Below are 132,705 nucleotides of genomic sequence, written 5' to 3'. Positions count from 1 at the left end.
CATTTGTATTACACCCTTTAGAAATGTGCACTTTAATAAATTTGTACAATACCTTCCCAGAAAGTCGTCTGGTAGGGGTTCATAGAAGTGTCTCTTCTCCCTCAGAGAAATAAGCTGGTGAATACAAATGTAGATATCTATCTATCGATCTCACTATCGAGGGTTTCAAACTTTTTCTCCCCGCAGATCCGTTCCTCGCTTTACAAGTATTTCCCCAACGTGAGGGGAATATTCATTTCGAGACTTCACAGGTCATTTGATCATTGGGGCTTGATCCAGTGGTTTAGAGGTGATAAAAGAATCAGTTGCGTCACATGCCCTCAACTTCACCATTTTAAAAGAAAAACAACTTAGTGGATGGATAGATGGGATCTTGAATTTGACAGATGTATATAACCTGAACTCCCTCTCTCTCTTTCTTCTTTCTTTCTGTGTGTGTGTGTGTGTGTGTGTGTGTCTGTGTGTGTGTGTGTGTGTGTGTGTGTGTGTGTGTGTGTGTGTGTGTGTGTGTGTGTGTGTGTGTGTGTGTGTGTGTGTCTGTTTTCCCTCAGGTCCGGTTCGTGAACAGCACCTGGGTGTTTGGGAGGGCTATGTGTCACATCAGCCGCTTTGTGCAGTACTGCTCCCTGCACGTCTCCACTCTCACACTGACGGCCATCGCACTGGACCGGCGTCAGGTTGGTCAACTCTCTGGAGATGCTCCTCTGTTCTAGAAGAAGCTCATATAGCTTAGTGGTGTGAAAATATGTTGTTATGCAGCGAACATGAAGATGTCAACATGTTGTAATAACAGTTAGTCAAGCCTCTGTATTTCTACTCCTCTATTTATATGGTCGTAGAGGGATGTTTGGCGCCCATATCAAAATATATATTTTTTTCTCAGATGGCAACCAAATGTCCTCTTAGGCTACAGAGCCTTGGGTGTCTGCGATGATGAATGCAACAGATTAATCACCAGAAAAAAAAGGAAAACTAGAATTAGTGGGCATTACTATTCATGAAGTGTCATCCATCTGTGTCTTCTGTTTAAATCCTACAATCCAAATGATGCAGACTGATGTCCGAAGGGTCCAAGCTGCTAACTGTGCATATACCTGTATTTGATGCCATTCAACTGTATAATACATATCCTGCTGTCCTTATAACATGATAATATTGTCATGTTAGGCTGTGAGATACCCATCACAGTGTGTATCTCCGGCTTGCAGGAATCAAAAATAACATGTTATCAGTACCAAACACCACGCACGTTGGATATCTGTCACAAATCCTGTTGCTGAAAATGTGTTATTGTCTAACTGTGATTTATTACTCAGGAGCTGAAGCACAGCAGTTCATTATTGTCTTTGGAAACAGCTGTTTTCAACTGCAATGCCCCTTTAAATTCCCACAGCAGGTGTTGTTGAGCTTCCAATTATTTTACTGGATCTTCCTTGGTAGATTGAGTTTGCTGATTTGTAAGAACCTCTAGTCTGTATTGGTTTTAAAGTTACTCACAGTTTCCACTCCATTTCGATAACCTCAGCAGACACTTTAGACTTTCTTTCCGCATTAAGCTCAGGGTGATTGGCTGATAACAATGGCCGTCAGCTGATCCGGCTTATCTGGGCTCTTAAACCGATACAAACTGAAGGCCGGCGCATGCTTCTGCGTCGTCAGGGGCCCGCAGGCACGCAGCTGTAACGCAGGACTCATTGTCATTCATGGTTCTCCAACTGTTGCGCGTGTTGCCATGCAATTCCCCACCAGAATACTAGGCGCAGTAATGTTTTTTGTCGAAGTCGGCTCTTCTTCGTGTGTTGCACGAAGAAGAGCGATTTATTTACATCGCCACGGCGGCTCCGCAGAGCCTTTTTCTGGCGGAAAAATCCGCCGGTTAGTGACGGATTATACTAGTGTCGGATCTCTTCTGCCAAGTGCTCTTCTATCTGGTCCATATTCGTTCTTCTAAATCTTCCGTGGTTTCCGGGCATGAACCGGAAATGCGACTCCGGAAATGATGTAGTCAGCAGACCAATCACAGCCCTCGCGGCCGGGTGACGCTTGCGGGGCTTTGCCGTCTAGTTAGAAAAATTGGCCAACGCACGTAAGGACGTAGGAAGGGCCGTGAGGGGCCCGGAAGGGCTCTTGCGTCTCCGTTCCCGTGAAAACGCAGAAGCATGCGCCGGCCTTGAGCCACAGCAAATAATGATTCTCTCCTCACAGCAGATTCACTCCGTATCTGCTTCTTTTCATTTTTTTGCACAACCACTCTGCACAACCACAGCAGATACCTCGCACATCCAGGCGCTGCTCTCATTCTTGATGTTTGGTTTCAGTTTTGTTTAGGTCCCATATGGAAGAAAAAATATAAGCATGTCTTGATTCTAAATCAGGTCTGGGTGCTATGTGAATACCATGAAAGTCATAATGGAAAATTCTTGATAGAAATGTACCCAGCTCATAATCAGAATCCGTCCTTGTAAGACGTTTTCAGAGATGAACTTTGCACAAAGGAAAAATGAGGAGCATTGAACTTTTGTTAGAAAAGACTCTATTGTTATTGAAATTTTACATTACATAACTTCATTTGCATAATTTGATGATTTCTATACCTGCTATATAATACTGTTCACTTCATACTGTATACTGGGAGTGAGATATTTGTATCAACGATCAATATGTTGGGCGGCAGGGTTTTTTCTTTTAAGAATAAACGTTAAATATCAGGTTTGTAAAAATACCAAGTTATGTGTATTTCCAGACAATTAATAATTTCCACTGAAGACACGAACTCTTGAAAATTAGGTCCAGACTTTCACCGTAATTAACTTTCACATATGAGTAACTCAGCAGGAGATTTTCCGACGACACAGTATGACTAATCATAAGAGGCCACATGTACATTTTGGTGAATACATAGGTCATATCAGTGAAGCATTTAGGTTAGGAGCAAATAAACCACACAGTGAATTTGACAAATTAGGTCATAGAGACACACAGGAAACAGCCATGACTTTTATTTAATGCTGTCTAGAAGTAATCCTCTGTGCTTTTATTCACAGTCAGACAATAAAATAATACAATAAAACAAGCCTGTTCTTGTTACGAAAACATGATGGCTTTTTTATATAATACCGTACAATGTAAGTTTTATATAATAAACATATGTCTTGTCGTGCCTTGTTTACTCAGGCGAAGAAATTATTTAATGCAATTTTTTAACTCCCCTATTTCCTTTGTGCAAAGCATCAGGAGTATCTGCAAATACAAGCTATCATAATGAGCAGGCTTTTCTAAGTGCTTTGAGTGGGCCTATACCTTTTTTAATTTTGCACTGATTACACACTGCAATTCACAAACATCTCATTTTGAACGCATCACATTTGATTGGGGAGTTTAAAGGGATAAATCACTGAAAAAACGAAAATTCCCTCACTATCTACTCACCACTTTGCGATGGAGGGGTGGGTGAAGTGTTTGAGTCCACAAAACACTTCTGGAGTCTCAGAAGTAAACCTTGTCAGTAGCCGATACCATGAAGTAAATGGTGAATGAGTCTTCAGAGTCATGCCTCCGTACTGGCTGAACTAGCAGACTTATACATGAGGGTGTGTCTGATGGTCCCTGAATGCACCACGTAGGAAGATATCAATGGACCTTTAGGCTTAAAACTTGGTGTAAATTACCTCATCTCTAGTTTATCCCCTGAGGCTCCAGGACTGGTTTTGTGGACTCAAACACTTCACCCGCCCCTTCATCGGCAAAGTGGTGAGTAGATAGTGAGTGATTTTTCATTTTTCAGTGAATTATCCCTTTAATGTAAAATGTACAAATCTGTACATTTCTCTCCGGTTCCTCATATGTACTGTAGTTGATTTTCTTTCATAAAGGATAAACAGTGCCATGAGATTTAATGAAACCTGTAGGAGAGGGTTGAGGAACAGACAAAGGGTAAGAGGATTGAGTTGACAGGAATGGCTGTAAATGCAGGCCCTCATGTATGCTGCTAATGGACCAAAGTCTAAAAAGCTTCTATTATTAGAAGTAGAAAAATTCACATAATGGAGACATTTTTGCGGTTAGTTTTGCAGATGGGGTAAAAATTATGAAATGACCACATGGTTCTCTGAAGCAGATCACATTAGATCTTACCTTTGACTACCTGTGATTTCCTGTGGCTTTTCATAAAAGAAGCAGGGGAAATTACAAATCTCTTAATTCACTCTCCTTCGTGTTTCCGGGTTGTCCGTCAGCCCCACTCCCGTAGGACCTGAATCCTTTTTTTCTTTGCGGATAATTATATTATTATGTTAAACTTTTGGTTGAACTACTTCTCTGTTGTGTAGGATGCACAGGGTCAGAGAATGACCTGTAATGAGATTCAGTTCGCACCACATGACCTGAACTAAAAAAATATGTTAATCAACCACTCAAACCCGACCAGACCTGTAGACCACCAGCCGCCTCTACCGTTCTCTCTCTCTCACCCACACACTCATCCAAGCCACCGATTTTTGGTTTGACTCGTGCTTTACTTCTGTGTGCTGCTGAACCACAGCTGTTTCTTAAGCCATGTAATTCTGCAGGCACTTCACTGATTTTATCAACATTACCAAACTAAATTCTTCCAAAATCATTTCAGCTAAAGCTGGTCAAGTGGAATATTGATTCAGGAACCTAATAGGAAAAAAAAACACTTCATACAAGGGCAAATTGAAAACCTGAGTAGCTCAGACAAAACCTGGCGGAAAAGTGGAGCACATATATCATTTCAGTAACAATGAGGAACTGCTGCAAGTATTTAAGGTGAAAGGAAATAAGAAATTAGCCATGATGATTCACATAAATCTTAAGGCTGCTGTCCTCAATCAATCTGAGGTAAGCACAACTCTGACACAGAGACACAAACATGAGCTATATAAAACTGAAAGAGGCCTTTCTGTGTAATTTGTGTGTTTTTTGAATCTTTATAACTTGTATCATAGACTATCATGTATATAAAGCTGGAGGACATGACGACTCCCCCAACATGAAGCCAAAGCATTGTGTGGTGTATGTCTGCAGTAAAGGTCCTAAACCCAGCAAATTGGATATGGACCAAACTAAAAAGTCAAAGTAAACGTCAAACACATTTTTATAAAAATTATTTTAAGGTCATTCTTATCACACTGATGTATTTTCAGGTGTTACTCTTTTTCTGGTAAGTTTGGTTTTAACTAGTCATTTCCTAGTCACTCCCCCCCTTTGGACGTTTTGGCTTAATTTTTTGGATATCGGGAGGAAGTAGAGATGTGTCGTCCATCTTTAAATACAGTCTATGCTTTGTACTTAAACATACCATTTTTAATGTAGAGCTCTTACTTGTTATGAATCATTCATATCGCACTGGTAAATTTACTTAAATAAATGATCCTTATAGTTCTTCCATCACCTACACCTAAATGTGGAAAAAGGTGAATAAGAAAAACTGGCATGTTAAAATGTGAAATTATGTAGAGCTGTATAAAGTGCTATAACCAAAATAATATTTGCAAATACATTTCTTACACACAAAACAATCTCAGGTCTTTAAATGTGGATTCAGGGAAATTCAATTAACGTTAACTGGACTGGATTTTCTTATCCCAGCAGGCTGGTTGTCCGCGGTTTTTGGTTGTTGCCAAAGTTTGTCTGAGTTTAAATAATCTATCCTTCAGCACTTAGCGGGTCGTGACTAAACTGAATTTGTTTTGCACAATAATTCAGGCGGTTTCTGAGACACAAATAGAGAGGACGAGGCTGATTTAGAGATTTGTATGCAGCTTTGCTTGCCTTGCAGACCGTGGCCTTGTGTTGACAATCTGCTGCACAATCTACCAGGGCATTGGTGTGTTTGTAATTGCATATTTGAGTCATTTCAGCACCTCGAATTGTTCACTGATGAACAGTGGGTGAAGCTGATATTCAAGCACCAGATAAAAACACATATGTGGGCGGAATGTGTATTTTATGTGTTTTATCTTACTTAAATCCGGGAAGTGATTAATTCATTCGTATATTCATTCATTTTTTCCCCTTAAGGTTATTTTACATCCTCTGAGACCTCGCAGGTCCCAAGCTCAAGGTCGTGTTTGGGTGGTTGTGATCTGGATAATGGCCTCCTGCTTCTCCCTCCCTCATGCAATCTACCAGAAACTCCTAACCTTTACATACAGGTACCGTGAAATACTGCATCCTCACACATTTCAACAAGAAGGGATCAGTTACATGTGTATAACAAGGTTTAGTAACAGGAACAGACTTTGGCTATTGGACTCAACACACATGATATGAAGTCTTTTAGAGTTCAGGATCTGCTGCTGGTGCTGGGGAAAGCCAGGAGGTGGATAATGGAAATTCTGTTGTATCACGTTATGAGATGAGATACGATTAGATAAGATAAGTTAAGATAAAGTAAGATATGATATGGTAAGGTAATTAAAGATAAGGTATGATAAGATAAGTTAGGATAAGAAAAGATTATCATGTTAGAGGAAAATTGGCGTCTGGTTTTTAAGTTCACAGTCACTGTATATAGTCAAAAAGTTTAATTGCACTTATATTTTGCACTTATATGTAGCACTTTGTAATTTGACTTTTTTGAAGCTAATGTACCTCCATAGTTCTTGCTGTTCTTGGTTTCTACCCTCATGTTTGAATGCACTTGCTGACTTTGGATAAAAGTGTCAGCTAAATGATATGTAAAGTAGTGTAATGTAACATTTTATTGTCAAAATAATTACACAATAAAACTGATCAGCATAATAACCTCAGACTTATCTATATCTTCTTTTTGTCCTCTGTATTGTGAATGTTTCCACCAGTAAGGAGCAGGAGCGCAGCCTGTGCGTCCCAGACTTCCCAGAGCCGTCAGACATCTACTGGCAGTACATCGACCTCCTGACCTTCATATTACTTTACGTGCTGCCGCTCCTCATCATCACTGCTTCCTACACCACAGTGGCCTGTCGGTTGTGGCGCCACAACACCATTGGCGATACCACGACCGCTCAGCACGCCACCCAGAGAAGAAAGCGGAGGCGGACATTAGCCATGCTGCTTCTTGTGGTCGGGGTGTTCGCTGTCTGTTGGTTCCCGCTCAATTGCTACGTGGTGCTGCTTTCCAGCCAGGCCATCCACTCGTCCAACGCCCTCTACTTCTGCTTTCACTGGCTGGCCATGAGCTCCACCTGCTACAACCCTTTCATCTACTGCTGCCTGAATCCCACCTTCCGCCATGAGCTGCGGCTGCTGCATGACATGTGCAGGAGGAAACAGAGGGCGGTCGGGTTGGAAGTTGAACTTCGGCCCGCAGTCATCTGCCCTCCCTGTCACAAGGCCGCATGGCCCGACAACCACGAGTCCTCGAGCCTGAGGCGTGATTCACCAGAGCCGGGCCAAGGCTCCTCACAGCAGGGTGGTTCCAGTCAGGCCCGCAACCTGAAAGAGACACATGTGCTTTTCACTGCCAGACAGGTGCTCACAGGGAGAGCTGACATCCTGTCAGTGGAGCCCATTGTGGCTGTGAGCTGAGTCAATCATCAGTAACTGAGATTGTTAAGTCTGAGGATTTCATCTTGTCCAGAAGACCACTGGAAATCAGGATTATGATTTTTGTGATGGATTTAAATGAGAAGGTGCTGGTGTTTTCTGAAGAGAGACTGTAATGTCTGAAGAGGGACCTCTGCCTGAACTGAAAGTTGAAATCAATAAGTCAATCGGAGCATCAACTGTTCAGCGGACATTATAGCCTTTTTTTTCTTCACTAAGATCTTTTCACACCTTTTCTCTTTTTGTGCATTGTTGGGAGAAAAATATGAACTCAGCTCTTAGAAACTGACAAAGATATGTAGATATTCAAATTTACATTTTGCCTTTGACTCCTTTAAGCTGGCTTAACATTGGAAATCGACATCTCTGATCTTTAAAACAGCTGTGGACTTAACAGTCTCATCACAGGGTCCATTTAGTCGTATCCTTCTGATCATTTAAAAAATGTAACTTCATTAAGGAGGTGTAATATATTAAGAGACTATCTTCATTACACTTTTTAAACAGGGTTATTATGTCATGGGGACATTGCAAAGAATGAAATGATGCAAACTGAGTTCTTTCTTTCCTTTGCAATGAGCTTATGCCAACAGAATCTGCTGAAAAAAATCATGCTTTCATTCTGATTTCTTGAGCTGGGTTTTTTTTCTTTCAAAAGCCTCCACAGGCAGGAATGATCCTGCTGGGGAAACAACAAAGTCCAATCATCCCTCAGAATCCCTCTCTCTCTCTGAAAGTCTGAAAAAAATAGGTTTCGCTTTGCTCTGACAGACAGAAACTCAGTGGCAATGAAATGCTCTTCACGTTGATTTACGGGTCATTTACTACCTGTCCTGCTGCTCGTACCTATTTGTGCTCCTCTTTGATTCCCTGTCATGCAGCCGGAGGGTTTGCACAGTGCGCACAAGACAGCGCTGAGGGACACGTCCACCTACAGTCAGTCTGAGTTTTTGTTGATAAAAGACCTCTCAGTACCGGCAGCAGCAGGGACACAAACCGCTGTAGTGATGATGATATGATGATCATATCAGGGTTTTTATCAATAAATCATTTCTCAGCTGATGGTCCGACTTTCAGCTGCACCTGTTCCCTTTATTCGCACCTTGGGAACAATTTAATAAAAAATGTATATAATAATACTATAATACTACTACTACTACTACTAACAATAATAATATATTATAATTTTACATTTATCCGTTCATCCATCCAAAAAACAATGAATACAATAATAATAATAATAATAATAATAATGATAATAATAATCCATCATTTGAATTTGAAGGTCACAGGATAATTATTGTTATTTCAAATGTAATTACAAGCATCTTAATGTCCTCTTTTTGCTAAAAGTTTGATGTTGCTTCATATAAGAACCAAGCACGGAAACTTATCTTTATATTGTTGGCGGTCTGTGTGCTACTGAATTCATTCCATCTTATCTGGCTGATAAAAGTGTTCAATCCCCTAAAGACCACTACTCCTGGCAACAAAAGAAAACCTTTCAGAACAAGATCAGAGTAATAAAAGCTAAATCTTTGCTGCAGTGTTGTTGTTTGAACATCTTAACCAATCTGTTCTCATATGAGATCATAGTCTGGCTCCAAAGGCTGCAGCTGCCTCGATGTCACAAGGTAATTTTTGTTTGCATGACGTCAGAGAATGTCAGCAGCGAGTCACAGAGAAACGTGCAGCGACTGTCAGCGACCAATAAACAAACCTGTCTCCTTCAGATTATATTAATATGCAACCAAACTGCAAAAGCACGTAGGTTTTCTGTTAAAAGTAACTGGAAACTGCCACATGACATGGTAATTGTACACTTTATGAATAAGGAGATGTGCAGGGTTTCCCAATAAAGTGGTTGTTTATTTTATTTAACATTTTATTGTTAAATAAACTGGTTAAATTTAACTGGTTGCAAAATAGCACATTATTCTACTTTGGAGGCTTTAGAGTGGGAAGAACATGCATCCAGAATATTTGTTTCCCTCTGCAGTCCTGAGTTTTGTGAAGGGTATTGAAAACAATGGCTACACTGAAAGCAGTCATCTCTAAATCTTATATTCAAAGACATAACAGAACTCAGTAAAAACCTGAAAACTGTAAAGACGAATCCCTGTCAGTATTAGCAGATATCCAACTACCCTATATACTCTATTCATGTAGACACCTTTTTGTTGTATGTGCATGTAGTCACAGACTCGTGTGTGAGCAAAGTACCGGTCCAGGAAATCAATGCTCAAGTAGAAATATGTGTACTTGTGTGAAGGTTATTTGTTCTCACAAGCCGGTTATCTTTGTGTTATGTTTTCCTTTTTCTGTCTCCTTTTGAAAAGCATGGAGGAATCGAAAAGGGTAAAAACATGTGTTCCCTTTCAGAGACTGACATAGAAAGTTCAGGGCTCATTTCTACTGTAACACACGCACCCCCCCCGAACATCCCATTACAGGGTCTGAGACATATGAAGTCCAATGGACGTCTGATGGTGTTCAACACAGTGAATGTACTGCAGATGGCTTTCACAGGTCTCGACAGTGTGAAGTAAGCAGGATCTAAAGCTTTGAGCTGCGGAGGAGGTTTAATGTAATATGTGCTGTTCTCTTACAATCATACCATTGTTTTACATTTAGGGAAACAGTAGCAGCTGCATAATGCCCTTGTGTGACTGTGTTTCACATACACCTGTTGAGTATATTGTAGGACAACATTGTTTAGAAAAGTGTTCTTATTTTACACAGTGTGAACAACTCAACACAGATTTTGTGTAACAATAACAACGGAGAACTAGCAATCGCAGAACAAATACCTATCTTGCCATTTAATGAAAGTTGAGAAAACTATTCTCAGATCCATGTTTATTTATATTTTGTTGTTAACCCAGCCTGGTTGATAAAACCCTGCACTTAGAGTTGAATGAATATGTTATGATTTACCGATGGGTGAGTTTTCCTGGTTGCAAGGGGAGAATATCAGAGGACTTTTAGCATGTTATGTTTCTTTTCTAGTGTTTTTTACGTCTGTAAAAGGGGTCATGTTTACTTCAATTGTATTGGATTCTGCTCTAACACTGTTAGTCCCTGAGACTCCTCAAGTGTTTTTATGAACTCAAACACCTCACCACCCCCCTCCATCGGCATAGGGGTGAGTACATTATGAGGGAATTTTTCTCTCTTTAATGGGGCAAATGAAAAAATACATAATAAGTGGAGCTCGGGTCTATTTCTCTCCATGGTAACAGTAGATAAAAAACTCTGAAAGCACAGTGTTGCTATTATGTTGAGTGATCTTTGCTGTATTTCAGAGAAATCTGTGGTTGTTTTTCAAGAACAGTCATGTTGAAAATGTTATACACGTCTATCGTGCATTAACCTAATCAATTAGCTGATCCTGCTGCTTGCTCCATGCCTTAGAGCATCCACATTTATTTTATTTCTTCATGGAGAAAGAAAATAAAAAACAAATGTCATGATTCTGAACGTTTAGCCCCAGTGGTCGTGATGAACTGCTGTACATTGACTTATCTTTTTCAAGATGTATGAAACATTAATTATTTTGCATTTTGTGCACAAAACCCTAATTATGATTGTCCCGGAATGCTCTGTGCAACCAGTAACGTCTCTTTGACAAAGATCTGATTTGTAAAAATAGATTTAGCATTATTCCCATGACAGTGGCCAACATGCACTAAGTTTAGCACAGAAACTCATTGTTGAAGGGCAAACTACAGCCTCACTTTAATCAGACAGACCTATGTAAAGATAAAACACAAAGTCATTTGTAGCAGTTTCTCCTGCATGACTATAGCTAGGACTTTTTAGGACTATAAAAAGTACATCGTTGATACATGCAACGTTTTAAACAGATTGCACTGAAAGGATTGGAGTGGTTTAGGAAATACACTTCTAGCACGTTAAACTAACACATTCCACGATTTTACAGCAAATTCACCAACTAGTGGCCTTGATGCAAACTACAAGCCTGTGTGCTTGGACCCCGAGTAAAAATCGGTGGTTTGAGAAAACATTTTTGCTGTGAAGGGATCTCTGTGCTCCAGCACTGGTGAAGCAGATAAGCAAACTTCATTAATTCCCTCAGGTTGCCGTTCATGCAGTAAAAGCAAAAGTGATGTGAAATTTGTGGAAAATATTTTGTTGTAAATGTTCGATATTGCTTGTGAGAAAAATGGTCTGTGTCTAAGAGAGTGAAGTAGTAAAATGTGTGTACATGTGAGTCGTACATGTGCACAGTTTTGTAGATGTATTTAATGATTCGGTTGCTTTATTGTTAGTTTATTTGTTGTTGTGGTCGACAAATGAAATGATCCATAATGCAGCGTCATGTCTTCTGTAGATGTATTGTCTTTTATCGGAACATTTTATCATCCAAACGTAACACGTGAAGTTTAACTGTCTGTGATCTTTGTCATATTTTGCTGTTTTCTCTACTAAATAAAATATGAAGTAAAATCAATTACATGTGATTTTAAAACACTGGCTTAAACATCTTATAGAGGCACTGCTTCATAGACAACTTCTTTGATTCTTATTTTGACTACCTTCACAAGTAGTATGCCAATATAAAAACAATATAAGACATACTAAGACATTGGTGGTGTCCTTCGATCTCTATCACTTTATGCCCCATGTAGTCCCCCCCGAGGCCATTTCTATATAACTTAGAGCAAGTGACCAGGTATTGTAAGTGTTCATTAATGTCCACTGGCTTTGAGTCTGAATTACAGCTCCGAGAGAAAACTCCAACAGCTTAGCGCCCTTGACTGGAGACTTGACCTCGAGTTAAGATTCAACCTGCACAACCACCATAGTGTGGCACTTTATCTGCCCAATATTATAACGTTCATTGAATGTTTGTGTACGATTTTTTTCCTTCATAGACAGACTGACATTGCACAGCTGTTTATCCCCGCAGGAGATGATTGAGGGTGAGACTTACTGTGTGTCCCTGCAGAGCTGAAAGCTTCCCTGAATATCTTCACTGTGTGCATCTGTCTTCCCACCACAAGCATGCTGGGCATTTCAAGTCTCAACCCACTCTGAGCCGACTTGAACACTCCAGCCTTAGCTAAAAGTCCACAACAATATTTATTTTTGTGGATTATTAGCAAACAAATTGTAAGACTTATTTTCCACTATTTATGAGCAGGGACTCATATTTCTTTGTTTAGGTTGTTTCCATCAGTCCATCACTGTCCTGCAACTGAAGAGCCAAATCAGGGCTAATAGTTCTGAAAGTGAACTTTAAACAAAAAAATAAATTCAATAGGTTTCTTTTATGTAAATATTATTTGAGTAAATTCGGTAGATATTTCTTATTTTTTAATCTTTTATATATATTCAAGGTCTTATTTTATTTCAGCTGCAGATTTTATGTTTTCGGATTCAGATCTTACTTTAAATTTTTCCCAAATCCCTTGTTTTTTTAAATTTCAAATCTTTTTTCACTTATTTTCTCACTTTTACACTTTCAGCAGGGATCTGGTTTAGGGGGAACGATATCAGTATAAAGGCCCAGTCACACATTCGCAAATGCAGCAGCGGCAAACCTTTGCCTCTCGTTTAGTTCCAATCTGCGTGAGCGAGGGTGTGAACAAAGCGTCTGCTTCCTTTGGTGAAGCAAATAACGCACTGTGGCTTCAAGTGGAGCTCAGCTTTGGTGAACTTTGCATATGCATATGTGTGACCGTAGAAAACCATGACTCAGCATTTTTCTATACACCGTATTCACATGTTTGGTAGTCAAAGCGAAAAAGTTGTGCTTGTTTTAGTTGATAGTGACGATGAGCAGTGTGTATCTATGTATATATTTAAACATGTCACTGCTTTTTAACAGCAGATACTGTGTGTGTCTGAGACAAATAATTTTTGTTTTCATTTTAGGAACAAAACCGAGGAGGGAGATCCACCCAGCAGCCATTAGAGTAAACAAGAAATGTATCAAGGATAATTAATCACTTGCCAACCCAATCACAAGTCAGTAATCAAGTGTGAGTGCTGGATACGAAGAATACAGCACAAACCAAATAAAACCATGCTGAGGGCCTGTGGGAATCAAAGAGAACAACCTTGAAAACACCCCTCTCATCTCAGCTGCACACTAGAGGATAAACAGACCAATTTCAGATCTGAGACGGCCCTCCTGATGATTGCAGAGCCTCTTAACACATTTTCTGGCCAAAAGTTGCATGCCGTCTCCCAAGCGTCACTAACTCTGAATTGTAAAAATTTGACATGGTAGATTTTAACAATTCAAAATTGGGAAGACTCATGCAGTATATAAAGAAAAGTGTGTGGGCGTATGAGCAGAAACCCACAATATAACCAATGAGAAACAGCTGACAGGGAAGCCTCACCAGCCTTTTTCTCACGATCACCCGAGGCTCTGTCAGTGGCCACTCAGAAATATGTTGGAACGCCAAGAGTATCAGGATCTGGCACTTTAGTGCATGTTTGAGTTTAATTGTAAAAGTATTTTCTGTTTGGGAGTTCTCTGTTGTTTTGAGTTTTCATGTTTGCACTCTGTTTCTGTTTCCTGTTTTATTTTGTAGTCTGTTCCTTGTGTGTTGTTTCTGTCTTCACTTCCTGTCGGTGATTGTCTTCCTCTGCCCTCATGTGTTACACCTGTGTTCAATTGCCCCTCCCTTCCCTGTGTATTTAAGCCTCTGTCTTCCCTTTGTCCTGGGTCGGATTGTCTGTTTTTCCTGCGGTGTTGTCTGTCCTGTGTTCCTGCGGTGTTTGTTCGTCTTCCCTCCTGCCTTCCATGGTGCTTTCATGATCTCCTGATCTCCTGTATCCCCGCGTAAGCCTCGTGTTTTGTTTGTTAACTGTTTAGTGTTAATGTTTTGTTTGTTTTGTTAAATACTTATTTAATTAAATTACCTTTTACTTTATAATTTCTGCATTTGGGTCCATCTCTCCATCCAAACCGTGACAGTACAATCCGACCATAATATGGACTCAGCAGAGATTAGTTTTTGGTATGAAAGAGTTTATTATTTTGATTGTTTGGTGTCTGAGCTGGAGGGGGGAGGTTCAGACAATGCTGAGACCCTGGAGGCGATCTTGGTATTGGAGGCCTGGCTGAAAGATTGTCCCTGGGTTAGCCATTACGTCCCCTACCTCCTGGAGGTGCAGGAGCGGTTGAGGACACTGCGCAGCCCTCCAGCCCCATCCACTAACCCCTTCGAGGGAACCCGTCTGGCCCGTGGTGGACCCCGCAGCCTGTGGAGGAGCTCTGCGGTTGGTGGTCCCTGCAGTTTCAAGAAGGGTTCTGCTGTGGTTGGTGGACGTTGGAGAGGGGCCATCCATAGCAGAAGCCTCACTCTCCAGCAGCATGCTCACAGGCGCCAGCTACCTCCAGCCTCGACTGGGCCCCAGCCGTCTCCAGCCTCAACTGGGTCCCAGCCACCTCCAGCCTCAACTGGGTCCCAGCCGTCTCCAGCCTCAACTGGGTCCCAGCCGTCTCCAGCCTCAACTGGGTCCCAGCCACCTCCAGCCTCAACTGGGTCCCAGCCACCTCCAGCCTCAACTGGGTCCCAGCCACCTCCAGCCTCAACTGGGTCCCAGCCGTCTCCAGCCTCAACTGGGTCCCAGCCGTCTCCAGCCTCAACTGGGTCCCAGCCGTCTCCAGCCTCAACTGGGTCCCAGCCACCTCCAGCCTCAACTGGGTCCCAGCCACCTCCAGCCTCAACTGGGTCCCAGCCACCTCCAGCCTCAACTGGGCCCCAGCCGTCTCCAGCCTCAACTGGATCTCAGCCACCTTCAGCCTCAACTGGGCGCCAGCCACCTCCAGTCACTGCTCCTGTTCCGCGCCGGAGGGTCCCGGCAGACGCCACTCTGCTTCTGGCGTCGGAGGTCCTCGGGGTGCCTGCTCCTGTCCTCGCTCCTGTCCCAGTCCCACGCCGGAGGGTCCCGGCAGACGCCACTCTGTTTCCGGCGTCGGAGGTCCTCGCGGTGCCTGCTCCTGTCCTCGCTCCTGTCCCAGTCCCGCGCCGGAGGGTCCCGGCAGACGCCACTCTGTTTCCGGTGTCTGAGGTCCTCGCGGTGCCTGCTCCTGTCCTCGCTCCTGTCCCAGTTCCGCGGCGGAGGATCCCGGCAGACGCCACTCTGTTTCCGGCGTCGGAGGTCCTCGCGGTGCCTGCTCCTGTCCTCGCTCCTGTCCCAGTCCTGCGCCGGAAGATCCCGGCAGACGCCACTCTGTTTCCGGCGTCGGAGGTCCTCGCGGTGCCTGCTCCTGTCCTCGCTCCAGTCCCTGTCCCACGCCGGAGGGTCCCGGCAGACGCCACTCTGGTTCCGGCGTCTGAGGTCCTCGCGGTGCCTGCTCCTGTCCTCGCTCCTGTCCCCGTTCCACGCCGGAGGGTCCCGGAAGACGCCACTCTGGTTCTGGCGTCGGAGGTCCTCGCGGTGCCTGCTTTTGTCCTCGCTCCTGTCCCAGTCCAACGCCGGAGGATCCCGGCAGACGCCACTCTGATTCCGGCGTCTGAGGTCCTCGCCGTGCCTGCTCCAGTCCTTGCTCCAGTCCCTGTCCTGCGCCGGAGGGTCCCGGTAGACGCCACTCTGGCTCTGGCGTCGGAGGTCCTCGCGGTGTCAGCTCCAGTCCTTGCTCCAGTCCCTGTTCCACGCCGGAGGGTCCCGGCAGACGCCATTCTAGTTCCGGCGTCAGAGGTCCTCACGGTGCCAGCTCCAGACCCTGCTCCAGTGCCTGTCCTGTGCCGGAGGGTCCCGGCAGACGCCACCTTCCAGTGCCTGCCCCACGCCGGAGGATCCCAGCAGACGACACTCTGTTTCTGGCGTCAGAGGCCTTCACGGTGCCAGCTCCAGTCCCTGCTACGGGTCCTGCGAAGTCTTCTCCGGTCCCGCGCCAGAGTTTCCCCGCGGGCTTCCCTTGTCTTCTGACGTCTGAGGTCCTCACAGCGCCGGTGCCAGCCCCTCTTCAGCGCCGGAGGTTCCCCGGAGACGTCACAGCGGTTCCGGCGTCAGAGGTCCGAGCTGCTGCGACTCCGGTTCCATCACCAAGTCCGGGGCTGAGGGCTGCCCCCCGGTGCTCAGTCCATGAGGGGCCTCAGAACTCGGTTCCTGTGCGGCCACGGCGCCGCCCTCCCGAGCCACAGAACTCTGTCTTTGAGCGGCCACGGCGCCGCCCCCCCGAGCCACAGAACTTTGCCCTTGAGCGGCCACGGCGCCGCCCCCCCGAGCCACAGAACTTTGCCTTTGAGCGGCCACAGCGCCGGCCCCCCGAACCACAGAACTTTGCCCTTGAGCGGCCACGTCGCCGCCCTCCGGAGCCCCTGAACTCTGCCCGGGACTCTGTTCCTGTCCCGGATTCCCTCCTCCGGTTCCCCCCTCCTCCCACCCGTCTCGGTTCTTGTTTTTTTTTTTTTTTTTTTGGGCCGTCTGGTATCCGGCCCTTGAGGGGGGGGTACTATCAGGATCTAGCACTTTAGTGCATGTTTGAGTTTAATTGTAAAAGTATTTTCTGTTTGGGAGTTCTCTGTTGTTTTGAGTTTTCATGTTTGCACTCTGTTTCTGTTTCCTGTTTTTATTTTGTAGTCTGTTCCTTGTGTGTTGTTCCTGTCTTCACTTCCTGTCGGTGATTGTCTTCCTCTGCCCTCATGTGTTACACCTGTGTTCAATTGCCCCTCCCTTCCCTGTGTATTTAAGCCTCTGTCTTCCCTTTGTCCTGGGTCGGATTGTCTGTTTTTCCTGCGGTGTTGTCTGTCCTGTATTCCTGTGGTGTTTGTTCGTCTTCCCTCCTGCCTTCCAATGGTGCTTTCATGATCTCCTGATCTCCTGTATCCCCGCGTAAGCCTCGTGTTTTGTTTGTTAACTGTTTAGTGTTAATGTTTTGTTTGTTTTGTTAAATACTTATTTAATTAAATTACCTTTTACTTTATAATTTCTGCATTTGGGTCCATCTCTCCATCCAAACCGTGACAAAGAGTGCGGTAATGCCCAACAGTTTAAAAGGATGAATCTATAGAAAAAGCAATTTAATGGCAGAGCCTGTTTAAGCTAACAGCTGGGGTCTAGGTAATGGTCTCATAAGTCCACCACATGGATAATTACAAACACAGTCCCCAGCACACTTAATCACAAAGACTTCTCCCATAGTGCCACCATGTGATTGATGCCTTTGTTCAGAGATATGAAAACTAGTGAATTACCTCACATGAAATTCTGAGATAAAATGTAGTCACAGGTTGTGATGGTAGATTGTCCGTTACTCAAATGTGGACGGCAGCGGCAACCGAGATAGACAACCAATGAAATAATTTGCAAAACAATTCTTGGGCCAGCTCCGTTGTTTGAATCTGCACTCAAACTGAACAAGTTGTGTCACGGCCCACCCTTCCACCTCGGTTCGAGGGTATTGGATTGGTAGTTTTTATGTAATCCTGCTGACAAAACAGAATATAACCTCCTTGGTGGAGGTAAAAAGCTGTGGTGTCAAAAACAAAGGTTGGAGTTTGTACATGCATTAGCAGCAACGTATCTTTACTCTAAACGACTGCGCCCCCAAAACTCCTCATGAATATTTACGTTTGTCTTATAGTAGGGGTCTCTTGCAGAAAGTGAAAAGCTTAGTAAAACTCAGAGCTGGTTGCCTCAAATTGAAGGATACAAGGATAAAGAAAAGCTCTGTCAGCCGGTCACCATGGCCACATCATTTGTGAATCGAACCTGCTGTGTAACCTTGGCTCTCTTCTTCTCTTCAGCTGAAGCATTCGGACTGCAGGAGGTATCAGAAGATGTGTCATTTTCCGCCAAAGACACTATATGCTACGTTCATCTCTGACTGACATCATCTTCTCAGTGTCTGAAAAAGACAAGAAATCTTCTTTTCTGCAAAATTCAGTCCAGCAGTTTGTATTGCTTAGGTTCAGACAAACAGAATAACCCACCCATGGCAATTGGCCCACCCGATTTCTATTTTCGCCCTTTTTATTTTCAGCCTGATGTGATTCATCTCTGAATTGCATTTTTGAATTTTCCAACAAAAACACCAGTAATGAATTTCATAGAGCCAGGTCCACTTAGTTTCACAGACTTATTTTATTATCAATAAGACATTACTTTGACTGTGATGTTTTCACAAGTCGCTAATAGAACATTCAATTCCACTTGGTAATTGCCGTATGTTGATGTCACAAAAGGCTGTGAAAACTCCAATAAGAGATAATAATGTGACTAAGACATGAACGAGTCTACATCATGACAAATGCTTTGTACTTACATAGAGCTTTTCTAGCGTCGATGACCACTCAAAACTCAACTACATTACAGTTTCCCATTCACCCATTCATAAAGTGAATCTGTGAGCAGAACTTTCTTTATCTCACACACTGTCAGCAGAAGTTTGGGTTCAGCATCGTGCACTTCGGCATGCGGAACGGGGATCGAACCGCCGAGCTTCTGCACGACCTACTCTACCTCCTGAGCCACAGCTAGCCACACAATGTGACTAACATCTCATCCTTGTTTCTTAATTTGATGATGCTTATTCTGAGTATGACCTCATTTGCTGAGGGACATCTTTGAGATTTAAAAATGATGTGGATGCACTCTCATCTTGCTTTCTAGTATTTCTTGGTAAAGTTTTTACGATGGTGTAACACTACAATAATCCACTGTTACAGAAGCTGTTTATACAAAATATATACATTATAAGCAGAGGTGTCAAAAGTATTCACATTCATTACTCAAGTAGAAGTATAGATACTAGGGTTTAAAAGGACTTCTGTAGAAGTTGAAGTATCAACTCAAGCTTTTTACTTAAGTAAAAGTATAAAAGTATAGGTTTCAAAACTACTTAAAGTATAAAAGTAAAAGTAATGTAAGGGACATTTTTTTTCCATTAAGGACAAACTCTTAAGCAGCGTCTCAGGGGCCTATAGTGCACTACCCCACCTCCTCCAAAAAAAACATTTTTCTAAAAGCCATTATGACTATAATGTTATGTTAAAATGTTATGTTGAAAAATGTGGGATGCTGCGAGGACGGCGGCGCACGCCTCATCCGCTGCGTGCGCCACATTGTGTGTGTTTTTGAACGATGACAAACCGGAATGAAAACAAGCCAAAATGAAATAGGAGTTACAAGTCAATTTTTAAAACGTAAGGAGTAGAAAGTACAGATATTTGCGTGAAAATGTAAGGAGTAGAAGTAAAACGTCGTCTGAAAAATAAATACTCCAGTAAAGTATAGATACCCAAAATTTCTACTTAAGTAAGGTAACAAAGTATTTGTACTTCGTTACTTGACACCTCTGATTATAAGGTATAACTTATTATGGCAGAAGGCTCCACCAGACAGGTCATGCCATCAGTAACTGGTTGAAAATTAAGATTAAACAGTGAAATCCTACATGGCAATGGCTTGTGATGAATTTAGACCTTACCCAATCCGTCTTCAAGTGCACTGAGCAGATGGAAGTCTTGAGTGCTTTTCCCCCCGGTTGCCATGAAGACAAGTTACCTGCGTTGCATTGAGGCGGGTTTTTTATTTCCCTAATACACATTCTCCACTGCTACAACCGTTCAGAGTAGGTACAAAAATGTCCTATCATGACAAAGAGGGAACGGATGAGTGGGGAGGACGAGCAGATGGGAGATGCAGCTTAGTTACAACATGTTTGTTCAAATGCATGAAAAATATCAGGCACAGTGGGTTGAGTTTGGTGCAGCTTGTTTGAATTTCATAGGACTGTTAGGACTGTTTTAGCAGAGCTTTGGGCTATAGTTCACTTTAGAGTTCTTCTGTTGGCTGTGTGCAGCTTAAGGCAGTTTCACACCACTTCTCCAAACTTTGATATTTAACAGGTCGATTTGCGCTCTCTCTCTCTCTCTCTCTCTCTCTCTCTCTCTCTCTCTCTCTCTCTCTCTCTCTCTCTCTCTGTTCCTTCTCTGTTTTCATTAATCAGCGAACATCAAATCGCACAATGAAGAAGAATTGTCACATTTCAGCAGACCAACATTATTATTGATCTGCACAAAGTTTACACCATTTTCAGCTCAGAAAATCAAAGTCTCAGTTAATGGATGCGTTTTTCAAATCTCTTTTCTTTTGTGTTTCGAACAAGTCAGAGATGCTCCGTCTCGCTGTCTTCAATAAGCCTCTCCTTTTTTTTTACTTTTAAGCTTTTCATTAAGAAGGTTGACATTTCTGCCTTCACTCTGTAAATGATGGTTATGTGAGCAGCCTGGCACACCCACCTGTTTCTGTCGGCTTCTAACGGAAATCACAGTTACATAAAATAAGCACGATGTGGGCGACAGACATTCTTTCCACCTCAACCTGCTTGAGCAAAACTTTTTATTTTATATTCAGCCGAGCAACAGCTAACCGGCAAAATGTGCAACAATCGCTTACATTTTTTGGTATTCCTTCTTCTACTAACTGAGAATGGTGACGTCCAATGAGGTGATTGATTACTGTTTAAAAACTGTATTACTCAACATCCAATGATTCCTTACGACAAAAATATAAACTTTTAAATGTTTTTTAGAGGATGTTGGCAAAGGAAAACAAATGATGAATTAATAACTACAAATTGCATTCAAACTACGTTTAGTTGAATTCATCACCAAAGCTCTGTATGAGTTTTCACCTGAACTGAATAAGACTAAAGATACACAGCTTCAGTGCTCATTAGTCTCCCTTTCAACGCATACAATCAACAAAGAACACAAACACTGTTTCTGTTCTCTCCTCACAGGGTAAGAATGGATCTACTAAGAACGTATACGTGCAGAAACTTTCTCAGAGAAGCACATGACACATGACAGTTGGTACAAAACGTTCTATTCTCTATTTGATTTTTTAATTCTACAAACATCTGTGCATCTGCCTGTTTGTATGTGGAACGCATATCTCGCAAACTGTTCATCTTATCAGCTTCTAACCTATCATATTATAATTTGCAGAAGAAGGTGCAGTTTAGATTTTGGACTTGGACATAGATTTGGACACGCATTATGTTTATACCAAGCTGAATTACAGAGCTTTCATGCTGAAAAGATGTGAACTTGGGCCTGAAGATTGTGTCGGTAACACTACTCTGAGAAAGCCGACGTGCAATGTATGAAAAAACTACACAAATTCAGTTAATCGTTCGATCTTGTATAAGCCACATGTGAACAGGAATACAAATATGATCTGTTTCATTTCATGAAAAAACATAGACTGTAAAATCTTATTTGCTGATATACCAGGTAGGATAAATACCTACTTTGCACGGTTCATGAATCAGCACACAGCAAGAGGAAGCAAGAAGGTTCGGCTGTATGGATCTGTGTTGTACTCCAGCTTCCCCCCACACTCCAAAGACATGCAGACTGGGGCAATGGTGATTGAAGACTCTATATTGTAAGTAATGTGAATGGTTATTTGTCTCTATATGTTGCCCCTGTGATACACTGGTGTTCTGTCCAGGGATAGCCCCGCCTCTCACCCAATCTCAACTGGGATTGGCTCCAGCAACCCCCTGCAACCCTATATATGATGGATGTATGAGAACCTCACAATTGTCTCAAAATAATCTTTTCCTTCTCGCAGCACGACGACAGTAGCACGACGACAGTCCTTGATCTATGCAGGAATGTGTCGTACTTTCATAAAATTCCAGCACTCGCCGTCGTTTTTTTGAAACGTGAAATTGCATCTTTGTGCTTCGTCTGACAAAGGAGGGATAATGAATGATGATTAGAAAGTGTCCGAAATGTCACTATCCAGTGCTACTTTTTCTTTTTCAAAAGATGCTGTGGATACTGCATCACTTGGTTTGACTGTTACCTGTAAAATACACATGCTAGAAAGAACATTATGTCTTTGCTTTCAATTGATTGGTCAACTGCCCCCCCCCCCCCCCCCCTGAAGCTTTAAAACATATAATTAAGAATAAACTGTCAGACATGTGGGTTTTATCACTCATAAATAGAATAAATCACATTTGCTTGCTTTAACTCACAGTTGGATCTTGAGTCTAACCCAGCCCACATGCAGATGTGTCTAATGCACATGTAAGGCTGGGGGTTTACCCACCATTAAAATGTTCATAGCTCAGTGAATTCTCAACCGATATTCAAGCCATTTGCTATAATGTCAGATGTGTATTTATAAAACAGAATGCTTGGTTACATTGCAAAAAATAAAGGTATTCATAAAAAAGTAACAGATTTTTTAAAGCTGATAATGTAGTAATATTTCTATAATATTTATGAATAACTTACTCAAAACTTGGGTTTTCAGTGCATTATTCTTTCTTATTGCATGCAAACTGGATTTTTTGGGGGGAGATAAATCAAGTTTTAATTCATTGAAAAAAGACAAATATTACGACAAACACTGTTCTATATGTTCGATGTCTATAGGTTTCAGAATAATGTTGACTTTTACACATTGACATCAACATATTAGAGATCGGCTTCCTCAGGAATACTATTTAATTAGTTAATTGGTTAATGGGTATTTGCTTTTTACAAGCTGCTGTGAATAACCTGCTAAGAATACATATCCAACCTTTTTTCACTTTACCAAAACAACAATATTATAAGGACCCCAGTGACATCAAATGCAAGTTGATATAAGAATGTATTGCAGTGCACGTGGAAATGTTTTACCAATGTGTCATCAGGCAAAGGCGACTCAGAGAGAGGAGCTGGACACAGACAGGCAGGGACAGTCAGACAGAGGCACAGACTCTCAGGTAAGTTTGTTAGTGTTTGCCTTTGAGTTATGATGGCAAAGCCCTTTCGTATTTAGACTAGTTAAGAGTAAAGACATTAGTCTTAATGTTTTGTTGAAATGTGTAGTTATGGATATTGAAAACACCTAATTTCTATTGTGGGAGACAGACTGAGTAATTGAGAGTCCGATCCAGGTAGAGAGCCAGGTAACAGATAGGGCCAGAGGCAGATCCACACCTGCCTGTCCTGTAGAGAGGTGATTTCAACGTTAAACCTGTTTTTTTCTTTCTTTAATCTAAACATTGCTTTACAGAGGAGGAGGGAAGCTCTGAGCGGTGCTCTTTAGTGAGGCCGGTAGAAGAACAAAAACCAACTCGTGGAGAAAGCCTTGGAAAACAGGTGTGTTTTTAGTAGTGATTTAAAGTGTTTTAAAGACAGGGCAGATCTAATGTGAAGTGGTAGGTTGTTCCCCAGGGGGTAATATGGTCTCTCTTTCTTTTCCTAGTCAGCGGGCGAGCAGCACCATTTTGGACTAACTGCAGATGTTTAATGGAGGATTGGTCTATGCCTACATACAGGGAATTGCAACAGGCAGAGTAGGACTACAGGGTTCATGATATTATCAAAAATATTAAAAATTAACCTGAAGCCTGTGATAGTTAATGGAGACCAGGTTAGATATAAACTTAGTTTTGCAGATTTTACCACTTTCTGGTAGTCAGATAGATGGCTCTGTAAGATTTCATATGATACTCTGAGTTTGTTCTTTTTCCCCCTTCTCTCTGCCTGCCGACATGCTCGTCTGAGGGCACGGACAGAGACGTTTAGCCATGGCTCTGAAAGTGCTGTAGTGCGTTTCGTGGTTCGCTGCTGCCACCACTAACGACAAAAGGAGGCTGCAGCGGATCATCCGCTCTGCTGAGAAGGTGATCGGCTGCAATCTGCCATCTCTACAGGACCCGTTTGCCTCTAGGACCCTGAGGCGTGCAGGTAAGATTGTGGCCGATCCTTCTCACCCGGGTCACAAACTCTTTGAGGTTCTTCCCTCTGGCAGGAGGCTGCGGGCCATCAGGACCAAAACCTCCCGCCACAAGACCAGCTTCTTCCCGACTGCAGTTGGCCTTATCAACAAGGCCCGGGACCCCCACCTGACTCGGACTTTTATTCCACCCCCACACCTCTAGGATGTGTTAAATTAACACATTATATCATATCATATTATATTATACTGCATTACATTGCATATTGCAATATGACACTGTTAACTGTTTTGCATTTAGCATTTCACTTTTTTACTTCACTTTTTATATCTTTTATCTTTTATATATTTTTATTCAGAAATGTTTATCTCAAAAATAAATGTTACTTTGTATAAATATTGGTAAAAAGTGAGTAAATAAGAAGTAAACAGTGAGTAAATATATACTGGTTTCCCATTTTTTATTGCTCTCCTATGCATGTTGTATTTATTGCGTTTTTATGTTTCTATGTTCATTGTTTGCACTAATAACCATAGCAAATTCCGTGTATGTGTGAACGTACTTGGCAATAAAAATACTTCTGATTCTGATTCTGATTCTGATTACCTAGATTGTGACGGCCCACCACATTCTTATTTGTCCTGCCACAGTTTCCTAATGAACAAAAAATGAATATTTGCACTTCATTCTAACTTGATGATTTGTTCAGTTGCTGCATTGTACGCTGTGTGCAGCGTTATTTGCTGCATGCTCATTTGTGCTATTGCTCATAAAGCTGTTATCGTACAAGCAGACAGTCAGACCTCGTAGTTTCAGCTGCCGTGTGTGCATACCTGTGATTGGCACGCCATGCAGTTCTCTCTCAGGCGAGAACTTGTCTTTCTCTTGAAAGCTATGTTTGTGTACGTACAAATGCCCCCCCGCTAACAGGATAGATTCAATTAATGCTGCAGAGAAAGGGAAACTTAATTCTTGGATCCGTCCATTTATTTAGACCCCCACCAAAATGTAATGGTTTTCTTCCTGACCCATACTGCATCCCTCCTCTAAGTTTTGTGGTAATCCGTCCTGTAGCTTTTGTGTCCTGCTGTAAACAACAACAAACATAGCCTCCTTGGCCAGGGTAAAAAGTTACATATTTAAATATACACACACACACATATATATATATGTAATATTTAATTACCTTCCACAACTTCTGAAAAGCCTTTAACTCTGAAGAACAAACTTATTAAGACAAATACTGAAGCCTCCGTTGAACTTTAAAATGGATGATGCTTGTTGAATATTTCCGATATGAGTCAGATATGAGTCAATGAGTCATCCTTCAACAAAACTATCTTCAACTCAGCACACTAAAATAATATATGTGTTGTATGCACTATTTCTCAAATGTCAAATGTTACAAGTGTTGTCAAGTCATTCTAGCTGTGGGTTCTTCCACCTCCTGAGAGAAATATCAGGCTCCTAAACTGCCAAATGATCCTCTATGGCCTGAAGCTCTCACTGACTGTCTGCCAGCCTTCTGGTGTTTGCAGGGAGTTCATAGTTGCGGGCAGCAGCCAGAGTTGTGCTTTCGAAGTGATTGCAGTGAACGAAAAAAAGATATATTACTATCAAAGAAATTTAGCTAAATTGTTGAAAAAACAAGAAGAAAAGGCACCGGTCTTATTGGACATTAAAGTGGAGACCTTAATTCAAGAAAAAGGGATTATATCAAAAGTTTAGACTTAAATATTCTATGAGATGAAGGTCACAATTCATGACATGTTTTTACAGTCGGCACAACAATGTAATGTAGACACATCTAGACAGTAGAGCGCACACCTCTTATTTGCCTCAGGATCAGTTATCTCACGTTGCCTGTTTGCCTGCCACACTCGGCTCTCCTCTTTATTAGTTAGCTTTGAGCTTATCAACCATAGCTCATCTCAGGCTACTCTGCCTCTGCTCCACAGCTCATTTTCCTTCCTGTGGTCCAGTCACCGAGCTCCACTCACAGCTCGGCCTTTCTGTGGCTCTGCCCTGTAAACCATCATCTTTACACCCTCACCCTTCACCTGTTAGATCCCTCACAGCCCAAATAAATCTTCACTTGATCCCTTGTACATGTGTTTTAAATTTGGTTCACTCATTATGGCAAAGACTATATAAGGTAGGTAACGTAACAGTTAACTTACTGCTACATTTGATTTCAAATTACCATATATGACTAATGGTACTCAGAAGATCTCCAGGCGATACCTAGCCAAGCCCCAAAGGTCCCCTTAAATTCAATCAAACTGCACTGAACTTGTGGCATTAATGGGACTTCTTGAAATGAAAGCTCTTATTGAGTGAGGCATACATTTGAGCTAATATTGGCCCAGAGATTGTGATGGAGGCACAGCTCCACATCTTGTACTGAAGGTTATGACACAGGGAATAAATACCCAGTATGCCGTAACATGGAGCTTGTATATACCAGGCCAGTGGCAATAAACCCTTTTTGAGAACCAGGACCTGAGAGTTGTGTTGACCTGTGTTTCTGTATCTCAGTCAGCGTTGCAACTGCCAGTTTCCCTCAGATAATTGAAATCAGTAATAATAATCATCCATCAGTGAGGTTGGAAAAGTGAAGGGGTTGTATATGGAAGAGTGTTTTTTTAAGGTTAAAATTGCCAAATTATATTGAGTTCCTGCTTTCATACATCTAGAAATGGTACCACTCTGGAAAGGGTCACCAGCTATAAGTACCTAGGCATTTGGGTTGATGAGAAGCTCAATTTTAAACCACATGTGAGTCAACTCGTAAAAAGGCTAAGAACAAAATTGGGCTTTCTCTATAGAAATAGGTTCTGTTTCACTTTCCAAGCCAGAAAACGCATTATTGAGTCTGTTTTTATACCAGTTTTAGATTACGGTGATGTAATTTATGGAAATACATCACACAGCACACTGAAATCTCTGGATGCTGTTTACCATTCTGCTCTGCGTTTTATCACAGGAGATCGCTATGGCCAGTGTTGGGGAGTAACGGAATACATGTAACGGCGTTACGTATTTAGAATACAAATTATGAGTAACTGTATTCCGTTACAGTTACAAATTAAATAGATGGTATTCAGAATACAGTTACATTGTTGAAATCAGTGGATTACATGACGGTACTTCTCGAGTTTATTCACTCTCTCGTAAATCCACCGGCGGCAAAGCCCCCAGGAAGCAGCTGGAGACCAGGGCTGCCGTAAGAGCGCCCGGGCCCCCGGCGGCGTGAAGGAGCCTCACCGCTACCCGCTCGGGACCGTTACAGGCCCGGGACCGAGGCTCTGAGAGAGTTCCGTCGCTACCAGAAATCTACGGAGCTGCTGATCCGCAAGCTGCCCTTCCAGCACCTGGTGAGAGAAGATCGACCTGCGCTTCCAGAGCTCCGCTGTCATGGCTCTGCAGGAGACCAGCGAGGCACGCCGGGTTCACACCGGACGCTGAAGCGCCGGGCAGCGCTAATAATATCACCCGTTGACCAAGTAGTATAAAAGCATTTAGTCACTTGTTGCTCCAACATTAACTGCAACCGCGTCCCAATTTAATTTCATCCATCTTCAAGAACTTCTCCGCTGTTCTCTCAGTTCAATGTCGGGTGTCGAGGGTAAATTACGTATTCTCCGCCCCCGCCCCCTCTCTTTTCATCTTTATGACTGCTTGTGTGTCTGTAGTGGATGGGCAGAGGGGGGCATTTAATAATGTGATCGGTAAAATTGGTAAAATTAAAACTCCAGGACAACAGATGGGGAATACAAACTATGGGATGCATACTTTATCATTTATATCATATAAAATGTCATCAATATCGTTTAAAATCATTTTTCAGTGTGTTTCATGGAGCGATACGCTCGCGTCAAGCGCAAAAAAAAATAAACTCGACGCCGAAACGATCGTAGCACGGCGCGAGGCAGCCTTGGCGCAGGGGGGGGGGGGGGGGGGGGGGGGGGTCCTTCAGCCTCCGGTGGGGCCGGCACAGAGGTGGGAGTGGATGGGAGCCGGACATCCAGCTGGAGAGAGAGTTTAAACTGCTGCTTCTCCACTGACTATAACAACGCCGCAATCATACACTTAAAAAATGCAATACAAACCGGAAGTATTCCAAGTATTCAGAATACGTTACTCAGATTAGTTAATGTAATGGAATACGTTATAGATTACATTTTTGGGCATGTATTCTGTATTCTGTAACGGAATACGTTTTGAAAGTATCCTTCCCAACACTGGCTATGGCACACACCACTGTACTCTCTATAACAAGGTTGGCTGGCCAGCAGTGTTGGGCTGCAGTGATTGCGGCATTGTTATAGTCAGTGGAGCAGCAGCAGTTTAAACTCTCTCTCCGCAAGATGCGGCAGGGCAGCTGGATGTCCGGCTCCCATCCTCTCCCACCTCTGTGCGGGTCCCACCGGAGGCTGAACCCCCCCCCCCTGCGCCAAGGCTGTCTCGCGCCATGCAGCATCGTTTCGGCGTTGAGTCTATTTTTTGCGCTTGACGCGAGCGTATCGCTCCATGAAACACACTGAAAAATTATTTTAAACGATATTGATGACATATTATATGATATAAATGATAAAGTATGCATCCCATAGTTTGTATTCCCCTTCTGTTGTCCTGGAGTTTTAATTTTACCAATTTTACCGATCACATTATTAAATGCCCCCCTCTGCCCATCCACTACAGACACACAAGCACTCATAAAGATAAAAAGAGAGGGGGGGGAGGCGGAGAATACGTAATTTACCCTCGACACCCGACATTGAACGGAGCAAACAGCGGAGAAGCTCTTGAAGATGGATGAAATTAAATTGGGACGCTGTTGCAGTTAATGTTGGAGAAACAAGTGACCATATGCTACTGGGTCAACGGGTGATATTATCAGCGCTTCACGGCGCTTCAGCGTCCGGTGTGAACCCGGCGTGCCTCGCTGGTCTCCTGCAGAGCCATGACAGCGGAGCTCTGGAAGCGCAGGTCGGTCTTCTCTCACCAGGTGCTGGAAGGGCAGCTTGCGGATCAGCAGCTCCGTAGATTTCTGGTAGCGACGGAACTCTCTCAGAGCCTCGGTCCCGGGCCTGTAACGGTCCCGAGCCGGTAGCGGTGAGGCTCCTTCACGCCGCCGGGGTCCGGGCGCTCTTACGGCAGCCCTGGTCTCCAGCTGCTTCCTGGGGGCTTTGCCGCCGGTGGATTTACGAGAGAGTGAATAAACTCGAGAAGTACCGTCATGTAATCCACTGATTTCAACAATGTAACTGTATTCTGAATACCATCTATTTAATTTGTAACTGTAACGGAATACAGTTACTCATAATTTGTATTCTAAATACGTAACGCCGTTACATGTATTCCGTTACTCCCCAACACTGCTGGCCAGCCCTGTCTGAAAAAAGGGATGGTCATTGGAAGATTTATATTTACAAAACAATCATTGGGCTAATGCCAGTATATCTCTCCTCTCTCATCAGCTGGAATTCTAATACCCACAATACTCGCTCCCAGAGCTGGCTTTCAATGTATGTACCTCGTGTTAAGACCAACTTGGGGAAGACAGCTTTCTATTATAAAGCCCCCTACATCTGGAATGAGGTCCAAAAATCTTTAAAGTTGCACTCATTTGTTTCACTGACGGAGTTCTGGAGTCTGGTCTCATGTACAGCTGACTTCTCCTGCAATGACTGTAACTGCTAGTTGACTTTGCCATAGTATTTTATTGACAAATTGTTTTATACCTTGTATTACTGTGTATATATATATGCATATTTATTTCATTCCTATTTATTCAATGTATTAACTTTTAATGTATCAACTTTTTTATTGTACCCTCGGCACCATTGAAAATGAGGGTCTTATCCCTCAATGTGTCTTCCGAGGCTTAAATAAATATTCAATCAATTCAATCAATACAAATGTAGCCTCCACTTTCTAATGTGATAACACAATGCTAAAAGGTTTTATCATATTTATCATTAAACATTGTAAGTACAGTTGATGGATGGTTGCTATCATGAAAGATTTGTGTAATTGACCAACAATAACCTGGTCTGAAGTCATTAGCTCAGAGTTTCTGTTATTTCAAGGGCATTTTATTGAGATGGAAATAAACTGGGACCAATTTCATCTGCAGAGAAGCTTTCTCTCTTACTTCCTTGCTGATCCCCCTTATATCAACAACCTGCTAGGTTGCAACCTTTTTTGCCCAGTTATAGAAGCAGTGGATTTAGACTTTTTTAATTACTTATGATATTCATTCATAAAATTGTTTACGGCCAGACGTGGTCCAGCTTGACAGAATCAATGTGAGTCAGTGACATGTAGAGCCGCGCTCTCGCTCGCAACATCTCAGCCTCACAGAAGAGAAATTCATGCGGAGCCCTTCAGCAGCTTTCGATGGAAGGAAGCCTACCCCTGCTGACCAGGTTTTCAGCAAAACAAGAGAAATTACTGACGTGCATACAAACACACACACATCACCAGGTCACGCTGTTAGGGTTGTATTTCTGAAGGCAAGAATAAAAAAGGTTTTCACACTCGATGGCATTCAATAATATTTTATTTGTATAGCCCATATTCACAAATCACAGTTCGACTCATAGGGCTTTTACAAGGTGCAAAAGATGCCACGTGTAATGGGGAACCTCAGAAAAATAAGTGTATTTACAGCATTGATTAGAAGAAATAGTTTGCAGCATAATGGAAGGTAGATGAATTGATGAATTATTGTCAGTAATGGTCGAGTATCTGAGTAGACATATTATACATCAGTAGTATTGCATTCAATACATTTATAAACTATCTAGCACTCCATCAGGAACATTATAATGGTAAGACTTTGGACCAGAATATAAACCTAAAACTCAGCTTGGTACAAACAAGGTTCTGCCCCAGGAACTGAGACTGAACCGAATACATTGGAGGGAATAACCGTCATAGTGAAGTTACCTTGCTCAATATGGGGGCCCTCATTAAAGTGACACTGGATGGCTCTCCTCTTGGAGAGGCACAAACTGCATCTTATCCTTAGAGTCAATTAATTATAAGTGATATGTTGAAAATGTAATAAAAGAACAATTATAAACAGCCTATACCTCTTCAGTATGGGGCTACAGAGAACAACCCAGTCTGGATCAGGACTAGGGTTGCAAAATTCCGGGAATATTCAAAGTTGGAAACTTTCCATGGGAATTAACGGGAATTAACGGGAATATACAGGAATATACGGGAATTAATGGGAATTAATGGGAATAAACTGGAAGTGTTGTGGGTAATTTATATTAACTGTATTTACCTTGTCATATACAGACATAAATATAAATATTTTGTTTTGTCATAGGCTGATTTGAGCCCTGAGGAAACTTTGGGCACTTGACTATATGCTTCTGCATTGTTGAGTCAATCTTAACATATGTCTTTGCACAGTATTTGTAAGTGTACACAGCCTTTCCTTCTACATTGGATGGGGTGAAATGTCTCCACACATGAGATAGTGCACGTGGCATTGTTCTGTAGAATAAGATGAGAAAAAAATTGTAAAAACACACTAATGCAATGCCAGAGATATAAATAGTTAGCCAAACAATTTGAATTGTCTGTAAAAATATTTTACAATTGATGGATAAATTAATGAAAATAGGCTAGATGAACAGATGAACAATCCTCAATCAGCATGCTTATATATTTTCCCCAGTAATATCATCGAAACTTACCTGAGAGGCGGTGGACTAGTGGCAGAAACTTGGACTATGGGCAGAAAAGGTTTCTGGTTCGTCTCTGGTTCGATTCCACGGAGAAACAACAAAAAGACGAACCTGGATTGATCTGTCCAAAAATCGAAGAGGATTCTCCCTACCCTGTCTATCTGCTCCCTGACATCTTACCAGATGGGTTAAGAGCAGAGGTTAAATTTCCCTCCTTGCATGAGTGTGCATGTCTGTGCATGTGTTTGGGACAAAAAACGATCTTAATCTAACTAGTCCTGCACACTACACACGTGCACACATGCTGGGAATTATCTGTGCATGTGATGGAAGAATGCACAGTGGAGGGTTGAGATTCAATGTGCAGCGTGTGCTGCATTCCAACATCTTTAAAATAGAATTTTGAATGATGTTTTTATTGCTCAATCCCCTTGTGAATCTACGAAACATCTTTGAATATCATACAGATGCCTCACAGGCAACCACTTCCAAACATTTCCTCCTCCACAAAATTAATAATTCTTTGAGGTTTTCTTCAGAATAGACTCAGTTTGTTACACAATGTTTTCAAAGTCCCGATATTTATGATAATCTGTTATACAGAAAAATACCAGATTATCCAAAATATCAAAATTATTAAGTATTACACTATTTCTGAAACCAGTGCTATAGTATAACTTTACCTGATCCCCCACAGTCCTCAGTTTAATGCAGGCGTACTCTTACATTGGATCATTTTAGTTTATATACCGCATAATATTGAATTTGTGACTTTTACTGAATTTTTTCATGAGATTGGTACTTTGGCTTCAACATTAACTTTGCTTGCTGTAAGCAATAATGATAAATTACTGGTGGTTCATCCTTTGGGTATGACATTACAATATTTGCATCTTTTACTCCACACTTGAATACTGATCCGTCTATTGCTGGTTTCCTGTTTTAATTTCCATCCTCTCCTGTCACCCACTTAATTTTCTCTCTTTTAACAGTGGCATGCTGAAGTCTACTGACAATTTGATGAAACCATGTGGGAGAAAATATAAAGACCAAGTTTTAGAAAACTTATTTCATGTAAATCCTTTCTCACGGCCATCTTAGCTTTCAAATTACAAGTCTCAATTCTAGCAGGCTTATGAAAGACAAATGGGATCAATAACACTGCTCCATGGAGAAATACTTTCAACCTCTCTTAATGTGATATATTGCCGGTGTTGACCTAAACCTTTGATCCAGGTACGTGATGTGCATGTATATCCACCAACCTTTATTCAATATAGTATCAAGTGCTTTTATAACAGTGCAGCCTCTGATGTGCCATTGCCCTTTGGTTTTCATTTTTTTCTAAAATGACTTGTGTTGACTCACCCTCTATCCCTCTAAAACACTGATTAAAAAAAGGTCACGAAGCAGAAATGGGCAGCAAAATCATAGACTGATGATAACAACTACATCTTCTTTTCTTCTTGTTTTTCCTGTTTTCATCATCTGCAGCTGCTGTGGAGTTTATCTTGTTAATACAACTGCACCTTTTCTGTAGCTTCATTATGCCGTTAATTCTTTAAGAAGTCACAGACTATTTGATTTATATAGCTTAATATTGTTAAATTCATGGAGACTTGCTGCGGTGCTCATGAACTCGTAAATATCGATAGCTATGAACTATGATGACTACTGTGACTGTGAGCAGGAACACATTCGATCTCAAAATGTGCTGTGGTTTCCGGGTTGGCTTAAAACAGTTTGCAACAGGCTTCTCTCATTTGGTGCGTGTGTCGGGGTGTCGCCCAGTCAGCAGCGACGTGTATACAAACTCTGCCATATTAAAAAGGCTGCTCACACTAAAAGTCTCTTTATGTGGCAGCTGACTGGTTTGTGTTTGCGTCAATTCAGGCTGTTGGAGGAATGTTTGTGTATTTTAAGATGAACTCATAAAATACAAGTAGATAACTTGTTCAATCCAAACGTGTTTAATGGGTTAAGGCAGAGACTGTACCATCAATTGTATTTTGTGTTTTAAAAACATATTCAAAAATATTGCTATCACAACAGGGTGATCAAAGCCTCACAGTTTATGTTTAAAATGCATTCCGTACATTGAGTTAAGTGCAGTTTTCCAGTACTCTTTCTACTGCTGTATATTCTTCAGGGTCCTGATTGCCAATTTCTTCTCTTTTGTTGGAGAGTACACACATAGCTTGAGCCCTGAGAAAGTGTATTTCCTCTTTCCATCTCTCACACTCTCTCAGCATCACACTTCTTCACCAATAATGAGGTCAGATTCACTTCTCTCTTGGTGACACCTGCATTCATGTGTTTACATGCTCCGAGGAAAGATTCAATTTGCAACTACCAACTTCAGCACACCCATAGTTGCCTTTTTCCCCCCCTGTCGAAAACATGTGTTAGATAATCATGATTTCTGCTATGGCCTTGCATATATAGATTAAGAGGTGACCAACAGTGTTTTGCTTAGTCTAAAAGATAGTGATCTTATAATGGCTGACTGACAAAACCAGCATAATGAGATACTGTATACTGATGTGGTCAATTTGCCGTTTTGAGGATAACCATGGGAATATTTAACATCTTTATTAAATGTTGTATTAAGACAATTTTTCTTTATCTGCAAAGTAATAGTGTCTAAAATGAACAAATAAATGTGCTGGACTGAAAGTATACAAGATAATTTGCCAAATGTTTTTGGTATATCTATTTCATGTACTTTTTAATTATAATCTTTATTCTCTGTGCAAAGCTGAATTTATTTTTGTTAACTTACAATATGGATTTGATATATTTCCTACTCATTCAAATATGCCATACACTTAATATGTAAATCAAAGACAAACATTAAATCATCAGCCTTATAGTGAGTAATAATATATGATATATGTTTATTGTATAAAAATGTGATTAATATTTGTATTAATGAGATTTAGTAAAAACTGAAGAGAATCTGTGAGAAAGCTGTGAGCATATTCTTTGAATAAGACTGGTACCTTCACTTTTTTTTAAGACATTCTGAATATCACTATTAAAAGATAAGGTTTTGTTTTTCCTCTGTGTGTTAAATTGTTCTTTCATCAGGCTCACAGAATTCACTTTTCTTATATAAATCATGAGTTTTTGATGGGATATATATTATGCACTGTTTTGTAATGAATACTTTTTCAATTTGTATTGATTATATATATTTTTGGCAATATAGAATCAAATACAAATCAGAATATATCCACAGTCCACTATGAATAGTGAATATGGTCTAATTTTAATAAATCAAATGAAATTCCACAACATTTAGATAATAGAATGAAGCTTGAAAAACCTTGCTTAGTTAATGTGAAATATACCGATTAATAATGATAATTAAAATAAAATAAATTAACATAATATATTTGATATACACATGTATTCCGTTTTTGATTTTTGTTGCTGTGGTGATTCCCTGTGACGACTTCCTGTGGAGCAGACGTCATAGGCTGCTCCCTCAGCCAATCATATGGAAGGAAACGCGAGAGAACGGTTCTACACACTACGCGTCAGTTGTGCGCAGCCGCAGACTCACAGAGGAAGGAGCAGGACTAACGTCCACAGCGGATCACCACCGTTCGTACAAAGGTAAGAAACCCCGGGGGTCGCCTCGCGGTTCCCACACGTGCAGAGACAGGTTCCGTCGCTGTCCCGGTGTCTGGACGAACCCCCTCCGCTGCCGGACCCGGGCTCGGCCGGTCCACTGTGGATGTTAGTGCTAACCGGTGACAGCTAGCTTAACGAGCTAATGCTACCCGGCAGTGGTTAGCTGGGCTCCTTCCTCTCAAGGTTCACGGCTCCGCTCGGGTCCTCTTCACCCCCCACACACACACTGAGGGGCTCCGTGTTGTCAAAGCTCTGAGCAGCAGCCGGTCCCCAGAGGAGATCCCCATCAGAGCTGAAGGACAACTCTACTCTGGCTCCATTCAAAGGCTGTCACAGCTTTGAATGGAAGCTGAGCACTTTATTAGGAACACCATGCTAATACCGCTGAGGGCCCAGCTTGGTTTGTTGCAGAGGTTTCTGGTCCATGTTGACATGATCATATCATGTGCAGCCACTGTGGGTACAGTCAAGGCTGTACATGGTGACACGTGGGCAGCAACCACACTCAGTAGGCTGTACAACTAGGATTGATCGGTAAACACAGAACAAGAAATGTGTCCCTGAGCCTGGGAAGCAGCAGTAGCTTCAAACCCTCTCTGGCAGCCATTTGTGCAGGAGACTAGTTGCAGGTCTTCTGCAGCATCTGGCCAAAGCTGGATTGGAAGGTGTTAAACACTCCTGTGTTGCTATTTGCTATCATACATTGTAAATGTAATATTAAAGTCTTATGACCTGAGCGTTGAAGAAGTAAAGGACAGAGAGCGTTACTTAGCTCAAACCCCAAATCTTCACAAGTTCAAAATGAGCTGCAGACACACAAGTAGCCTAGAGCTGGATTCACTCACTATGAAATCACTGCTTTGATGATTGCAAACCTGTGTCTTCCTTTCACTTATTCTGATGATAAATATATAAACTTGATGCCGCCTTCCTCTCTTTGCATCAGCTCTAAGGAGCTCATCTCCACCAGTAAAGCTGTATAAGCACCGGGTTGACGGGACGGAAGGAAGCGGCTCGTCGTACGGGGAGCTGCCTTCTGACATCGCCATGAGCTACAAACCCATAGCTCCCGCGCCATCCGGCTCCAACCACACTCCCCCAGGTAGTCTGACACCACACAGCCTTAAAGGCGCTCATTCATTATTGGCCAGCCGCTATGAATGCGTTGACAGGTTCAGCATAAATCGAAGGTAGCTTGAGTCAAATGTTGCAGAAAGCAGGTTAATCCTTTTGTTTTTGTTCCCTCTTTAGTGTTTAATATCTGTTCTCCTCTTCTGTCCAGGCTCGTCCGTGCCCTCTCCCTCTCTCCCCTCATCATCCAGCTTTAGGCCGGCGTTCAGTGACTTCGGCCCACCCTCCATGGGCTTTGTGCAGGTAGGTCTGCAATCCACTAATCCATACTGTTCTGTGTCCTACACTTTGAGCACACTATATATATATTGCACATAAAGGTAAACAAGTGACCAAACCCTGCCAGTCTTAATTACGTATTTATGTAGGTTAAAATGTAGAAATTATACTAGATATCGTGGCTTTGTCAGACTCTTCTAATTCATTGATTTATTCGTTGTTATATCATGAACTGGATGGTGGATTCCTGAAGGACTTTTCCTTTATTTTCTGTCTTATTTACTTGCGATTGTCTTGTTAAATTGTTGGTGCGTAGCGGGTTTCTAATTTTGCACCAACCAACAAAACAGACGCTCAGTCAGGTTCATGCGTTTGATTCTATAACATTGAAAAGTTGAGCCAAACATGTCTGTCAATGTATCACTTCAGGCATGCTCTGCTCATGAAGCACAGTAAAGACTGACGGTGCCAAAAGGCTCCATGCATGTAATCTACATGGGAAAGCTGAGAATCTAATCTAAAAAGCATAAAAATACAATGTTATTAGAATGGAGCAATATATTTGATTCGAGAGCATGTCAATGTAGAACTAATAAAGAGTTGTTTCCTCTGTAAGGCAGATAAATGACTAATCTGAGTGGTGTTGTCACAGTTACATGTTCTGTTGTATAATTTAAAAGGATCAGTGTCTTGATCAAACTCTCTGATGTCCCTATGTGACTTTGACACTTTACAATAACAATAACTACATTTTTTTATTTGCCTATAGCATTTTCTAGTATACATTATTTTGTTTCCTACTTTTTTTATTTTTTTTATTTATATTTATTTCATTTTATATATTTATATTGCAAAAACACACCACAGCAAATTCCATGAATGTGTAGATGTCCTTGGTTGTGATTCTGGCTAAGCTACGCTGGTCCTGTCATGTAAGCCGTTTTCAGATATGACCTGTGGGTAAAATCTGACAGATTGGCAACTCAGTTTACCCTGAGTCTGCCTTTCACACATGCACAACACAGCGGGAGCTTCTCTGCACAGATGTGTTCACTTCCCAAAAGAATCAATCAAACGGGGGATACCCCGCTGTGTGGGGCCGAGGCAGTCCATAGAAACTGTGGAGCATCTCACTCACACAGGCACCTCCTCCAGAGAAAATAGGGACGACTGCGCAATCACTCCATGACTGAAAAGAGTTGATACTTTTTCATTGCTTTTTCTCTTCACCTGTGCTGTTGACAAATCGTAATAGCTTTTTATGTTCTCCCCAAAAATCCCACGTTTGGGGAAAAATGCACCATCAGCCTGTCAAAGTGTCACAAGGGTCCACTTACAGCGAGCTCCTATCTGTCATCGAGGAGATGAGCCGTGAGATCAGGCCTACGTACGCTGGGAGCAAGAGCGCTATGGAGAGGCTAAAGAGAGGTACATGTTATTTTGGTTAATCTAAATTATTAATGCTGAATTATTGATTGAACACCTCTTTCACCATGTGTTTGTCTTTTCCAGGGATAATCCACGCCCGTGCACTTGTCAGGGAGTGTCTGGCAGAGACGGAAAGAAGCGCCCGCACATAACCCTTTGGAAAAGCTCCCTGCACCCTTCCCCTGTAAAATCCCTCCCTCGTCATTGTCTGATTTACCGCCTTTTTCTTTATCCTTCCATGTTTTGGCTTTTTATAGGTGCAGAAAATCCTTATTGTCTTCACTGATCCCTGAATCCGGTTCTGTTTTTCTGTGACCTGTGAGGTGTATGCAACACGCAGTTTTGTATCTACTTTGAAATAAGTGTGTGGGGAATTTAAACACATTTTTAAGTAGACACTGGGAAAACACATTTTTAAGTAGAGTCGTGGGAAAAAGCTTGGATGGGAATGTTTATAGTATTTGTTCAATAATTGCAGTTGACCAAGAAGACTGACTTTTCTTAAAATGTTCACCATTTAAGAGAAGCAAAGTTTAAACTGCACATGTCCTCAAGTTTCTAATCCGAACGCCACTCTGAAACCACTTCATGTTTTCTGATTTCCTTTGTTTTCACCATATTATGTAGTGTAAACACACAGTAGTTGTTTCGCAGACCCAATACCTCTGTACATCTCAAGTCAATTTGTTAGTACGGAAATTTTGTAAACCAGATTTTTGCAGTTCATTATGTATATCTTAATTAAATAACATGAAAAAACTGTTTCAGGTTCATTGACGTTAGAGATTGAATTTCGATCAGGAAAATCATACTGTAAATCAAATGTTTGAAGATGCAAAGTTTGGGATAAACATTTATTTTGAGTTACATAATCACAACCGCAATAACATCTCACTTCAGGATAAGGACACACTGCTTCACATGAACAGTAAGCGTAGCTCTTACTGGGCAGGAGCCTGTACTACGAAGCGAGCTCAACATACCCAGGATAACCATCGCAGGCTGGCTAAGCGGTCACAAGAAGCTGGTTATCAACTGGTTAAGTCAACTCGGGTTTGCCTCGTCAAGGTCTGAACGTGTACACATAAAAAGGGGCGGTGTTTACTGCGCATGACCAATCACAGACATGGACGCGTATAACTGGCAGCAGCATATTTCACAATGAGGAGCAACTGTTACATTACAAAAAGAGGTGGAGAACAAACACATTATCCCGACTAAAAGAAACAGTCACAGCTGGTAAATACAGGATTGACAGATGGCAAAAAAATCTCTTAATTGTGTGAATGTGTAAGTTACATTTGGGAAAAAAAGATTGTGTGACATAAAATATATATATAGTTATAATTTTGGATGGGAAGGAGATAAATAACTAAGGGCCACGAAATATGAATGTGCTCTTTACTAAAAGACCTGTTGAACTAAGTGAAGAAGCCTTTTGGATGAGAGACAAAACGTTTCACTTACTCACGTGGTGTAGCCTCTATAATGAGCTTTGGTTTGACACACACTGTCTGCACTGACTGGGAGTGTGGGCATCAGCGATTGGCTTAACCTACCAGACATTGTTTTAAATGGCCTTTATCCTTCCCTTTAAGGAGCGTGCACACCACTCAACAGTGTACTGTCATTATGGTGAGGGCTGATTGTTCAGAGTCTCAGAGAAAGAGAGAGGGGAGGGATGGGGGCGCTCACAAGGTAAATCTGTAAACTCTATCCCCCATTCCTAATACATATTTAAATTCATAGGATAAACCTACTTAAAGGGAAGGATGAAAATATAAAACTGTCTGGTTATCCCACTGCTCCCAAAGAAACTTAGAGCGATGCAGACAGTCTGTTACTGTGAACACATTGTTCCTATGTGTTAGGTTGCTTCTGTTGCCTCCACCAGCTGACAAAGGTGTATTATTCCCTCTGATGAGAATATATATATTTCATAAAGGTACTCATCAGAGTAGGTAAACGGATTTTGTCTGTCTGTTGACTTTTGTCCTCCTCAGAGACCGTCTAAGAACGCTGATGTTTCAAGGAAATTGATTTATCAGTGGCCGGTGCTTTTATACTGATTGATCCCTTATCTCCCACATAACCTGCTCAGGAGCAGGTGACCCGCTCAACAAAAAGGTTCTGTGGTGATCAGAAGTGAACAAGCTTCGTAGTACAGCGGCCAGGTGGAAGAGATGCCAAGGGTTATTGATGAATATATATTGACAAAAACAACATAATGGTAGGATTTCTTATATATACGAAACAAGAACACAGGAGAAAGCAAAGGGATCAATTCCACGTGGGTTACATAGTGATTGTCAAAGACCGCTCAGTTTCCCAGTTGCTTCTCCCAGGAGATAATGGCCTCCTGTTGGGGTCTATTGATCAAGACAGAAAACAATCTCTGACAGTGCAAGGCAGAGGTGTTCACGAGAGTACATCGTGTTCCTTGTGCAAAAAAAAAAAAAAGGAGAACATTCACTTGTAAATTCTCTTTGTTTGCCTGAGGTTACAGGTAATAAAAATAATTATCCCACAGCTAAAGTTATTTAACAGTATGTGTGTAAGATACTTGTTTCTAATACAGTGGCAAATTGATGTTTGGTATAGAAATTGCAAAATAATGACATTGCACAAAGTGAAAAACAAAAATCTCTAGGAATTCCTGTGAAGGCTGTTGCTAGGTGTATCTGAAGGTAACATTACTGTTGACAAGTCAGCCAATAATTATATAATTTCTAAAAAACTTGAAAAGGTTCAGTGAGTAATTGAAATTTTTTGTTATATTCAAGACCACAATGCTCGGAATGACTGGTGCTGCTTGGCAACGGTCAGAATGGGACTTTTAAATTTCATTAAAGTGAATGTGTCCCAATTGAAAACTGAATCGTGGCTGAATTGCAAACTGCACCTTGATGAATTGTGGGTGCATTGTTTCTATGTACAACCTGACCGCGTGAGAGTGCGACCATAGAGGACAAGGTGGAAGAGTGTTTGTCTTGGGTGCATCATGGATATAGCTAAAACACCAGCAGTGTCCACTGTTTCTCCTCCATCTTGAAATTCACAGACATCCACTTGTTTTCAACCCAATGACAGATTCAACCCTGTGAGGAGGAGGACAACATAAGAGATGTTTCGATTAAAACTATCCATTAAATCCTATGCCTCACATTTCAATGTCATATTAAACGAACTAAAGAAACTCAAAGTGGACTGACTGTAGTGGCAGTTGCTGGGGGTGCGTTGTGGTCGAATAGGCCTTTGTAGCGACCCTTCTCCTCCTTCTCCTTGGAGCGGATCCTATCCTCCATGGCCCTCAGCTCTTTGGCTACAGACGGTCCCAGGGAGGGGTCCAACTCCAGCACCTTAGCAAAGTCTGCTCGTGCCTCTGTCTGGTTCCACACTGCAGCGTGGGCCTTAGCTCGCTTGTAGAAGGCCTTCACGTTATCTATTCGGAAAGAGAGGGAGTAAATTAATGAAAGTCAGAGAACATGGTTCCACAACTTAATGTATGTGAGATTGAATGTAAGCTTCCAGGATAAAGTAAAAGCAAGTACATGTAGGCCACATTGTGCAGCCAATACATTATAATACATGTGTCAGGTAGACTCAGGAACCACAACATACCTGCTAAATGACAATCTTAAGGAGTAAATTAATCTATTAATATAATTGTTAGTATATCTAGAGACATGAAGAGAAACTACAGCTGGAAAAGGTTGCAAGGAAAGAAAAAGTAAATCTATACCAATCCCAAAAAGACTTCTTCTTGTGTGAAATCATTAAGTGGCACCAACCACTTAAGCTTACCCTCATATTTGAAGACCAAGGATGAGCAGTGTTCAATGACTTCGTAGTACTGCCCTGTGAGTAACTTGCACTGACAGAAGTTGAGGAGCAGAGGTGTGATCATGAGGTCCAACTTCACCCACGCTTCATCTCCAGGATGCTCCTGATAGAAAAGGGAAAGGCCACAAAGAGGAGTTTTAGACATTTGAAAGCATTGTGTGGCAAATGAACTGCATCAAAGCTGTGAATCTCTAGTTCCAACAACTGATACACACAACAATCAGAAAATGTAATATGATATTTAGATTCAGTACAAAAATATAATTTGTGTATTGATGTCTACTGTAGTGATCAACAAAGGATGAACTGTCCACAAACCTTCATCTGTAGATTTTTAAGGCAGGCGATACCATTGTAGTACTTCTCAGTAGCCTCCTTAATTTGACCTTCTTTAAAGAGCACGTTGCCCTCTTCGTGGATCTGAGGCACAAGCTCAAGTTTTTCTGTGTCTGACATGGCCCACACGTCCAGCTGGAACGACCCCGGAGTGAGAACCTGAGCAAAGAGACAGGAGATCAGTGGTAGTTGCCGCTTTTACTGTAGGAGGGTAACACTGGAGCAAAAACATCACTGAATGAAGATAGAATATATACAGTATTATATTAACAGGATTCTAAATGTAGGCCATGAAACAATTATGCAATTCATTTCATCATCCCTGTAAGGAATCCCATCTTAAAGGGGGTTGAATAAACATCTGTGTCACAGCGTTGTTCATTCAGGATCATAGCTGTTTCCAATGTTCTAGTTACATATGTAAATATCAGAAATATCTTTCATGCAATGCAAATGGGGCTAAGTATCATATACTTTTTTGGTAATGACCTGAACGTGTCGGTTGTTCATAGATTGCAAAACTGGCATTATACTTTTGGTCAGATTTTTTATCTTGATCGCTAGTTAAGCAGCTATATGATGAAGTTTGAAGTTTTTATATCCTAATTATTTGTAACATTTATTTACGCTACGTTTTCCTCAAGCTTCCTTTGCTTTGACAATATCTGACATTTTGCATTTCTTACATTTTCATTTCTTGTTACATGAATTAACCAGATTTGTAGAAAAAAAGGTATATTTCTCAAATTGTAATCTAAAAAAAGGTATTGGAATTGATATCAGAACTCAGGTATTGTGCTGATACCATAATGGAAAAGAATTAAACAACACTCAGTCCTAATAATAAATGAAGACGTCCCCAGGTATATTAAACCCTCGGCTCTTCCCTGCCTCCTCACCTCCAGCAGTTCGATGGAGAAGACCAGAGGCTGCGGACTGGCCTGAAGCTTGTCCAGGTCCTTGTGCCCCAGAGAGTGGTGGGAGTGGATCTGGGCGATGCCGCAGCAGTGCCTCTGGCCTTCCAGCGGGTCCTTACCAGCACTGATGTTCCTCAGGGACTGGGACACCAGTGGGTACAGCGAGGTGTGCTGGGGGGGAGGAGAGAATGAGAGAGAGAGAGTCAGCACACTGAGGAGGAACAAGATAAGCACCATGTCACATCCAGCTTCACAAACCTGGGTCTCACAGGTAAATTCGGCCACTTCTCCTTGTCTCATGGAGATGACCACCCTCTCCCACACGGCCAGTTTGAACTTCTTGCCCAGGATGAGCTCCATGGGTTTGCTGCGCCCCCCCATGGTTCTGGAGTCGTCCAGCACTGTGCCATCACAGAGGCGGGTGAGGTAGTGGAAGACCACCTGGCGAAGCAGGAATCAAAACATTACAATACATATCATTTCGTTGAGTTTATCCAAAGCGAATTACAGTAAGTGCATTCAACCATGAGGGTACAAACCCAGAACAACAAGAATCAAGAAAGTACAAAAGCATAACTACAAAGTGTCATGTAAGTGCTACTAAATCAAATTAAATTAAACGAAGCTCCATAGAACAGTACGATTAAAATACGCATTGTGTCATCGCCCTGTTCAAAACACCGAAATCCACGCAGCTTGTTTACAAGAAACAAAAGAGCCATCACTGCTTCTCAGACAGGCCCGGAACGCGCTCTGCTGCATTCCGACCAATCACAGCGACATAGGTTTGATTGACACAGCATACTAACCAATCAGCACTCATAAACACACGCCATCCTGTCCCACCCCCTTTCTTCTCATCAGATGAAAAAATCTGGATAAAAAATCGAAGGCAGCTAAAACAAACAATGAAGCCATAATTATATGTAACGTTAAATCAGCACAAAGGCGGAAGAGCCCCGACACTGCGCAGACGTATTCATGCACAAGGTTTTTACGGTGAAACGAATCCAACTGACAGCTTACTAATGTGTTAGCCAGATAGCATCACAGCTAACGAGCTTCGTCGCACTTCTTCAGCTACAATGGGGGCCCACGCCAAACCTGCTCAGCCGTGCACGGTGTGTTTTTTACCTTGGTGCCATTGGGGAAGATCGGCGGTTCTCCTTTTCCAGGACTGACCAGTTTCTTGCTTATTCCTTCTTCGAGAAGCTTCCGTGCCTCTTCCTCCATCCTTCTCCCGAGTCCGTTCACGACTGATGACGCTGTTCGCCGAAGGTGGTCGCCTAGTGTGACGTCACTTCAGGCTACGGCCCAGAGCGCCCTCCATACGCAGACTGCGGAATTGTGAATAGTAGAGGGTAGAGACTTTTTCTTTATTTTTATTATTAGGGCCCGAGCACTGACAGACAGTGAGGCCCTATTGAAATTGTAAGAGTTATTATTACCACTTTCTAACTTTCTGCAAATTATGGTAAGAATTTGAGCATGTTAAAGCCCTCAAAAAGCCAATTCATTTGCCTGAATAAAAATAATAATAATCCTTACAATTTCAATAGGGCCTTACCTGTCAGTGCCTGTCAGTGCTCGGGCCCTAAAAATCATATGTTGGTCACTTTAGTTTTATTTCACACAGCCATTCATGTCTTACACATTTCATAGTAGTGGGGTGTTTCCAAAAAAACTGCACTTTTACAGAAATATAACAAAGGTTTAATATACATTTTGCTTATATACAAGGGAAGCAGAGTGGGGTGGTATATCACATAATTGATCTACTTTAGAATTTGTAAAATATTTTGCTGTTTCAGCCAATCACACTAAAATAAATTATAAAATGACATTTATCCTGATAATTTTCAATATTGACTGATGGTTTTGGCCATATCACCCAGCTCTAAGATGAGCTTTTAAAAAATACATTACACAAATCAAAGAACGCTCAATTTCCCCCAGCTGCAACATCAAAATGCAGCTTAGACTCTGATGATTCACTTGTTTTAAACATTATAATGTAGTGACCACTGGACAGAACATACTTCAGCTCTCTCCTACAGGGATAAACCTGGCACTCAGGAGAGAAGTAGCTCTTGATTGAAAAAGTAGCAGGGCTCTTGAACCCCAGGGGCCAGGACTGGAGATCTGTAACTGCAATTGAAGAACCATTATCCTGAGAAAAAGTAGTTACACTTTAATGACAAGAATTACGAGAGATGTTTTTTTGCCCTTTCAGTTGCAATAAAAGGAGTGAAGCGACACTCAATCTATAACTCTACAGACAGAGTCCTGAGAGTCGACAAAAGTCAAGCACACAGAACTACCATGTTCTCTAATGTCCATGACTCACACTGTAGATTATTCCTTACCTGAGCAGCTCACTGGACTGAGCTGCATGATTTACTCTCCCCGACTCCACAGTTTGTAGTGAGACATACTGAGTTTGCTCAAAAAAACTGTTTAAACCGACAGAAATTAAAATATACAAAAGTTTTATTGTAATTTCACAGTCATTATTCACACAAGAAAAACACAGGCAAGACCAGTCTCCTTCTTTTTCATGTACAACGTCAGTTCATTTAGTGGAAACATACTCAAGACACTGAGTGGTTAAATTAGTGGTCATAACAATGACAAGAAAAAACAATGTGAAACATGTGACAGCAATGTTTTGTTACAAGTGACAAAATACAATTCATTTTAAGACAACAGACAAAACTAGTGTCTCATAAAATGTCATTTTTCAAAATAAGGCAGGTAGAACAATTTGAAGCCTCTTCTTCCTCGGACAGCGCAGCTGATGTATATCACATGGTACACTGGAGGGCACACAGGGAATGATACTGGTCTTGTCAACATTACAAAGCATGTATTTATCCAAACTGTTAAAACCATGCAAAATGAGTTTTCGGAACTAAATCGTCCATTTACCTCCAGGGATGAAGAGAAGAAATCCGGGAACAAAGAAAATGGCACTTGAAACTCCTGTAAGGAAATTTTTTTTTTTTTTCAGTTTCAGTATTTGCTTTGTTGCTGGGAATTACATGATAAGATCCATTGCACTATCATGTATGTACAGGAATTGTGATGCAACAGCCATTTATCTTAGAAAAGAGAAAGGAGAGAAGGGGAACTTCAAGCCTGGTCCTGTCCATTGGCAACAAAATCTACCTACTGTGACCTGGAAAATGTCCTGTTCAGTCATTCATTCCTCAGGTTTTATTTCTGTCTTTCTATTAAAACCAACTAGAAGGGCACTAAGTTGGAGTGCATACCTACGCCAAGGTCCAACAGTCTCCTTCAATTAAAACAGGCCACAGCTAAGGCCACATTAGAATGAGTCATTAGACACATTTGTTCATCAAGAAAAATCCTGGATCGGTCCCTGTTCCGCACCAAAAGTTAAAAGGTTCTTTCCTGACCCATACCACATCCTCCCACCAAGTTTCGTGGAGGTGTCCAGCAGTTTTTGCACAATCCTCTTATCTAACAAACAAACAAACGCAGTAGAAAAACACAACCTTTTCAGCAAAGGTTATTCATTGCACCATAAAGTCGCAGAATTTGTTGCAGAGTAAACCTTAGCTGTCAAAATAATTAGTTGACAATGATCAAACTATTAGTTTGTGTACTACTTACTGTACAGTCTATGTATGCGAAAAAAACGCCACAGGCATAAGGAAGGAGAAAGGTCAACAATTTTGTCATGTGGATAATCAAAAAATCATGACCCTCATCTGTAACCCACAGGCTCACCAGTCCTGCATGCTTCTGTTTTTCCTGCACTGACTCTTCACACAAACTAGAGCTTGAAGACGAGTGGGAGAGTTTGGCCTTGACTGGTGGGTTGACGAAACACAACATTGCACCGTGTCATCAAAAGAACTTTGGCCTTGACAACCTGGTGTCTCTTTGCCTCCAACCAAAGTGTTGTGTTGTCAAAGGGACAATAAAATGCAAGATAACATGGTCATCAACAGACTGAGTCTGTATAGCAGGAAATACAAAGACGTTTAAGTGTTTTTCGGGTTCATAATTCTAATTTGCTAGCTCATAGAGCAATCTACTGTGTTTCCTTTGATTTCGTTACTGAAGTTGGAAGCAGCAAATTTCTTTAAAAATACCCAATTAAGACACATTCAGCATGAGGTACTTGTTAACAATGTTTTAATCATTTCTATCACACTTGAATTTGGCCTAAAAAAAGTGTTGAGTCATTTCTGTTCTCAGAAAACTACTTCACTTTCTATTTGCAAATGGTGGCCATGTTTTTTTTTGTCAGCTATTTTGTAGGTCTGTTTTTTACTGTGTGTGTATTTGTGCAACTACACAGAGTGAGACTTACACCAGAGTCAAATTTCTAGCGGGTGTCTACACATACATGGTAAATAAAGCGGATTCAGATTCAATGATGATATTTCTTACTGACCTGCATTTGGATTCAGCTGTATGACAACACCTGTGAAAATAAGAGCTGACAAACAAACGATGTAAAGTGTGTTATTAGGATTGGGAGAAATTGGAAGAAAGCCACTGTACAGGGTCCAAACTTCCCTCTTTCCCATTCAAGTGAATGTGAAGCAGCATGTCTATGTTAAAATAATGGAGCATGTTGACAGATTCATACGACATGCCTTTGGTACTGCCCTTTTTAAATATTTGTTTTAGATTGTAGTGACGCATCTGTTGATGTCAAATTTACAGATGAGTCTGAGACAAAGTGTGATCAGACATTATTACTGTCAATAACAAAGTCAAATCTAAGAAAACATGTCGAGAACAGCAGCAAATGGTAGAAAATCAACTGATTCAAATATGTAGTATAATCACATCAGAATATATTGCTTGATATTTCATATTGGATGACTCACCAACTCCAGTTATGAGGAGAAGGAACGAAGCAAGTACAACTCTTCTGTTCTTTTTCACCAGTGGATGGGACACCCACCTGAGGAGCAACACACAGGGTTTTAAGGTAACTTTGTGTTTGTTTGTTTGTGTGCGTGGGTGTGTGTCTGTGTGTGTGTGTGTGTGTGTGTGTTTCAGTTCAACTCACCCACAGCAGTGTGCAGAAAGATGTGTGTAGGAACTTAAGGTGCTGAAGGACCACTGGGAGCTGCAGTAAGACAGTGTGGCCGGGTCACTGTGAAGAGAGAGAAACAGACTTCATATCACACTCAAACAAACACGTCCTGGAAACAGAAGCAATAAAAACAAACTAACAAAAGAACATCAACAGTCCTTCACCGAGCACCCACCTGATTTTAAAAAAGTTATTGAAAGAGGAGTTGCCATTGTTGCAAAAGGCGTCTTCATTTTCCAGATTCTACAGAAAAAAGGATATCAATATTAAACATTTTACATCAGTCAATATCAATGATGATCACAATAAATGTCACCAAAACATTTCTCTTTAAAAAGAAACACATTTAAAGCTTGATGGAAGTAGCGTTAAATAAATATGATCTACCCTAAACATATTTTAGACCAAGTGTGAAATATTTTAACACAGATAAGACCTTTTTCAATGACCTGAATTTTAGAACTTTTTAGACCCTATGTATCATATCTATATATTCTAAACTTTTTTATATTGGTATTGATGAACACTGTATTGTAATAAGTACTGATAATGTTTTATCCCCCAGTCCTAGATTCAGGTAAACAACTTATTTGATAAATGTCCATATTTATAGTGTAAATTTTGAGGAAAAAAACTACGCATCCCATAAACCATTGCTATGGATCCCTTTCCAACAACTTCTTCTTTCTTCAACCGTGTTGCAGTGAGCTTTAGCCGTTTTAACCCTTTTCCTCATCTCTGAGGATTGTGGGTAGTGTAGTATTTCTCCTTGAAATCTTGAAAAAAAACAATTTTTTTCTTGTATGCTTTTACCACAAGCTATCTTGTAGCTTGTGGTAGCCCTACCTTGTATGGTTAAAATATTATGAGAAATGCTGTTGAGCTCTGTAGTTTTATATGTGGACGCAGAGAAGGTGCATGTGTACCTGATACTTCAGGTTACTGTGTTCAGGGGAGCCAGTGGCAGCAGGTAGAGGAGGGTGAGGCTGAGGTTTAGAGAAAGTGAGTGGACCGAACGTCATCTCTCCTCCTTCTTTTTCATTGTCTTGGCCCTTCCATCCCTCCGCCTCACCGTCGGCCACAGCTCCCTCCTCGTCTCCATCCAACACAAAGGCATCATCGATACTGAACTGCGTTGCCATGGTGATCGCCTCTTAAACCCTGAGGTCCAATAGCTTGATGCTCACTGTTGGTAAAGAGGAAAAATCAAGGTTTAGTCACCAGTAAGCACTCCGAGCTATGACAGAGAAACATCTTGTGTTGCTATTGAGTGGTAACAATCGACTGTCTACATTAACTATCATGCTAAACTAGGTCATCTATATTAAACTGCCCCACAAAGTGAAATACATGGAATTATTGAGCAAGAAAATCTTTTTGAACTTGTTACATCTGCGAGTGTCAACGTGTGTATTTTTCTTTGTATCCTCTTGGAGTAAATCTCTGACTTCACAGGCTACAGAGCTTTAAGCTGTTATATATGTTATGTGTAGAAATATTGTGTCATGCACCTTGAACACAGTAAGAAGAAAGTTACTTGCTACATTTGAAGAAAAATGGCTAAAATATATCACATTAAAACCAAATTAGGAGCATGTATTAAAGTTAAGCAGCGTAATGTACATAATCTTGTGTCACAGCAAACTTATGGAGGAGTCAAAGGTTCTTAAGTGGTGAAGCTGAGAACAGGAATCCTTCGTCTGGCTCCAAGTCAGTTGATTTAAAGGCATCCCTGAGGGCAACAGCTTGGGTGAATTGTTTGATTTAAGAGAGTCTGAGAGTGAATCACATTTTCTTCTGTATTGCAATTATCAGGATGAATGAAGAAAATATACATATATGACGAAATATCTGATAAAAATCCAGAAATGTTCTGATGATGACAAAATGGAATGGTTGATCCATTGTAATGCTTCCCAGTTGGCTACTTAAATCTAAAAAAAAAACAGGATGGTGGATTTGTTTAGTTTGGCTTTTAATGCTGCTGCTCTGGTTTGTTTGTTTGTTTCTTTTCGGGACTTTTCCCATTTTTCTGCATGATGCTGAAAGCCTGATGCAGCCTGTGCTGGACACAACAATGGAAATCAATCGGATCTAAACGAACAGCTTCCACACGGTGTCCACATGTGGTCAGGAGGGAGCACAGGCTGAAACGAACCGGAGGCTTGAGGCTGCTCTCTGCCATTGTTTGTGCTCTTTCCGCTACTCGATCAGATCAGATGACCAGGAGGAAAACTTACTGTCTTAAAGTTGATCTTTTTCTCCAGCGAGGCCAAACTCCACTCCACGGTGTTTGCAGGCGGCTCACATGCTCGTCAATCAATGAGAAACCAGAGTCGAACCTTCCTCTGAAGCTTTGTTTTCTTCCTGATTGTAAGAACGTCTTTGGAAAAGTTTTAAATCCTCTCCCTCTCTCCTTTTAACACTCGGCCTTCGATTGGACACGACTGATTACGCCCAAAGCTCTCGTCAGGAGACAGGCCGCTCAATCGAGAGTCAAATTGTCGATCGACCTACTAACTTACTGTGTATTCAAGTTTTCTTTAAATTGAAAATTTCCTCAACAATTAATCAAATGTGTCTTTAAAACATCAAGACTGGCATTTTTTGATCACAACATTTGTAGACGTATCAAACAAAACAGTAAAAGAATAGAACTCTTGATATCTACAAAGAAGACAGATTAGCCTGAGGGTGCGGTGAATTCACATGCTCCTCAGAAGTTTCCACTTCCCAAACCGTTATTCAATTATATTAAAAACACAAGCAAACAAAGCACCTTTCTGATTTCTTCAGTACATAATTCTGTCTCAAGTGGAAAAAACACACAGAGATAAAATGCGAGCACAAAAACATTAAATAAAACATTGAATATAACATCTTTGTGCGCCAAATCTTTCACAACCATAACGAACAGCAGCCTTAACAAGTGTGTCTGTGTAAATTACTGTTTTATGGGGGGTTGTGTCTAAACAAGCTTAAACACAAGCATGATCGGTCTCAGACTGTGATGCCTCCACTCAGACAAAACCTCCTCATGCAACCCTGGATTACTGCCTCTAGTTTTGCGCATTGTGTTGATGCTTATGTAATTATGATTCATGTTATTTCATCCCATAAACACATGAAATTAATCCAACCACCTGGACTGATAATTCTAAATAAGAGACTAGCATAAGTATTATATATTTCATCAATAATGTATTATTATCACAGTTTAAACTTACAATGAAACATTTCATTTGTACGCTATGTGTTGCCAACATGAAATCATGTGATTTCCAGAAAGTCAGAAGCCCTGCATTATGCAAACAAACATCTCTAAACCAACAATCATAGATTAGTCATTGACGGTTGCAGTTTCATGAGAAGACCCAGTCAGAGCAGGTGGATGAAGTGAACGGATGTGTCAGGAAAAGAACGAACGAAAACACGTCTCATCATCACTGAAGTCTGGAAAACAAGAAGTTGTGAGTTATTGTATGCTTCACTGACTTTTTGTCGCAAAAATATTGACATCATATTATGTGTTACTGCTTTATGAACTTTTTGTACTCCGCTTTATGTTCCAGAGTTGTTTTGGGGATAGAGTTCTTACAAAACTTCAAGCAATTGATAATTGTAGAAAAATAATCACAGTGTATAAAGTTTTAACGGGGTGAATAACACCATGTTGGCTGCGCCACATATCGATCTTTCTCCCGGCTCGGTGCCATCTTCATTTTGAAATCCTCAATTGCAAAACCTCTCATCTCATTTCATTCCCTCTCTCTGTGCTCTGCTGTAGATGAGACTGCAGGCTACACTGTTCGTTTTGCTGCAGCTCATTTTTGAGGTAAATTAAAAAATGTCGATATGACTCAGGCAGCATATTTACCAGTATCTTCTGAAGCTATTACTTGGTTGACGCACAGAATAACAGCTCAGACTTCTTGAGTCTTCTTGAATTTATAGCAGTTGTTTGATGTTCTCTTTCTATACAGCTTTCATCATGCACACAACTCCAGGTGACACAAGGTTCCACTCTGGAACTGCCATGTGTCATGTTTCAATCTGACATCAGTGGAGCCGCCATCACCTGGAAATTTCAAGGTTTCATTGTGTTTCTATCACAACCGTTCTTACTGTGTTGCAAAACTGTACAAATATACTGTATATGTTTACAGTTGAATGGTTTTCTTACAGGTAAAGATGTTAGCCCACAGTCGACTGGCCCTGTTCGAGTTAAAAAGGAGGGCCTGTACCTGTCCATATCCCCTGTGACCTCTGCCAACGAGGGAGAGTACGTGTGTTTGGTGAAGCAGGACAATGTGGAGATGATAAGCTCTTACAACATCAAAGTTGCTGGTGAGATACACACATGGTGTTTATTTTGTCTAGGAACCGTTATATTTTGGGTCGATTTTAATTGGACATATATTCAACATGAAGTTTGAATCCAATAGAGTTTGACTGATTCCTGTCTCTCTCTACAGCCTCATCTGAGTACACCATTAAGGTGTCCCAAGGCTCAGAGGCTTACCTGCCGTGTCATTTCCCAACCGGCGGCCAAGTCTCGGCCAATGCAGTCTGGTTCAGAGAGACGGATGCTGTGAAAAAGATGAGTCTGAACCTTGATGACGATTCACGGGTTGATAATCAGAGATTCACTCTGCTTTATCCGGGTGATAGCGATCAAACCGTCCTGATCAAAGACACTGTCATGGAGGACGCTGGAATTTACCACTGTGAATCTGCAGCGGGGCAGAAGCTCAGCACCGTGCACATTATTGTTGAAGGTAGGTTTCACAGACTTTGACAGTTTGCTCTGCCGCAACTCTAAATGAGCATTCATTTTAATAGCAACAAATGGATGAAGGAGCGTTAATGGACAATAAAACATTGAACTAAACAAGAATGGCACTCAGTAGGAAACCACATTTAATCTCATTCATTAACAGTGACAAGGTCAAGAAACTCCCTCTCTATGTGTGAAAGGGAGCTTCTTGTGTAATCCTGCTAACTCACAAAGTAAACAAAGCAACTGTTACAAACAAACCAACATTGCGGGGACAAAACATCACGTCCCAACTTCAAAAGCCATGTTGCGGCTACAACATGACAACATTTTTTTCAACTGTTTTCAACTTCTCTTTCTTCCAGCTGCTCCTACCCCTCCTCCTTTCCTGTGCAAAGGCATGAGCACAGCATGGGAGCCGTGTGAGGACGTGCGCAGTCGTACTGGAGAGCCCATCTTGCAGGAATCCCTGACAGACTTTTCCATGAAGCTCTATTCTTTCCTCAGAGAGTCGAATCCTTCAAGCAACTTGCTCTTTTCTCCGATCAGCATCAGCGGGATGTTCTCCCATCTGTTGCTTGGTACGGAAATTATGAGATGTTTTATTCATTTTAATTATTTAGAAAAGTGTTCAAGTCTGGGGACATCTGTACCCAGTCGCCCCAATTAATGTCTAAAAATCGATGAAAATGCATCACTGAGTCATAGATGTTCGACATGACTCATTTTTAAATACAATGAATTAGAATAATTACTTTAATGTCCTGTTGTCACCAGCGCTTGGAAATCTACTTCAAATAATTAAAAACTACAGTGCGCTACAGTTTTAGGAAATTATGTTTGTTGCATGCTTCTATGTTACTGCAATAACTTTTTGCTTTATATTTTAACTCATATAATATTTTGCATTTATATTCTTTATATTTTGTATATCTTATATTTTTACATCTTGCTGAGTGTGTTATGCTTTGCTCTATCCATCCATCTATCTATCTATCTATCTATGTATCTATCTCTATCTATCTATCTATCTATCTATCTATCTATCTATCTATCTATCTATCTATCTATCTATCTATCTATCTATCTATCTATCTATCTATCTATCTATCTATCTATCTATCTATCTATCTATCTATCTATCTATCTATCTATCTATCTATCTATCTATCTATCTATCTATCTATCTATCTATCTATCTATCTATCTATCTATCTATCTATCTATCTATCTATCTATCTATCTATCTATCTATCTATCTATCTATCTATCTATCTATCTATCTATCTATCTATCTATCTATCTATCTATCTATCTATCTATCTATCTATCTATCTATCTATCTATCTATCTATCTATCTATCTATCTATCTATCTATCTATCTATCTATCTATCTATCTATCTATCTAGATATTATGTTGTTACAAATACTGTGTATGCTTGTGTCACAGATGAGCTGGGAATTTGGAGATTGTTGAGAAATGTGCCGACGCATTATTCATTCCGGACACTTCTTGGCATTTTATTGACAGATAGAAATATATGACGTCAATTCTTGGCCTTTAAGAATCTGTGATCTAAGCAGGCGGCCCTGTGTTGTGGCATTTACATAAGTTTGCATTTGCATAATATGTTTCTGACTTTGAAATGTCAGAGTTATTTTCTTCTGCTCAGACATGCTGTCCCTTGCAGCACTTTACATAAGCCTCTTTCTACATTATGACTTCCCTTTGTTGTGTTACCTGCAGGTGCAAAGGGTGAAACCCGCAAAGTGATTGAGAGGGCAGTCTGCGTCCCTCACGACTTCCACTGTCTTCACGTCCACATGAAGAAGCTGAGAGAGAAGTTGTCCGGCTCCTTGCAAATGGCCTCTCAGATCTACTATAACCCACGTACTTCCATCACACTGTGAAGTGCCTATAATGACCACTCTGAGGAGAGACCTCCAGTCAGGGAGAAAGATGCAGAGATTCTGAATGCATACAAAAGCTGAAAGGATCTTTATCTCTCTTGAGCTCATCGTTTTTTCTCTGTTTCTTCTCCGTAGAAATGAATCTGACTGAGTCCTTCACCAACCAGTCCATTGAGTTCTATGACGCGAAGCCCACCAGACTGCTGAACGGCAGTGAGGAAAACACGCAGATGATCAACAGCTGGGTGGCAAATAAAACCAACAATAAAATCACCCAGTTGGTTGACTCCATTTCTCCCAGTACACAGCTGATCCTGCTCAACGCTGTCTCCTTTAGCGGTCAGTAAAGTGTGTGTGTGTGTGTGTGTGTGTGTGTGTGTGTGTGTGTGTGTGTGTGTGTGTGTGTGCGTGCATGTGTGTGCACAATCGTAAGCGTGTGAAAATGGTAGAAAGTAATAAACTGTGGTATGTGTGCATCAGGTCAGTGGAAGGTCAAGTTTAGTCCGGGGTCATCAAACGGTCTTTTCACCAAACTGAATGGGGATATGGTGAAGGTGCCTCTCCTCTATCATAAGGGATACATGACGGCTATGAAGTATGTTGTGGAGTTGAAGGCACAGGTAACACATCAACATCCATAATAACACATCATGATGTATCACACAGCAAACAACTTACACATCCCTTACAGCCTCGGAGCCTGATCGCTGCGATATGCTTCATCATTTGTTTTCATCAGAGGCGTAACTCATTCACATCTCACTCCACAGTTGCGGAAGATTTCATCATCGTCTCTGCTATTCGTTTTTGAATAAGCATTCAAAAATCCACTTAAATATCATGGAACATTAAAACTCGGTAGAGTGCACGCCTCCACCGAAGCCCCACAGTCCCCTCATGAAACCACATTCAAATTCACTAGATCCAGATTTTTATTTGCACACTGTCAGTTCTTTAAACACGGCTCATTTCCCTCCTTGAAGATCCATGAATTAATGTCTGAGAAATAAATGATAAGGAAGAAAAAAAGGATTCTGGATCCTCGTTCTGATCTGAACCAAAATGTGTTGGCGCATACTTCCACCAAGTTTCTTAGTAATATGTCCAGTTTTTGTTTAACTAATAGAAAAACAACCTGCAAATCATCATGTATTTTTTATTCCTATATTTATTCACACTTTTTTTAATCTTTATGATCAAACTATCAACTAATAACATGATAGTTTGACCATCCACAGATACATTTCAAAATCAAACAGTTCATTGTTGATATGGCTTTACTATTAATGGTGCCAGTTTTTAAAATACAAACCAACTCTCTGTGCACATGTTCATCCAGTCCCAATTCATCATCACCTATATCGATTCAACCTATGTATAAAAGTCAGCTCCATCGCTCACAGCTAACAGGACTCCATGTCTACATTATATTTGTAGCTCTCAAAGCGTTATAGAAACTATAGTTTAAAAACCAGACCAAAGTTATTACCCCTAGAGGAATGACAGAATCCATTAATTCATCTTTTTCACGTTGTTTCAGTAATATGTAGCTTTTATTAGGAAGCAGACAAGGATGAAAACAGTCTGTCTTTGATTTTATTTCATATTTTTTCCATCAGGTGGCGAGGTTTGCTCTCTCGGGTGACAGCAGCCTCTACGTCCTGGTGCCTCGGACCTACAATGTGGACGACCTGCAGCAGCTGGAGGACAAGATGACGGACGAGGTCGTGCTCCGAATGATAAAAGAGATAAAAGCAACAACTCCTCACGCGGTGGAGGTTTCTCTGCCCAGGATCAAGCTGGATGTCCAACCAAACATGCACATTGTTATGAAGAAATTAGGTTTGTCTCATCTCAGATCTACTGACTTGCTCTTTCCTCTCTGCTTCACTCACCACCCTCATTTTTTCTGACTTCCCCCCCCCCCGACCAGGTCTGTCATCCCTCTTCGAGGAGGCCAACCTGTGCGGCCTCTACTCAGAGGACAGGCTGGTTCTGGACGACGCCAGACACAGGGCCTTCCTCGCACTGACCGAAGACGGCGTAGAGGCCGGCGCCGCCACTGCCATGGGCTTCGCTCGCTCCTTCCCTTCCTTCTCCGCCATGCAGCCTTTCGTCATGCTGCTGTGGAGCGACCAGGCCAATGTGCCACTCTTCATTGGTAGAGTGACCGACCCGTGAGCAACAGAGAGGGCATGTGAGCAGGAAAGAAACTTCGTGATGAAGAAATGCTGAATAACACATTTCAAATAAAAGTAATTTCCTTTGTTTGTGTTTTTTTTGTTGCAATCTCAAACATAACATAAAACATTCTTACATTTGATTCGATTGTCACTTACATGAGGCTTATAAAACATACAGATGGAATTGATTTTAAAGGTGATGATGAATAAGCACATACACACACTGCTGCTGTCTGTCTGATGTATCTGAAGAGCTGAGCTGAGTATGGATGCGTTGTTTCTCAAAAGGAAGACAGACGAGCACTGAAACAACTTCAATTTATTTTGAGAAGTAGTTACACAAACCCACCACACGATGGCAGTCATACTGTGTGATTGACATAGAGGGTAAATACACAGGGACTGCAGTAGTAAATTCCCACCAAACTTCCACCTCAGCCCACCTGCATCTTCACCACTGATATCAATTTAAGGAAGACAAGTGTCAAAATCTGTGACAGTAAAGGTTTTGTTTGTTTTGTTTCTTCTTCTTCTTTTTTTTTTGAAAGCAATAGCTTGCTTGGTCAAAGCACAGCAACTGAGCAAAAAATACCCTGAATCATCGTAGTCACAAACAAATAACACACTAAGACGTTTAGAGACCGAATAGACGGCGAGGACTGTAAACACATCGGCATTCAGAATGATCAGCGGAGGTTGCACTCGATTACACAAGCTGATGGTGTTTGCTAAACATGCAGCTGTATCGCAGCTAAAATGGTTACATAAGCTAAGCAGGGTCAATAGACAGGAGTCAGAACAATTTGGTGACTGTAAACAAAAGCAACAGATCCAGAGACAGGAATTGGCGGCCGTCCAGCCCGAAAATGTCAACTCTATTAGATCACTCTCACCTCGCATGACCCCCGAAACAAAGTGTTCCCAGAAGTGCACCATCGTCAATGCTTGTATAACATTGTAATGTTATCGATTTTGGTTTGATTATCTCACTGCTGACGTGCTGGGAGTTTTGATGTGCATAGAGAAAGTACAGAATAATCCCCCATCCTAGCCCAACCCGCTACTTAAAGTCTTTTAAGGTGTAACTGAAAATGTGCCGAAGCTCATTGTAACACATAGTTTAGTTCCAAGCTCTTATGATAATGCCCAAGCCCTTTTTCTTCTACATCCAATCCATTGAAGGATCCATTTTTTTTTGCAGTCAACAATGAGACATTCACAAGGTTGTCGGAGGAGAGCAAGAATATGAGCAGCCCGATCGATTCAACAGTTACAAAAACTCCCGGAGGCCACTGACTGACTGTGGGTTTGCTTTTGTGAACCACTGTACGGCCACAGCCTCAGTGATGGAGGAACCAGGGGGGGTGCACTTCATATCCTGACAATTCAACAATATGCACATAACATTCATGTAGGTTGATAAGTGTGCAATCGAGCTCAGATTCGAAATACTGTGGATCCTGATCTGTGATGATCCACGGTCCCCTGCTGCAAAGTGTATTTCCATTCAGGTTATAATCTCTTCGATCTCTTCAGGTTGAATTAACAGGGGGGCTTCATTTTTAAAAGTCTGCATTTCTACTGACTGCACGCTGGAATCCTGTTTCACAGACACGGCCCCGGTGGTCCTACCTTGCATCCCAATAATTTAATATATGCCACTTTAAACCTGATGCCTAACTGTTCATAAAACGCAATAAGTTAATGGGATTAAAGGGACACTGGATAACACAACAGTCCTCTTAACAACAGGTTCTTGAGGTGAATGGTGAAGGTGAATGAGGGGGGTCTTATTCTTTCAGATCAGATTACAGTACCTCAATCAAATGCCTAAATATTCAAAGTAGAACATCACCCAGTAGAGTGCATACCTCCGCCAAGGACCAACAGTCCCCTTGAATTCAATCGGACTGCACCAGGTTTCACACACTCACAGATATCAGTCCCCGAAAATGTGCCTGATTTCTTTCATCAACTTATTCAGTTGGGAAAGTGTAAAAATTGTTGACCAACGCCCAAATAATAAAGACAGTGAAACAATATATCCTAGATGCGCCCCCTGATCCAGATCCGCACCGGGACATACCACACCCTGCCAGGAGGGTTGGGGAATAGCGGTGAGTTGTTTTTGTGTAACCATGCTAACAAACAAACAAATGGACAAGGCTGAAAACAGCACCTGCTTGGCGGAGGGAATAAATATACACTGAGCAGCCACAGCACTAAAATTACTCACAAGTGGAGTAAGGGACATTCATTAAATTGATTTTTTTTAAATGGCACCTGTCACAGGGCGGGATGTAACGTTGATGTGATGGAAGCTGTAAAAGTTTCAGGGTCAGGGAAACATAGACAAAGGCCAAGCTGTGACGGGGATGTTCAGTGGTCAGAACCAGCCAAGGAAGCACTCAACATCCTGTTGTGTGCTACCAATTACCATAATTATAGGTGTCTCAATGTTGTGGCTGATCAGTGGGTTTACTGGTAGGATATTGCCTTGCAGGAGGAAAAGTGTTACATCAGTCTGTGACTCCGCTGGAGCAGAAATCGAGTTATTGAGTTTATCTCACTTGGATCCTGAAGGTAAACAAAAACAACAGCTCTCTCTGATTCAGCCTGTCATCAGAGAAGCAAAAAAAAAAAAAAAAAGAGAACAGAACAGAAGTTAAGCATCAAAACATGTTCCATTCTTCAAGTTGCTCTTTGACCGTCTGGCAATGGGAGAGACAGAGATGGTTTTGGCACACACGGATGATTGACAGCTTGTCAGTGCCCTCCAGCCAGGAACACTCACGCCACTGAGACCTGTGGCGGCGACGGTGGCGGCAACGGAGGATTTCTCGCTTGTATGTTTTTCTTGTTCTTTGTTATTATTTCTTCTCGCCTCTGTGCTTCTGAAGTCGGATGGAGACATTTTGAATGCGGCACGATGATACGGACAGACACAGACTCCACAGACAGTAAATGTAGGCACTCGTATTCCCATATAGCCCTCGCACACACACACACACACACACACACACACACACACACACACACACACACACACACACACACACACACACACACACACACACACACACACACACACACACACACACGCTGACACATCAATGTGCGACATGAAGATGAACAGAGAGCCACTGTCACTTTAACTCAATGAAAGACAGAAGAACACTGAAACATTAAAGGTACAAATCCACCAAATGGATCATTTTGTGCTTTATAATATGGTGTCGTCGTTGTTTTGCATCAGATCAACAACCACTAAAATAGACTTCTCAGAACAGAATATCCTTTTTACATGACGTCCCGGCTCTCTTCACTATACACCACGTTATGAGTCACTGGGGTCCACGTGCTGCCGGCCCCTTTCACTGAATGGATTTCGAGTACATTCGGTTCTCGTCATCTCTTCCTCTGGTGTGAATCTGAACCACAGAGTATGAGCGACTTCCACAATACAGTGAGGTCTAAAGCACAATTTGTGTGAGTAGTGAGTGTTTTTTTTTTTTTTAACGTCAACACTTTAATGAGGACATTGTCACAATTTGGTTCACCTTTAAAAACAAAAATGTTTTCAGATTGTTACCATCACTCATATTAGTATGAATATCACATACTAATACTCGGTGCTTGAAGCATTGGCATTCAACGACAGATTTCATCTTCAACATTATTATCATTATCAATATTATTATTGCATGTTTTATCCTTTGCTCTTATTACTGCTCGACTTGGTCTCTGTTTCCAACTGTTTCTCAGTGGGAAAAGTGTGTATGTGTGTGTGTAGGTGTGTGTAGGTGTGTGCACATGTCTACGTGTATGTTTGCGTGGATGTCTTTTGTTATCTAGTCCGGTTTGTCACTGCTCGGGGCTCCTTGCTGTGTGAGCGTATGCCAGTACTCCACTTTCTTCCCTTTGTTTTTGAGACACTCAAACCAGTGTTTGAGTCTCTCTCCGCTCGCATTGATGCCCAGCTCCACTCCACCTGAAACCAGGGAGAGAAAACAGAGAGGTGTCAGGAGGTGAGGGGGGGGACATGAGGAGAGGATGAGAACAATGGGGGATGAAAGAGAGAGGTGCGTGAAGCACTCAGGTCTTTCTCTCAAGCCAAGCCTTAAAAACAGCAATTAAATAAAGTGTAAATTACAAGTAACGGTTCTACCGAAGTTTTTTCTTGTGATTAATATATTATTATAGATTACATACTTGAACTGAGACGCATCAAAGTACATGTTACATTTTTTGTTTATTTTAATCATTATTTTTTATTAATTTATTTAATTGTTATACATTATTATAATTGATATTATTTATTAATTCTATATTTTATTGTTCATTCTAACAATAGAAGGAAAGACAAATTTAAACCAAATACAATGGAGCAGTTTTTAAATTTAATCCACATACAAAAATGTAATTACAATTATATAAAGCTTAGTGAGATCATAGTCTGGAGAATAAATTTAAGATGATTACATGTCGCATCTTACTGCTGTAGCTGTTGAATGTGACGCTAGTTTGAACTTCTTTATCAATAGTTAGTAACAGTAGTAACCAGCCTACAGTAGATGTTGGTCTACTGGGAGTCAGAGGGTGAAACTGGAGGGATGTGAGATGATCAGTGGGGTAGAAAAGTAAAAAAAGCTCAATTCTGTTGTGCATATTTTTGGTCTTTTTCAACTCATCACAAACTGTGTCTGTTCGAGCAGGTAGCGTTCAGCACAGTACAGTGGGTCTTTGGATGTTTTTTGCAACACAGGCGTCTAAAAGACTGCGTATCAGAGATGCTTGTGCTTTATGACGCGGGAAGGCTCTTCTCTTTTAGTTGTTTCATAAAACAAAACAGTTTGGTCGTGCTGTTTTCAGCCATTACGCTGCGAGTCGCTGGAAAAGCCTCCAGAGGATCCATGAGGAGCTGAACATGTTTATATTTATAGAGTTTTATTATTTTATCGTTCAATATTAATATCAATTTTTCTATTTTGTTTTAGTAACATTTTAGTCTTGATTATACACATTTTGCCCTTTATTGTTGTCTTTTCTATTATTGATCACTATGACACAAAGTTTTAGTCTCTGAACGTTTTGTAAGTCACCTTTGAATTGCAATTGATTTGTCTGAAAGATGCTCTATTAATAAAGGTTGACTGATTGATTGATACAATGTAACAACGACCCTCAAATAAACATTGCAGGTACAGAGCCTGCATAAATGTACTGAGTAACTCTCCACAACTGGAGGCAAATTACGGGACATACAGACACTTTGTTTTCTGGTTAACGTCAAATATCAAATAATGTGTATCTAAGCTTCGGCAATTAGGTGCATCAACTTTCATAACAATAAATACAATTATCATTTAATAGGCAGACAGAAATGTCAACGTCAAGACAAATTCCTCCAGGCAAAGAAATAGAAATAGACGAGAAGCTGGAAAACTACTGGAAACGGAGATTTAAATAATTAAAGATCTGTTTGAAAGAGCACGGCCAATGAATACGACGGGTGGGAGGAATAAATATACAGAGAGGCAGGAAATGACAGAGGTGAAAGTGAGCTGAGGTGACGGAGGCGTTGGTGGAGAGGCAGACTGGAAGACACAGAGACACAGGCAGTTGCTGCTCCGAGGTTTATTACAAAACCAATCCCTGGGCTGTGATTGTGCAGCTAATGGAGCGTGAAGTTTTAAACACGATACTTTGGCACTGCTGGCTTCTAACGGTGCCTCGGAAAGTGACAGCCGTAGGCAAGCAATGTTCGATCGTTGATCTGCATCTCATCTGAGCATCGGGAGGGAGCGTAGCCCGAGATGCTGCTGCTAGGAAGAGGAGAGGAGCAGCCTTCAAGTGTTTCATAGCCTCCTCCTCCTCCTCCTCCTCCTCCTCCTCCTCCTCCTCCTCCTCCTCCTCCTCCTCCTCCTCCTCCTCCTCCTCCTCCTCCTCCTCCTCCCTCTCACAAACACAAGTGAAGAGCAGGTCTGAACCTGTTGACAGAGTTTTCGATAGGATAATCACGCACCACACTTTGTCATCTCCACCCCCGCAACACCGCCCCCACCTTCAAACAGAGATCGATGGAGTATTCCCTGAGCCTGTGGGTTGTTAGTGACAAACGAACGGTCAGCCATCCTGACATGCAACGGAGGCCATGAGGAAAGATGAGGAATTGAGGGCATCACTATTTCAGATGAAGTTCTTGTCAGATCATCGAACAGCATCTCAATCGGCCTATCCCCATCTTTTTTCCTTCATTCCTTTGGAGGGGGCGGCAGCTGTGTTTGACAAGTTTTGTATCTTTTCCCGAAAACAAAAGTTCAACAAGCGCAGCCACTGCGTGCAGTGTTTGGGCAGGTGTGCGTAGGTGCGAAAATATGCAGGATTTGAACTTTTCTCTTAAACTCTTTTTTCACTCACGACTGCTGCACCGGTACGTGAGTGCAATACGATGAACGACTCTGAAGAGGATGTCTGAGAAATCTGTTTAAAACAAATGCATTCATAAACTACAAAGAGCATCCCTCCACTCAGAAAATGCAATAAATCCAGAGGATGAGTTGAGGACGAGCCATTGATACACAAGAAGAGATGAGAAATGTAATCTTCTCTCGGCAGGATCCGTATCCGCACCGGCACCGGTCTTCTTCATGTTGTGATCGGTACACATATTTTTTGTTGTAATTGTTTTTAATAATTTATTTAATTGCATAGAAATGCATAGAAAAACTAGAAGGACACTCAAGAGAGTGCATCCTTCCACCAGGGCCTAAAAGTCCCCTGATGAAACCACATTTAGTTTCACCGGATCTGAGTTTTTATTTGGATCTGCACCAAATGGCATCAACTCATAAATAAAAGTCCCCTTAATAATGTGTTTTTCATCAAGATCCATGAATTATTCAATGGAAAAATGCTGAAAAATGCCTCACAATGCTAGAGAAAGTAATAAAGATTCCTGTATCTCTCCTCCTATCTGAATCCACACCAAAATGTAATGGGTTCTTACTTCTTTCATGCCCCACCGCCCCTCCACAAAACTTAAGATAAAAGACGTTTTTTGTTTAATCCTGCTCACATCCAGACTGACGGAGCAGGAGGACTGGTAAATTAATAACAACGTTCTATCTAAGACTTGTGACTTCTCTTGAAACCTGCGTTTACGAGACATAAACATGTAGAGATTTATCTCTTCTGGCTTGAGATGTGACTTTGACACGCTCTAAAATGAAAACTTTATTTCTCTATCTTTGGGGAAACGACATCTCAACTCATGCAGGCTGTCTTCTGAGAACCAATCCACTATCACTCTCATGCTGTCGGATAAGAATCTGTAAACGTTTCTGCATGGAACTGATTACGAGAGGTAACATGAGGCGAGGGTTGGAGGCAACAATAAAAACTGAGGCAGCCGCTCAATGTGAAGATACGAATATAGTAACATTTCGCTGAATCAATGAATTGTGACGTCAACAAACAAACAATCACAACACGACCAATACCGGATCTGCTTATTGGGACCGGCACTGGTGCTTATACTGATCCTGCAGATCTTCAGTCTTGGTTCAGGGAGAAGATTAAGTTTCTCATCTCTTCTCATGTATCAATTCCAGCGTCCTCGAGTCATCCACTTGATTTATCGCCTGAGTTTTATGTGTGGCTTTCCCCCTCACATTTTATTCCCTCATTGCTCTGCTTTTTCCTCTGCGTATCTCTGCAATCTCCCCTTTTACCGTTTGACATCATCTATTTCTCCTGCTCCGCCTATTAGTCCACTTGTTCTTGCTCTCGCTCTTGTGCTCGCTCTGCCTCTTTATAAGCTCGTTTTTTCTCCATCCTTCTTTGTCTCAGTGCCATTTTTCTCCCAGCCTCAATTAACATAACTGACAGGCGGGTGTAGCGAAAACTGCAATGATAATGGTCAGGGGAATGTCTGTTATCTGGGGCTGTAAGTTAGACTGATGGCCTTTTCTCGCGGCAAAGCTAATAACTCAACGGGCTTATCTAAACGCAGTGTGTCTCCCACCGACCCACCCACCCACCACCTCACATACATGTGCGCACACACTCGACAGAGTAAAACGCTTTGATCTGAAGGTCTTTGAGTGCACAGTGGAGTAATTCATCCTCACCACACATCCCCACCAGTTCCCCATCACTCCCTAAGCTCCCATCGTTGTGCTATGAACACCGGGCCATGCCAAAGCTGTTTAGCACTCTGATGAAGCAGCGGGGATCTGATGTGCCAAGACCACGAAGGATGGGGATCCAGTCTAAACGTCTTTCTTTTTTAAAATTTCTAAAGCCTCTCCGTTTCCTTTTCCACTCGCTCTGACTCCCTTTTGATCGCTCTGTCGTTTTCCTCGAGCCTCATAATTACCCCTCATCTCTGTGCATATTTTAGTTTTTTACTCCTCTCTCCGCCAACGCTCTTCCTTTATTAAAAATGTTTTCTGCAATTGCATCGCTTACAATCAAGTGCTCCTGTACAGTCATCTAATTTTGCTTTCCTCTCCCGCCCGCCCCGCCACAGCTCCTCTCAGCCTACCTATGAAGTCGTTGCTCATTCCCAAGTCGTAGTCCCAAACAGAGATCTCCAGGGTTTTCTTCGCCAGCTGGTCCACGGGCACGTCGTATGAAAACTCCTGTGCAGGTGGCACATATTTATTAAAATGATTTATATAAATGATTCATAAACACAGGAGTTGAAAGAAACTGAATTAAAGGGTTAAAAATTACAACACATTCAACAAGATGTTAGATTTGAAGTACTCTTATAAAGGAATGCTTAATTGCACTGCTCTACACGACAGGAAGTCATTTGGAGCTCAGAAATTAAAGAAGCTTCCCGGTGTAATGTGGTTACTTGGTGAGTAAGACACACATTTACCTCATTGAATTCAGGGTTGAGAGTCTTTTTTTTCACTGTCGTCTTGTTCTTGGACTTTTTTCCCATATCCGGCTGCAAGAAGCTAAGACAGAGAGGGAAAAAGAAAAATACAACATACAAATTAAGACCTCGTGCTCTCTTCAAGTGAACAACGACAACCCATCGCTTGGTGCCAGAGTGTTGTTCGATCAGCAGTCACCAATCACTTGGTGCGAATTCTTCACAGATCAGATGTAGTTCATAGTAGATCATAATAGTCTCCTGGTGAAAGATCGTAAAGTAGACATGTAAATAGATGGATAGAAAGATAGATAGATGAATAGATGAATAGATGCATTGATGGATGGATGGATGGATGGATGGGTGGATGGGTGGATGGGTGAATATATGTTATTGATCCAGAGGTAAATTTAGAATATAGAATGATTAAAAGAGGAGATTGTTACCACTCCAGCATTAAACATGTAACTACAATCAGATGCAATTAGCCTAATTCAATTTTCTGTTTTTTATCGATATTTGATTCTATAAAACAGGGCAAAATGTCTTCATTGAAAACTGAGAGTGACTCCTAATTGGTTGAGCTTGCATAACCCATGAGATATTTGTTTTCTTTTTGGGTTACCATTTTTTGCGTCGATCGCGCGTTGGACATTTGCGTTCACACGTCCTCCGGATGAGAAAATACGAACTGCAGATTCCATTGCATGTCTGAAAGCAGCTATAGAGATCCTGAACTGCATTTTACTTTTCAAAACGGGTCAGGACATTCATTATTTGTGAGATCCAAGTTAATCCATGATTTCATAATATTTTCCCCTGCATTGAGGAACTCTTGCTGAGTGGCAGAAACAAAGGGAAAATAAAAGTTTGCAAGATCTTTGTTGAGATAAATGTGACCCAGAGTCCTTCGAACAAAGGTGAAACTAGTAAAAACAAAGAAAGAGGGGCAGTGGCAGTAGACAACAGCAAGATCATAATCATGCTCCATGTTGGAGGACTATACGCTCCAGCGAAGATGCAACAGAAGGATCGCCAGAGGGCAAACGGAGTCATCATCAGCATAAATTCCAAGATGTTCAGGCAGCGAGATATCTTACCCGTCCAGCTTTCGCCCCGCCAGTGACGAATCCTGGCCTGACAGCTGATGCATGAGATGGGCTTGGGGCCGTCACTGCAGAGCCGGAATCAGAGCGAGCAAAGGATGGAGGGATGGAGGTGGAAAAGGAGCAGGATGCGGAGGAATTGATAGAAAGCAAGGTGGTGGCGTTTGCTTGCGAGTGCTAAAAATGTCATTTCGCGTGATGCAAAAGGATCTGACAGTGCTGTAGTTACAAGAGACCATGATCAGCGTTTCTGCTTACGACTGAAAAAAAAGTAACGACTCACAAAATAACAGCAATTTTAACGAGCAGTGAGCAGAGGAACATCAAGATCAGTCAAGAGTCATATGAATATTTACAGCCTTCTTCTGTATGCTAAATAGTGGTCAGAGGGCAGCAGAGATAAAAGCCTCAAAGCCAGAGGACGCAACATAAATCTGAGGGTTCGCAAGACCATAGCGTAGTTAAAAAACAAGATATATATTCTTCGTGTGAAGTCAAAAACAGTCTTTGGATGAACTGTGTACAACTAATTTCCATAGCAGAGTTTATATCTGGGATATTTTGCACCCATTTGTGGATAGTGAGAGGAGGCAGAGACGTGTCAATCTTTTTATAGATTCTATCTGGTGAACTTGTCAGCGAACAGTTCCTTATTAACACCTTCAGAGGACACAGAGCATTTGGAGTCATGTCTTTCTGACACCAGACGAATGTAAATCCAATATTCACTCACTTGTTTTGCTCTTCACCAGCTCCCGGGGGAAAAGGATGCATGTTGCATTTTAGTTTTGGGCAGGTACTAGGCCTATTCATCAGAGCCTGTCCCCTGGAAACAGCTGTTTGCTGCTGCTGAGGGTCACTCACCAAAACCAAAACAATGAGCTGAAAGATGCTAAAATACTCAGGGCTCAGGGAAATATAATCTCAAAGTCGGTTTACCACAGATTTATTTTGAGGAATCCAGGAAAGTCTGGATGTGCAGACTTTTCAGTTTAGTCCTCACCAAAATAACAGGTGCGAAAGGTGCGTCAGACCAACAGACCAAAATTTGGCCGAACGAAAGGTGGTGGTCTCGTTCTGGATCAAACTCTACAATGATTAGGTTTGTTCGCGGAGTGTTGGGCTTCTTTGTATAGGTCAGACATTTTGGACCAACTGGAAGAAGTTGAGAAAGCATTAAACAAGAGAGAAAGAAGCAGAAGTGACTCGTAGGATCGCTTGTAGTCGTTGCCTCAGACGTTATAATGTTTGAACTACGGGGACATTTGTTTTGCTTGTAGTTATAACATGAAGCGGAAAAGCTACAAACCAATCAATGTCAAGTATTGGTAGACGGAGCCCTATAGGAGATGACAACAGGACGTAGGTATGTCATTAGAAAGTCTATATTGCTCCCTGAATTGCACTGAAGAACAAACACTTCTTTTAAATCTTGGAAGAAGAACCTACAAATATTAAACTGACTAATATCTATTCAAATCCAAATTACAGCATTGTTCCAGTTTGAGTTATTCAAGTCATGAAATGTTGCCAAACAGCATCTTGTCACCAGTCACAGGTTCAGTTTGTTTATGGTGTTATAAAAGGTTGTTTATTTCACAGGCTAATCAGCATTTATCCTCCAAAATACCTGGAGCTTTAACAATGCTCTGCTTGGCTTCACAGGAACAGAAAAGGAAAACTGGGAGCAAGGAAAGACGGAGAGTGGCAGCCAAACAAAGCCTGTGTTTGACCAGCAGCGCACATGAGAGGGTGAGGTGAAAGCCTGGGGGACATCTTCCTCTGAGCTGTGCCAAATCATATTTTACATACGGTTCCAAGGAAGCTCAGCCGGGGGAATTCCAATTTCCAGAATAACAAAACATCATTTGACAGCCACATTCAAAACAATGATAGTTTAAACAAAAAAAATACATTTCGCGCAGCAGCATGCAAACTATGCTTAAATTACCATAGACAATTTTATGTGAATAATAATTCATATGCAAGGCTGGTCCTTAGAGATAGGAGAGGATTATCCCCTCACTTTTTTTTGTTAGCCGTTCGCTAGAAAAAGGAAGTTCTTCACCGGAGAGTACTGTAAACTAACCATATATTTCTCTGCTGTATTCCTCTACCATGTCAATGCTTGCACTGACTGATATTGTTCTCTAATAATCATGTTTATATACTATTCATGAGACAAACTGTTTTCCAAAAAAGAGCAAGGATGACTCATTAAGCCTGACATAGAAGCACTGCCAGAACTGAAAACAGAAACGTGTAATGAGATGAAATATGAAGAATCACTGCAACCTCAATAATAGAACCTTTCCTCCGAGATTCCCACATTAAAAAACGTGATGCAGACATTTACTGTTGGGATTTGGTTTTTCGCCCTATTTTCCTCATTAGCGCAGGGCCCATTCTAACCCTGCGTGTTGAATCGTGAAGCTGGACTCAGTCAGCAGAACCCCAAACTTTGCTGTTGTTGTGATCGAAAATGTCACTTATGGTGATGAGTCCTGGTCGCTGCTGCTACAGCTAGAGTGCTGGTTGCTGATTATTCTAGTATTAGTATCTCTTGATACTGAGCGTATTGTCTGTCCAACTTGCCCTTCCCCCTAGGCCCCTAACAACACACATGCTAAGTGTGAACTCGATGAACAGTTCTCAGGATATGCGAGCTACAGACAGACAGACAGAGATTACTGGAATTAGCCGATAGATTTATATCCTTGTTTGGTCATGTGTTTGTCTGGCTGGCCGTGGCTTTCAGATTTGTGTAGGATGCAAACTCACCTTCACACCTGAGGTCCGTTTGTCCATAAACTCTTCAAGTTGGCCCCAGTATTGAAACACTGTTCTATCCCTTTAGACTCCTTCGATCACCCACAGAGAAAGTAACTAGGACCGCGCTCTGCATTTTGCACTTTAAATCTTTCACTCTGCCTGTTTATAATCTCCAATACATTGTTTGCCTACAGTCTTACAGGATCTTCGCTCACTTCTGCCATACCTGCCACATAAGCCAGCCTTTGTTTGGATTTGGATCTGAAACTGTTGGTGCGCCTGCCTGCCTGCATGCTCTCAGGATTTAGATCTGGGACACAGAACAGTTTGAATCTGTGCCTGCCTAGCTCTCTGGAAACAGACTGCTGGACTCAGTCAGCCTGGAGACTAGCTCTAACTCAGTCCAAATATTACAATAAATACATTAAAACATCTTTCTCTTCTCCTCCTTTCCTCAGAGTCCTGGAAATTCAAAAAGCCCTAACAGCATGTATCGCATGTGTTAATTAATGAAACATGTTGTGTTTGCATAGACTTTGTGACAGTAGCTGACATTTATAACAATCCTAATCCTCTTTCAGATTCTTCAATTGTTTTTCATTTTCATGATCTCAATGTATTCCTATTTTTTTTCTTTACAAGATATACAATGTAAAAATTCTTCATTAAAATGTATTAAAATGTCTAAACCTATTTTATATATTTTATTTACTTTTATACTAACATTATCTAAAATGTTTCGAACAATGTTTAAACCCAGATGAATCCTTGATTTTACTCAAGTAACAGAGATGTTTCATTTTGATCACTTTTGATTTGCATCATATCCACTTTACCAGTGGCTTTGATGTGAGTCTCTGCTGTAACTTTCGGGACCAAGAATGACAAATAATAAACACACAACTAGCCAGTTAGCAAGTCAGCTCGTGTTATCCTTCCACTGTTTGTATTGCTCACTCATAATGGATCACAGCCAAAGCTCCTCCAGTAAAGCACAAAGGAACAAGAGAGCCAAGCGACTCTAGAAGATTATGGCACAAGAAGTGAAGATAACAACTCCCATGATCCCACGCTGCTTCATCAAAACTAGTTATTTCTGTATTGTTTCCGATAGACAGACCTGTAGTGGCTGAAGTTACATATTGATGTTTAAGTGATATATTTAAACTCATACATTTTTAATCTCACTGTAATACAATACTCTTCTTCTTCCTCTTCTTTGTTGAGTTTATTGGCGGGTTGAAACCAACGTCAAGGTTCAATAGCGCCATCTACTATATCTTTTTCTTCCTAATCAGGTGGAGGTACTGCAATCTTCTTCTTCTTTGTTCGGTTTATTAAAGGGTGGCAAACAACACCAAGGTGCAAATACTCACATGTGCACTGAAAGGTTTGTTGGTCTCCTTCTTCTTTCGGTTTAATAGAGAGTGGCAACCAACTTCAAGGTGCATTAGTGCCATCCACTGTGGTGGTGCACCATTCCCTGCAATCAGTCCTCATGTACATACAAGCAGGAGCGATTCAAAGGACTTCTGGGGCCCTTCAATGAACCAAAGGACCTCTCGCAGAGAAGGTTGAGAGAGAAAGACATCAATTTGCATCTTTGTGCTTTTCCGTCCTTTTTAAAAACACCGTCACCCGACACGGGGCTCAAACCCACAACCCTGAGATGAAGAGTTTTATGCTCTACTGAACTGAGGTAGCCAGGCCACTATGAAAACAACATAACAAAGGCATACAAGCTGTAGTGTTTACCATAACTGAGGTCCTGTCATGTTCGCTAAGCTAACTGCTCACATCTGTCCAGACAGTGGTATTAATAACACTTAACAAATAAGCTGGTTAAGCACAACTTGGAAAAGCAACAACAGAAGTTAATTTCCCATCATATCCTGCAAATAGCGCATGATGTATATTCACTCTTTGTTTGTCTTTGCATTGGAGCCAAGTCAGTTTGACAATTTGACAACTTTTTAACGAGTTGGGTCGTGATTTTTCTAAAACCATCCTGAGAGCAAGTTTATGTTAGGGAGAGACAAACAGAAGAACAAAAGCAAACCTGTAAATAAGAAAAAAACAACAAAGAAAATAGGAGGAGAGTGACAGGGAGAGATGAGCTCGAGGGAGCCTGTGAAAAAACACAGCCAAGGAAGTTACGATACAGATGCAAAAGTAGAAAAACAAAAGTGATAGAGAAGATGCGTGACGACTGAAGAGAAGAGCTAAATATATGCCTGCTGCAGAGAGGGGTTATTATTTTCACTTCACACAAGTGTTCACAGGAAAAGAGAGAAGACAAAAATTGAAAACACAGTGTGCTCGGTCAGCAGGAAATATATGACATGTTTTGCACTTGTTCAACCGTCACACCCCTTTCTCCTGACAGAATATATATAAATATAAATATATATATATATAAATTTAAGGTAATGTGTGCAGAGGGAGAAATGTGGCCTCTTATGAAGGATGTAAACTAATTAAAATCCTTAAAGATCTTTAAAATGTTAATTTGTCCTTATTAATGGAAGACAAATTTGCCCTGAAATAATTCTGACCTTGTGTAACTTGAAAGGCTTCAAATGGCTGATTGAGAGTCTGAGAGAAAAGAGACCATTTGGAAAAGCCTTCTGGACAAATGTACGGAAACCCACGCGCACGCACTCAAACACACAGACACACACGAACACACAGCGCCTGGTATCAGTTTTCATTAGAGATTCCTCAAGAGGATTGCTGATCTTACAGCTACAGAGCATCACCAAACAGAGAGTGAAGCAAATTAATTCCTACGTCCACTTTAACTGCTCAGTATACTCTAGAGATGGAGTTCATCTAAGCCAACACTACACTGACCTCCCTGTTCTTTTTTTTAAGTTACCTTCACTAGGAGCATTAATTAAATCAGGTCTGCAAATCCTCTGCAGGCCAGGCTCTTTGTGATGGATACAGAGACTCGCTGGTACAAACACACAAAGATGAAAAACAAAAGGAATCTCTGGCAGACAGGCAAACGGAGAAAGAATGACTAAAATGCAAGAAATTAGGATCAGATCAGAGCAGCAGCTTTAACAACTCATGAAAACCAAAGGAACGTGTATGAAAGAGACATAGCCAGTGGAGATGTGCAGAACAAACACGATGAAGAGTGACAAAGAGTTCGATACTGTGGCTGCATATGTTGCATTTATGCTCAACAATGTTACGCATTGTGATAGGCCAATAAAGCACAAGGCATCACTCTGAAAAATCAATAATGTGGGGAGAAAAAGACAGAAGGTGTGAACTCTCTCTTGTTTCTTTCTCTCATCTCTTTGAACAGCCATTCAGAAGACCTTCAGAATCCCAGCACTGTGCCTACTTTATTAAATCTAGACATCCATTTGATTTTGTCCAAACCTCCAAGAGCAGCGCAGTGCTTCATGTAAGCCTAGATTTATGAATGACAAGACAGCACATATAAAATTCTCTACAAATCGAGGCGGAGAGGGGGGTTATGGGTAGACGCAGGGTGCAAAGGGGATCACAAAGGAGCTGTCATGCACGCCTCCATATGTCATGGCGTGCCGTGTGTAAAACAAGCTGATTGATGACATGTAAAAATAATTAAAGAAAAAAGCCAAACACATGTATCTGAATGACAAGAACAGAAACTACAACCTCAAACCTACACAAAGTAAACAAAGCCATTTTCATCATCAAACCTTAAATGTCACTGTATTCAGATCGTTCTATTTTGTATAACCGATCAACTGATGCAAATTAAAACTAGCTTTGAGTCTTTGAAATTCCCTTTACAAGCAGTTTCATCAGCGTGCATGGTGCAGCCATGACCTCGACAGCTCCCACTGTCGGAGGTGGCGTTGGTTAGAGGATTGGTTGTCCTGCGTAGGAGCGCTCACTCTCTGCACTGTTGGTATTTAAGTGCAGCAGCAGATCAGGGATTGAGCTATGTGGGTTTTATCTGTCAGGACGAGCTATGCCTTACAGGCAGGCTCACTCAGGTGGACAGTGTTGTTGAACACTGTGTTTTTGACTTTTGAGAAGACCTGCGTGCAGGAGTCCACATCCACTTCCTTCCTCCAGCGTGATTAGAGGTGTCATGACCATTTGCAATCACATGACCTAGATTTCTAAGGTCCTTATTGGCAGTATTAGAAACGTCCCTTCACCTCAGCTCAAATAGGATGTGAATATGCTGTTGAACATGGATTGTGTATGTATGTTTCTCACTGTTAGGTTTGTCAGTGTTGTGCAGTGTTGTGCAGGTGTTAAAGCAGGACATCTGGCTACGCCCCCTCAAGCCTGTCGCTTTATTAGAGGGTAGAGTATGTGTGAAACTGTTGAAAAAACTCAATCTAATTGTGGGTGGTGGTGAAACAGCCCTAGAAACACCCTAGAAATGTGATATTTTCCTGAGAGATCTTGTATGTATTGCCTTGTTCTTTTAATTAGTTTAATACAAAGAGTTGTGTCTAAACTGCTTTAAGCTGACAATTATCTTGTTGAACCTTTTCAATCTGCTTGTAGGGTCTGTCACTCCACTGAAACTACATTTCCTAAAGTAGTAATATATCCTCTACGAAACTGTGGAGTCAGATTCCACCGCTCTACTTCTCTTACTCAGTCTCTAGAGATGTATACACACCTCTAGACCAGTCGCATCTATCTGAAAGAACCCCAATGTGTTTACTACAGTAATACTACATCAACAATGAAAATGTGGATTACCCCATGGCTCTGTTCCTAGCCCTCTGCATTTCTCTCTTTATATTTAAGCTCTTAGCCAAATTATAGGCAGTCCTTAATTTCTACTGTTACACTGTATGCACCTTGTCAAATTAACAAATTAAAGGCGAGTCTAAGAAAAGTGAATTTTTTTTAAAACTCAGATGAAAACAAAATGCTGGTCACAGACACCAGTTAGAAAACAAGTAACAGTAACTCTCCCCCTGTTCTGTCATTTCTCTCTTTTCACTCAGGCTCTTTGTGATACACTATCAGTCGTCCTGGGACCTCTCTCCTTCTCCTAGCTGTTGGTGCCTCGGTACTGATGTTTTAGATCTGGATCTTCATCCTCGTCACTCTGTTTCCTCCTGTGTATTTGTTTCTTTCTCCGAGACATCTGAATAATGTCCTTGTTGGGCCACCTGTTGTTTGTGTAGCCTGTCATCTTTCTGGGTCGCTCTGGTGAAGAAGATGGAGTGTGGCTCAGGTTCTATCAGTTTGCTGCCTCTGAACGGTGATTGGTTTCTTTCCAGATCATATTCTCCAGTATTGTTTACGGTCTATAATGTTGTCATCTTTATCGTTAATCTTCTTTGTCATTCTGTTTAATACAAACAAATCTATTGCACCACTGTTCGTCATGGAAGAGGTAACCATCCTCTGGAGCTCTCCCGGAAGTTTCTTCCATTTTTTCACATTAAAGAGTTTTTCCTTGTCTGATTTGAGGCTCTGAGCACAGAGGCTGCTGTAATGCTGCAACGATTATTAAGCTCCTTGAGGCAAATTTGGGATATGAATTGATTATCATATCTCTGGAAAAACATTTAGCTGTCTAAGAGTGAAATGTAATTGGCAGTGTCTGTAAAGCTAGACTAAAGTGCAATAGTTCCAGTAAGGTCAGTTAGGTTAACTGTCTGTCTGGGTTTTATCCGTGTTGGTTAAATGTTGGAGGTTGGTATTTTTGCTTGTATTGAAGGTATAAGACAATTTCTCTGAGACCTATAAATTATCTATTCGCAGTTTAATAAGCTGTTTCTGCAAATACACAACAAATCTGAAAGTATCATCCTCTAGTAGCTGCAGTTATTATCCATCCATCCATCTAATTATCTGTACTGCTTATTCTTTGAGGGTCACTGTTGGGGCTGGAGCCAATCCTAGCCGACGATGGACGAAGTAAACCCTGAACAGGTCACCACTATATCGCAGGGCCAACATACAGAGAAAAATGACCATTCACATTCACACATCTAGAGTCTAAATAACTTTTGGACTATAGAAGGAAGCTGGGGGAACCCACGCAAACATGGGGAGCACATACAAATTCCACACAGAAAAACACTGAACTGGAATGGAGTAAATATATAGAGACAGAGTCTTGCATTAGGAAGACGTGGATGGTTGGGTCGGCAAAATCCTGAACCTCAACATCAGAGACTGATGCTGATACAGCTGCTCATCTTGTTTCAAAATGTAAAACCCCCGATTCTATAATGGTTCAGTCAGATAATCATGAGAATCATAAGAGCAGTGTTTTTTATGATCAACCATATAAGTAACGACATCACACTGGAGAGCCCAATGTAAAAAAAGACCTATATTCGCAATGAAAAGAGCACACCACTTCCAGCTCTATCACTGGCAATCAGCGAAAAAAATTACAATACAGAATAATTGCATATGAGCATAATTTGTAGATTACCAGGTTTTCCCATGAATATCTGTCGTGACTTACATTTTGACGAAGGGGTCAGAGTAGCCGTTGGAGTCCATGGCGGCCAGATGGGCACAGCGTATGATACCAACCAGCAGACAGCTCTTCTCTGTGTTATAGCACAGTGACACCAGGATGCGGCCGCGCTGAGGACACACAAAACCAAACAGCGGTGTCAGACACAGCACCTGTTTCTACCCTGACATTTACCTCCTCGGTGAATTCAAGCTGTGGGCAATCCTGCACCGGGGTCAACTTTTCACTCAAAGAAACAAAAACAAGAGACAAAAGATGAAAACAGGAAATACTGACTGCAGATAAATCAGCTGTGATTTCCATCACCTTGGATATTGTGTGTGTGTTCTCACAGGCAACAGGAGGATTCAAATTAAAGCTTGTAATTAAAGGCCTTATCTGGCGAAATGACACTGCTCCCCTGTCCCTTTAATTTCCATGTTGAACCATAAACTGAGTCTAATCAGACATCACGCGTCCCTAGATTCATGAAAAGACATTAGATACAATCCACCGCAGGAGGAACAGACTGGTCTGTAGCAGCACTGGTGTGGTTTACAAATTGTTGGTCCGCTGAGTCCATGTGAGTGTTTTCCCTCCACACGAGTCCATTTAGGTTAATGTCGCTGACACGTAGATACTGATTAAAACCTCTAATTAAAACTCTTTTTTTTCTCCTCCCTTTGTGATAGAGGAAATAGAGGAGGGATTAGAATTGCTGAATATGCGAGAAAATGTATTAGATATACAGGAGAGTGATAGGGAATTGCAGCAAGACAAAAAGCTGATGAAAGTATTACCTCCTCCTCGACCACAAGCGCTCCCTGCTCCACCATTTGATTGTTAGCTTCTTTATTCTGATGAGGGAGGGACGGAAAGAGGGAGGGAGAGAGGGAGAGAGGGAGAGAGGGAGGGAGGGAGGGAGGGAGGGAGGGAGGGAGGGAGGGAGGGAGGGAGGGAGGGAGGGAGGGAGGGAGGGAGGGAGGGAGAGAGAGATGGAGAGAGGGAGGGAGCGAAGGAGAGAGGGAGGCAGAGTGTAGTTATAGCCTGCAGAGCCACCAGGTGAATATCCATTATGCAATATAATACAGTATTTGAAATTGATGCCTGATAGCCCAAAGGCAAACATACACAATGGAGATAGGACACATCTTGATATATATGTCCACAAAAAGCCATTTGGGATTTTTGTGAACACACACACACAGACAACCCCCCCTCCCCCCTCCCCACCCACATACACACACACACAGGTGTGTGATGCACATACCTGTGTAATTCTCTCCAAGCCCATATTGTAGCGTTTGCTCTCGCCCTCTCTCAGTTTCTTCAGGGCCACCCTCACCTCTCCGATGAATTCATTTCGGCCCAGCCTGTCCATGTCACATACACACAACCTTCATACACAGAAACACACACACATAGAGGGAAAGCAGAGGAGAAGCAGGTGAGTCAGTTAATACTCAGTGATGAACCCTGCCTCTGCCAAATACTGTGCATCCAAAGTGCATCTGAACAATCAATCAGCTCCCAGTCGCTTCACGAGCAGCCGCCCATGTGAATAATGAGGATTTGTACGATTGCTGAGGGTTTCCAGAGGATTTCAATCACTCTCTTCTTGGCCGTTACTCCATCAGATGCTAATTTGTTGTAATTGAACCATGTAAGAGGAAAGAGATTGTCTGAAGCCAGTAATCAGTTTACCTTCTGTGTTTCCCCGAGCTGGAAGCACAAACTGATTTTATGTTTGATGCAGGTAGAAGAAAATAAATGGAGTCATTTTACACCTTTTCAGTGTGTTACTTAAATTCTGTGGTTCTTAATAATACAGTGTAATCTGTCTGAGTTATTTATTCTCTACGCTTTCTGCAGAGGCTAATTTCAACAACAAAAAATAATTAGATAATTTGTGTTGATCAAGGCTGTTAGTCACCCCTCTGACATATGAGGGTGGCAATGCATCAATGTAGAAAGTGATGTCTCTAAATATGAGCATGTCTCCGACTCTGGATTTGTGAGGCAATATCAAATAAACATATACTGTAGGTAGTAAAAGTTTATTTGCTAGTGGGTCGTAGGGGAAAGTCAGAGCATCACCTAAGTTATTAGAATTCATCATCTAATCTGTTCATAAATGTGACGTCAAACCATTTCGACTTTTGAGATATTTCTGGACCATCCGACCAATCAACATTCCCTGCCCTAAAGTTGCACTATTTGAATTGATAAAGCTAGAATAAGACTCAGTTGAGCACAAACCCCTGCTAGTCCCCTGATCACATTCATAGATATCTTTCCCCTCTTTATGCCTGATTTCTTTCATCAAGATCCATGAATCACTCGCTGGGAAATAGGGGAAACGACATTTTCACCACTCTCTTAAAGATAGTGAAAACAATTCACAGGATCCACCACTTTGTACTTCACTCCAGTAATGAACCTTTGATTATCCTCCTTCAACCAAGACGAGTCCTATAATTGTCCAGTTTCTGCTTCCCATCTGTCTTCAGTTGCACGGTATGTTCCTGCAGCACGTTCGTTCCGATTGATGCTGTTGTTTGATAGAGGCTGAATCAATCATTTACAGTAGAGTCTTCACAGCCAATCACCTGCTACAATATTCCCTCTGTGCGCAAATATTCCCTGAAGGACTGTCGCTGCTTTTGATTTCTTCTCCTCTCATATCGCTCCCTATTCTCGGCCCTATCCCTCACTCTGTCTTCACACTCACACACACACACACACACACACACACACACACACACACACACACACACACACACACACACACACACACACACACACACACACACACACACACACACACACACACACACACACACACACACACACACACACATAGACACACACACACACACACCTTCCCCCTCTTCCTGTTCTCCTCTGGTCCCTCTGACATTTAGACATTTGACATGCTGGTTCCAGCCTTTTAGTCATAACTGATGAGTATCTCTGGCACGGGCTTCAGAATAAATCTGAGTCAAGACCACGGCTGTCAGTTGCTTTATGTCCTTTCGCTCTGTCATACATGTAACGTGTCTGCGCAGAGACGAAGGTTGCAGCAGATTGTGACACCAGTTCCGCTCAAAGTTTTGGCTCGTTCTCTGCAAATGCTGGAGCTGTTTCATCGCACCCTCTCCCACGATCCCTCTGAAAACCCAAACAGATGCTCGTGGAATCTGTTCAAGAGGAGGTGCTAAATTTTAAGGTGGTGTCGCTGCAGCGTCATGCGTTATATCGGATGAGCAAGGTGTTTTAGCAGGTGTCTGTACTTGTGACGGTTTCTCCTTATTGGTGGACAAGTAGAGTGTCAACAAGGAAGACCTTTGCTGTTTTATAAAGTATCAACAGAATAAAAAAAATAGGCTGCACTTGTATTTAAATCTCTATATCCATACTTAATGAATTCCCACCAGCCGCATTGCTACAGATTTGTGTGATTAAAGGCTTAATTCTCTGTTTCCTATATTGGGAACTTCATATTCCCAATTATGAATTGAACCGATACAGTACATTATGTGCCAGATAAAATGTTTAAGATTTTTATCATGTGGATAAATTGCAAGGCTTTATAAAAATCAGACCCTTTGTTGATTTCCCGAGAGGAAATCCCAGATTTATATGTTTTATTTCCGTATCTAATTTAAACATCAGATCATATTTTCAGAAAAATAAAACAGCCTTCTGTTGAATACTAATTAAACTCATTTGTGATTCGCTGTTCTGTAAGGCTGTGCCATAAATATGCACGACATTACAGCTTCTAAAAGTGAAGCCTTAACATCTTAGTCACCACCTGGTGGCTGGCTGCAGTGAAGCTCATAAATCCTGTCTCCTCCATGTTAGAAGATGGGGCATCAGTCACACAAACAGTTCATGAGCCATGATTGGTCAGGTAAGTGTAACTGCACTGGCTCTGGGTCCAAATGACGCAACTAAAGCAAGATGGCAGCACTTGGATGCAGGTTATTTCGGCTTCACTTTCGTATATTTGAAGTAACTGGAGCCATGTTGTCCATCTTTGTATCCAGTCACTGGGCTGTACATAGACACAGCGTCAGTATGCTAACATGCTCATGTTGATGTTTAGCAGGTGTAGGGTTCACTGTGATCTCTCCTGCCTCTCTAGCATCCTGTGTTTTATCAGCTCTCCCTTCCACTGACTCCTTCTCACTCATGCATCCTAACTCTGCCACAGACATTCTCTTTTCTACTCTGTCCTCCTCTCTTGACTCTTTCTGTACTCTTATGTCATGAAAGATCCGCCAGTCCTCCCCAGCTCCGTGGTTGTCTGACTCGGTGCGTGCTGACAGAGCCACTTTGCGAGCATCAGAAAGGAAATGGCGGAAATCTAAACACCTGGACGACCTACTCGCTTATCAGTCTCTTCTCTCTTCTTTTTCTGCCTCTGCATCTCATCAGCCAAAAGCACTTTTTACCAAACCACTATTCAATCCTCATTTTCTAACCCCAAAAAACTCTTCTCCATCTTTTCCAACCTCCTGGACCCCCCCAGTCCCCCTCCTCCCTCCTCCCTTCTACCAAGCCACTTTGTCAACTACTTTACAAAAAAGATTGATGACATACGATCTTCTTTTACTGATCCTCCTTCTAGAATCACAATTCCATCAACTTCATCTTCATCCCCTTCGCTCTCCTCTTTCACCCCTCTGTCTCCCAATCAAGTTCTGACCTTGGTAGCCTCTGCCCGCCCGACCACCTGCCCCCTTGACCCCATCCCTTCTCACATTCTCCAGTCTATTGCTCCTGACCTTCTTCCTTTTCTTACTCATCTTATCAACACTTCCCTCTCAAATGGCTGTTTTCCTAATTCTCTGAAGGAGGCAAGAGTAAATCCTCTCCTGAAGAAACCCACCCTCGACCCGTCTGCAGTAAATAACTACAGACCTGTCTCTCTTCTTCCCTTTGTTTCCAAAACTCTCGAGCGAGCTATCTTTAATCAACTCTCCTCCTATCTGAAACACAATAATCTTCTTGACCCTCGCCAGTCTGGTTTCAAGGCAGGTCACTCAACTGAGACTGCCCTCCTTGCTATCTCTGAGCAACTTCACACTGCTAGAGCAGCTTCTCTCTCCTCTGTCCTTATCCTTCTAGACCTCTCTGCTGCATTTGACACAGTGAACCACCAGATCCTGATCTCATCCCTTCAGGACCTGGGTATCTCAGGCTCTGCTCTCTCCCTGCTCTCTTCCTACCTCAATGAACGCACTTATCGGGTAACTTGGAGAGGATCTGTTTCTGAACCTTGTCCTCTCACTACTGGGGTCCCTCAAGGTTTGGTCCTGGGTCCTCTCCTCTTTTCTTTGTACACCAACACTCTCTGCTCTGTCATTCACTCACATGTCTTTTCCTACCATAGCTACGCTGATGACACCCAACTAATCCTTTTTTTTCCCCGATCTGAAACACAGGTAGCAGCACGAATCTCTGCCTGTCTGACTGACATCTCTCAGTGGATGACCGCTCACCACCTGAAGATTAACCTTGACAAGACTGAACTACTTTCCTTCCAACGACAAACTCTCCTACCCACGACCTGACTATTACCTTTGACAACTCCGTGCTAACCCCCACTCAGACTGCTAGGAACCTGGGTGTGACACTCGACAGCCAACTCTCCTTTTCTGCCAACATTACTGCAACAACGCGGTCCTGTAGATTCATGCTTTATAACATCCGGAGAATACGCCCCCTTCTCACTCAGAAGGCGGTGCAGGTTCTGGTCCAGGCCCTGGTCATCTCACGCCTCGACTACTGTAACTCCCTCCTGGCAGGTCTACCTGCTACTGCCATCCGACCTTTGCAGCTCATCCAGAATGCAGCAGCTCGACTGGTTTTTAACCAACCTAAATTCACTCGCACTACTCCGCTCCTCTGCTCCTTACACTGGCTACCAGTGGCTGCCCGCATCCGGTTCAAGACATTAGTACTCGCATACCATGTATGCGAGTACATGGTTGAATGCACTTATTGTAAGTCGCTTTGGATAAAATGAAATGTAATGTAATGTAATGATCATTTATCCTCAAATTTCCTATTAAGCAGAAACCATGGAGACTATAATAGAGGCTGATGGGAATACCATTAGTTTTGTGTTGAACAAATGTTCACCTCATAGAGGAAAAGTGACGCCATCGCTAAAGTCATGAAGATTCATTCTTTGGGGATGATGAACATATGAAGAAATCCCATGGCAATCCACTGTTGAGGTATTTTTGTTCCATCTGACCGACTGACATTGCCCACTGGCCATGCGGCTATGCATCACTAAGAAACAACCTGACTAAAACTATCGCTCTCACCTCAGCATGTAATACATAATCAAAATGTTTTTTCTTCCTGATCATATCAGAACCAGACTGGACATATCACCTGAGGTGTCCACGAGCCAATATCAGCCTCGCCCACCATCCAATAGCAAATCAAATCCTAAATTTGTCCCTATCTCCCCACAGCCGAGGACGGTGAAAGTCTATTAGGAGGCCCGACAGAAGGATCGAGAGGAGAGATGTGGGGAAGAAATATATAGGAGAGAGAGAGAGGGCAGTCCTATCACACACACACACATATACACACACACATACACACACACACAAACACACACACACACACACACACACACACACACACACACACACACTCAGATACACATTCTGGATGTCTTGACACCAACCTCCCATCATAACACCTCCACATGCTCTATCTCTCCTCTATTAACAGCCAGCCAAATAATCATTAAAAGCCGCGAGGAGTTTTAAATATGAGATTCGCATACAAGATATGCTGCAATCTACAGCCCACCTCAATCTTTTCTTGTGTGCAATAAAATACACATAGGAGAGTTGTGTCGTTAAAATGTGTGGAAGGATCGGGGCGCCACATTATCACTGTCACTGCTTTCTAATTTGAAATTTGCCCAAAGGCAGAGGCAGGCTGCAGCAACTGAGAGATACATTTGGGCCTTATCTCAAAAACAGTGCCAGCCTCACTGCAATAAAACAATCTTCAGAGGAACTTGTGCGTCTCGTTCAGACTTCAAAGAAGACGAACAGACTCTTACTGGAGAGTTTCCAGACAATTAGTATTTTTAGCTCTAATAAGAATGAATAACTTTTTTTGCAGGGTATTCCGAATCCTTATCCATTCCTTTATCTGCGTTTCTTTTAAGAAGTGTATGTGTGTGTGTTTGTGTGTGTGTGTGGGGGGGGGGGGGGTCACCACCATATTAAAGGTTTCAAGAGACAAAGAGTTCATCAATGCTCAAGTGGACACATCCAAAACAGGAATTGTCGCAGATTGCTGGAATTATAACACATGTAAACAGTTGTATCAATGTGAAATTCTGAATTTAATTGTATAACGGCCGTAAACTTAGACAACCGGGTCAGCAATACTTGTATCTGAATATCCGTGTTGCATTCTACTCTGGTAGCCAAGGATAATGCTGTTGTTTTTTCCCTGAAGGGTGTCATGTGATGGGAGCAAGACGAATTGGGCTCCATCATGACAGAGCCGACCCAATCAGGAAGCGATCTTGAGCATCTACATTATCGTACTTAAACATCTGCTTATCAAACAAATACCTAATAGGGAGGATGTAGCAAGAAACAAAGAAAAATACAAATTTACAACTACAGACAATTTAACTCAAATCTGCATTTTGTTGCAAGAAAAGACTCCAGCTGACGACCCAGGCTTCGAACCGAAAACCTTTTGCTACGAGGAAACAGTGGAAAATCCAGAGTCACTTTGGCTTTCATTTTAGCTCAAGACCTGAGCACCTCAGGCAGCCTTCCTGCACCAATCAAGGGATTAGCCAGTATGAGGCCAAGCGTGACGTCTGGATTGAGGAAATTAGTTACGAGTTTACTCAGTTGCTTCATTCTTAATAACAGCCTGGACCTCCGGTGTCCCTCAGAGATACACTCTGCACACAGAGGGATAGAATTGAGTCTAAAAAATTAATGCCATTACAACTTTTTTTTTTTTCTTGAAGCCATTTCATCACCATCCTCAATTTAGCCATTCCTTTTCTACTTAAGTGCGTCTTGCCTCAGCATAATGGCTTTATATAATCACCGTAACCGTGAATATGTGAATGACTGGTAAAATATATAAATAAACACACAAAACCGGTCTTCTCCCTCCTCTTCGCACACCACACAACTCCATTTGCATTTGTCCTCCAGTACAAAGAGCCGTGCAGCAGAGTGGACTTGACACCAAAAGAAATTTTTAATGACTCAAAAAGTGTTCGGCTGCGTTCCAGCTTTTATCCTCATGTCTGATGTTGGGCTGATGTGCAGAGCGGAGAGAAACTCCTTGTGCGAATGAAAACTCCTTATGGTCGGAATTGAGCTTGGCCCAGTTTGACTATAGACTTTGTCCCATCCAGGCCTTCAGGCAGCTCCACAGAGAGGCTGAGTCGAGACAGATGTGCGTCTGAGTCCTCGGCAGCGCACATCAGGACAGCATCCCCCCCCCCCCCTGCACCCTGCTGCGACCGGCAGAGCAGGATACAGCAGGGCACAACCCGGTGAGTAAACATCTCTCCAGGGATCCCTCTCTGCCTGCCGCTGTCTGTGGAGTAATGAGAACAAAGTCTCTCTATTGGCTGTGGCGTCTGGTCGGAGCCTGAACAGGTTTCGAGCGCGTCCCTCCGCCGCTGTCAGAGAGCGTTTCATTCACTCCGGCTCAATTGCTGTCTCACATTTTTCTTACTGTCCTCATTCTTTCGTTCCTTGGCTCCCCTTTGATTAAACTCCTCCCTGTCGTTCTTCTCCTTCTTTCTCTCAGCTAAGTGAATTTCTCTATTCATTACTTTATCCCTCTCTGGGAGCACGAGTCTCTCCATTTCATATTCTCTCCCTCTCTCTTTCTCTCTCTGTCAATTGAGTCATGGATTCTCTCCATGTTTCTATGCGGTCATCTTCCTCAGTCGTGGCCTCCCTGGTTTCTTCTTCCTCATCCCCTTAACTGTCACTTGGCATCATTCATGCTTTTGCTCCGGCTCTCTTGGTTGATCTTGGCAGCCACCTCTCTCTCTCTCTCACTCCGTCTCTCCCTCTCTCTTCATATCATGTTTGACAATGGTCATATTCCTCTTTCTACTAGTCCTCTTCATTTTGACTACCCACAGCCCCACTGTTGGTTTGTGTCTGTGGGCTATGTCCTTGAACAGAGGTCAGGTGGATTTCCTTTGGGCTTTTCGTTTGAGGGGGTCTCGTCTCAAGCTGCTTCTGGTTTGAGTTTGTGCGTGTGTGTAGCTGAATGTGTGCGTTTGTGAAAGCTAAAGGACGTTTATGTGCATTTACGTGTGTGTGCGCGTGTACGTGTGCGTCAGTGTGTGTTCTCTACACACAGACAGAGGAGGGGTAATACATGTTCTTTCCTGCCAATGATTGCCCTTGACATACACACAAGAGGATAAGCACACACCTGACTGCCTGCATTTGTGGGCAGTGCAGACGAGCGCTGTGTGTGTGTGTGTGTGCGTTTGTGTCTTTGTGTGGCTGTGTGCATGCATGTGTGTGTGTGTGCACGTGTATCTGTCGGTGTGCTTGTGTGCTCTTGTGTCCTCGGGATAAACAATGCCATCCAACCCCATTATGAATCCGCAGTGCGAGCTGACAGTGATCGTACGCAGCGCACATGTTCACCAACAAAACACCCACGAAAGTCCATCTCCGGTTCACGTTACACATGCACAACGACACGAGTGCGTCAGACTTTTTTGGGCCAAGATAGTGACGTCTGACCTCGATCACTCCATAGTCAGAGGACTTCGGGGGAGGAGGAGGAGGAGGGCGGAGACTCCTGAGCCAACACCTGAGCAGTTACCGCAGCAACAGCAAGTGGAACAGTTGGCTGCTGTCGCCTGGATGCAATAATGAATCACCTGGACAAGCCAACTGGGAAGCAGAGTCGGCGGCTGGTAGTGCATCGGGGGATTGGAAGCACAAATCTTCCTCCTCGGCATAATAAAGTGGTCACTCGGCTGTCTGGGGAATACTGCTAATTGCTGGCCACAGTGAAATCCAAAGCCGTGCACCTACCTGAGGGTTTTTGTGGTCATGTCGGCTGCAGTGATGCCATGGTACACCAGCGTCTCGCTCCACACCGGGTTCAACGTGTTCTTCAGGGTTTTTGTCCGGAGCTTGTTTGCCTGAGAAGGAAAGAAAGAGGAGGGCGTGTGAGAGGAAATTAAAGGAGTGGGAAGGATCAAAAGAAGGGCCAGAAAGAGTGAGCGATGTTTAAAGGTTGAGGGAGCAATCTCGTCAGATCAGAAAGAGAGAATAAAAGATCATGAAAATGGAAGCAAAACGGGGGACACAGAGAGATCAAGGAAGAAGGAGCCAGAGGAAAAAATCGTGGGGAAGCATCATTTATCTCTGTCCCTCAGGAAATCGCAGACATCTGCTGCCTACTTTGTAGAGGAGAGTGAGAGGACACGAGGCTTCCCCCGCCTCACCTGTCCATCTGTCTCCTCCCCAACATTCGAAAACAGTGCATTAGCACCGGCCAGACCTCCAAAACAAACAGCTAGCCTCAAACGCAACACAACACAGCAGTCAATTAAATTGCACAACACAATCAGCATGAAAAATTAAAGCTTTCCGGGAGAGGAAATGCCCAGGAGCACCTAATAGCTTCACCATCCATAAATAAGGTTTGCAGCCACTTTCTGCCTCATTTCACACTGTCGCCTCGAGGATGTGTTCATCTTGTTACATTTTTTATTTAAGATTTTCTTTTTATTTACTGCAATGTTCATAAACCCTCCTAGAAATGTGTTTTACTGACTCAAGAGGAACGTAAATTCCCACACGCAAGTCTCGCCATACCTAACCTCTGGCTCTCATGACAAAGTTTTTAACGTGTTATTGTTAAATGGGGTAATAAGACCTTGTGGAGCCAGAGGCAGAACTGACTAGCTATTCTTAGCTGCAGGACAGAGTGATGGAACGTGTTTACTGAAGCAGTGTAGGTTTTTCAAATGTACGCCACTTAGTTTTTGATTATCGGTACATTTACGAAACAAATATTATAGATTTATCTCTGAATTGGAAAACCTTCATTTTATAGCTCTAGTTATTTCTGCAGAGTTAGAATTGAAAGCCCATACAAACAGGCATTCAGTAGAATGCCAACATTGGCTCTGCACCACATTCAACACACTCATAATGTCCACAGTAAGATTATTCTCTGAGAAAAGTTGAAAAATGCTCTACCTCGCAAGGAAGTGAAAATTTAATTCCTGGATCAACCCTTGATCCAAATCCACAACAAAATTTTGTGGGCTCTTAATATATTACATCCTTCCACAAGGTTTTGTGGTAATCCATCCTGTAGTTTTTGCGGAATCTTGCTAACTGGCTAACGGACAGGGAGGAAAACACAACGGGAGGTATGACATTGTATATTTTTCTTAATGCCAACAAATAAAAGAATTAAAATCCAAAACAATGAAAGGTGAAACAGTGACTGTTGTCTGTGCAGCTCCAGCTTGATGTTGATGTAGCTTTTCCCTGTGTGCCATAGACACAACAATGAGTCTCAGCACTGCACTGGCTGACATCATCCATCTTGATAATGAACATGAGCACTGTTGTTTATTTTAAGGCAGCCGCACATACAGTACACTGTCCCGGAGCCATCGATATTCACTACAGCACCAATTCCAAATGTGTATTGATGCACATGGGAATATAGTCCCTCAAAATACGTTATTAAGTAAAAAATGGAACATGGAACATGTCAGGAACATGGTCAGAGTCTGACCATATTCAAAAGAGATGCAGATGATGACTGTCTCTATTATTATTGTTTTAGACGAAAATAAAGTAGACTTTACTTTTAATACTTTGAAAGCATGTACTTACTTTCTTTATCTCAAGCAGTTAATTGGGTACTTTTGCTTTTACTTGAGTACACGACAGTCTATTTATTTGTACTTTTACCTCAGTCAACCCGGATTCAAATTCCTTCACATGTGGCCAACAAGGTGGTTTCTGAATCTGAGCAAACTGATGCAGGTAGACTGAGGTCAGAGAGTTAGAAAGTTTTTGGAGGCAGAATAAGACATTTTTAAATGTCGTCATTACTGTTTAGATATGCAAAGTGGGTCTAAATATTACTACATTAAAATGCTACATAAATATACAATATAATCTGAACATATCCAGCTGGAAGTGAAAAAAGTGAAGCCTATTCTTTAACATGCTCAGATAAAACACCTAATCCTCTCTCTCTCTCTCTTTCTGCCACAGTCAGCCTCTTGCGACAGCGCCTCAGGGCCAGATGCTGAATCCCTTCCATCTCTCTCTCTCTCTCTCTCTCTCTCTCTCTCTCTCTCTCTCTCTCTCTCTCTCTCTCTCTCTCTCTCTCTCTCTCTCTCTCTCTCTCTCTCTCTCTCTCTCTCTCTCTCTCTCTCTCTCTCTCTCTGTCTCTCCCCTCTCTTCTGGTCTGTTTTTGTTCCTCACATCACATTGTTCCGCCTGTGCCGCCTCACCCCTCTCTACCTCCCTTTACCCTCCCCATCACCGTTCCCTTTTCATTCTCTATTTTCTGCTGGAAACTTTTTGGCTTGTCGACAAGAGTCAGCCCTCCTGAGCTTCTTTTCCGGGACGGGAACGAGTGTCTTTGATTCATGTCATTTGTTTGATTCATTAATGTGCAGGAGGAGCCGCACACAGGCACAGTCACGACTCACCGTGGCGTTGCACAGCTGTATGTGTGCCAGCTAGACTCAGCGGAATAAGTACATCACAGATAATCATCGCCTCTTATTGACTTAACTGGGTTTGTTTCCTGGCCACACATCTTATGCCACTTGCTCCATCTACAAACATTCAAATCACCAGCTCCCTCTTCCTGCCCCCCCCCGACACTCCCAGCCTCCATTTCCCCCTGCTACATCACCCCAGTGCTTTTGCATCTGTTTCTAAATGTTTTATCTCGAGTCCTCCATCCGTCCATCGTGCTCTCCCTCCTTCCTCTCCATTTGTCTGGATGAATCTTTTTACGTACTTCCTATTCCCTCTCTCCCAGTCCCTGCTTCCCAGAGCTGTGAGCGAACAGTCTGGCTCCGAGTGAATTTTCCATGCAGCTCCATTAGGAACGGCCATGTGAAGATACCAGTGACCAGCACGGAGTCGTGTGTTTGTGTGATGCAGCAGCCAGAGGATGGGAGCTCCTCTCTGTGTGACTGTGACTAAAGCCTTAGCATGAGTCTGTAGAAGAAATGCAAGGTCATGTGCCACATGTGTTGCAGTGTGATTGACACAGCGGGCACACTCGGCGGTGTACTGGTTCCTGTTTACTGTGAGAGAGAGAGAGAGAGAGAGAGAGGAGGACAATGTGCGGGACGGAGCAGACGGGTGCCGCTGCGCTCAATGTTTTGACAACTCGCTTCCCCGGCAGAAACTGAAACCTTTTGTGATCTGGATAATTCATTGCGTCGCTCGCCATGCCGAGTCGAAGATGTGGGACAGTGGAGGCGTGTGAGAGTGCGTCTGTCATCGTCACTACTTCATTTTGCACACTCCCACTTTTCAAGAGACGTGACCTCCCACGTCTGGTTGAATATTTACCAAACGCTGGTACATGGCTACTTACCTACTCATTCACGCTTTCTCTGCAGCCCACCCCCCCACCCCCCTGCCCCTCCCCAGCCACCGCCGCCGCTCTTTCCCCATCAACGCTTGCCTGTTGACGTGAGCCGTGTAACAATCCTCCCTGTTTCCATGGCAACCACCTGCTGCTGTCCTCCCCTCATCTGTCTCTCCCTCCCTCCCTCCCCTCTCTTTCTCCACTCCCCCCCTCCCTTAGTCCCCCCTTTTTCCTCCCTCTCAGTTGTCTCCTCTCTCTCCACACACTGTTGGTATTTCAAGGTCAAAGAGGGTCAGAGACAGATTGTGAGATAGAGACGGAGATAAGGGGGCAAAGGGGGCCGAGGAGAGCAGTGGCCGTGGGTGAGAAGACAGACAGAGCAAGGCCGGAGGACAAAAAATCCCACCGACATTGTTATTGTTAGCACCTTAAGACCTGAGACAGGAGCCGGGTTTTACCTATCATGCCCGGGCCTCCTCCGCACGCTTATCATAACCTCATTTCGTGTCAACCTTGAGCCAAAATGGCTGACAACAGGTTGCATTGTGTCTCCCGGTGCTGGAGGAGGGTTCGGTTGCTGTTGTGGCGAGTCTTATCTTCCCTGCCTCTCGAGCTGAAAACAAGACAAGCGCACGGTGCAGCAGACCAGAACTTGTTTGTGCTCCATAAAGCCGAGCACTGGACGAGCCACATTAAGCAACAAGCAACTAAAATGCTCTCTGCTCAGCAGCTTGAAACGACACAGTAAATTAGCCCGCTGCTGTGTCACGTCTTTCACAAAAGCATTTTGACCTTTTGATGGAGACGGACGAACAAGTATTGACAGGGGAGAGTAACATTTAAAGTAATGTAAGTCATTATTTCTTGGCTTTTAAGTTAAATTAAGTACAGCAAGGTTCTTATTTTCGAGTTTTCAATTAATCACCTTCTTCACAGGCAGTGTGTGTGAAGCGGGACTTAAGTGTCAGTGTCTGGGACAGCCCAGTGTGGTTGCATGTTACGTTAATTGCCACTGAGGTAAGGTTGGAGCAGTGACCTTGCTAGCCCCGGGGAGAAGATGAAGCTTGACGTATGGATCAGCCAGCCCATTGGAGTCCATGGCTTTCAGTCCCTGTGGAAACAAGCAGACACAGACACACACAAACACAAACACAAACACACACACACACACACACACACACACACACACACACACACACACACACACACGCACACGCACACGCACAGTAGTGTCAAAGATGACGTCATCATGCCCTGAAACACTTCACGCAACTGACAGGGTCAGAAAAAGACAGTGAATATGACAGACCTCCTCTACTGTAGTTACATCTCAAACGTGCTTCTGGGTGTTTCTTTCCACCCCCCCCCCCCCCCACCTCCCTCAACTCCTTTGTGTCATCCTCAAGGGAACTGCTCAGCAAGGTATTATATATTTATGTAAAACATTATATAATTAACGTAATGTTACTGTACACGATGTGTGATACAAGGTTGGTGTTCTCGTGCGCATGACGGCTGTGCCCAATTTGTGTGCCACAGCGCCGGGGCCACACTGTCCAGCATGTCGTTGTCGTTGTCGTGCCGTGAGATGATTTTGCGTTGAACTGACAAGCTGTGGCGAGCATAGTGGTGAGCATGCTACTGGTTGAGAGGAAGAGGTCTGACAAACACTAAAGCATTATGGGAGATTTTTTTGTCAACTGGGCAGACAAGGAGGATTATGCAACCACGGACAGACGTGTGTTTGTATGAAGAAGATGAAGATGTGTGTACCTTTGCCTTGTGAATAGTACAATGAAGACAGTTGTTCTCCTGATCAAACAGCAGGTTGAACTCCAACGTGCCCAGGTAGGCTGAAAACAACACAAATCACTGCAATTACTCTGCCAGTAAGGGACACACACACACACACACACACACACACACACACACACACACAAAAGCTCTGAGTCATATTTTTGTCAGATGGCCTCTTAAAAACATGACGCTGCCTTATATGAATTGATCTGTTTTGTTTGATTACGTTTCGGGGAATGGACAGAAAGTCGCAGAATGAGTCACAATTGTAACGTTGGCTAATAAATCATCGGAGGCACCGTGTCACGTAAAGTGGGAGTGAAACACACGCTGGGAAAAAAAATGCTTGAGTCCACAATTACTCTTCAAGCAGATGCTGCACCTCAGTAAGAAAATGCAGAAAGTGATTTCGAATGAGTATCGGCAGTGTCGTTTTTATGCTGTCTAGTTTAGTTTTCACATAAGATCACAAACACAAAACTTTCACCACACACAGAACTCACTGTCTTCATCATCGGAGTCCAACATCTCCTCCCTGTCTCCGTCGTTGTCCACCCTCCTCTCCCCGTCCTTGTATCCCCCTCCCGTCTCCCCGTTGAAGGTCTCCTCTTTCAGGATCTTCTTCTCCCTCGGAGGGGGCGGCGTGCAGGGGTAGTCATGGAAACGGGGGAAGAAGTCCGAGATCTGTGGGATGGGGAGGATGGGGCCCGGGCACACGTTGATGGCAAAGTGCTCCTGCATAGAGATCTTGACCGGCGAGGGGGGGGGCAGTGCGGTGGAGTGGCGCGTGGTCGACGGGGAGGAGGCGGACGAGGACGGGGTGGAGGTGGACGAGGGGGGGATGGTCAGGTGAGAGGTGGAGGGAGGAGGTGGGGCTTTGGAGACGCTCATGTGGACTGTCAAATGGGACTGGAAGAGGGGAAATGAGGTGAGACAATAACAATTGAGACCGAAGCAGAGTAGAGGGACAAGAGGCTTTAAATAAGAAAAGGAAAACCACACAGCCACATCTCCTCCGCCTCTAACTTTCCAATATCAGCGAGTTTGTTCGGCCGCAGCAGGAGTCGCTTCTTCTTTTCAAGGCAAGTCAACAAAGTCGACACCATGAAATTCACAACACATCTGAAACATCCGGGAGAAAACAACAAAAAATACGTCTCTGCTTTCATCTGTTGATGCAACTCCGACTTCTCAAAGGCCGAAATAGAAATTCTGCAGATCCACCAGCACTCGGAGCGTGAGTCACACAGAGCGTCGGCACACCAATCATGCTGCTCTGAATGAATATTCAAATGTAGTGCTGCAAAGTATGAACAAGTGATGTCACTTGTGTATCTGCACTTAACTCTAATCCCTCCCTTATCTCTGCCTTTCACTCCTCTCTCTCTTTCTCTCTCTTTCTCTTTCTCCCTCTCTCTCTCTCCCCAAGTCCCCTTTGCAATATTTACATAATACTATTTGAAGCGTTTTCTCGGCACTTAGCACATTTTTCACTAAATGAAGCAAAATAAGCGTTAACCAAATCCAAACCGAGTTAAGCCAAAAGCTATCATTTATTATTTTTCCCCACAGAGACTGAAAGATACTGAAGAAACATTTCCTCTTTGCCAAGGTTTTATAAAAGCAATCGCTGAATCTAAATGATGTCTATATGTGCGAGAATTATTCATAATAAATAACTAGTTATTACAAATAAAATCTCAATTTGCTCAACACTTAAAACAGGGTCCGGACCAATCCACTTTAATTTACTTTCACAATGTGAGGGAAGGCATCATTTCAAACACTGCTACAAAAAGCAGGTCACCAGAGAATCACCTCCTATATATTTAACTTGTCCATTATGTTGCATCTTGTGCGTTTAGCAAACATCTTGATTTCAAAGACAACTTCACCCTGAAAGTGCTACATCATTTGCATATTTGCAGCTGTGTTATTTGCCATGTGTGTAATAATTAACATTTTAATCAGCGATCAGTAGTCTGTTTATTGTTTTCATAACCATGTCGGTCATCGTTGATGATTGTCTGTCTTCATGATGCTGCTCGTCTATTGATGAGCCGAGGACAATTTTTCACTTTGGTGGACATTTAAGTTTGGTTACACTCTAGTCTACTGTGTTTTGATTAATTCATTTGTATTAAATGTCAGAAGAATTCTGGATGATGTCCTCAACTTTTTCTTGTTTTTACTGCCCAACTGTAAAAATTCGAACAGCCTGATTTACAATTGCAGAAAATCAGTAAATTTACAAATCAAAAATTTGTATTTTCTCGATTGTTATCAAAATCGTAACATATGTAAATTTGCTGTTGTCATGTGTGTTGCCATATGCGTTGGACTCGACTCTGCCTTTGAACTGAGAACGTTTCGTTTGTATGTAGAAGCAACGAAGAAGCATCAGCATCTGATCAAACCTGCTTCTAATGGGAATCCTCTGTGCAGGCAAGCACTAAAAATACTACAAAGATCTTCCTTTTCGTCAGTTGCAGTCATATTACTATCTATAACTCACCTCCAGTGCATCATAAAATATTCACTCTGTCTTTTTTTACACACACACTAAGACACATGCTCAGATAGGGAGGTAATCTTGCCTATACTGACAATTTAGCCAATAACCCAGCTATATCAGAGCAGGACAAGACTTAAAACATGCAGATCACTGCCTCCTCACCATGGGAAGTTACAGCACTTGAACAGACTCTCTCACAAACACACACACACACACATGTGCGTGCGTTTAGACCTGACACAAAGATACAGACTCAAACTGCCAGTTCCCATCTTCAACAGCCTCAATCATTCAGTCTCTCATCCTGCTCTTACGTAACAACACCCAAATCCACTGCGGTGGTACCCATGTACAAATGACACACTTGCTGCAGGTTGCTTAAAAACTCAATTTGCTCCCATCCCTCTTACATACGGAGAGGCAGAGCACATGCATGCACATGTGTATGCACAGAGGCACACACACACAAGCACTTTCCACAAGCTGACACATGCACCAGTATAGCCGTCCACACATACGTACCCAGGGACAGTCTTCATCTGTGCCAGCACTCCATCTTACCCGCTCTCACGTCCTCTGTCTCTCACACACTGTGGAGCATGCAGACCAGCTCTGAGTCAATATATCCCTCTCCACTCTCTCTCTCTCTCCCTCACTCCCTCTCCCCTCTCTTTCGCTCTCTGTTCATCGTTTGCTCTCCTCTCCTCTCTCCTTCTCTCTCCTCCCCTGTCCCTCCCTCTTTTCTTTCCCCCCTTGAGTTGTGACGTATCCAGTTAAAATCCCCTCAGCTCTGCTTGCAGACTGTATGCGTACGGCACTGCCACTCACTTTCTCAGCAGTGGGGAGATTTGAGGAAACCCGGGAATGTGTGTGTGTGTGTGTGTGTCTGTGTGTGCGTGTCCCTGGGGATAGGAAAGAGAAAAGAAATGAGCAGGCAAACCAACATCATACAGACAACAGGCAACAGACAATAACACAGGAAACACTAATAATAAGTATATGACTGTAATACATCCTACAATCACCCTTTTATATATATAACACCGTAAGTAGTTAATATTGATCTCCATGTTGACTGAGCTAAACAAAATACACTGCCAGCCATATAATCATGCTGCTACTACTATTACTATAATCACTATGGCCAATACCAGCCGTGTTTGTGTGTGTGTGTGAGAGAGACCAACTGTGGCAGTACTTACAGTAACAGCCGACACCTGCCACAGTAATAAAATGAAACAAAAATACACAATCACACATCGGTGGCATCAAAATGCAGGAGAACACTGGAGATTTCTGAGTCTCTGAATGGCTTTAGATACTGTTCATTTTAGTATTATATAAAATACAGTTACAGACGAATGAAGGGTCCAATGAAAGATCATCAAGATACCACATACTACAGATATATGTGGACATTATGTGGGAACCCAGACAATAAAAGATGAGACAATTTCAGTAAAAGATCTACTGGTGTAAATGTCTGGAAAAAATGTGAAAAGTGAAGAAGACAGATGAAAAAATTAGAATTACCACCCTGCGGTTGTATGCCTCCGCCAACCAGTCCAATTTATTACAAATTAACATGAAGTGACCTTGACCTTGACCTTTGACATCCCCCAAATCATTCAATCTTAATTGCAAACAGCAAATGATTAAAATGTGAAGAAATTCCCTTAAGCTAGACTTGAGATACCACGTGAAAGAGACAGATAACATGTTTTGTGAGTCCACTTTGACCTCTGACGTCTGACCACCAAAATCGAATCAGTTCATTCTTGAGTCTACATAAATGTTTCTACCAGATTTGGAAAAATTCCCTGGAGGTGTTCCTAAATAATTGCACTCACAAGGCAAACATAAATGTTGTTTTAGAGGTCACAGAAACTTTGGCCTCTGATCTTAGATCTCAAAATCTGATAAGTTCATCCTTGAGTCCATATAAATGTTTTTATCACTTACAATTACAATTCCCTCCTTTCTTGAAATATCGTGTTCACAAAATGGGAGGTCAAACAACCCATAAACCAGAAAACACAACGCCTCCGGCCACTGGGTGACACCAACACAGAGACTCAAAAACCCTCAAAGGTTTGGAAATTGACTTAATATTAACAATAAATAAAAACCTCCAGAGAAAGCGAGATAAAAGCATGTTTTGTTTGTGAGCTACAGCAGGAGAGCTCATGTGATCGCAGCCCACGAGGATAAAAGCCAAAGCCCATTGCACTGATGTATCACTGGTTGGGAAAATGTCAGCACTTTAATTGATAAATTCGTAATTTTTCATGGTTGAAACGTAACAGATGAACAACAACAAGCCAAGTCAATTAAATTAATGGTCAGCTGAATGGAGAGGAGCGTAAATACACGTGGAGGCATGTGCTCATCCAAATGTGAACACTGTGATTTACTTTGGGCATCTGATTACTATCAGCATTACCTCATCAATATTGCATTAACAGACCATAACACTGTATACTCATTAATTCACAAAAGGGCTGGATGAGTTGGGAATGACATAGATTAATACTCCGCTACTGATGGTGAACTACTCAACTATAAATAGGGGCTTTAGATACGGACCACGTGCTTTAAGTGGCTTGAAATGATTGCAGAGGTGCTCCTGAAGTACACCTCTGTCAAATTAACAGATGTCTGAGTCCTCGTCACGCCAGCGAAGAGATGACAGAGTCTCTCCTGGTCCTCATGGGGATGTTTTTCTCCAGGGAAGCTTGGAAATGATGAAGCATGCATGCAACTCTTCTCCACCCACAGCCGCAAGAGTCAGAGAGCGGCCGAGCGCTCACAGCTGACCCGCTGACCACCCGACTCTCAGACGCTCTCTCTCCACATGGCTGGACACCCAAGACCCAGCCTGCACTTCACCTGGAGGGCTCTCACAGCAGTCTCAACATGTGTGGGTAATCGGCGATTTACCCTCAATCACAGAGTTTTCCTGTACTTCTGAAGGATTGGTTGACCCCAGAAAATGTCTCAATTACCCTTTTTTTCCCCGGGTCATAGCAACAGTCGAGGACGCTGGAATGAGGTCCGTGGTTTCTGTTTTTTAGCAAATTGGAGAGTTTACATTCTGCAGCTAAAACATATCAGACTGGAGTTTTTTTTTATATTGAACCAATAAAATAAATCAATACATGAAGGATTCCTTATTTCTCCACTGAAGAAGAAGAATTCTGACCAGTGTATACAATGTATTTAAACTGAAGCCTCACAGATATATAAGTTGGCCTATAATAATAATAGACAATAGAATTCTTTCATACCTGTGTTTATGTTTGCTGAAGATGTACAGATATTAAAACGTATTTTACAGAACAAACCAATGCAGAAAAGAATGTGCATTTATTTTTAAAATATAAAAATAAAATCTATGCAAAAAAGATACTTATTCTAAATATTTGGTTGCATTTGTGTGTTTTTTCTCAGCTTGATAGTGCTATGTTAATGGGGAAATTTAACAGGAACAACTCTAATTCATTTTAATTTAATGAAACCTACCTTTAGAAGAATACCAATAAATAACCATCTCAATAAATTAAATATATGAAAAATCTAAATAATTAAAGGTTTCAGAGGTTTTCTGCAGAATCTTCAGTGTACTATTTAGTTTGCTGTTTTTTCATGTATTTCACTTTATTTTTTGGTTATTCTGAATAATCAATATTTCAATAGTTTCATTGGAACAACTTTCTATTAAAGAACAAGTCCCAGATTTATGTGTATCTGTGTGCGCGCTACAGAAACAGGCAAAGGGGATTAAGGCCTAAGACGATAAGTAAGTACAAATACTACAAAATCCTTGTATTGAATCTTGAGCCTAACAGAGTGGATATTTGGGACCAATTCCAGTTCTGTGTCCACATTTCCATAAAACGCTAATAATTATCACAATTTCCATCTCACCATCTCACTTCTATCCCGCCCTGAGGCAATATCTTTACACTCTAATTGAAAAAGTAACAGGGATGATGTCCTTCAAATGACATAATGAGCATATGCAATGGGAACTATAAGTTAACTTTATTGACAGTGTTTTACATTCACTTTGACACCAAACCGCAGCATGGATCCGTCTGGTTTCACCGTGTCCAGGCACAGGAAGAAACACAATCAATTGTGCTTGAAGGATGGAGTCTGGACAATGACGCTGTGGTATTGATCTTTCTCGGAGGTAAACATTAGGTAGCCTGTCAGATGGATATTTAACAAAGTGCCATAGAAAGAACAGAAAGAAAAAGGTTAGAGGAGGCCATTGAAGAAGAATTGTAGAGACTGTCATGCAAATTATCATTAAGAGATACAGCATACAGCTCCATCCTTAACTGTCAGCTATACGTGCCCCCCCCTCTCATGATTAAAGCTTCTGCGCCACTTATGTGTATAGTGTCCGTCATAAACATCTAGAAGGAGAGGGAGGGAGACTGGTTGGAAGGAGGGAGAGGTACGAGCAATTTGTGGAGGGGCATTCATCCAGTCTGTCTGCATGGCAAGATAATCTCCCCCCATTACGACAGCACAAAGCAGTGCAGGTTTTCCATTAAGTCTACAACCGCAACCTCCGCTGACTCTCAGCCAGCCATTAGCTCTGAGATTGAGAAAACCTCTATTTACATACCGGAGCAGCAGCACATGCTGAGTTTTTCAACGCTAAGGACGACACAGGAAAAGCGAAAATTGCATAAACGGCATCTTATGAAGATCAAATGAACTAACTTTATCCAACGCTTGCCCTTGAACATACCTGCAGACACATCTTGAATTCCTGAGTCACTTCTCAGCCTTTAGTTGTTTTTTTTTGTTTACAGAAAAATGCAGAGCTTCAGATGTGTGGTGCTGTAAAAGTGTCTGTGATCTTAAACATCCAATGTGTAACTTCGGCCACTAGGGGTCTCTCAATCAAAACAACTACAAGATAGTTTGATGACATACTGAAGCAGCGTAGGATCACCGGAGCTCACCTCCATTGCTTATGAAAATCTACCTGATGTGCAAATTGTGTTCAAGGATGTGTTAATGTATTAAATATTTATTCATGTTTCTCAGCAAACAGCAATTAATAATCTTGATCTATTAAGAAAAAACAGCCGACTGGCTAACTGGCTAGCAGAGTGTGTTCCTTCCTCGTACGCTGTTTGCCCTGGTAGTTACATTAGAGACGGACAAATCCACAAGTGAAGTGGATAAGATTTAATAAAAGGGCGACTTATATGAAACTTTCTGTTTGCCTAAATAAAATTGGGGATTTCTCTGGGTTTGAACAAAGTCTGGAAAATTGGGATAATGTTAGTACACAGGTCAACAACGTATAGGACTCCTTATTTTTAAACATTTTGATAAAGAATTGATACTTATAATTAAACACATAGTAAATACACTCACTAAACATGAGCACATTCCTATATATGCAATTATGCAACCAGCCAATCATGTGGCAGCGGAGCAAAATACAGTATAAGATCCTGCAGATGGAGTTCAGGTGCTTTTATATTCTTTCAAAGGCCATCAAACTATTCAGTTCTATTGATGACCTAGTTGATTAGGCATCCTGATGGGTGATGAGGGTCTTACTTTTGGTTTTATTAATGGTTTTAGAAGCTCTCGGTTTTCTCTTGTTTTTTGATGTATTTATGTATTTTTTCTCTCTTGTGCCTGTGAGTTCCTGTTTGCCCTTTATTCCTCTCTGGGACAATGACATTGAAGATGAAGATGAGGTTGATATGCAAACATTTGGGCAATAACTATGGATCACAGGACCCAAATTCCAATGGGACATAGCAGCGGAAGTGGTCAAGAACAACATAGAGAAGAATCTGCGTGACTTAATGTTCCAGACTGACAAACAGCTACTGGAAAACCAACCCGACACAGTTGGATAGATGTGGTAATTCCAGCTGAGGGTAACATCAGGGAGAAGGAGCATCAGAAGATTGGGGAGTACCAGAGGCTAGATGGACAACTGGAGCAAATGTGAAAGATAAAAAGTCTATAGTGGTCTCTCTGGTAATACTTTTGAGCTGTGACCCCCCCCCAATTGGGTGTGTGGCTCCAGCAGATCCTAGGTACATCATCTGATGTCTCTGTTCAGTAGTCACACAACGTTTCCTGCCAGGCGTCTGGTAAAACACCCAGAGAATGTGAGAGGGAGCCCATGTGAGAACTGTCTGGAAAATCACAGCAAGTGAGTGGGCGTGTTGATGATATTCTATCATGGGACAGACGCAAAAACTACGAGCAAACAGAATATATAAATATCTCAGGATGAAAGAGAGGTGTCATGAACGTACAAGACGCTGATGAAGATGTCAACTTGTTAAGGTGAGATTCGAGAGCTTTCGTTGATGAGGGCGGACGCAGGCGAAGACGTGTAGTAAACAAAAACCTGATTTCTGCAGCGGGTAAAAGTTGCACACGCAGATATGAGCTGTAAAGCCACTGAACTCAGTCAGACAGTCAGTCTTCCTCTTAGTGAAGTAATGTATCTGCATTTTATATAGCAGGAGCTGAGTGGTAGTGATGTTTGAATTCAGCACAGGACTCATCGGGGGTGCAGCTTTCACATCTCACAGCGAAGCGTCTAATGAAATGCACCGACTTTAATGGGCGGTGTGAATTTGGCGAGTGCATTTTTTAAGCAGGTGGCAGGTTGTTGACGCTCCCCCAGAGGGTGGCAGTTGGTTGGTTCACAGGTGCTGCCAGTGCTCCACATAGCTCGGCTTCGGGAGGGGGGGCGGGGGGTGTTCATTGGTCGTGTTGGCAGAGGGAGCTGTTCTGTCAAGATGCATTATTCTTTTCACCACGTGTCACCTCCCCAAGTTTAGCCTTGCATGACTCCTGGTCTCGCACCAGAGGCGGTTCCCTCCGTCCTTCCTCAGCTGCACCACCCATCGTGGCAACCTCACCTTCCACTCTCACCTCTCCCTCATTTTATCAGTCTGTCTTCTTTTTTCTTTTCTCCCTGAGGGATGTTCTGACACAGACGGATCCCATTAACCCTACCTGTGATTTGTCCTTAACTCTGACAAGCAGGGGCGCCCGCAAAAAGAACAGATGTGCAGGTTTTTTAATCTAAACTCAAAGGCAATGTCACTGAAGTAAGTTTTCATTTTTCTAATGTTTTGTGACAGGCCACGGCAGCAATGCAAAGGAAAGAATGACCCCTGTCAAGTAAAATGACAGATTGTCAGGATGACATTCCCTCAGGTTAAATGTGTTATTTCATTCTTTGTTTATTTTGTTCCCCTCTTGCTCTTTTTTGGCTTTACTTGTGCTCTGGAAAATACATAACACGTCCTTCTGGCATTTAGGTGACATTGTTCATTGTTTTGTGGTTTTGTTTTTGTGTTACGAACATGCGACTGAATTTAAAGACTCTACCTTTTTTCTTGTTTTCTCCCTCGTGAGAGTGAATTACTCTCCTGCTGACCCCGATCTCCCACCAGCCTGTGTTCCAACTCCAAAGCAAAGATCAGCATTAACACAGCCACATTACTTGCCACTGACCTAATTAAATCCTGCACCGATCCTGTGATAGTTCTCTCTCTCCTCTCTTTGCCTCTACCTCGTTCACCCCTTCCTTCTTTCTCCTCTGTACATTTTGATGAATGGCTGGGCTTTTTAGGACAAATGACAGCCCAGTGATTAATTGTGTGTGCTCGTTTCCTCTTCCACCATTTCACTTGTTTTTCAATTTAAATTTGTGTTTCCTCACGCTGTAGCCAGAGAACAAGAAAGAGAATTCTATCTTTACCTGGGTTTGCCCCATCAGCATATTCCCATAAATAAAAGAGGGGGGAGAATTGGAGATGGAGGGAGGGAGGGAGATGTGGCCCAGAAGCAGGGCAGCGGGCATGTGCAAAATGGAGGGGTATGCGGGTGGAGACGTGAGAAGACAATCTCTCCAGAGCGTGCGAAGGTGACTGAAGGGAAAAGACACGAATAGAAAATGAGGTGAGGAAAGAGGCTGTGCAAAAAAACAGCCTGGAAACATGCAAATAACAGCCGGGAAAAGAAAAAGAAAAAAGTCATATCTTTGATCAAAGGCCACCTTTGGTAATGAAGAATAAAACCGGAGTAAAACTGTGAGGTATTGAAATTGGAGGGGTTTGTAGCAGGGTGTGCAGCCCGTGCCCTGTGGCAGGACGTCATGCTTTGCTTAATGAGGCAACAGTGCAGGCAATTAGTTCCCAATATGACTTTATTAGTCACCAATAAGTGAACACATCATTAGGCACAATACCCCTCCATTAGCCTTTCTTCTGAGGTAACTTGCTCACATGTAAACAGCACATGCACTAAACACAGAATGCAATTTTTTAAAAAAAATCAATGCGAAGAGACGGTAGAGATCCTGGTGTGGAGCCACAGTACAGAGGTCCACATGCAAGCACAACCAATCAGGAGTCAGTCTCAGCAGTCAATCAGGAGGTCTCACTCTGTTGTCATGCACCGAATCACTCATAAACAAACCAATAAAAAATGAGCACTTAGACAAACATCAGTGTGATAAGAACTAACTGAAATGTCGGAAACCATCTTTGATCAAAATGTTTTTAACATGTACTTTTAGTTTGGTCAATGTCCCATCAATTAACATAGATGAGGCAGGGTTAAAGACCTATACTGCAGCCAGCCACGAGGGGGAAATCAAGATCATTTTGATTTTGAGGAGCTGTCACGACATCCATCTTTATACATTACATCAAATACATTCAAACACTCACTGATATGAAGTGATGTATATTCACTGACATGTTTCTTCATAATGTTAATAGTAAAAAAGAATATGGTCAGCATAACGTCTCCATCAAAACATATTTGCAGTTGCAAACATTCAGACAGTAATGGAAATGAGCGGTCCTACAACATTTTGGCCTAAACACAATGAGCAAGTTGCGATTAATTGTCTTGCCCAAGGACACTCCGACCTGCGGACAGGAGGAGCTCGGGATCAAACCACCAACCCTGTAATTAGTATCAATAACCTTCTCTACCTCATGGAGCACATCTGCCCCTGAGCTATAACTGTAATGATTGGTTCTACATCTGCCTGTGGTGATTCATATATGGTTTTATAAAAGTAACTCAAATCACTGTGTTAATATCAAGGCAAAAAATCATGTTTTTTATTCATATTGAAAACACGTTTATTATAATTACTGAAGGTGTTTGTCCTTGGACAGTGTTTTTGTTGCCTTAAGCCAACCAGACCTACAGGACTCAGGATATACAGCTTCAAATTAAACTCAATAAGATTTTGAGCTTGTAACATTATGTTACTGTCCCTGGGTCGCAGAGTAGCCTGCTCCCTCGTCCATCTTCTAAATGTACTATACAGCCTCCAGGCGGTGGAACTATCTGCTCTCTCTGCTTGGACAGTTTGACTCTTTTTTGTGAAGGATTGTAATTTTCCAATTTGATTCAGATGTAAAATGTGAAAACAAGGTCAATCTGTACTTGTAACTTCAGCATCACACAAAATGTGGAAGTTTACAACTCTTTTCATTAATATCTCTGCCTAAAGCTTCATCCACAACTACAATTTAGTTTAAAATCACATCACTTCTACTATAGACGTGACCTGCGGATAATGATCAGACACAGTTTGCCTTTTAAACATGCACAACACAGCAGGAGGTTCCCTCTGCACGGATGCGTTCCCAACAGCAACAAATCCTCCAAACTATTCAGGAGAGAGGCAGAGCAGTCGTGTGCAGCCGACAGAGGCAGGAAGTGACATAGTAATTCCACTGCGGAGGTCATGGGATTTTCTTGACAATGCACAGACTCCGGAGTCGGCTCTTCACCACAAACTCTCTTGATATCTTCCTGTTTACATGGGCACGCACATGTCCAGTGTATGTGAACGGTCACGAGATATGTGGTAAAATGAATACGTAATAGTCTAAATGTAATCTAACCTTTCCGCTGACATTATTCATTCCCACTCTTGTTTATTTTTACAAGTACCAACCTTTAAAACACACGCACATTTGGTTTTATACTAGTCTTTATTATATGTAACCTTACACAGTGTTTAGAGTGACTATGGGTCATGCTTGACTCCACTGACATCAGTGTGCATGGACACAATCTAATTTTAGGTGTTCAAAAGGAGCAGAGATGAACATTCAGTTCACAGTTAAATCTTTATTTAATAAGGGGAGGACTAGAATGGGGGACCTAAGAAAGGAACAAATTATCGACAGTTATAAATAAATACAAATTGCTTTTTATTTCTGAATGTTTATTAAAGCTAAAACAACAAATACCATCTCCAAAGAGATACAACACACTTTAACCTAAATAGTGAGGACCATTATGAAGGCAGCGTACTTCCAACGGGGAGTTTCTATCACAAACCCCAATAGACAGCACCACGTGAGCACACTGATCACTACCACTGCGTAAAGAGTGAGAGTCAGTTGGTTCAGGGTCACAATAAATTATTTAAAAATAACAATAAATATGATTAAAGGTTGAACAGTCCTTCAGGAATGTGATGCATGAGACGTCGGACCGACAACGCAGAAACCAGTGGTCAGACAACACTGGAATTAGGCAAAGCTTAATCTGCAAAGAGGGGGAGACAAGGTCATTTATCAAATTGCAACCGAACACATTAGAAGGAATCACCCTTTACGTTGCTATTAAATATTACCTCGCTCAATATGGGGCCCTACTTACTACAGCGACCATGGATGGCTGACTATGCTGTGGCTCAATCAGGGGAGAGGCGAACCCTGAATCTTCAATCAACCGTGGGGCCACAGAAATCTGGATCGAGTCACAGCCAACTGAACATATATATAAAACACCTCATTGAATTTCAAGCGGGTAGATAAAACATCTTTCTCCCGGTCTCCCTTACCTGCACAAACACAGCAGTCACCATCTACCAGGCATCAGACAAAGAGGCAGTAATTGCTCGACTTGTCCTTATAGAGACTGGGAGCTCTCCAGTCCCCCTTCCCAGTGCGGTGCTGTAACTCCTGTCAACCCTCACATATATATGTACTAAGTTGTGTTTTTCTCCCAATTTCTCAGGTCAATTTACACCTACAAAGGTTTAAATTATTGAGCGCTTCACTTTACAAGTTCAAAATATTATTGACCTTAATTTAAGCCCATAAGGATGCAAGTGTTAAATTATGTATTGCTCTGTCTCCCTGAAAACATCACTGGCAAAGCAGATGAAACAATGTCCTCAAATGACTGCATCTGAACAGCTTATGGATTTATAAGTAGCATTTCCAGGATTTAGCTTCATGCTGTCCCTAACTGCACCACTTCCCCCGGCCAGTCCGAGCAGAGCCAGCTAATAAAGTTGGTTTCCACTCAAGTCAACAATGCAGAGGTCTATATTCCATCGGGAGCTGACTGGTGCGTGAAATGTGACAACATTATTGCACTTGCTTGTCTTTTTCTGTGGAGGTAGGGTGTGAAATAAGTTTCCACTTCTCTCAAAAAAATAGCAAAGTGCGAAATAAGGGCTTTGATTGGACGCGGTAAGCATATTTGAGCGTGGCGAGGGTCTGATCGCACAGGGGAGCAGGTTCTTTAAACAGTTTCCCCACTGCAGCACTGCCTCGCTGGGCAAAGACCAGAGAAAAGGGAGCAGTAGAAAGTGTGAAAATTTCGATTATGCCTTACCTGCAGTTTTTGTTTTCTCCTGAGCACAACAATGTTATTTGGAAACATATTCGCTTGGGTAGATTCTCTGGTTATTAATCTGTCAAATTAAAGCTTATTTTTCACTGAAATGACCAGGCGGAAAAGATGTATCCATTTTGCAATAAGCACATTTTGAAGAAAGGTGTGATATTTATATGAGAGATGGGTTAATTCAGCAGGGTTTTTCAGTGCAAATATCGACGACTGCTGAGCAAAGACAACAGACACTGGAGAAGACCAACCGAGAGTTTTTGCACACCTACGCATCTAACGCTCATGAGGACGATGCACAGTTTATAAGATAGACGGTGATGAGGGAAAAGACAATTCTGAGCTTGTCGACAGGTTAAACCTCAGGTGTTCTCTCACCAAGGATAGTGAGCATGTTTGGGACAAGTCGACAGTCGATAAACAGAGCAGCGTTCAATAGGAAATGGCCTCAGGGACCTGAAATCCCTCTAAATCCTTCGCCCGACTTAACCAACAAACACCAGTCAATCAGTGAACTCTGTCAGTGAGGAAAGGCTCTGTGATGGAGGGATGGAGGGATGGACAGTACAAAGAGGGGAGGATTGTCACTCACTCTCGCTATATATATGCACCGCACACACACACACATTGACACACATGTGCCTGCCGCTGCAGGGACAGCTTTACCAAACGCCCGAGCTTAAACCCAATCCTTCCCAAAGTGGAGCCATTATCGTTATAGTGGCGACATTTAACGCTCCATGCATCAGTATGAGGACTCGTCACCATAGGCTAAAATGGACATCTCTAGTTAATTAACCTCATGAACTGTCCTCTCATGTTCTCCTCAGTTGCTCTATAGGCCCCTTTTCACGCATACTGATGTTATATATGGGATATTCATTATCTGCTTGCCCAGCCATTTCAATTAAAAGCCAATGAGCATCAAAAGACGCCATGGTTTAATGGCTGCGATGATACATCATGTGGACATTTTCTGATTTCACATTTTATACAAATTTTCCGCAAAGTCATTGTGGCTATTTTAGTGTCTTGGTGTGAAACCCTCAGTAACATGATTTAGGTGTATACCCTGAAAAGGTCAAGAAACCTTACAATGTTAAGGGAACAGCGACAGATTTTATTTTTTTATTCATTTATCTTCCATAATAATAAAAAGATTGACATTTTGAGTGAATACAGGAGAATTCTAGGGTCACTGTTCACAGAGGTCTGGGGGATGTAGGGGGAACTAGTATATTCCATAAGGATCCAATACTTTGCTTTGTTTATAAAGATTTGTTTAATTTCTGGTTTAAATTTTTACAGTGTATGTCTGGTTTTCAGTTGTGATTTGTTCTTTTTTTATTATTATTTAGTGTGAATATGTTTTGGTCACTTAGTATTTTGAGTTATGTTTTCCTCCTTGGCAAGTTCTTTAAGGGCCTGGTCCTGTGTGTGGCCGTTCTGTGACCACACAGAGTCAGACATGTAATAGAGGTTAAACAACAACACAGGCTCATGCAAGGTTGGTGATCTGGGAGCGTGCCTATGTTCCCACAGCCCGATGTTCCCACAGCCCTATATTCCCACAGCCCTATGTTCCCACAGCCCAATGTTCCCACAGTCCTATATTCCCACAGCCCTATGTTCCCACAGCCCTATGTTCCCACATTTCTAATATTCATTACAAAATTAGGCCCTATGTTCCTACAGTTTCCACATTTCTACCCCTGCCTGGTAGTTAAGGGTTCACCATTCCGTAGCTGGTGAACCCTAATCCTAACCCTAAACTCTCTTGAGCTCAACACCCCTAACCCTAACCCTAACCCTAAACTCTCTTGAGCTAAACACCGCTAACCGTAACCCTAACCCTAACCCTAACCCTAATTTTCAGAAAAATCTAGAAATGTGCGAACATAGGGCTGTGGGAACATCGGGACTAATTTTTCAAAATAAATCTGGGAACATAGGTCTGTGGGAACATAGGGCCTAATTTTCAAAATTGTCAGTGAAAAAAAAATCCTTAGAAATGTGGGAACCAAGTGTCTTTGGGAACATAGGGCTGACCCCGGTGATCTTGGATGTATTCTGAGTTGACGCAAGAGAATGTACTTTTTTTCAATCATGAATAAATTAAATACATAAGTGGACCAGGCCCATTGCATTTCTTCACAGGCGTAAAACACAATCTTGAACTTAATAATATTGGTAAACTATGAATTAATGTTGATTTTAAATATGGTATTGTATCAATTCATTAAGAAAATATGTAGTACTGCTTCTGACTTTTATCTGAACTCAATAACTTTTCTTCTCTTGTTTGAAATATTGAGCAGACTGTCACGGGTATGGTGAGGACCCAAATGCAGCACAGGCAGACGAGATCTTAATTGGTAATGAACTTTATTTTTCACTGCAGTCTAAAACAGTTCTTAACAGTGGCAGGGTGAAAAGTCTTTGTTCCCAGTGATCTTCAGCGAGATCCGGCAAGGAGTGAGTCTGGTGTTGCTGAGTGGAGGCAAGGTCCACAGCAGGAGGATTACCTAGATGCAGACAGGTTCAGTGGTGAGCTGTGTAGCAGGCCGGAGCAGGTAGCAGGCAGGTAGCAGGCAGATAGCAGGTAGCAGGCCGGAGCAGGTAGCAGGCAGGTAGCAGGCAGGTAGCAGGTAGCAAGCCGGAGCAGGTAGCAGGCAGATAACAGGTAGCAGGCCGGAGAGAGAAATGCTGGAGGTCAGGCATTTACGCAAGACAATCTGGCACTGAAGCAGAGACAGGAGCAGGCTTATATGCAGCCAGGGCTGTCACAGGTGTGGAGAGTTGGCCTGATGAGGGGGCGTGGCTAACAGGTAGAGTGGAACAGAGACAGAGGAGTGGAAAAATACCAGCAGACAGGAGATGAGCAGACTGTGACAGAACCCCCCCCTCAAGGGACGGCTCTCGACGTCCCAAGACGAATGGACCAAACCGGGTGGGAGGCGGGGGCCTGGAGGAGGGCTAATACTCGTCCGAGAGCCCAGTGTCCATCTCCAAGACCCTGGTCCCGGGGAGACTGTCGTCGCTGTCGTTTGGGGACTCCGACGGAGGATGTGGTCTGGGAGGTGGCCTGGTTCTGGACGTCTGGGTGGGGTTGCGTCGATGGAAATCCCTGATGATGGTGCGGTCCAAGATGTTCCTCCCAGGAACCCAGAACCTTTCTTCAGGGCCGTAACCCTCCCAGTCCACCAAGTACTGGAATCCCCTCCCACGCCGGCGAGACTGCAGGATACGACGGACAGTGTAGGCGGGACCTCCATCGATGAGGCGAGGAGGCGGTGGAGGTGGTGTGGCAGGAACCAGGGCGCTCTCTTGGACCGGTTTAACCTTGGAGACATGAAACGTGGGATGAACCCGCATGGATCTAGGGAGTTTGAGCCTCACTGCCACTGGGTTGACGATCTCCTGGATCTCGAACGGGCCGATGAAGCGAGGAGCCAGTTTCTTGGATTCCACCCGGAGGGGAAGATCACGGGTGGAAAGCCAAACTTTCTGACCCGGCTGGTAGTCTGGGGCCTTGGAGCGGTGGCGATTGGCGGCCGTGGTGTAGCGGTCAGCGGCCCGGAGTAGAGCCGCCCTGGCTCGGGTCCAAGTCCTGCGACAACGGCGGATGAAGTCCTGGACAGAGGGGCAGGATGTTTCTTTCTCAAGTGCCGGAAAAAGCGGTGGTTGGAACCCATAGGTGCACTCAAAGGGGGAGAGACCGGTGGCGGAGCTGGTCAAGGTGTTGTGGGCGTATTCTACCCATAGAAGCTGTTCGGACCAAGAAGTAGGGTCTTGAGACGTCATGCAGCGTAGTGCCGTTTCCATCTCCTGATTCTTGCGTTCGGTCTGGCCGTTGGACTGGGGGTGGTACCCCGAGGACAGGCTGGCGGTGGCTCCCAGGAGCGAGCAGAACTCCCTCCAGAATACTGAGGCGAACTGGGGACCCCGATCAGAGACCACGTCCACTGGGATGCCATGGAGACGGATGACGTGGAGGAGGAGTAGTTTAGCCGTCTCTTTGGCAGATGGGAGTTTGGGCAGGGGCACGAAATGTGCCATCTTGCTGAACCTATCTACCACCGTCAGGATAGTAGTGTTGCCGCTGGATGGTGGTAGACCGGTGACAAAGTCCAAAGAAATGTGCGACCAGGGACGATGAGGCACAGGCAGAGGATGTAGAAGACCGGCAGGGGCATGATGAGCCGGCTTGTGCTGGTTGCAGGTGGGACAGGCATTGACGAACCCCCGAATGTCCTCATCCAGTGACGTCCACCAGAACCGGCGCCGCACCACGTCCTTGGTCCGTTGGATCCCTGGATGACAGGTAAGTTGAGAGCTGTGGGCCCATTGTAGAACCTCGGACCGGAGGTCAGGCGGGACGAACAGACAGTTGGGAGGGCAAGCACTTGGTCCGGGCTGGTCTTGGGCGGCGACCCTGACCTTCTCCTCTATCTCCCAGGTGAGTGTGGCCACCAGACGGGAAGAAGGCAGGATAGTGTCTGGGTCGGTCCTGTCCCCCTCCTTTTCCGAGAACTGACGGGACAGGGCATCGGGCTTGACGTTGCGGGACCCCGGTCGATAGGAGAGGGAAAAGTTGAAGCGGGTCAGGAAGAGTGCCCATCGAGCCTGGCGGGAGTTCAGTCTTTTGGCGGACTGGAGGTACTCAAGGTTTTTATGGTCAGTCCATACCAGAAACGGCAGTTTAGTCCCCTCGAGCCAGTGTCGCCACTCTTCTAAAGCCAACTTGACGGCGAGGAGCTCTCGGTTTCCAATGTCATAATTCCTCTCTGCCGGGGTCAAACGTCGGGAATAGAATGCGCAGGGGTGCAACCTCTGGTCGGAGGCTGCTCTCTGGGACAAGACAGCCCCCACTCCCGAGTCGGAAGCGTCCACCTCGACCACGAACTGCCGTTCAGGGTCCGGTATTTGGAGGATGGGGGCCGAGGTGAATCGTGTCTTCAGGGCCAGAAAAGAGTCATTGGCGGCCGTGGACCAGAGAAACGGAACCTTGGAGGAGGTAAGAGCTGTGAGGGGGGCCGCCACCGAACTGTAGCCCCTGATGAACTTCCGGTAGAAGTTGGCGAAGCCCAGGAAACGTTGCAGCTGCTTGCGGGAATCAGGGGCGGGCCAAGTGGTGACGGCAGAAACCTTGGCTGAGTCCATCTCCACGGTCCCTCTCCCTACAACGTACCCCAGGAAGGAGACAGACGAGACGTGAAACTCACACTTCTCGGCCTTGATGAACAGGGAGTTTTCCAGCAGACGTTGGAGGACCTTCTGGACGTGATGTACATGTTCCTCTCTGGAGCGGGAGAAGATCAGAATGTCATCAAGGTACACGAAGACGACCTTGTTGAGCATGTCCCTGAGCACGTCGTTGACCAGAGCCTGGAAGACAGCAGGAGCGTTGGTGAGGCCGAAGGGCATCACCAGGTACTCGTAGTGACCAGTGGGGGTATTGAACGCCGTCTTCCACTCGTCCCCCTCGCGGATCCGGACCAGGTGGTAGGCGTTGCGCAGGTCAAGCTTGGTGAATATGGTGGCCCCCTCTAGGAGCTCGAAAGCTGAGGAGATGAGAGGCAGGGGGTACCGGTTCTTGATGGTAATGTCATTCAATCCACGATAATCAATGCAGGGGCGGAGTGTCTTGTCTTTCTTCTCCACGAAGAAGAAACCTGCTCCAGCCGGAGACGAGGAAGGGCGGATGATGCCTGCCGCTAGACCGTCATTGATATATGTCTCCATCGCCCCCCTCTCAGGAACGGACAGGGAATACAGGCGTCCTCTGGGCGGCGTGGCACCGGGCTGGAGGTTGATGGCACAGTCATAGGGCCGATGTGGGGGCAGGGAGGTTGCCTTGGCCTTACTGAAGACCTCCCTGAAGTCCAGATACTCAGCCGGGACCCCCAGCACATCGGTAGAAGAACTGGTCGTGGCAGAAGGTCGTGGTGTGGCGGCTTGCTTGAGGCAGACCTGGTGACACGATGAACTCCACCCCAGGATCGCCCCTGTGGTCCAATCAAGGTGTGGATTGTGACGTCGGAGCCATGGGAACCCCAGAAGGAGAGGATGACGAGGAGAGTGCAGGATGTGAAACTGGAGTGTTTCATGGTGGTTCCCGGAAATTAACATCCGTATAGGCACTGTCAGGTGGGTCACAGTTCCCAGAAGTCGGCCATCCAGAGCGTTGGTGGAAACTGGAGCTGGCAGGGGAATCTGACCGACACCCAGCTGCAGAGCTAGGTTAGAGTCCATAATGTTGGCATCAGAGCCAGAGTCAATGAGGGTGGCGAGGGTCTGGGATCCCTCAGGCAGTAGCAGGCGGACCTGGCACAGGGATCGTGGGCTGGAGGAGGAGCTAGATGTATGACTCACCAGGAACTCCTTCCTTCCTGATGAGCCCGACCTTTTAGCGGGCACCTGGAAATAAAGTGTCCCGCTTGGCCACAATACAGGCAGAGACTCCCCTCGCGGCGTCTCCTCCTCTCTTCTGGAGTTAGACTGGCCCGACCCACCTGCATGGGTTCAGGCTCCCCTGAATACCGGCAGCCAGAAAGCATCGATACGTCGGAAGCCGCTGGTGAAGGGGCGGGCTGGCGTCGTCCTGCGAGCCCCTGATGTTTCTCCCGCTGTCTCGCTTGAATGCGACGGTCGATGCGGGACGCCAGCTCAATGATGCCGTCGACAGTGGTGGGAAGGTCGTATGAAATCAGTTCGTCTTTAATGTAGTCAGCGAGCCCCATCAGGAATGCGTCGCACTGGGCAGCCTGGTTCCACTCACTGGAGCTAGCCTGGGTGCGGAAGTGGATGGAGTAATCGGCCACTGAACGAGACCCTTGCTTCAGACCCAGAAGCCCTCCAGAAGCGTCCGGACCTCGGGAAGCTTCTCCGAACACTTTGCGGAGCTCAGCGGCGAAGGCTTGGAAAGTGGAGCACGCTGGAGTGCGACGCTCCCACTCGGCTGTTCCCCACAGCCGAGCGCGCCCCGTCAGATGATTCACGGTGAACGCCACCCTGGCGTCTTCCGAAGCGAAGGTGTGGGGCTGGAGGGCAAACAGGATGGAACAGTTCGTGAGGAACGGGCGGCAGCCCTCCGCGTCTCCGGCGTAGCGTTCAGGAACTCCCACACGAGGCTCCGAGGCGGAAGCAGAGGCAGCCGGGACTGGTAGAGGCTGGACTGGTTCTGGAGGCAGAGGGACAGCTTGAGCAAAAGCTGCGGCGAATTGTTGGACCTGCGAGGCTAGCAAGGTAAACGCCTGCTCCTGCTTAGTCACCGCCAGTCGAACATCTGCTGAGTTCGAAAGCAGCAGCGCCTCGTGGTGCTGGAGCATCGCCTCTACCTTCTCCAGGCGATCCATCGGCGTGTGCGCTGGGTCCATGTCTGGCCAGATTGTACTGTCACGGGTATGGTGAGGACCCAAATGCAGCACAGGCAGACGAGATCTTAATTGGTAATGAACTTTATTTTTCACTGCAGTCTAAAACAGTTCTTAACAGTGGCAGGGTGAAAAGTCTTTGTTCCCAGTGATCTTCAGCGAGATCCGGCAAGGAGTGAGTCTGGTGTTGCTGAGTGGAGGCAAGGTCCACAGCAGGAGGATTACCTAGATGCAGACAGGTTCAGTGGTGAGCTGTGTAGCAGGCCGGAGCAGGTAGCAGGCAGGTAGCAGGCAGATAGCAGGTAGCTAGCAGGCAGCTAGCAGGCAGGTAGCAGGTAGCAAGCCGGAGCAGGTAGCAGGCAGATAACAGGTAGCAGGCCGGAGAGAGAAATGCTGGAGGTCAGGCATTTACGCAAGACAATCTGGCACTGAAGCAGGGACAGGAGCAGGCTTATATGCAGCCAGGGCTGTCACAGGTGTGGAGAGTTGGCCTGATGAGGGGGCGTGGCTAACAGGTAGAGTGGAGCAGAGACAGAGGAGTGGAAAAATACCAGCAGACAGGAGATGAGCAGACTGTGACACAGACTTTTGAATAAACTCAGGTTGGTTTGACAGAGTTTGTCTGCGACGGATCCTCGAGCTGCTCACTAATGATTTTGCATCTTGAATGTAAAGTCGCTCAAACCAAAAACAGCTCGATATGAAATATGAATTGACTCCTCCACAACAGATCTGCACTCAGACAATACCATTGCCCTTTTCCTTCTGGAGGACAGCTACATCTCTAATCCAGACATATTTAGCTGGATAATCACCTTTCATTATATAATCCTCAGGTTGGGTTAAGGCTTCATACGAGACACGCCTCATTTGCATCTGTCATCCAAGACACACAAGGAGAACAATCGGATTAAATAGAATAAACAGAATAGGAATCTATTTCTTCACTTTCTTCTGGTGGCTGAAGAAGGTAGGATTGTGTATCAGTGTATTTTGCTGCACTAATGATTTATAGTGAAGTGTCAACCCTGAAATAAATCTCTGAAATGTTTAATAACAAACTGGAATCAGATATGTGGTTCATTTGTAGTCACCAGGTCTTGAAAATTGTATATTTGAGGCAGAAAACTCTAACTCTGTTTTCCCCGGACAATATTGTACTAGATTTTGTGGACTTTCACTTATTAACAACGCAGCAGAGCCTGCAGGAGGGAACATGATGTATGAATTCCACTGCGGAAATCAAGTGTTGTTGTCAACACCCGCATCGGCTCTATCACCAAAAGTTTGCAAATCTCGTTGTCTCTCCGAGTTGACTTTTTCTTTCTTCTATATGAAGACTTTTGTGTCTGTCACGTGTTAGAAACATGCCCACTGACTCTGGAGCAGCTGACTTGAGGCATACGGCCCCTTTGGATAGCTTCAGGAGAATCTTCAGTTTCATGTGTGAAACTGCAGCTTCCCTGGCGTCTCTTGTCTGATATGTCTGGAGCTCAAGTGCTTTTAGCTGCACGAGCCAGCAGATGGTCGGCCCACTACTGTTTGCATTTGTTTAGCTTCAATATTTGCGCTCCTGTTACAATGCAACCGCAACAACAGACCTATTCAAAGCCGCCCGAGAGTGTGATTATCAGGCTGCCGTCCAGGAAATGTACGAGAGGTTGTAATTACACTAGAATTGTACAAAGCAAGAAAAAGGTGATTTCTCCCAAATGAACAGACAGGAAAAGATGTCAGTGAATGAGGGAGACAGGAAAAAAAACCTCATTCTCTCCCTCTGTTCTTCCCTTTCTGCAGTTATACCAAAGGCGACAGTCTCATTTCAGCTGTGACACAAAATCAGTGCTGGGGGGGAGGGGGGGGGGACGCAGTGGAGAGGTGTTAAGATAGGTGAAGATAAGATGGAGTGCCAGATCCGATTGCATTACTATCGGCTGTTTATGGATCAGTCACAGGGCTGGTTCTCGTCCTCAGGGATTGATTGTCTTCTGACTGGACTGTGGGCGAAGAGAAGGATAATACAAAAACACAGAGGACAGAGAGGGAGGGCGGGGGGGGGGGGGGGGGAGAAGCCTGAAGCCGAACTCATCCTCAATCTGAGAGGATCATTTCTCTGACCGCGACTTGGTTCTGTTTTTCTCCCGGAACCAGGAGGTGATTTGTTTGTTTGTCTGTTAATTAAAAAGGGTTTCTCTCTGAAGCCACTCAACAAATCACTGGGACAATAAGCCTAATCCTAGGTTGTGAGACAAAAACAAGGGAGTTATGTGGAAAGCGTGACATGTCTCAAGGCAGCACATTACAAATGTTTGTTAGAGAAGTTTTATAAAATCTTGCACAATGTCACATGAGGCAGCATTGAAGACCACACGTTTAAAAGTTTGTAGAATGGTAGAAATAATTGATTTTACCAGAATCTCACTCCTCATCTCTGCTTGAGCCAGGAAGCTGGAGGCAACATTAGCTGTGTGATTCAAGTGCCACAAGAATCATGTTCTCCATGGCCACAACCAAAACAGTGAAATATGATATTTCAAGGGCTTTTACTTTGAAATTCTACATCAGAATGGCCTGATATTGTCAGAGTGAGACTTCATTATCAAGTTAGACATGTTTTTCACACAGTGGTAATGAGAAATAGTTCTCACTTTTTGGGTTACAATTTCCGGAATACTGAACAGGTGTGACATCCCATTTGTCCAAACATCAAGTGTCAGGAAGGTTGCTTTTATTTTGAACACGCTCATAACTTACTGCTGAGAAACAAGTGAGTGCAGGTTTGACCACACACCTGTACAGCTGCACAGTGTGAGTGTCACGTGACTGACCGGGTCCCTTCCTGGCAAACATGTTGCTTATTTTGCAGTATTTAGGAGTATCTAAGTCCAGAGCTTATCTCTTCTTTATTCTCTCCCTCTCTGCTCCGACCTTTCTTGTTCTTCTGACCACGGCCTTCGGCAACGTGTTAAAGCAGGAGCACGGCTGCTTGAAGGATTTCAGATAGCAGAGCTGTAATATCTTTGGCGGCGCTGAGAGACGTCAAGACTGACAGATACCTCAGTAAAGTCGGTTGCCAGATCAGTGGATTTGAAAGGTCCGTCAACTTATTACTGTTTGCTTTATTATTTCTGGTCAAGTTATCAGTACAAGGCCAAAAAGACCATCAGGCCAGCGGGAAATGTCCTGGTGCCCGAGATTTGCAGGCCACCACCGCCACTGGGGCATGGATGCAGTGTGATTGACAACTTTAACCATCCAATGGACGAGGTGTAGATCTATGCAGTGTCTCTGAGCTCTAAGTCAATTATGGTTATTTCTGGTTTCAAAGAAATTCAGATGGGACTGGACAAATAGCGAACCACCCAAACCGACACATTACACAGGAATAAGTATTTCCCCTCAGTTTGAAGACCTTGTTGAAATTCTATTAGATGTCGCCTATTTGTCGTAAATGACCCAAGCTTATGAATTCAAGTGGAACCACATTTACATAACAACTATGAGCAGCCATATCTCTGTGGCCATGCGTGTGTCTCGCTGGATATTTTCGAAAAACTGCTCCTTGTGCAAAGCTCCTATATTCCCAGACAGGAGGGAAATATTCTGCAGAAATCATCATGACCACCATCAGCGAATCAGGACGATGTGTATCTCTGCACATGCTCCAATGCACCATCACATCCATGCAAAAAAAACATGTTTTTTTCATTTCCCCCCTGTTGAAGTAGCAGATTATAAAGAATGGTGCAGCCATGGTGGAGTAATCACCTTCTCTAAGCGCTTTCTATTTTCTGCCCCTGTTTTGTGTTGCCCTTCTCTCCAGTGGCTCTTGTGAAATATATTTAGAATTCCTATTTACAGTTTAACCCCTAAGTCCCCGGGCCAGGCCCATTCAACCGCTGCCGCATCACCAGCAGCCCTCAAGTGCAGGCCGCTCTCCATCATCAGCCGCGGGAGCTGTGTTTGTTTTAGCCCCCATCCACCTGGCCCTCAATTTCATTACTTCAATTAGCGTGATTAGGATCTAAAATTGCTTGTGTCGGCTCGGTGATTGACAGCAATTGGCCACTTAGGGAGGAGATCTGCACACACACAGAGTGCTGCTCCGTGGCTTGTGTGGCGAATCATGCTTGTGCGCTGCGTCTGTGTCCGTGCCTGTCAGTGTGTGTGTGTGTGTTTGTTTAACCTGATGGGATTGTGCTCACTGAAGATGGGAGCAATTATTCAGGCAAACAATGTGTGACAGCTACTATAGAAAGTCCAGATATTGTGCTTTACCCACATGTACAACGTGAACCTTTTGGGGAGCGGTAGAGATGTGTGTGTGTGGGAGTGTGTGTGTGTGTGTACTTGTACTCGTTTTGTTATCTCTTTAGGATCTGTCCAGCATAAACCCTGAGCAAGTAGACCTCATGGGGACCAATGCCAGGTCCTTATAAGGCTTACTCTGAGGTCCTGGTTGATGTACCGGCTGAGATATAAAGTGTGGTTAGGTTAAGGTTTGGGTTAGGCATATATATTGGTCATGGTTTAGGTTAGGCATTAGGCTTTGGTTAGGTTGCAATAATTAATGGAATGCAATGCAAAGTCCTAATAAGGGTGGCTGCGCAAAAGTCTCTCTCTCTCTCTCTCTCTCTCTCTCTCTCTCTCTCTCTCTCTCTCTCTCTCTCTCTCTCTCTCTCTCTCTCTCTCTCTCTCTCTCTCTCTCACTTTCAAAAGACTTTATATGAAAGCTAGGATGTATGACTCATCATATATTCATGTTCTGTATATATTTCCATTAAAGTACTAATACTATAATTGCACTATGGGTGCAATTGTATAGATAATATAAATACCATCAAATCTTTGTGTTGGAATTGCATTCGTGCTGGGACTAGAAAATATCCCACTCCCCCAACCCCTTAACATGCTCTAAGCGTGTTGCCCTCGCCATGTATCACATGCACGCTGATTGTGTGGAAGCGTGACAGACAGGCAATCACTACTCAGTCATGGCACGTTTCCATCAACCTACCGGGAGTTTGGATTGCGGCTCGTTGGGCAGAGGCACATTAAACGGTCGAACGTAATTTAGCAAACTGGCTGTTCCTCGTGTCCCTTCTGGTTATGGCCGTTGTGGTCTGCTCAGGCCTGGAGGAGCAGCCGCTGGAGCAGATCTTCGGTGTCTGTGTTTATGGCTTGTGAGATGGTGGAGGGAGGTATTAAGTTTGCAACACATCTACGCCGAGAGCCGCAGCTCTGCATGACGGAAAATTAATCTGCGTCTCAAACAGACAGAAATATATGTATCTCCTCCTCCTCTGCAAGTCATGCGATTATCGTTCACTCACTACTTTGTCATCTTCCTCTTCTCCATCTTCCCCTGTCTCGCACTGTTCCTCCCTTTGTGCCTCTCTCATCTCGGCTATCTTGAGCTCTCCACCCACTCTTATTTTCTGTGTATCGTTTTGATTTCATTGTTTGTCCTCATGTCCAAACTAATCTGTCTCTCGGTCGGATAACATTTCCTCCCTGGAGACGTGGTAGTCATAGTTTAAACTGAATCATGGGCTCATGCTTCTTGTTTTACTTATGTGTAAAATAAACAGCTGCTTTTACCTGCATTTATTTATTTTTTTATTTAAGATGAAGCAAATTTAATGTGAACTGGGTCGTTTGTACCGACACGCTCACCGATGATCATCACTAAACACTGCTGTTGCTCTCAGCTTTTCAGACAGTTTTGGCATTTTTAAGCTCATTGTTTAGGTTTTATGTCTCAACACTATTGTTATGTTCATTCTCATTGTTTCAGCCACAGCAGGCAGCTCAGTGACCAACCTCGAAAATCCTGCAACACACTTGTTCTACTGAACCCTCAAAAATCTGTAAATGCAGCTGAAACAATATTGGGCAATAGTGTTTTTTTAATGCTTTAAGCTGAGGTAACTTTTATACCAGCCTTAGTTGGTCTGGCCCTTTCTTTTTAGTTTAGTATGAATCGAGTCTGAACAAACGGATCAACATGTCTGACTAAAGAGGCGGCCTCGGTCTGGATCAAGGAAACTATGGTTCTGATCGTTTGGAGTCTGAAAACATTATTTTTTGGATGGTTTGGACTTGTGGGAAAATTGCAGGAAGTTGAGACAAGAAGAATAAGAAATGGAAGCGGTTCACAGGATAGCTTGTAGTCTTTACCTCCAACAAAATAACGTTTCAACGACGAGAACTGACAACAACTACTTTACTGGCAACATATTGTTTATTTCAGTGGCAACGAAATTTCCACAATGAACTGGTTCATTTTCTCCATCCAAAGATGCACATCTGTCCACAAACCTATCAATGTCAAGTATAGACGCAGCCGATGTAGTTGATGAAGGACGTATGTAAATCATATAAAAGTCTTAAATTGCAATGTGAACTGGATCAATTGTTAACAATGTAACACAGATATGAAGCTTACTTCAAACTATGACTGGACTTTATTTTTGAAAGGAGACTCTCCCCCCCCCCCCCCCCCGTGTCTCTTCCAGACAGGATGTCATTGAAAGGTGCAAAGGGAGGAGCTGATAGTCGACCATCATCAGCAGCCAGGTCAGTGACACCATGAACTAAAAAGATGTGTAAACATGCTACATCAGTCTTAATGACAATAATGTGTTGTGACATAACCAGGAGTTTCTTTAAAAAATATAATGAGAAAGACAGGTTTACTAGAAATTGATATTTGCTTTGATATTATGTGTTTTTAATTATCTTTTGGGTATTGTAGTCCTTAAACTCTGACATATTCATTTATTTTTCTTCTTTTGCTTCTCCTTTGCAATCCATGCTAACCTCCTCCTGGATGTTAGATCTATATTTCAGACTCCACATAGTCCAGGCTTTTTATTGTAGGCAGTAAAAAAAGAGAAGTGTTCATATTAATCATGGGACATTAAGTGCACTTAAAACTGATTAAAGCTTCTTTCTCTTCTAGCATGTCTCCTCGAGCTGGGCGTGGGGCGGCGGCGGCAGCAGCTGGAAGATCGCCTGCTTCTGGGAGATTCAAAAACAAGGCCCTTCAGCTCAGCCTCTCCAAGAAATTCTGGTTATTATCATTCTCTGTTTCTAATCAACATTGATTGGGACGAGAGGAGTGGGCTGTGTAGATCTGTGCACCCAATTAGTGCCATCGATTGGTACATCAGCGGCAAAAACAAATTGTCCCCGTGAGGAGCACTTCCTGCCGTCCGTTCTCTGTTGACTGAGGTGTTCAGCTGATTGGAAAGTGTTCTGTTTTAATCATCTCACACAAGATGGATTTGGAGAAACGCTTTTCTAAGAATATCACCCAAAAGGCCCTTAAGTGTGTTTTTACTAACGTGAATTAAGTTAGGGAAATTATAGATGATGACAGAGCTCAGCTCATTGACTCATTGCCCACTTCACAGCTCAAGGTCCCAGTCCTCTTCGGCCAAAGCGAAGGCCACTGTCGAGGAGGCGTCTCGTCGCCAAGGGAAGAGGAGCCTTAGCAACAGCTCAGCAGTGGCCGCCGCCTACGTCTCCTACCTCAATAAACTCTTTGGGCAGGTCAGTGTTGTGTTACAATAATGACCTTTAATTGTGTTGAACAATAGGTTTATTTTATTCATTTTTAATGTACCTTTTGCAAGTAATGCTCTTAATGAGCGTGTGAAGAAAAGAGGGGAGAGAGCGTCACACACATGTTGACAAAGTGGAGGTTTGGAGACAACAGTCACACAGCATCGACTTTAAAGTTTCCCAGAATTGAGCTGCAGATTGGGCCCATTTGTTAAGCAGAATCTAGGTGGTGACTATCGATTGGAAATGTAGGCACTGGATGTGGCTGTTTGCTGTGAACGGTGAGGATCTGAAGCTGAAACGCCCTGCTGCTATAAAACACGTCAACACAGTGTAAGGGTCAATATCATTATGCTTTGTGCATTTTAAAACTTTTGATAACTCTTAATGTTACTGTGTGCTGACGTTGATGTTCTGCTGCTGCTCTGCTTTGTGCATTTTAAAACTTTTGAAACTGACTGTATTGCTGACTGTTGTACGGCGACCTTGAGTGCCCTGAAAGGCGCCTTATAAATAAAATGTATTATTATTATTATTATTATTAAACACCCCGGTTTTATTCAATTGTGAAAGAATCTGATCTGGAGCGTGGGCTGCTGCATCATCCTCTCAGTCCAAAAAGATATAAAGAAGTCGCTCCTCTAACTCTACTTCACACATAATTTACGGCCTGGACACTGAGCTGGCTTCCATTAATGCTTGGCTTGGCTGAAGTTAGAAATTGGCTCTGGTCATGTCTGATACCATGATCCCTGGTTGCTGCGGGCCATCAGGATATATGGAGTAACTGCAAATGAGCCAACAAATGATCCGGCTCAATGGCACCTTCCCCATTTCTGTTCAAACCATTATTTACATATTGAGTACCTCCACAGTATAAAACGTTATCATTTGTTTTGCACTGTATGTTCAGGATGTTTATGAGCCTGACTAAGAATGGTAGAACCCATAATGGCAAATTTAAAAAAAACAATTCAAGTCTATTCAAGTAATTATTTTCAAGGACTTCTTTTATCTTCCTTAACATGTACAAATTAAACCTTAATATCAAATAGGTCACTTCTTGTCAGCTGAATGTCAAAACAGCTGATTAATGAGCCAACGATAGTGATGCATGAATGAATGAATTTAATGTACGAACGGATTTCCTCCATTACTCAGAGGAAAGTATGTATTCCCTCAGCTGGTATGTAGATTTATAAAATTGATTTTACAGCAATGGATTGAATAATATATGTCTTCATACTTTAATATAGAATATATATAATGTACATGCATGCAATATATTGCATATATGTACATATACAGTATATGCTTATCATCACATGTGAGTGAATTTAATTGCAGAAGGGCTCAGAAGGGCTTATTCCATTAAACTATTTCATTTGTAAGGCTTTTCGAGTATGTTTCCCAATATATATGAACTATTATCTTACAGTTTAGCTGCTTTCAGACATCGACTGAAGTCTCGACATTCTCCTGAAAACCATGTCTGGAAGATTTCTGTTTTTTTTTTTAAATTATTATTATTATTATGCTGATACTTTATTACAAAGCACAGCCCAGGGCTCTTCCATGAACTATTTTTCACAGGAGAGGGAATAACAGTAAAAGATGATCGAAGACGTGTTTGTGCGCCTGTGAACTTTTTTTAAATGTTTTAGAACTACATTTCTTAAAACTCAATGAGACCATTTCACTGTTTTAAAACGATTCAAGGGAAATTAAAACAGTTTCTTGTTGACCTTGACAAGCTGTGAAATTCTTGTCCACATCCGTCCCTGAGTTACAACCCGGCTGCCACCACTGATCTGCTTTGTTTTACTGTGACAGTCGCTGGGTTGAACTTCCTGATAGGAAGGTACAGGGGTCTGCGTGGTTTCCACAGGACAGAGGACACATATGCACTGTTCTGGTTTGTGACACTGGAAAGCGGGGAGAGCGTCCTGCAGCATTCCCTAATCTCTGCCTCAACACAAGTATTAATAACTCCCATAGCAAGGTTCACTGTCAGCGCTCATTAGATCCAACTGGAGCTGCGAGAGACAAATGGCCCAAGGAAGACAATTGGTGCATTTGAATATCAGATAGAGAGACAGCAGTAGAGCAGAGTGTGCCCATCAATAGGTAAATACCATGAGTCTGTGGTCATCTTAAATGCAGTTCCAATAATGTATGGGTTTGTGTGGAGTGTCCACATAGCTCTCACATGTGCTCATGCGTCACATGCGTACAAAGCAGTGGGCTGCTCAATGGGCCATGTGAAGGCAGACAGAATGAAATTAACTGTTAATGGGCTCGTTCTGACACATGAATTGAGAGTCTGCGTGGTGCATGCTGTCTAATCCTTTCTGGATGAAAAAAAATCCAATTATTGTGTTGACCTTCATATCTTAATATGCCCTTGTGGGCTAGAGGATCCTATGCAGGGTAAACAGCCGCGCTGCTGCAGTCACGGCCAACAGAGAGTTTTTCTATATTTGTGCTGTGGCATCAAAAATCATATTACACAATTTAAAAGGTTTATATAAATCACGAGCAGTTTAGTATTTGAGGCGACACACAGTGAAGAACTGTTGGTGTAATTGCATCCTGGCGTTGTATATGCATTTCGACTCTGCTGGCCCTATTATACAGTGAATAATCATTTGAACGCCTGCCATGCGGAGCAGCTTCCAAATAAACCGCGCGGCCTCTCCTTCTCCTGGAGCTATTGTGCACTTGAACAGGATGACCTTGTATGATTTATGTATTAGCCAGTCGGACTGCCAAGGAGTATTGAGAGCAAAAAGGTTGCAGCTCTCTTTGTATTTAAGTTTGGCGGCTGGTGATTTCCCTTTCAATATCTTTCCTATTCCGCGGCCAAAAACAAGAGAAGCTGACGGTTGAAAGATGATTTTCTTCAGAAGCAGCGATAAAGTAAAACACTTAGACAATTAGAAGCATAGTTCCCCCGTAAAAACATAAAAGTGCAGAAGTATGATTGAGGATTAAATAGAAATGAGAATCAAAAGAAAATAACTCGTGGAACACTGCATTGCTGCACTTTATTGGAAGTGACGGTTTTTCTAAGTCATAATCTTGATGGGAGCGCCTTTGGCTCAGGAAGTAAAGCGACTAATCACAAAGCTGGCAGTGGCTGATGCAGTCAAAGTATTTTAACAGTCAAGGTTGTGCGGCTCTTTCACAGGCTTTAACAATGCAGCATATTTTTGGAGATTTCAAGTAAAACCTCTGAAATGCACGACCCAGTGGAATAAAGGTAGAATCTGACGTAATGGAAACACACCCAGGTAAAATGTCAGTTTTAATTTCATCTATTGTTGTATTTATCTTGCGCATTATTTGAGCATTATTTCTATTAAGCCTCAATACTTTTTCTTAATTGCATGACGGAGAAAAGCCCTGAGCAAAGTTGTGCACACAATATTCAAAGCTTTACAAGCTTTAATGTCAGTCTTGTTTCTTTGAACTCACAGCTATCCTCAGGCTCGTGCCGTAGTTATGCTAAGCGATATCTCCATATGTCAGGCTCAGTTGCTCCATAGCAAGATGACTGGAGTTTGCATATTTCCTGCTTCCCCCTGTGGATGTGCTGATGTTTCTGTAGGAGAACCGGACAGTGTGGCGGGCCCTATAGAGTCAAGACGCTGTAGGCGCCACTGCGACATAAACATGAAACAACAGGCATCTGGCTGACAACATGTTTTCTTTGAATTGCTTTCAAGGAATGATTGGTTTCTTTTCAGGATGGTACTTCGATGTACAAGCTTTACATATGCAAATGTGTGTCAGTAAATGTTGACAGAGTGGCTGAGTGGATTACTGTTTCAAGGACTGATGCATGTGATACGCCAAGGAGGTTATGTTTTCAACCTTGTCTGTTTGTTTCATCGATTGTAAGCAAGATTACACAAACATAACTGATTTCCATAAAACTTGGCGGTATGGGTCAGGAAGAAAACTGTCAGATTTTGTTTTGGATCCAGGATTTTTTTTTTACTTTCTTTGACATTGGGAGTTTGGACGGTTTTAAGCAATTTCCTTAAATGGATCTTGCTGAATTTTTTTTTTTTGGAACTGATATTTATGACATTATGTGTAAAATGTGGTGCAGAATGTGGTTTCTTAAGGGGACTGAATCAAAAGCATTAACAAAATTGTCTGTCTGCCACCGGTGGAATATATTAGCATATTGCTATTTTCAGCACTTATAGCACACTTAGATTTAGCGCCATCATTATGCTAACTGTCTCTGTGGAGATTTTATTCCTACTCCTGGCTTTCCCTCAACTTCTCCGAAAAGAGAAGAGAAAGAGGAAAAGGAGGTGAAAAAGGAGAGATGGAGCGAGAGATCACCCTGAGCAAATGTCAAAACAAGGGAAGAGAATACTGAGCGTTTTACACATTGGGGCTTTATGTTAATCATACGTGTGTGTGTGTGTCTGTGCGTGTATCAGTTTCTCAACTTGATGATCCGAGGTTTTTGAAATGCTCCGTCATATGGGCCATGCGTAGGTGTGTTTTAATACACACACACGGAGCTTGTGCTGCTGTGTCCCCCTCAGGATGCTGCAGTTGTAGTGCGTGTGCGTGCGCATGTAGGAGTGTGTGGCATTATGGCATTTTGCAAATTAGAAAGACATGTCGCCGGGTGAAATCCCATTAGGGGATACTGTCAGCATGCAGCGGTGTTGACATGATATGCATGTTATTCTAATTTGGTCGTCGAAAACAGATTATCACTGGGGTTTTTCTCAGGAGCCTTTGCTGTTTTAGACGCACCCTGATTTTACACCACGTCCTCTGTGTTGTAATGATTTCCACTGTGTTTCTGTTCTCTGCTCTGCAGGAGAGGGAGCTGATGCCAGAGGAGCTGGATGGTACGATGCAGTGGGTGTAATTATGATGCAAACACATGATAAATGACGAGTGAACAGATGCACAGCCTCAACAATTGCATTGATATTTCTCACTGTTATGCTTAAACTGTCTCAGATTTTCCTTGAAATACTCTTTGCAAATGACTCACAGCTACAAGATAAATTAAAACAACAAAACTTACTGTTCTCAAGAGGCGGCTACAGCTCCGTCTGCTGGAGTCAACAACTTAGAGATAAGTTCATTCTGCTGAAAGCTTCGCTATCAGTGACTTTGCACATTGTGTGTGTCGGAGTCGAGAGGGGGGGAAATCTTTGCCCCACTTTATGTTGTGCTGCATTTGCTGTAATTTGTTTGTGTTTCTGTCAGAGCTGCAGGAGGCCTTCAAGGAATTTGACTATGACGCGGACGGCTTCATCCATTACAAAGACATCGCCGACTGCATGAGGACCATGGGCTACATGCCTACGGAGATGGAGATCATCGAGATCATCCAGCAAATCAAAATGAAATGTGTGTATCTCTCTGTCTGCCTGTAGGTTTGCATGGTTTTCCTTTCTTCCTCTGTGGTTAAAGCGTATGTGCATGACTGATGGGTCTTTCTGAGGTGAGCAGGTGTGAAGCGTGAGTAATGTGTCTGCGAGTGAAACACAAACACGCGTGCGCTGGCGATCATGCACATTCGTTCCTATAGGAAACTGGGAGGAGCTAATGTTTGTCTTTGAGGTTGGGGCCATATGAGACGTATTAGCAGCGTGATTAATGACCCTCATGTTGCAGGTGCAGGGGTGTAAGAGCGTGAGTCTGCATATAGAAGTGTGTGTTTAGTCGAGACCTGACTTTCCTCTCTCTGCTCTCAAAGAGGGCATGTTTGTCTTTGCTTTCTCTTCTGGATGATCTCTTAAAGACTGGTGTGTGGGGTTTGTGTATAAAGTCAAGCTGAATCTTGACAGCATTGATCTCTGGACATCTGCCATTCAAGCTGTGAGATCCTGGGCCTCTAACACTTACACGTTGTCAGTTCAGGACCTGCAACTCTGACCATGCCTGCAGGTTTCTGCCAAAACTTTACATAAACCTCTAAGGACCTCAGTGTGACGTCCTGAGTAATATCTTAATTCCAAATCGTGATGAGACTGGAGGCAAATCGGGTCATCTGCAGCTCATCCTGTCCACACGCTGAACTGCCCTTGGGCGAGGCGCTGAACTCTAAATAGCTCCCGATGGTCAGAGCAGCACCTTGCACGGTTCACTGCCTCTGATGTGTGAATGTGTGTGTGTGTGAATAGGTTAATCACAGGTAAATTGCAGAGCGCTGGGTGAATGCAGCCATTTAATGAGGCAATCCAGTGGAGTTAGCTCACAGTGGAGCCTGAATCACGCATAAACAGTGTATCTGCATCCCAACAATATTAGATGTGTACATTGAGAGGTAAAACACACTTTAAACTTCAGACCAAATGAGACAGTGAATCACTGCTTCTGCCCTATCAGACGGAATAGCATTTTGTCCTTGAGTAAACTTGCTCTGTAAATCATGTTCTCTGTTCCGCTTTGAGAAAATAATCTGAAATCATAAGGGATACATTTGATATACTTAGGTATGCATGATGCGTGAAGCCTTCCCCTATTTCTGCATTGATTTATTGGACAACCATTAGTTATCCAGAGTAGATGGAGACCATGCTTCCGTACAGCTGATGAAATCTTTGCGCAAAGCAGTAACATCAGCATTCTATCATTAGCGTGAACATTAGGAGTTGGTTCATCAGGATTAACAGCTGTTGGTGCAGATTTTCCATTCCGACATCATTAAATCATTGCAGAGGAGAGAGCAACAAGATGATTAAAACAACATTCGTCAAACCTAAACTGCAAAAGCTAGATCATGTTTACTTTTGACTATTTACATGTCTTGTGTTAATTTCAGGAGCGTTACAGTCTCCTTACTGCGCCGCACAGATCAGATTTAGTTTGTTTCTTTTGTTGTGGTTATTTTTTATGTCAAGCTTTAAACATGCATCAATAGACAGATTGTCTTTAGGCAACAGGCAGATGGTCACACTTACAGCCGGGTGGCAGAGTGCTGCCCATGAGCTGCAGATTGTGATGTAGTTACTGCTGCAAAGGATCATGGGAGAGGTTTGAAGAGGGCAATGTTGTCTTGGGTCTGGAGTTTCTCTTCTTCAAAATGCTGCTGTTGTCCTTCGTTTTCAATAACATTCGTTAGAAAATGCTGCTCACAGCGAAACGCTCATACATGGATAACTCACAGTGTTGGTAAATAAAACCATATATGATAAGGCTTCATCAGAGATAAGTAATCCTTACATTGAAATGGGATTTGCATATTAAGCCCTTTAATTAGGGATGTGTAGATACTGCACATGGTTTATACTAATCAGCTGGTATTCTGTTATCTCAGAGACGAACGTGTATGTGCCTGCTCAGACTCAGTTCGTTCACACGAACACTTGTAACCTAGCATTCAAGCCCTAGACAATCAATCTGATAATGAGGAAAATATTGGGCTCTGGCTCCACAGAGTAGCTTAACCAGAATGCAGCAACATCCCAGTGGGTCGAGCCAGTGAGTTTCCCTCCCCTCGGATGCTGGAGGAGCGGCGTGCAGCTGCTTCCTGTCCCAGCAGCTGCTTAATTACATTCACCCGCTGTCCCAGGTGTAAATAATCTCCTGATGAGACGGTCACGATGACGACGAGCGAGAGGCGTCGCCGCGTCGACGTCACGTCAACTTCCCGTAGACGACCACATCCAACGATTAGCGGAGCAAAAGTGTAACAGAGCACCAGCAATTACTGATCCAGACAAAAGTTCCCAATACACAAAGCTGCATTAAAGGCCAAATGTCTCATCGAGATTTTAACACTTGATGCAATGTTGCAGTTAAACTACTTTAAGTTGACTTACTTAAATTTAAGTTACATTAATACAAGCTGTTGATGGAAAACAGTCAGATCTTTAAGTATATCTGATGTAAAGCAAGTGTGTTGATATAACTTTTTTTTTTAATTTGATAAAACAGAATTCATGTGTTGTTACCAATAGAAGCATTTTTACGGTGGTCTTAAACACTTTAGGTTGAAGCTATATATGCTACAACTAAAGATGAAAGATATAACAATTCTTCATTAAACTGACTCGGATCAGGTCGACTTTCATCAGCAATAGAGGTGAAGACAACAACTCCCATGATCCCACGCTGCTTCACGACTTTTATTATTATTTTGATGAGAGACCCCTATTGGCCGAAATTTAATGTTATACATTTAATTGGAAAACAATGAGATTATGACGTAGGTCTGACTTAAAGCAAGGTATATAACTAGTTAACTTTGTGAGTTGTAACCAATCTTTTGAAGTTGGTCCAACAATTTTCTATTGTTAAGCTTTAAATGCTATAACTTACATTAGTACCTAGCACAAACATGTGATGCAAGGGAAACCATAAGAGAAGTGGTTGTAACTATAATTCATATTTGGTGATATTTTTTAGCTCATGTGAAATATGAATAATTCATCTGTTCACTGATGCCTTAATTTGACCAATAAGGTGTCTTGAGCTTTAGATCCTCCTTTCTTAATCTCTCTGGTGTAATCCCCATAGAGCCATTAATACCATGAAACTCCGTCTTTCATTCCATAACCGTCATCCCACTTTCAATTTGGAAAAAATGTAATCTGCTCAGACTTTTGGGAGAATTTCTCTTCTCCGTGAATATGAAGTGACCCACTTAAGGCACAGAAATTCTTCAAGGCGGTGTCAGGAATCCCCCACACACCGCTGCTCCACAAGGGTAAAGACCATCTGCCAAAATATACCGTATGTACCTTACCTTGAGTCAAGTGTGAACTTTAACTAACTCAAAGAAACACCAAACCCTGCCAGAGGTCGTGTTTTATTTCAGAATGAGTGAGCTGCCATTGTACCTAGATGACAGTTAAAGTCATTAGTTTCAGCAGAGTTGGCCACAGTTTGATTCTCATTCTCAAGAGTCCTGATTCTCAGAGTAGTGATTAGGTTTATTGAGCCACGTGGCTAGATAATGAAACAGACCCAGCTTATTGGTGGACAGAGTATCAAATAAGCCTGCCTTTTGTCAAACTAATAACATGAGCCTTCCCATTGTATCAGTCTGTTTTGATAATTACCATGGGGATCGAACACAACACAACTGCCTCTAACCGGGTTGAGGGAACCACAGTGAACGCACATTGTAGCTTCATGCACTGAGGACATTCAAAACATTTATATTAACAAAATATTTGTAAATAAATACTAATTTTTTCATATAATTGTTTGATTTCTGATTACTTCATACGCTGGGCTGAAATTCACAATACTCTTATCAACCTAAAATTGGAAGCAAGGAATTTAAAGCTTACATGTTCTTTTATTCAAAGATTTATTTATAACCCAGCAATTCATTCAAATGATTCCTTCCAACTGTGAAACTTGAGTTTAAGGCCACAAATGAACAGTTTTGCTTCAATGTCTGTGCTCTAATAACCGTAGTTTCCACAGCAGGAGACAGTTTACAGAGAAGAAGCTCAGATTAGAACATAGAGCAGAATCTGCTCTGCTTCAAGTGACAGACGGACTTAGTTAGTGAGCTTGCAGGGGAACACAGTGGAGCTGTCAGGGAGCCGGATCTCTTCCTCAGGAGGATCCACACATAGACACACACTTTTTTAGTGCTAATGTTTTCTCATGTATACTGCATGGGTAGACAGACTGCAAACACACAGGCTGCCACCCAGTAGTCAACCTGTGCATACGTGCCTCAGCATCCACTTGTGTGTCTTCCTGCAGGGGGCGGACACGTGGACTTTGATGACTTCTGCTCGCTAATGGGGCCGAGGATGTTGGCCGAGACGGCTCACATGGTCGGACTGAAGGAGCTGCGCTGTGCCTTCAAACAGGTACCAGGTCCCCAGCTACAAAAACTCTAACTTCAAGCAGGGCGGCTGAGGCCTCGTGCCATGACAGGACTTTGAAGTGCGCCACAGGGCCTTTCCTCTGAGGATGCCACGAGTGTATGACTCTTACTTGTAAACAAGTCTGAGGGAAGAAAGCTCGCTGAGAATAAATGCAAAAGAAAAGTTTTAAGAGGGTAAAAGTATAAGATTGATGAGGGTTTTATTTATGCTGCTTCCTTCAAGCTAAAGAGCCAACATTCATCTAGATTTTATACTTTAAAATGTTCTGCTCATTTGCTATGTCCACTCTATATGAAATCGTGTGTTGCCTCATTGGTTTGGAGGAAATATTTATTGAGTTTCTCTCTCTGACATTAGTGCAGAGGCAGGTACACGGAGTGATTTGATTATCCCCCAGAGCCGGGCCCCGGTGTTCTGTACAGTCTCTAAACAACTGTGGTGATGAAGCTATTTATAAGCTTCAGCTTCACACACCTGGGCTCACTTATTGAACACATTGCAGCATGATAGGTTTTCAATGGCTTCCACAAACACAAAACTATTCCTAATGATTGCATCGAAAACACATTCCAGTGCACAACATTTGATCTATGTTACAACTTTGGGCATTTAAATTGACCATTTTTTGGCTGCCATGGAAAGCAAAATGTGTGGATCAGGTGCACGAGTGAGGTTATTTTGTCATTAGAGTTTCTGCAGATATTCAATTTACTGTATTTATCAGTTATAGCATGTAAATGAACATGGAGCACCACCTCGGCCACCACACAGTCAACAATTGACAGTTTGTTGTAGTATTGTTTTGTACCATATTGTCTTTTATAATTTCCTGCCCTGGGTTTGCAGATGCTAATAAGCTATAAAGCTATCTCTGACCAAACAGCTGAGATGGGGGTGAACAGACTGTCAATAAAAATGGATGACACATCTCCACTTCCTCCCCAAATATCCAGACATAAAGCTTAAATATCCCAGAGACATAGGGTGCCATTTTGCACAGTTGGAACCAGAGTCTGCACAGTAGCGTTCAGGGGACGGAGCCACGTCAGAGGGAGGTCCCATTGCTATACACACTTAACCAATCAAAAGTCAGATCAGCAAATAACTCATTAAAACCAAACTAACTTGAAAAATAAATACTTGGTCAAACATCAGTGGGATGAGAAATACCTACAATGACAGAAACCACTTTGAGAAATATACATTTGATGTGACTTTTAAGTTTGGTCCATGTCCCATCCACCAATATGCAGGAGGTGGGGTTCATGACCTAAACTGTGGCGAGCCGATTGAGACAATTTGGCTTGGAGCTCACATGTCGTTCATCTTTATGCACAGTGTGGGTGCATGGCGTTCGATACCCAAACTAAACTATACATTACAGTGGTTGGAGCTCATGAGCTAATTATGTCAGTTAATAACCCATCTATATCTATCCTGTGACGCACTTGTGTGACAGTCACCTCTGCAATCACCACTAATCTCTTTCTGAACTACACCACCTGATAAATGTGTCAAAGCAAGATACTAAATAACCATTAACCGGCAGGAATAGGTTTTTAAAGGCTGATCTCTCTTGGTGGAACAGACGTGTAACAGTTGTTTCACTGTAACAGTTCTTTCATCGAAAGTT

The 132,705-nt window shown here is 42.8% G+C and overlaps 7 protein-coding genes across 9 annotated transcripts in view; 4 read left to right on the top strand and 3 right to left on the bottom strand.

Moving 5' to 3' along the window:
* gpr83 (G protein-coupled receptor 83) overlaps positions 1-8,689 on the top strand; it is a 9,211-nt gene extending 522 nt beyond the window's left edge. The window contains exons 2-5 of the mRNA XM_061094877.1: positions 552-677; positions 6,043-6,176; positions 6,825-7,361; positions 7,428-8,689. Of these exons, the coding sequence (XP_060950860.1) occupies positions 552-677; positions 6,043-6,176; positions 6,825-7,361; positions 7,428-7,533 (903 nt within the window). The 3' untranslated portion in view covers positions 7,534-8,689. The remainder of the gene's footprint in view (positions 1-551; positions 678-6,042; positions 6,177-6,824; positions 7,362-7,427) is intronic.
* Positions 8,690-35,508: 26,819 nt separating this feature from the next.
* On the top strand, positions 35,509-39,123 carry cdk2ap2 (cyclin dependent kinase 2 associated protein 2). Its single transcript, XM_061083581.1, has 5 exons — positions 35,509-35,568; positions 36,533-36,688; positions 36,869-36,960; positions 38,244-38,364; positions 38,449-39,123. Exons 2-5 carry the CDS (start codon positions 36,634-36,636, stop codon positions 38,514-38,516), a joined length of 336 nt encoding a protein of 111 aa, XP_060939564.1. The 5' UTR covers positions 35,509-35,568; positions 36,533-36,633; the 3' UTR covers positions 38,517-39,123.
* Positions 39,124-39,204: 81 nt separating this feature from the next.
* On the bottom strand, positions 39,205-44,724 carry aip (aryl hydrocarbon receptor interacting protein). 2 transcript variants are annotated; one of them, XM_061083580.1, is made up of 7 exons: positions 44,595-44,724; positions 43,719-43,901; positions 43,443-43,631; positions 42,526-42,702; positions 42,169-42,310; positions 41,577-41,806; positions 39,205-41,462 (listed from the first exon to the last, which is right to left on the bottom strand). In XM_061083580.1, exons 1-7 carry the CDS (start codon positions 44,691-44,693, stop codon positions 41,457-41,459), a joined length of 1,026 nt encoding a protein of 341 aa, XP_060939563.1. In that variant the 5' UTR covers positions 44,694-44,724; the 3' UTR covers positions 39,205-41,456. The 2 variants fall into 2 exon arrangements, with proteins under 2 accessions (XP_060939563.1, XP_060939562.1); XM_061083579.1 differs by lacking the exon at positions 39,205-41,462 and having other exon boundaries at positions 41,562-41,806.
* Positions 44,725-45,932: 1,208 nt separating this feature from the next.
* tmem134 (transmembrane protein 134) lies at positions 45,933-50,982 on the bottom strand. The gene is made up of 8 exons (XM_061088942.1): positions 50,781-50,982; positions 49,467-49,726; positions 48,716-48,783; positions 48,514-48,600; positions 48,329-48,405; positions 47,887-47,931; positions 46,389-46,442; positions 45,933-46,276 (listed from the first exon to the last, which is right to left on the bottom strand). The coding sequence occupies exons 2-8, from the start codon at positions 49,680-49,682 to the stop codon at positions 46,194-46,196; spliced, it is 630 nt and encodes a 209-aa protein (XP_060944925.1). The 5' UTR covers positions 49,683-49,726; positions 50,781-50,982; the 3' UTR covers positions 45,933-46,193.
* A 902-nt stretch (positions 50,983-51,884) lies between these two features.
* serping1 (serpin peptidase inhibitor, clade G (C1 inhibitor), member 1) lies at positions 51,885-57,498 on the top strand. Of its 2 annotated transcripts, none has more exons than XM_061088922.1 (11): positions 51,885-52,010; positions 52,328-52,375; positions 52,524-52,632; positions 52,726-52,887; positions 53,016-53,318; positions 53,683-53,898; positions 55,067-55,210; positions 55,366-55,569; positions 55,711-55,850; positions 56,850-57,072; positions 57,164-57,498. In XM_061088922.1, exons 1-11 carry the CDS (start codon positions 51,945-51,947, stop codon positions 57,409-57,411), a joined length of 1,863 nt encoding a protein of 620 aa, XP_060944905.1. In that variant the 5' UTR covers positions 51,885-51,944; the 3' UTR covers positions 57,412-57,498. The 2 variants fall into 2 exon arrangements, with proteins under 2 accessions (XP_060944905.1, XP_060944914.1); XM_061088931.1 differs by having other exon boundaries at positions 51,972-52,020.
* Positions 57,499-61,216: 3,718 nt separating this feature from the next.
* doc2d (double C2-like domains, delta) lies at positions 61,217-92,976 on the bottom strand. Its single transcript, XM_061095168.1, has 10 exons — positions 92,589-92,976; positions 92,062-92,141; positions 91,325-91,399; positions 86,733-86,842; positions 77,906-78,032; positions 77,436-77,492; positions 76,642-76,766; positions 66,304-66,385; positions 65,962-66,058; positions 61,217-61,404 (listed from the first exon to the last, which is right to left on the bottom strand). The coding sequence occupies exons 1-10, from the start codon at positions 92,974-92,976 to the stop codon at positions 61,265-61,267; spliced, it is 1,281 nt and encodes a 426-aa protein (XP_060951151.1). The 3' UTR covers positions 61,217-61,264.
* Positions 92,977-126,046: 33,070 nt separating this feature from the next.
* The window catches only part of cabp4 (calcium binding protein 4), a 10,052-nt gene continuing 3,393 nt past the window's right edge, over positions 126,047-132,705 (top strand). The window contains exons 1-3 of the mRNA XM_061094025.1: positions 126,047-126,113; positions 126,481-126,624; positions 130,945-131,054. Coding sequence (XP_060950008.1) covers positions 126,047-126,113; positions 126,481-126,624; positions 130,945-131,054 — 321 coding nt within the window. The remainder of the gene's footprint in view (positions 126,114-126,480; positions 126,625-130,944; positions 131,055-132,705) is intronic.

The sequence above is a fragment of the Limanda limanda genome, chromosome 2 (genome assembly GCF_963576545.1).
Source record: "Limanda limanda chromosome 2, fLimLim1.1, whole genome shotgun sequence".
NCBI classification, from domain to species: domain Eukaryota; kingdom Metazoa; phylum Chordata; class Actinopteri; order Pleuronectiformes; family Pleuronectidae; genus Limanda; species Limanda limanda.
This window is presented reverse-complemented; position numbering and strand designations above follow the sequence as displayed.

Excerpts from the sequence above, each read along its gene's own strand:
- cdk2ap2 (XM_061083581.1), top strand. The coding sequence starts at position 36,634 with ATGAGCTACAAACCCATAGCTCCCGCGCCATCCGGCTCCAACCACACT. Across the intron at positions 36,689-36,868 it reads CTCCAACCACACTCCCCCAG|GCTCGTCCGTGCCCTCTCCC; the intron begins GTAGTCTGACAC and ends TCTTCTGTCCAG. Across the intron at positions 38,365-38,448 it reads TATGGAGAGGCTAAAGAGAG|GGATAATCCACGCCCGTGCA; the intron begins GTACATGTTATT and ends TGTCTTTTCCAG.
- aip (XM_061083579.1), bottom strand. The coding sequence starts at position 44,693 with ATGGAGGAAGAGGCACGGAAGCTTCTCGAAGAAGGAATAAGCAAGAAA. Across the intron at positions 43,632-43,718 it reads AATTTACCTGTGAGACCCAG|CACACCTCGCTGTACCCACT; the intron begins GTTTGTGAAGCT and ends CCTCCCCCCCAG. Across the intron at positions 41,807-42,168 it reads CTTGGTCTTCAAATATGAGG|ATAACGTGAAGGCCTTCTAC; the intron begins GTAAGCTTAAGT and ends CTTTCCGAATAG.
- tmem134 (XM_061088942.1), bottom strand. The coding sequence starts at position 49,682 with ATGGCAACGCAGTTCAGTATCGATGATGCCTTTGTGTTGGATGGAGAC. Across the intron at positions 48,406-48,513 it reads CTTTCTGCACACTGCTGTGG|GTGGGTGTCCCATCCACTGG; the intron begins GTGAGTTGAACT and ends GTTGCTCCTCAG. Across the intron at positions 46,277-46,388 it reads TCTTCTCTTCATCCCTGGAG|TGTACCATGTGATATACATC; the intron begins GTAAATGGACGA and ends TGTGCCCTCCAG.
- serping1 (XM_061088922.1), top strand. The coding sequence starts at position 51,945 with ATGTGTCAGGAAAAGAACGAACGAAAACACGTCTCATCATCACTGAAG. Across the intron at positions 53,319-53,682 it reads CGTGCACATTATTGTTGAAG|CTGCTCCTACCCCTCCTCCT; the intron begins GTAGGTTTCACA and ends TCTTTCTTCCAG. Across the intron at positions 53,899-55,066 it reads GTTCTCCCATCTGTTGCTTG|GTGCAAAGGGTGAAACCCGC; the intron begins GTACGGAAATTA and ends TGTTACCTGCAG.
- doc2d (XM_061095168.1), bottom strand. The coding sequence starts at position 92,976 with ATGAGCGTCTCCAAAGCCCCACCTCCTCCCTCCACCTCTCACCTGACC. Across the intron at positions 77,493-77,905 it reads GCTTGGAGAGAATTACACAG|AATAAAGAAGCTAACAATCA; the intron begins GTATGTGCATCA and ends CTCCCTCATCAG. Across the intron at positions 66,386-76,641 it reads TCTGACCCCTTCGTCAAAAT|CTTCTTGCAGCCGGATATGG; the intron begins GTAAGTCACGAC and ends TCTCTGTCTTAG.